The sequence below is a fragment of the Gavia stellata genome, chromosome 19, assembly GCF_030936135.1.
Source record: "Gavia stellata isolate bGavSte3 chromosome 19, bGavSte3.hap2, whole genome shotgun sequence".
Lineage (NCBI taxonomy): Eukaryota > Metazoa > Chordata > Aves > Gaviiformes > Gaviidae > Gavia > Gavia stellata.
In genome coordinates, this window is record NC_082612.1 from 6,911,641 (window position 1) to 7,033,536 (window position 121,896).

The 121,896-nt window shown below is 41.2% G+C and overlaps 5 protein-coding genes across 6 annotated transcripts in view; 1 reads left to right on the forward strand and 4 right to left on the reverse strand.

Annotated features, from left to right (window-relative positions):
• ANXA5 (annexin A5) overlaps nt 1–9,933 on the reverse strand; it is a 23,299-nt gene extending 13,366 nt beyond the window's left edge. The window contains exons 1-5 of one of the 2 annotated variants that reach the window (XM_059826890.1): nt 9,867–9,933; nt 9,711–9,754; nt 2,344–2,428; nt 1,153–1,247; nt 219–332 (exon numbers count right to left, since the gene is read on the reverse strand). In XM_059826890.1, the coding sequence (XP_059682873.1) occupies nt 219–332; nt 1,153–1,247; nt 2,344–2,428; nt 9,711–9,719 (303 nt within the window). In that variant the 5' untranslated portion in view covers nt 9,720–9,754; nt 9,867–9,933. Of the gene's footprint in view, nt 1–218; nt 333–1,152; nt 1,248–2,343; nt 2,429–6,701; nt 6,768–9,710; nt 9,755–9,866 lie in introns of those variants that run through there. The other variant, XM_059826891.1, reaches the window with a different exon arrangement.
• A 31,315-nt stretch (nt 9,934–41,248) lies between these two features.
• EXOSC9 (exosome component 9) lies at nt 41,249–46,894 on the forward strand. The gene is made up of 12 exons (XM_059826904.1): nt 41,249–41,334; nt 41,511–41,605; nt 42,322–42,441; nt 42,554–42,656; nt 43,086–43,223; nt 43,688–43,770; nt 44,098–44,230; nt 44,699–44,787; nt 44,987–45,133; nt 45,506–45,696; nt 46,032–46,110; nt 46,646–46,894. Exons 1-12 carry the CDS (start codon nt 41,269–41,271, stop codon nt 46,725–46,727), a joined length of 1,326 nt encoding a protein of 441 aa, XP_059682887.1. The 5' UTR covers nt 41,249–41,268; the 3' UTR covers nt 46,728–46,894.
• A 3,359-nt stretch (nt 46,895–50,253) lies between these two features.
• CCNA2 (cyclin A2) lies at nt 50,254–55,689 on the reverse strand. The gene is made up of 8 exons (XM_059826817.1): nt 55,558–55,689; nt 55,169–55,400; nt 53,934–54,049; nt 53,350–53,573; nt 52,567–52,771; nt 51,614–51,727; nt 50,969–51,102; nt 50,254–50,510 (listed from the first exon to the last, which is right to left on the reverse strand). Exons 1-8 carry the CDS (start codon nt 55,687–55,689, stop codon nt 50,459–50,461), a joined length of 1,209 nt encoding a protein of 402 aa, XP_059682800.1. The 3' UTR covers nt 50,254–50,458.
• Nucleotides 55,690–56,907: 1,218 nt separating this feature from the next.
• BBS7 (Bardet-Biedl syndrome 7) lies at nt 56,908–76,820 on the reverse strand. The gene is made up of 19 exons (XM_059826859.1): nt 76,785–76,820; nt 76,073–76,138; nt 75,301–75,363; nt 74,251–74,426; nt 73,448–73,634; nt 72,682–72,754; nt 71,614–71,730; nt 70,088–70,218; nt 69,260–69,344; nt 67,449–67,551; nt 66,745–66,937; nt 65,170–65,244; nt 64,034–64,099; nt 62,372–62,511; nt 61,194–61,358; nt 59,977–60,086; nt 59,767–59,870; nt 58,111–58,234; nt 56,908–57,071 (listed from the first exon to the last, which is right to left on the reverse strand). The coding sequence occupies exons 1-19, from the start codon at nt 76,818–76,820 to the stop codon at nt 56,935–56,937; spliced, it is 2,151 nt and encodes a 716-aa protein (XP_059682842.1). The 3' UTR covers nt 56,908–56,934.
• A 1,151-nt stretch (nt 76,821–77,971) lies between these two features.
• Nucleotides 77,972–121,643, reverse strand: TRPC3 (transient receptor potential cation channel subfamily C member 3). Its single transcript, XM_059826889.1, has 12 exons — nt 121,420–121,643; nt 111,697–112,468; nt 101,216–101,401; nt 93,966–94,130; nt 90,909–91,125; nt 88,977–89,210; nt 87,372–87,636; nt 86,208–86,403; nt 84,189–84,398; nt 81,857–81,940; nt 80,741–80,816; nt 77,972–78,114 (listed from the first exon to the last, which is right to left on the reverse strand). The coding sequence occupies exons 1-12, from the start codon at nt 121,641–121,643 to the stop codon at nt 77,972–77,974; spliced, it is 2,772 nt and encodes a 923-aa protein (XP_059682872.1).
• Between the last annotated feature and the right edge of the window lie 253 nt (nt 121,644–121,896).

The following is a 121,896-nucleotide window of genomic DNA, read 5'->3' on the forward strand; positions in this document are numbered from 1 at the left end:
CTACCTCTAATGAGTTACTAGGATGAATAAGAAACCAGGCAAAACCATGGCATTAGCAATTATAGCAGGTGTTAGCATAACATTCCAAATTCAAAAGAAAAAAAAAGGCTACTTCTATTAGCAGTCCCGTTACCAATGCAAAGTTCATTCCTAAAAACAACAAAAGAGCAACAAACATTTCATATAATGTATTAATTCCCTTCCCTCACTCCTCTTACCTTGATGGCATGCTTCAGTGCATGAGCATCAAAAATATACGTTGGTCTCATCAAAGATACCATCAATGTTTCAAATTTGCCAGTAAGTTCTGATTTCAGGTCATCTACAAGATCCTAATGCAGAACAAACAGTGCTGTAGTGAACAAGGACTAACCATTTTAAATGGATGCATGCGTGCCCGCAAGCTAGAACACTCTGGAGACACATCAAAAAGTGTAAGGGACAGGGCTCTTTTTGTTTTAATTGGTACCTGAACTGAAACAAATGTAGCCAAGTAAGGCAGAAGAAAAGGATACAAGGGCATTTGGAAAACCTGAAACATATTGTGATTTTTTGTTCCAATATAGAAATTCTTTAAACCCTAGTTGTTCACTGCACTTGCTATTTGAAACAAAGGTTACCTTGCCAGAGTATTAAAGGATCCAACAATGTTGGAAGAAAGAAACAAGCTGTCTTTGCTTTGAACTCACTTATGGCTTTATCTACTAATACATTTGGTTTTGTTCTCTCCTACGGTATTAGGCTGCTTTATTTCTGTCACATTTTCTAGCTCTAGAAAATCCTTTTCCTGCCATCACCTTACATTGCTGACCTTGCATCAAAATACTTGATAAATCTTTCCATACTGAGGATGAGGTCAGTACTAGAAGAATACTAACAGGGAACTATAGGAGCTTTTGCACAAAAACCCATCTGAGACATACTGGACCAAAATACAGAAAAAGAAACTAACTTCTTTGTGCTAACCGAAAAGGAATATTCTAACCTAGCCAGCAATTAAGAATATGGCAGGGTGGGGAAGACGGGGAGACAGAAGCAAAACTAGGTTTTCTTCAAAGGAACCTTTTACAGGGAGCATGAATGTGCCTCACAGTTTTAAATAATCATCACAGGCCACATTCAGCTCATTTCTAGAGGAATTTTTCTTCTCACCCTGCCAAATAAGGTTTTAAAGGCAGATGCAATTTCTTGACGCTGAGCATTGTTTCTGCTGGTAAGGATCTTCAGAACAGTTTCTTCATCAGTCCCTGAAGTTAGAAAGAACAAAGAGTTACAAACACACTCTAAAAAACAAACAGCAGCGGCACAAACTCAAAAGGCAATGAAAGATGCTTTGAAAGTAACAGTCTACTGATGAAGAGCAGAAGCATTTAAATAACAAATGTCACCATACCCCAAGCTGAGCTGCCAGATTTGGTGTTCTGCTGTTGCAAAAATATGACTGGAGGACCTACATGTTGTTTGTTCTCCATCAGTGCTCTGTTCCAGACACTGCCCTCAGCACCCCAGGCATCAGCTATAACATTTAGTCAGTCTGTATTCTACACAGGAGCCTTGCCTTTGGGCTCACCAAGGGATTTACTCTAGAATAAACAATCTGCCAACTCCCAGTAAAACTCAGCCCAGTAACCCCAAACACCCCAGAGTACAGAAGTGCAGAGCTACTACCCATTTTATAAACAATAGTTTGCAAGGTAGCCCTCACAGCACAGCATCTTACTAGCCCTGCTGAATTTGCCAATAGGCTGAGGTGTATCACATTTCTCTTCTTCCCTTTCTGCTTCTTCCTCCCGCAGGCGGCTTCAAAGAAAGTAGCCAATTAGGATTTGCGCTCACAGGCAAGTTTTGGGGCAGAAAGCTACAACGTGAGTTTACAGACCGCTTGTTAGTCTACATTCATGCTGTGTGCTTGTATTCTTTGTTCACAGTAACTGTAATGTGCTTACGCACTTCCAGACCGAGGGGGCTGTCGCACATTTTCCAAGCACAGAGCTTCTACCATACTGTCATAACTCTCCACAGCTGTCACCTGTAAATCCATAGTCTAGCTTACTGTGCCGTAAAACTCTGTGTGCAGAGAAGCCTGTGGAGTATCAAGTTTTAATGGGGAATGTGCAAATCACCTTCTTTTTTCCCTTATGATAACCTAAAAACAAACATCCTTGAGAGCAGCATAGTCAAAGCTAGGACACGCCCAGACTCCTGCAGTCCTGGGGTTGTCATTCCATGGCATGTAGACACACGCCCTACCCTCATTTGCTAATAAAAAAAAGAATGAGTTCAGAAAGGATGTTTTCAAAGGAGTGAGAGCCCTTTCCTTTTCATAAAATAAATTGTTCTTACCCATTCCCTTCATGGCCTTACGAAGAGCTTCTGCATCAGCTCTGGCATCAAAAGGAGAGAAGGCTGTCACAGTGCCTCTCGTGTACTAGAGGGGGGGAAAAAAGGGTGGGAGGAAAGGGAAAAAATCCATGAAATAGAAGATAGCATCTTTCAGTTCTCCATACATGAGCTCAGACTACATTTGAATTCACAATCCAAAAAATGATAGCATTTTTCTTGCAATTGTCTGACTAAATAGCAGCCTGTGGGTATTTAAACACAGTTCTCACTCAAAAGATACTACTATGGTTTTACTCAGCAGTACACCAGCTAAGTTCAGGTGTATTTACATACTGGTAGTTTGCAGGATTGGTGTTTACAACACTGGAGTCTGAAGGCCAGAAAATGACTAACAAATTACCATTTGTTAAAGTAATTTGGGAAATTAATTGCACACAACACGTAGGCTAGAAAAGCTGCACAAAGATCCAAGGCACATTTGGAAAGAAGAACTTCCTTTCCTCAAGAAAAACCTACTGGAGCTCTCAACCAGTATCACACTGATTTTTTCCATCACGTTGCAAATGACACCTACTGAACTCTCCAATGGCTTTCAATTTTTCATCATGTTTCTCTTGGCATAAGCAACTTTTTACTCAAGTGATTCTGCTACATTTCTCATAGTAGTTTACAGCTAAAAAGAAGTAACAGTTCAAACATAAGGATAACAGATCAGCCTGTCCAAACACAGAAATAATTCCACTAAGTTTCCATGGAACATGGCTCTTCAGGGACTTTCTCTTTGGGTCAAACACTAAAGGATATTCATCGCCCTTATGGAAAAGTCTTGCCTTTATTTAAACATGACAGTTCAGCAACCTGTATCTGTATAGGACAGTAGTTAATTTATAAACTATAAAAGTTGAGCAATGGCCAGAATGGGAAACAACGGGGTTTAGGGAATAGGGAGGTTTTTTTAACAGCTGAAGAAGGGAAATTTCTTGTAAGCATCGCTGTACGAAAGTCGTAATCAGTACAGCCAGGGCATTCTTCCATTCTCAAGAAAGACCATGAAAGGAAGTGCCAAGACACCTACTGAGGCTGGGACCAGATTATTTCACAGGCAGCACAGCCATCTGGCCTCTGCAATACAGCCTTTCGCTCAAGTTAGCTATTTCAGCCACGCAGTGCTTTGGTTTCAAATCAATGTACTCATCCAAGATAGGTCAGCCAGAAGAGCACAGAGAGAAAAGAGCTGGAGAGCACTAACCACAAAACTGCCCTGAAGCACTGCTACCTCTCAGGCCACCTGTGTGTTACTGCTATCAGAGACTCCCTACCCCTTCCACTGCAGAAGCAGTAATGAGTTAGGTTTACCTCTGCCATATTTCAGCAAATCAGAACACAAAGTATCATGGTGTTTAATAGCAACAACAAACTTCTTTCTGGTAGATGCTTTCCAATATCCAGCATACTTCAGAGGTATGACAATTCCCCTGAAGCATTCTACTTTTCCCATTACAAGCAAGTTTTTAGGCAGTATTTCAAATTTTGGCACAGCAATGTATACTTATTGTCATTTTCCTAGCTAATTCCAAAGGCTATCATGAAAAAATCTCAGGGATTCGGGACTCAATTTTATAAATCAAATTTAATTTGGTAAAACAGACAAAGACTGAAAAGCCTCTGTTTTTCTGCTCCTCCTTTACCACCAGGCCAGCCAGCATGGGGTTATTTAAAATTGTATTTCCTGCTGTTTTGTTCATATCATCTTAACATAACTAACATTATAGAACTACCACAATTCTCCTTTGGACATGACTAATAGTCAACAGGTCTCAGAGGAAACAGTTATTGATCTTTAAGTTAAAGTTTTCTTTTGCTTATCTTGTTATAAGCAAGTGGAATTCCCCTTCACAATTCCTAAGTCTTGTGACAACGGCCCAACATTCCTCTGTGGCTGTTTTAGACAACATATGTGTGAACACTAAATGCTAGATTAAATCTATCTCTGCATCATCCTTCTCATTTTTATTAAAAAGAATCCTTCCACAATTCTCTCTTCCAAAGCACAGTGTGGAAAGCCTCAACATACACTAAGCTTGATGAACAGTTCCTGAAATTCTTCTGGTGCAGCTGTAGTCTGAAAGAGTTTTCTTGATGTCTGGGCACCATTAGCATTCCAGGCATTCCCTTTTGACGCTCAGTGTTTATTGGATTTTGGCTACCTACCTGCCACAATCACCCTCGATCAGTACTTGAGCTGCACCTTGCTTGCAAACCAGAAATATTGCTGCAGCTCTGCCATCCAGCATAATAAAAATCCATGTCACCTGGGTACCACAAAGACGGCAGCTATAATGGGAGAATCTCCAGCTACATCTGCTGCCCTTGGTACTGTATGCTGGTGCAAATAGAGCGCAACCACAGCAGGGCCTGTCAGTAGTAGAAGACAAGCTTGGATACAGCTTTGCGGGCCCAAGTGCAACCTACAGTCTAACTGCCTTCAGAAGCCACATGTGGGCAGATGCGACACCGACAATAGTTGGCCCATCACTGGGAAAGTGTCGAGCCATCCCTAACTTTCACATCAGAAACCTACTCACCTAGCTTTTTAGAGCACTGCAGTGTGGCCCGGTAATCAGCGTATGGCAGGAAATACTCAGGTGCACCATGTTTAATAACCACAAATCCATCTAAAACACCCCACTGTCCAAAAGCACCCTTATTAGTTATTCCAGTCCCCATTTCTCATTTGCAAATTCAATGGACAATGGCAGAAAGCTCTGCAGTGGTAACAAACTCTGTCCACGGAGGGAAGAGCTGTCTCCTCCTTCCCAAACATGGCACCTTTTGGCCACAGAAAGAGAGGGCAAGCACCTGTTCTAAGCCACCATCACTGCCCAAACCATGGAAGTCAACTTTTCAGTCACAGAGCATCTGAAATAGGAGCTACAAACCAGACATTTCTAACAAAATAATAGATCGATACAAAAGAGTTTCTGACAAAAGCTAGACACTCGTTTATCAGACAACTCAGCTACATTTTCAAGATTAAGTAGAGGTTAAACTTTATTGAAACAAACTGGTTCTTGCAGATGGATCACACCATCACAACTGCTACGCCATCCTGACCTAGTATGAAAAACAGTGAATTGAAAGACAACTATTTAACATTTATTTACAAACTTTGTAACTTTTTATAGAGGTAAATAAATTATTATTTTTAGTATCTCTAAGAATGTTCCTTGCCATTTACGCAAACAGATACACAATAACACTACAGCCTCATAGGTCGTTTTTATTTTGGTTAGTGAGTTTCCCACTCAGTAGAACCCAAAGCACATCAAGGGAAAGGAGAACGCAAATAGTTTTTGACATAAATCCTTTCGTAATCAGGAGTGATCCCTTACTAAACAGCAATGCTCTACACTGGGCAGTAAAATATAAAGAGAAGCACAACACGCAAGACCTCAACAGAAAGAATATCACAAGACTATAACACCCAAAACCTAACCACATTTTTTTCTTTCTACATTCCCCAATACACCGGCTGTTGTTAAGCAATCGTGTAGTGCAAGTGCAATTTGTGATTATACACTAGAAATAAACAGCAGCTTCCATTTTCTCCAGACACCTACCAATGAGACCAACGAAACCCCTAGATACACAAAATCAGCATGAAGAGGAAAGGCAGGGAAAAAAAAGAAAGAAAAAATACTTCAAAGCAAGAGATGGTCTTGCTTTAGAATTTATGCCCCTCCAAACGAGGAAATTAATGTTCTCCGTTATTTTTGTTTATTCTGCTCTAGTGGAAGTTTGCAGAAGGAGAAAAAGATACAATTTCATCAGGTGAGATGTTTCTAACCAGCACCTCAGAGCTATGTTAACTTCTCTCAAGAGACAACTTTGGCTTCACTATCTGATGTCATGTGGCCAGATATCCTGGCAACAGCATTATCTGTAAGATCAACAATAGCCACTTAACGAGGTTCCTTCTAATTTTTCCCACCAAGCACACAAAAAATTTCCCACCCACAAGATCCCATGTTTAGCCACTGTTAAATACAAAGCATTTGTTACCAGCAAACAAAAGACCATACTGGAACTGATTCAGACTTCTTCCCGGGTACCCGTGCTCTGTACCCACTCACAGCAAGTTCTTACCCGTCAGATTTCCCATAGATGAACAGCTACCCCCTTTCACAATGCTGTTCTGCAGCAACAAAAGTAGAGTCTCATCAATTTGCCACTGGAAAGCCCAGTGTCTAGTGCAGAAAAGGTGGTATGTGACTTTTCTAAAGCAGCCAACTGTTTACAAGATGGCACAGGAAAACTGTGGAGTGGTGAGAATGGAAATGGAGAATGTTTTCCAGTACACAGGTTGACAAACAGAGAAGGTATGCTATTTTCAGAAGACAGAAGAGAGCCCAGAAGGTCATGTGCTAGAATAAATGAAAGACTGCCTTAAGATTTCTTATACAAGAATAGACATCTTGCAGACAGAGCACAATACAGTGTTCACTGGTAAATCGAAAGCCTTTATGGCCATTGAAGACCACGCAGAGATCCCAGTTCAAATTGTGCTTTAAAACTAACATCATGTAAGAAATATATAATTATTTCATGACATCCTTACCAAAATTTCAAGGTCAGCAGGATGTAAATTACAATGTGAGTGGGTGACTATAGGCACAAAGCTCATGCAAATGCACAACTATAAAGACACCTCTACAAAACACCTCTCAGTTTATTAATGCTTCAGATTGTCCACTTAAATGGAAGGAGTAAGCTCTGGTCAGCAGACTATATTCACATCTGCCCCACTAAACTCCTGAAAAAAAAAGAAATTACACAACATCTGCCTTGAACTCTGAGTCAGTACACCATGGAGATACCAAAGATAGGGAGGAGAGAAAGCAAAACAAAAGAGGGGGGGTGGGAGAGAGGGAGAAGAGCAAAGCAAGCAACAGCAACGTAGGAACCAATGCAGGGACCTTTGCAAAAACACTCAAAAGAACCTGTCCTCACAAGTAACCTCAACAAAGCCAAAGAGCTGCTTAGGACCTGGTTCTGAAAAAGTGTTTGTACTTCGGAATGCAAGACATCATCCTCTGAAGCACTACTGGAGTTGGCGATACTATTCCTGTACTCCAAGTCACACGTGCACGTTGGCAGAACAGGAACTCCAGATATAGCACACAGCAGCCACACCTTCACCAGCAGCAAGCAATCCTTTCCTGGCAGTTTACAAATGGATACACAAAATACTCCCAACTTCACGTTCAGGGAAAAATTTGGGAGTAGCACACTAAAACAGATCAGTCCACAGCACGCAAGCAGAAAATATTCTTGTTGCTTTGAGATTTCTGAATTAGAGAACATGGGGCAGCATTTCCAAGGCAGCTTGTTCATCGAGCAGGAAGAGATCATTATCATGTGCATCTATGCATTAACAAGGACCACTACACATACAGATGTATGAGAAAAGGCAGCTTGGTAGGACAGCAGTGTTCCTCCAAAGAAAGCAGATAAACAGAGGCATGGAGAGACCAGTCTGCACAGCAAATTATGGCATGCTGTAGTTTTCCAACAAAATGAATGAATCTTTCTGTCCTGGCCATGGAACACAAGATATCCCTCAGGTCTTTGGGGAAAAAAAAACCCTTCCCATAACCGAGCAAGAACAAATACTTCAGTGACCAAGACTCCAAAGATAACTTAACCTTCTTCAAAGGTTTTATTCTTCAGTGATGTATCTAGACTAAATTGGACTTCAGTATACTGTGCAGCCTTTGTAAACTCTGAACCTTTAGTTGTACATATAAATAACTACTGTCAATTGACACTCAACATTTCATGATTCATAGGCATTTTCATTTCTTACCATTAGTTCATGGTGCAACAAAATTGAGAACAGACACCTGCCATGAGAAGCAGAGCTTACTCTTCAACTTTTTTATTTTTACAAACCAAATTATAGGCTACAAAGCTTTAACACTCCCAGGCTTTCATGGCTGCACAATTGCACAAGCAAAGAATAATACTTAAGTGGAAATCAGCCCTCTGACCATGGAAATCAGAGGACAAGGCCTACCTAGTACAAGATCTCATTGTTCCAATGACTTCACCCTGCCACCATCCACCACAGTTAGTAAGCCAGCCCCAAGCGTTACCTCAGGCAGTAGAAAATTCTGCTACGCGAAGACACGACTAACTGGTTTGCACGAGCGAAGAATGAAATATTCCTTTTACAAAGATCAAGAATTAAAGTTTGTGTCCCTGTGGAATAGACAAGAGCACTGCAAATTTCCATGCTCTTACTGAAAAGAAGTTACCCTCGAGCCTATAAGCAATGCTACGTGTACTGTAATAAAAGTCTGTCCAAGCAGATCTGTCTGGTCAGATGCCCTGCACTGGCATGGGTAGGTGTCCCTGTTTTCCTAAGATGTATCCTATAAACCAGGTTTGATGTTCAAAGAAAGAAAAATCCCCTCTTTGTCCCTCAAAAAAACTGCGAAAACTTCAAGGATTTAGTGGAATGCTATTATAAATATGTATTATTTTTTTTAAAGTGAAGTACCCTTTCTTTCTTTTAAAACTAAATCCAGACAGAATATGAGTAAATATTCACAGGAGTGTGAAGATACCACTAATCATTCCACTCATTAAGTTAAAATACGATTACTACTCCATTACTGTGCAACTACCCTTATCTTTGTGAACGTACTCATACAACTTGATGGCTTTCACTTCCTACAGCAGTACAAACCCCATAACTATGCCATTAAACTCTTATTTTACTTTTCAGACTGTATGCATTTGATGCAACTATAGAAACAAGCACTGGAGTCCGCCCCGTTTTTCCAAGCCTTCATCCAGGCTCAAACCACAGCGACACAAGGGCTGCAAAGGAAAAAAAATACCAAAGTCCTGTACGATAGCTGCAAGGCTTCCAGAAAAATTCAAGTTAGATACGGGAAGGCTGGGGACAGGAGTACGGAGCCCAAGCCTGCACAGGGCACAGCCACGGCGGCATTTTTTTCTCCTTCCTCCCCCAGTGGAAAGAGCCTCCACCCAGGCACAATATAAACACACAGTACCGAAAACTTGGCCAAATTAGTGGAAACTGAAGTTGTGCCTGACGTGCGCCTCACATGATTAGCTGCTTTCGCCGTCCCCCTCCCCTCCGCGCCTCCCCCGCCTTGGGGATGGGTTGGTTTAAGGGAGACCGAACATAAATCAGTGAGGAGTAAAAGTAAGGAGACAGCTAAGACGAGGATGTCCCGGGACCGGCCGCGGTCGGGCCGGGGCGAGCCCGCCGAGGGGCCGGGGCGGCCGCTAGCCCGTCAGGGCGGCCGTTAGCGCGGCGCCGCCGCTCGCCTCACCTTCGCCATCTCTGGGATGCGCCGGGCCGGGGCCGAGTCCGAGTCTGCAAAGACAGAGGCGACAGTGAGCGCCCGCCCGTCCGGCCCGGCCCGGCCCGGCCCGCCACCCTCGCCTCGCCTCGCCTCGCCTCCCCTCCCGGCGCCCCTCGCTCTCACCGCAATCCGAGCCGCCACCGCCCCAGAGCTACCGGGAGACTGAGTAAGGCAGGAGGGAGGGGGCCCCGCTCCGGCCCCGCCGCTGCTTGCCTCACGCGGGGGCCGGGCCAGGCCCCACCCCGGGCGGGCGACGAGCCACGGCCGCCTCCCCGGGGCCGCCGGGAGGCCGGGCGGGCGGCGGTTTCCCCGCGCAAGGCCCCGGGGCTTCCAGGCGCGCTGAGCGCCGGCGGTGTTGGCGGCCTGGCTGGGGAAGGCAGTACCCGGGCCGAGCTCCTCCTCGCTGCCTGCTGAAGGGGCACCCCGCAGGTCCGAGCGGGTCTGGTCCCCGACGAGTGAGGGCGGCGAGCTCGGAAGGAGCGAAGAGCAAGCCTTCCCCTCCGGCCGCTTCACTTCCCAGGGGCTCGTCCGCTTTAGATGACTGCTTGCTCCTCCATCTCTATTATGCCAATGGAAGGGTTTAATTACTGCTTCGTTTCTTGGTAATAATAAACCTTTTAACAGAGAAATTACATCTGCAGATAGATAGCCCCCTCCTGATGAAATCTGTATAAAAATCAGTTGCCATTAATCTGAAGAGGATCATATCCCATCACTAACGTACAAGTCTGTACTGAATTTTAAAGCAGGCATTTTATTAGCTGACCTAGGTTAGCTCCCAAGTAAGCTAGGTTAGCAAAATAAGCACAATATTAGAACAGAATGTAAGGGCTGTAGTTCTAGACTATCAGTACAGTAAACATTTTGGGTGGTGACACTCCTTAAGATCTTCCAGCGGGACCATTTCACTGACCCAGGTATAGAGAAGATACATCCAGTTTGGGAGAGCAACGAGGATGCAGTCTGCATGGCTATTCCACAAGCATTTTCATCTAAAGCTGAAGACTTGCTCCCTCACCCATACAAATGCAATCCAGCTGTGTGTCAGATGAAAGAAGGAAAAGAGACTGCAACACAAATGGAATTTAGTGTCTTTGCCAAAATAAGACATGAACATAATCCCACTACGTGAGCATTTTAACATGTACTGATCACTTCTGTCTTAAAGTGAGTTGTGTTTACCTCAGAAAAGACTGACAGAAACGCAGATCGTGATTTAAATATTTTGTCCATCATTTCTTGCTGCCCTGGAAGTGCACATACAGTTCAGCAAAAACATGAGATCTACCCAGCTGGCTTCCTTTGCAGGTCCAAGGATCAAACAGTTTGCTAAAATGGCCTGATTTACTTATTAAAGTCTAATTTGAATCTAATCCACTGAAGTGGCATTCCACACATGCTCAAAGATGCATGAAGGGAATAGTGAGCTGCTCATAATACGCATGTGGAAATGCACATATGGATTAGATGTAGAATAACGGTATTTGAGAAAACATTACAGGTTATGAAATGATTTAAAATAGTGGTTGACATTCAGACGGGTTGCTTTTAGTTTAAGCACAACCTTGCTTACACACACCCACTTCTTTCTGCAAAACTAAGCCTTTTTCTCCTTACACCCTATATCCAGAGCAGATACAGGCCATGCTGCAATCATGTTTCAAGCTGTACCACCTAGAAAGTGCACACATAAATGCAGTGGGATCTAAACCTGCCCTCTTTAACACACTCCGAAATTCTGTCCATCAGATTGAGGCACATAAGCACAGTGGTAACTGCATGTCGAGTGCCAAATGACACAGGTGTGAGCACAGCCAAATGGAATTCAAACCTTGTTACTGACTCAGATGTGTGATACGGAAAAGTTATTGGGTAACATGAAAGTTAAAAAAAGGCTCTATCAGTATTGTGAACATTTAATACATGTCTAGAAACTACTACAGCTGTAGTCCTCATCACTTTGAAAGATGTTAATAGAACCTATCTATTACAGCAAATGGCATACACAAAGATCGGTACCTTTACTGATACAAATGTATCTATTAAATGTCACAAATAAAACAAACCCTTGAATACTTTGGGAAAAGGTGTATATTTGTCTAACAAATTATTTAGCAGTTAGCATCTGACCACCTAGAATGCAACTGCACTGCCACAGAAAGACAGCAGTCCTCCCTCTCCTCCCCTCCCCTCCCCTCCACTGCAGCAAGCCCCTCCTGGCTCCCGGAGCTGCAATACAAGCTTTGAATTCTTGGCTTCCTATAATGCCAGGTACAGTTTAAACCAGGCAATGTGACATACAATTTCTGCTAGCTTAATGAAAATATTGCAGGTGTGTCATGTGTATAATAGCACATTAGGAGGTGGGGGGAAAAGCTTATTTTCTCCCACCTCATACCTTCTGACTGATGAGGATGGATTTTTCTGGGTTACAGGATTTTTGTTTCCTATGCCTTATTTAGTATCCTTACTAATTTACAGCAACTCTCAAATTTAAGGAAATTATCAAACAGATGTCTTTAATTCCATTTTTCCCTTTAAACTTTGTGTTGGAGGTTGTGGATTTGGAATCAAATTAACAGATGCCTTTTGCTCTGCAGTAAGTGTCTCTGTGTACACTTTGCTTCCCATTTCTAGTGGAGGAAGTCTACCTTCTTTCATTTCAAGGTGTTTGAAATGGTTTTCCACTCTTCTATCTTTGAGCAGCTTACACACAATAGCTTGTTATTCTGATCTATGTGCACGGTCTTCCCCTCAGCCAAACATGAGGTAATGTTCAGTCAATTGAAGGTAACCTCTGGACTTCTAATGGGTAAAGGACAGGGAAAAGAATCTTGGATGTGATAATACAGAATATTTTCCTGCTCTGAAGAGGGTCTGAAATACATGATCCAAGATGAACTGCAATGGTAGAAGGTTAAACAGGAGAAGAGAATGATCCTTTTACCAACAGATGAAGTTAGGAGTAAAATCTACTCTAGTCAATCTAAAATGTCATCAATATTTGTTTAAACAAGCAAATATTTGCATAATTGCATGAAGCAAGGAGGCCTGGGGGGTGGGGGGAAATGTTATAGTAAAACCGTGTGAAAGATTTGCCAGTCCATTTGGCAAGAGCAGATATTTGGGGAAAAAAAAAAATCTCCTGATGATAACAGAATTTCAGCCTTTGCACAGATTTGAATGCAAATGGAAGAAGCAGAAATAGCTATACCAGCAAATCCAGAGTGAACCTAAAGACACGAACATATAACTGGAGGGAAATGCATATTGCACTGACTGCCTTCAGTGGAAACAATTTAAGTTGGGCTAAAACAGTTACAGATGGCAACTCATAAGCATCGGATGCAGGACCTTCATGGTCACCATGGGCAAGTATTCAACCTGACAGTGGCTCTAGTATTCAATACTGTTTACCCACAAGCCTCAAATAAGCCTTCTAGATTTAGTAGAATTCTTTCCTTTTTCTGTGGTTTTTTTTTTTATAATGAAGCCAAATTTTCACACAAGGAAAAAAAACACATTAGGTGAAAGCAGTCTTTCCCCCTTCCAAGCCGCACCTTGCCCTCTGCACCTTCAAACACTAGCAGAATCATACCAGGATCCAACAGTCTGCTTCCCAGCGCTGCTGCTGGCACACTGCACTTTCAATCCTTCCTTGACACAGAGCTGCAAACACCTGAAACAATAAAAAGCAATAAAATATGATGAGAAACAGTGTGCCTTAATGATGTATTTACCTCTGGCACACATTGCGACTTTGCAAGCAGGGCCCTGCCAGTTCCCAATCCGCTTCAAGGCACAGGTCTTGTCCTTTCAGAGTGAAATTGTGGGGTTGGCCTCAAAGTCACACTTTCAAAGGGAAACGAAATGCTGGAATAACCACACTGAGGCTGAACGTGCCTTGATTAAGCAACCAGGAAGTGTTCAGCAGCCAGAAAGCCAAAGTAACCTCAGAAACACAGATTACATTAGCAACCTTGCTCTTCCTCGGGAGGCAAAGATGGGATTGCACCCTGTTGGGGATACACTCTAGGGTCAGCTTTTTGCTCTGGAGATACATTGGCTAGTGCTGCTGTGTCACAGCTTACCACTTCCCTGACTTAAGCTCTTGAAAAGGGATTTTAAAAGCTACACAGTAATACAAAACTGCATCATGACAAAAAAATGAGATGATTAATCCACATCAGGGCTTGCTCGCTGTGCACTTCTGTTCTTCCTGACGAGGTGAGGACCTGGGAAACACATGGCTAGCCTGAAACCCTACTTTATGGGACTTCACAGCATCTTCCTGCAGAGGAGGTGACAGGAGGCAAGAAAGGAAGACTATCATGGGGACCCATCTTCATTTGTCAAACACCTCTGGGAGAACATGGGTTTTGTTGCCTCCCAAAGAAGTGCTCTAAAAGCCACCTTTTGTTCTTCAAAGTTATTGCTCTGCATATTGTTTTCCTTTAGAAAAAAAAAAATCCAAAACCTCAGCATAACCTGCACCTCCTGGCCTAGGTTCAAGAGCCTGTAAGCAGGATTGCACATTACAGAGGACAAAACTAGCATGCACATACTACCCAAAGAAGCGTGATCTCAGTAAACCTTCTCACTTCTGTATGAAATTCAGATATGCAAGTAGGTCTAGGCATATTTATTTAAAATAAATAAGCAAGCAAATTTTCCTCGAGCACTGACCACAGTATAAAGTCCAAAATTGCCATCACACCACAGTTACACAACAGAGTCATTACAGTTGCAGAAGGGAGGCAAAGATTTCATACAAGAATCATCAGATATGTGAAATAATTAGCTTGATATGGCGTTTCTAATAAGGGGCTGGAAAATGTTTTCGAAGTCTGGTTGTAGCACTAAAATGCATCTGCATGTTTTTCCAGAAATAACATAAAAGTCTTAGAGGATGAAAAGTTAGCACAAAAGCATTTCATTTCAAAAGCGTGCCCTCTTGCAGTTGCTGTCAAGAGCAGTCTGCTAGATCACAGAAAGACCAACACCTTCAATTTTTTAAAAATTAATAAATAGAAAGATGGATGGCTTGCTGTATCAAGCGAGTCTTTCAGTGTGTCATCATCTCCTGTCCAAAAGCACCACACATCATTTTGCTAACAATAATATTTCTGAGCTATTATATGACACTACATAGCTACATTCAAGTGCATCACAGAAGAGAAAAAAATAGCAAGGCCCATATTAAAGTAAAGTTTGCTTCTGCTATGTATCTGATGGCTGCTGAAAAGGGAAGGGTCCTTCAATTTATCTAACAGAGTTGGAGCACAGTAATCACGTTAGAGCCCTTTTCACAGGATATAGAAAGGCCAAGGACAGTTAGCGTCCTAGTTAAAATATTTTCTCTTAAAAAAAAAAATCAATTGCAAAATATTTAAAAAGCCTATTGTAGAGGCATTGAAGTGCAATAGGCTTACCAAGGGAGATTTTCAGTCTTGGGAAATTTCATGGAGCAGACAGTTTCCTTATGAAATTATAACTGAAGATCAGTCTTAAATGATTTTCCACACTTTAATGTCTCTTTGGAAGTGAAACAGTCAAAACTGCTTGATGAATGAGAATTCAGAGGCAAAGGTGAGACAGGAAAAAAAAAAGCAATTTCAAGTTCATGCTTTGATTAATACTGACAGAGAAGAAATCGTTTCTGTTCCAGACTGAGCGCCAGTGGATGGCAATTTCTCAATGCCTCGTTTCCCTCTGCTCTTACAGAAGGACAGCAAACAGTTCAGCTGTTAGCAGAAATGAAGAGAGCTTCGTGCTGCACTCCAGCACCTTGGGTGAAAGGTACGAGGCATACGCTAAGCAGTAATGCTATTAAATTAAGGGATAAGGGGGGGGGGGTGATACTGGTTTACAGGCAGGGTAAAAAGTTCAGATTTTAATACTGACAGAAAGTTTATAAGATTCTTTCCATGCTGCATGTGCTGGCATCAGGGGGGTGCTGAAGGACAGGCTAAGAGTACAAAGTAGAAAATTTTATTTTTTTTAAAAAGCACTTTGAGACTTGCTTTGGAGACTGAATATTGGCTTATATTCCAGCAAAGACAACTTCCTGTAAGTGATTCATTACTTCTAATCCACAACCCATTACAGAGCAGTGCTCTGTCAGATTCTTGATTTCTCTTGGGACACCAGTACAACGTGAAGAGGTTAATAGGAGCTAAAAGCATTCATACCAGTTACAGCATCAAGCAGCTGAATTCATCTTACTGGAAAAATACTTTATTTTCTTTTAGTCAGAGAAGCTGCAGGTTTCTTTGAAATTGTCTTTAGAGAAAGACACATCACAAGGATTTCATCAATGCAATAATCTCAATTCAAGCAAAGATAAAACACTTGAGCCAGATTCCAGTGCTTGTCTCAGGCCCTGGATGCTAATCTTGATTACTAGGACAGCTCTGCAGCACTACGCCAAGGCAGGGCATGATCTCCAGGCTGCCTAATTCTTCCTGAGAAACAGAATTTCCATCCCTGATGACTAGTGATACGGACGACTCCTCTGGGGCAAAGGGAGAGAAAAGGAGCCAGGTGCTTAGGTTATATTTCTGTATTTCCAGCTGTTCTGCCCTACAGTTTATCTTGCATAGCTCACTTAGGCTTTGTGCTCTACACACTTCCACACAGGGATGGTGTATGAGGGGACAGCCCATCAATAATAGCAGAACACTTGTTTTGTCCGCCATCCAGGAACTTGAAGCATTGTGTGAAGAATTTAAGAGCCATCACAAACCTTTGAGATAGCACTAAGTAGCTATCAAGAGTAACCAATGCAAGTTCAGAAAAATATTTCCCTTAACCAGTTAGGCCATTAGTTCTACTTAGGAAAGAGGAGCAGAGAGAAAAATAATTCAGTTCTGCTAGCTTAGTGGAAATTTGAAAAATCTGAGGGAAGAAAATAAAAATCATCCATGAGTGATTGTCTTCCTTTCTGGGGGGAAGAGAAATAAGAATCAATTTAGCTGAAATGAACTGGCATAATGTCACTAAACAAGTTTGGCCTTTGCATTTATTATTTCCAAATACTTTTAACTGAGGTCCTGTACTGAGGTCCTGTAACAAGACCTCTTTCTCATCAAGGGACCTACCATTAGCATCCCCACGAGAGTTTTGAGATACAAGAACACTATTATCTTCATTTTCAAATGAAGAATAAAGGTAAGCTGAGGCTCAGTGGTTTCCTCAAGGTCACAGCCGGTGACTGGTAACTGAACCCAGGTTTCAAGTCACAAGCTACCTACTTTGCACTGTTCTGTTCTTTCTCTCTGTACTTAGTCGAAGGGCCCCAGTGTCACTGACAACTGCCTCCTTGGTTTACATATTCACTGACGAAGAAGAAAAGAATCCATAAATTATTCTAAACATGCCAGGATAAGAAGCACACTCCCACCTCTGCACAGCTGTTCTCACCTGAAACAGCACAAGCCTTGACTCCTATAAGTAAGAGCAGAATCAGGCCCACAAAACTTTATTTTGATTATGAGGAAGTAAGTCTGGAGGAAAAAACAAAGCCTACATCAACTTGTTTTATCTTCAGGCTTTCATTAAGTTTTTAAAACATGTTGATCTCAATCTTCCAAGCCACTATTCATCAAAACCCCAAATAACAGAGTGCTTCAATTGCAGACTGTGCAGCTCACACCACCACCTAGATAACCCAACAGTTTTATCAGGAGGCACTACTCTCTTACAGAGCTTTAATAATTTGTCTGGAACTTAACTTACTTCCATTTTTTCTCTCCATAACTCTTCATATATTCCCCTGACATTGGACGTTTAGTGCTCCTGTAAACACAAGAAACATTTTTAGCACTTAGCGCAAGACCTCTAAAGCCCCTTTCCTGGTTTCTATGATACGTTTTGACACCTGAACTAGGACAAATCTGCCCAAACTGCCAGCACATAAGTAAAATCTGTTTTAATTGCTCCCAGTTAGTCACTGCCAATCCACGCCCAGACACAGACACTCTAGATTAAAAATGCTCCATTTCTTTACTTAATTTTGAAATTTTAAAAGGTGAGCAAGTCACTCAAAGGTTTATGCATGGACAAAGCCATGCAAACACGAGACTTTGGGTGTAGTCCTGTATAAGACAAAATTCCATAAAGCTTCTCTTGCTCGCTCTCATACAAGGTTGAAGGGCCTGCTGCAGTCTAAACCCCAACACTCACCTCAAGAAAAAATTCAAAGACACTTTTAAATATCATTTCCTAGCGTTCTCCTGTTCCCGCCTTGATCATTGCCAGGCACAAGGGGTTTTCTCCTCCATGGATAGCTGGCCCTACTGTTCAAATATAGGACTAGGTTTCAAATAGTGTGATACGCATTTCTTTCATAATTCTCTCTGGATCATATTGTCAATCCCTTTCTCTATAGCAACAAATGCTGAGTATTGGGGGGGGGAGGGTGTGTGTTTGTGCGTTTTAATGAAAGGTGAGATTTCCAAGTGATAATATGATTCAAGGAGTCCAAGTTTTAGCACAGCAGGGCAGCAAATATAATGGACTTCTGATAAATTTGTATGTGTAGTCAACATTGCCAGTAGTTTAAACTTCTCATCCCCATCATGTTTTTAAGAGCTGGCTGTATGACAGAATATTTCTGTTCTTCCTAAGCTAGCTGTTTGTCTGAAAATAAACTGTTAGTTTGGGTGAAATGCCTGTGGTAACATTCCTCTAAAAAGTCTCAGTGCCCCTGCATCTCTTCTTTTGATGGAGTTTTTGTTACCTTAATTTGCATTTTCAAGCATAAAATTATTACTATAGCACACCAACAACTTCCAGTAGCAGTAATCACAGCAGAGCTTAGGTAAACTAGAGACAGGTTAGGGTCCAGGAACACAGTAACAAATTACATCCTGATGCGAACTGCAGTACTGTTTACTTAAAGGAGTTCCCCCCTGCCCTGCAAGAACATATATTTAGCTATTATTCAGGTAAAGTATTCTTAAGGGCAAACCTGGCTTTCTTGATCATACCAACAGCTTTTTGTAATGCTAGTTTTTCCCGAGTAGAAGGATGACTTGAAAGTCAGGAGCTGTGAGTTCTTTTCAAGATCCACTATTAGGTTACTATGAAACCCCAAGCCTCTTTCCAGGAGTGATATGGTTAAAATAATATTCATTCTTCATAAAAGCACCCTGGTGAAAATCTCTACACAAGAACTAGTCACAAGCACTAAATCCTAATATATAGGTTAGGATTGTTTTCACAGTGTGCATGTAGCTACTGCCACGTATTCTGATCCATTACCAGACCAAAAACCAGACTGGTTTTTGGCATTCAGATGCAACAGGATAAGCACATTTGCAAGGGGAACCACAGACTGCCTTGTGTTAAATGCCATTCCCTGCCTCCTCCTTGAATATCTTAAGCTCTTCATTTTGTTGCATCTACTTCCAATGAGTAGTTTGAATGACTTCTCATGAGTGGCGTGCAACACCACTTGCTTGTCCGTGTCCCAGGTAATCAAAACCCTACAAATAAAGTTGCTATTACATTTCAGGGCTGGAGGTCATTGCTCAAAAAAGCAAACACCCAGATACATGCATGGAGCTAAGAAGGAATGACATGCCACAACTGGGCCAGCCAAATTACCTTCCTAGAATGAGAAAAGAGAATTATCCAGACCTCACTATCCCCTTGCATATTTGCCTGCACTTGTAGCGGCAGATCAGTGAAACTGAGGTTAGAGAGTGCTGAAGTGTCGACACACAGCTTTTCTAAACATGGCAAATCTTGCTCCTATATAACTGCACACCTCCCAGCTCTGGATTGGTGAGACCAAGGAAAAGGGGATAAATTCCTGCCCTGAGCCTTCCAACACTCTTAAAATCCTCAGGCCTTGTAGTGCCGCTGGCAGAGGCAGGATCTGCAGCAGCATGCTGTGGAAAAAGGCGGTACATTCAGATCTGTGCAATGGCGCTAGGCAAATCAGCACATTTAAACTTTGCATCCAAACTACCAAACATGAGCAGATGCAGTTTATTCTTTTAATACTTATTTGCTTTCTGGTGTTATATTATTTGCTGATGACAGGTGCAGACATAAATTACCTTTTTTTTCCTTCAGGCAAAATAAATAAATATTTATGGGTAATTAGCGTTTCCCTTTCTCTGTTGTGAGTGTTCACCTGGCCGAACTGCTGCAACAGGAGCCAACGCAGTAAAGCTGAGCTGAGCAAGGCAAGCAGCCGTACCTCCCTCAAATGGGCAGCAGCCGCTGTGCCTTTAACCACAGGAGGAAACCAGTAAACACACAAACTTCATAGCAACACCAGCCTCCATCTGCACAGTCATTAAGGGCAAGCAACACCCCTCCTGCCCCACACCATGGCTCTGTGGGTCAGAGGTGCAAAGACAGCTTCAGCACTCACTATGAGGGGTCTCAGGACAAACTTCCAGGGCTTACGGCAAGAGGATCAATAAACAGTCCCTTGGGATCTAGAGGCCAGAAACCCGTATTAGTTGCGCCTGCCTAGTTTTGGCGGCCTAGCGAAGGCAATGGTGAATGTCACCATCTGAATGTGCACTGGTGGTATTTCACGGTATAATTCATATACCGCTGCACAGAGGCACAAAGCCTTCTGCTCGGACCTGCACAGAGATGAGACACACAGCACAATTCATGCATAGCTTTGCCTCAAATATTTTTAAATCTAAGGAACCCACAAAAAAGTACTTTATGCCAAATAACCTCCCACTGTTAGTAGCTACAGAGCCACGGGCTTGGGTTTTGTACAAGGATTTCATTAACATGTATATCCCAGTATCGCAGCACTGCTATACAATGATTCAAAACCAAGATATCACAAGTTATTCTGCTGAATACAGTGACAGAGAAGGATGCCTGCATTTTGTTAGACCACATTCCCAGTCTCAGCCGCTGTAGAAATTTTAGTTAAACTATGTTAAATCACTCTTAGCAGCAAATTCTTCAAAAATAGCTACGGTAATAGTCAAAGGGGAACTGAAAACATGAATAATGTAAATGCTGATTTTCTGAAATCCCTTCCCGTATTTCTAACACGAAATAATATCCGTGACTTTGAAAACAGCATCAACCTCATAGAAAACGGGACATCTAGTGGCACTGCACGGGAATTGCGACAGGGAGGAGAGACGATGTCTCCTCAAACCCACTTCCATGAAGACTGTGACAAAGTAGAGGAACAACAGTGACGGCACATGAGTCCTCCAAAATCCTGACACATGGCAAAATTTTATTCCAGGAGTTCATGCAACAATTTCCCTTTCTAAATAATAAAAAAAATACCACCAAGTGATCAGGCAGGTATTCCACTTGATGGGTTTTTCTTTTATCACACACTTGCTCTTTGCTTCCCTTTCTCCGCAAAAACAGTAGAAAAGTTTACATGATGCCACCCCACCACATCTGAATTATGGATTCACACTTTGAAATACCACGGTTTTGCCATTATTTGTAATAAGTTGATGATCTTAAAGGTCTTTTCCAACCTAAACGATTCTATGATTCTATAAAGCGGAGAGCTCTGGTGTTGGGGAACAAAAAAAGGCTTTGTTTACCCACACAATCCCCTACACATCCTAGTATTCGATCCCAGAATACTTTGGTAAATTCAGCATTCGCAGCAGCTGTAGGCAGATCCCCCGCTAGCTCTGCTCTTTTTGGTATGAAACCATGAGCAGGTTTCTGTGAGTAAAATGCTCCATACTGATAGATAATCTCATGCCAAGAGTTTGTCTTTAACACAGGAAAGCTAATTTCTGAGCTGGAAATGGGCCCAATACAGATGCAGTAGGGTCAATGGAGAAAAAAAATAAAAGGTTTCTGATTTTTTTGTCATCAATTCTTAACAAGACTTTGCATTTAAGTTGGGATTATATGTTACACACTGAGGAAATGGATTTCATGCTTGAGAAACTGCATACTGGCAAATCCCACCGTAGTGATGAACAAATAAGGAGTAAATAGTAAAGCTTGTAGATCAGTCAGGTTACTTCCGTACAGACTGCAACCAAAAACCATCACAATTCATAAAAGCGTTTCACTTCTCCCTCTGCACTAGCACTGAATAGAGCTTCAGTACTTTCTAGCATTCAAATAACTTCCCTTCAAAGGAAAGCTGAAGGGGGAAGGATTTTCACAACCGTGAGCTGTCTGTACAGTCAAGTCAGATTTCAGTCAAGCAAACCTTTATTTAATTTGATATTTGTAAAAGACGTCAAGCAAAATGGCTTTCAAATGGTGAATGAGAAATCCGGTCATGCATTGGCTATGTACAAAGGACTGCACTAAACTGGAGAAACCAGATTTAAAAAAAAAAAGACGACTATTTTTAATTTAATTTCTCTTTAAATTAATATTGCAGAGTTCCAGGATTATGCATTTACTTTAAAAGTGGAAGTATTTCTACAGAAGCTCCAAGGTAATATTTTGTTTCTCAGAGCTGCAGGCTGAGACAAGCAAACAGATTAGTTTGTTACAGGTCTCACATCAAACAGCTCTGCTCTGTCACAAGCATTTGTTGATGCTTGAGGTCTTTTACTTTCCAAAATGTTGTCACCTTCGGGTTTTTCATGGAGCCTGCCCTTACTTTCAGTGCGGGCGGCAGAAAGGGGAGGTTGAAAAGGAAATTTGTTTTGGGGCTTAGTGCTACCAGTAAAAGCCTCCAACTTGCTATCAAAGGGGGGGACTTTTGTGGGTTCATTAAGCATGTTTCCTCAAAGCACCTCCTGGTAACCAGCCACCCACGTGGCAAAACAAGCTTGCGTCACAGTAAACACTCCTTTCCCCCTAAGCAGTTTCAGCTGCCTTCCACACAGCAACAGGACAAGGGGAAAAAACACCGTTTTCCCTGAGCTGAAGGCCAAACTACAAGCTTTGTTTACCTGGCATTATAACGCACTTTCTGGCAGTCTTTTGAGTTTCTGACAAGCATTTAAGCGGCAGATAACAGCGCATGCAGGTGTAGCTCTGAGCCCATACAGATTTGGCTCCAGGGACCCAAAATTTTGGCTTCAGCCATCAAGGGGCTTGAGGCAAGTGGGTCACCTCAGTCCACGCTCAGGTTTTGGGAGGCATATGAGCTCCTCACTGGTCATCCCCACCAGAGGCTTGCATTGTATTCCTGGCGGTAACTCTGACTTTCTGCATACTCAGAGGCAGGTTATGTCTCAGTTTCCCCATCTGAGGAGTTAGGGTAGCAGGGTTTTGCCAAACACAGCAGCCAGGAGAAGACGAGCAGTGTGCGCACAGACCAGGTGCAGCACATTTCCCTCCTGGCTTTTTTAGCTGTGGACAAGGTGACCGAATTCAGCTGAGTTTGAATGAGTTACATGAATACAGGGCTGGTATAGAGTAGTGATGATTCACCTTTTCCTCCATGCTTATTCTTTGCACAATAATGTATTGCAGACCTCTAATTCCTCTGCTAAACATCCATAATCTTTGGCAGCTGAAGAGTCTCCAGGGATTTCATATTTGAATCAGGGCAACAGACACAGACAGGTCAGTTAAAGCAGACTTCAGTAAATCAGAGTTACAAAATTTAAAAACTTCTATTTTAACCAAACTGTGCATTTTACCACATTAAGTGGTTTACATCACTTCAACGACTGACAAATTACCCTAAGTCACTCTTAACAAGATCATTTCATTAGGGGCTTATGAAAAGACCATAAAGATATGCTCTCTTTTCTCCCCAGTTTTAAAGTAAAAGAGGGCACCTCACCCTAAGGCGAGACACACCTCCCTCCGGCAGGAGGGTGCTAAGCTGTGCTTGCAGACAGACAGAAAAACCTCTGCGCAGACACCGAAACCCCTATAGAAGTGCTGGGGAGTGTGTTAACAGACCCCTCCATATCTCCCTATGTGCTGGCTTGGGGTTCCCCTGCTAGATACAGGGGTGTCAAGGGCCTCCCTTCCCATGCCTGGCACAAGGTGGCTGATTCCTCTTCGAGGGTCCAGAGGCGAAGATAAAGGCAGCAAGTCTCCCGTGCAGCCCCAGGATCTCTCTCATGCCCAGATTTGGCAAAGGAAACGACGAGAGGTCTCATTATCTAATGCTTTGTAAAATCTCACTATTTTCCTGGAAATTATTTGGCTGAAGAAGACAAAAAAACCCACAAACACTTTTACCTTCCCTCCATAGAGGTACCTCACCATACAGGGCTTCTGCTCTTTCCTACACATCAGAAATCAAGTATAGTGAAATACATATATATGCCATCTGCTTTTCCTGGATCTCTTCTGCCCTGGGCCCCTCCGTCTCCCTGCATCCTTATCTGCTTCTCTTGACAGACACCCACCAAGGCACTCCAGAGGGCATCGCTACCGCCCAGGTCAGCAGGCGAGACCTGGGACACTCCTCCCCAGCCCTCACCCCTGTCCAGGAAACCCACCCAGCTGCCTGTCCCACTCCTCTTAACCTCTTGATTTCCACCCTCCCCTGCAAGTAAACAAGCCAGCTCCCCTCTCTACTGGTCACCTGGATTTCGCCTTGCTCCCCCCTAACTCCTGCCCACCCCTCACTCCCCACATGGCTCCCTGTGGCCCGCAGCATCCCGCAGGGCTCACAGAAGCAGCCCTGGGCTACCCGAGTCAGCAAGCTGGCGACACTGTCATAATAGAAGGTCTGAGCTGGGTTTTGGGAGGCTTTTATCAATTCCAGCATGGAAATATTGAGTTTTCATCACACGTCTGATGTTACATGGCATTCATGTCATGTAGAAAGGACCGGTTTGAATACATCAATCACCCCAATGAAAGAGAAAACAAAAGAGAAGTATACGACAGTGATCCTTTCTCACCAAGCAGAATAGCTAAACTTGTCTTCAGCAATCAATCAAGGCTCAGCAAAACCTGTTCTACCAAAGATAGATGATCTTTTGGGAAAGAATGGATACCTCTGAAAACTTCATTACCATTGGTAAAGACAAAGAGTTGCCTCTTGACAGTCTCCTTAATGTGGCATAAATTTTAATAAGGTGTGCACAAACGACCAGTTACAGTGCAGCTCACAGACTCTGCTGAGCTTTAGGAAAACAATTCTCTATTGCTCCTTTTCACCTCCTGTCCTGGTATTGCTGAAAATCTGTCCTGCTAATCACACGCAGGAGAAACAGCAGCATGCATGTGCAGGCTCCAGACCTGGTTTTCAGCTTACATCCATCATGCTCTTCCTAATAATCACTTGTTTCACATCAACTGCTACAGAATTCACTCAGACAATCCAAATTGCTTTTTTGAATCATTAACTAGGTACCCAAAACACTATTAAAAGGAGACAGTATTAAGGTCAGAAGCAATGGATAATTTTTTTCTACAGGTACTTGGTAGGATAAGGAAAAAACTCTAGGTCATTCTGTGCTTCTTAGGTCAATACACAGATATTGCAGCCAAGGCATGGAATTAATTTTTAGCATTATATTTGTCTTTTTTTTTTTTTATCTTGGCGTATTGTGTGTTATGGATCACTTTATGCAAAAGTTTTGATATAGCTGACATGCTTTTACATTTTCAACAAATATTAGTACTATACCAATTGTAAAATTAGGACTTGTACTTATTACCAGGCACATTGATTATTAAATTCTGGTATCTTCATAACACTGATAAAGAAGCAGCTCACAGTAATATTAATCTGTATGAAGGATACCCAGGTATGTGAAGGCTCACTTCATTTGGAAGGAGATCACAATAAAACCTAAGTTCAAAATGAAAAATAGATATGTAAGAGTGTGAGTAACAGAAACGTCTCACCTTAATGCTAGAGTCTCCCTTGGATTCAGCCTCCACCACTGCCTTACACTAACACAGTTCCTGTTTAACAAACCAAAATAAGGTTCATTGTTTTTAGTCCCTGTGGCTTGGAAGACTGCCTCCACCCTGGGAAGATCATAAAGCAGCCTCTGCATGACTGCCAAGGTACTAGAAGAATGTGGCCTCCCAGCACAGCAGGCATGGCTCACACAGCACACTTCTCTAACCCCAATTCAGCAGTTCACGCCATTTCAGCATATACAGGGCTCCAGTCTGAACAGAGGAGACTCGTGTCCCAGGTCAGATGCAGTCTGGGGTCATGAAAAGCTAAAAATGAGAGAAAGACCCTTGGATGAGACCAGTCCAAAGCACTAAGCAGGTGGTGGGAGATAGGCAATGAAAGAAGTCCTCACGTTTGCTGTTACCATCTTTTAACAACCTTCCCAGTTCATATTGTGTCTCCTGGCTGCGCTATTGAAACTTAAATCAAAGGCAGGCAACTGAGTACTTTTTACTCTACATCCATTTATCTCAAACACAGCATCCCTCACTGGCATGGGAACACACCAAGTTTGTGATCACCCCATTGCAGCAGTCTGGAGAGAGAGGCTGTGTTAGGAGGTATTTTACTAACTGCTCTAGAAAATACAAGCAGAAGAAAAATAATATTTACAGCAAGGAAAGCGAGATTTAGTGTTCACCAGGAGATGCATGCTAGCACACACCAGTTCCCAGGTGTTAAATAGGTGTGAGTATTTCTTGGTGATCACAGCAGTCTCGCAGTTAATTCAGCATTTAAAGATATTGAAAACATTATATTGAATCTTCTTGGAAGAGCAGAAGTGCCATTTACTAACATAGGGATTAAGTAAAGCCTTGTGTACAAAGACTGGAATGAAACGTAATTTGTTTTTCTCTATCATCTGATATCTTCAGCAAGCAGGGACTCAGTCTTTTAACCCTTTTTGCAGAGTGCTATTCTGTCAAGACAGGTTGAGAAAAAGAGTACAAAATTAATTTCTAAAAAACACCCATAAAGACAGAAATAATAAACTAAGCAGACTGAAAACATACATTTTATCCTTGATTATAAAAAAAAAAAATCCAGAAAAAGTGGAATATAATTTTAAGACCATTGCTATTGACATGCTCCATTCTGAAGAAGTTTATTTTTCCGAAATCAAAAATAAAGTACATGCATTTTCAGAGAGAAGTCACCTGAAGCACATGGTGCTGAATTTCACTAAAAGTCACCCTGAAAATATATAACATTTGGATTTGTGAGCCTTTCCTCAATTCCTCCAATAATTGTCTAGGTCTCTCATAGAACTGAATCATACTTCAATTTCTCATAGAACTTCAGTTCTCATAGGACTGAATCATACTTCAATTTCTATAACTACATCAAGTAACATATTCCCCATTTTCTAAAACTTCCAGTCATTACCATGAGGGAAGTTAAAATATCAATCTAACAAAAAAAAATGTTTTCTTCTGTAAGCCCAAATCAGATGGACCATGATACTCTGTATTGAAAGCTTTGTGCAGTCAGACTCCTTTCCAGCTATCTGAAAAAAGGATCAGGTCTTTCCTGCACAAAGAGTAAGAGGCAACTGCAAGACATTGACTGACGAACTTCTTTCCTTTCAAACTTCTTCCTTGCATCATGTGATCTAGAGAGCTTTCTGAAAATCAAAACAGGTTTGTACCCACCCACCCTAGTCCAGGAGCTGGAACTCTCAAACCAGCACCGAGTCTTCTGAGCGTGACACAAGCCGGGGGAGCGGGTGGCTCAGCTCAGACATGCCAGCATACCTGAACGGAAAACCTGTTTGGCTGAAGTCCCTCCAAGGCACCTCAAAACGGGTCTTAAATGACTGTCGGAGTTTTGATAGCCCTCCACTGAGGTGGGTTTTCAAAGTAAAATTTGAGAGATGCAACAACATTTGAAGGGAAGCAAAAGAATAAAGAGTTTCTAGGGAATGCCAAGAAATTAAAGCTACTGAGCAGGTCTTGCACAGCTGTGGCTGTGAGTAGAGCTATGCTACACGTCACTATGAAAATACTCATACCAGATTAACCATCAGAAAAAGAAACAGGTTGTTGTATTTGTTTTAGAGTATTTGCAAATGCCCAAAGCAGGACATTTCTGGCATAATTCTTCAGGCCTCACCAGAAACAATTTTGATCCACTGAGCCTTTGTGTCTTTTAATCCAGAGATAGGAAAAGAGGTGATTACATAGTCAGTGCCTCTTCATAAAAGCACAGCTTTACTCCTTCTTGTGAAGTGTCTAGTTTTCAGCATACAAACATTAAGCTTTGCGTGTTTTCCTTGGGAGAGTATTTCTTGACTTAACACACCTCATCATCAAGTACTTTCTCCTGCTATTAGTTTTACTAGTCCCTATCTGTACTGTGTGTCGTTATGCCTAGATACAGATTATTCTAAATAAATCATCTTCTTCCTCAGTGTTCCTATCTTTCAAGCATTTGCAGATGATCACGTTCCCCTATAGCTGCCAGCTAACAAAAGCATACATATTTAACTATTTTATTGTTTCCTTCTGAATTCCCCAAAGGCTTTTCATTGCTCTTATCCAAATTCCCTCCGGTTACAAAAACAACCTAGTAATGAGGTGTCCTGACAGCACCCAGCAGTTAGGGCTGAACAGAAAGGAGACCTTACCCCCTCCTGGGACAGGATACCTATGCCTATGCAGTTCAGCAACACACAGGACACTTTTGTTGCTTTGCAACTCAGGATTAATTTACTACTAATGATCACATCTTGAATTTCTCTCGCCCTGCAGTTTATTTGTTTACGTCTTCCCAACATGATTCATCTGGCTAATCTTTTAGAGCCTTTGGCTTACTTCAGGCTCTCGTCACTGATTAAACAAAATGATGCACATCTTTCATTGTGAAGTTGGACACTGGGAATTTAGAAATTTCCCAGATCATCTCTGGACAGTGGGACAGGCACTTTTTGCACAAGAGGCGGCCTGCCATCCTCTCTGAGCAAAAGGACAAGGGGCTATTGGCAGCATCAATCTTCATTTAGAAAAATAATCAGATACAACATCAGCGCAGAAGAACTTGACCTCCATTTACCTTTCTGCCCTGTGACCATACCACCAGAGGGGAAGGGGTTGCCTCCACAGCTGTGCCCTAAAATCCATATCAAGAAATGGAAATTCGTTTGAATGGTGCAGATGTTTGATGCCACTTTGTGTGATGCCAAACAACTCCCCTGCATGTCCTTCCAAATTACGCTGCAGGTGACAGCATTGAAATATGGAGATTACTTACAAGGAGCGCTCATCTTACTTGCATTGAAAGTTTGGGGTATTTATTCCTACATTGCAGGTATTTGTGAAAATAGGACATTTGAGATGCAGTACTAGTACCAAAACAAGACAAAGCAAAGAGCTGATAATCCTCCAACTTCCAAATGTTTAACTGAGTAACGCCCCCCCCAAAACTTTTCTGTTGCACTGTGTTGGTGTAAAATGCATGTATGTCAGAGGAAAATCATCTATTAGTTTCCATTTTCCAAATAAAGGTAACTCAGCCTGTGCCCTGTCAGACATGCTTGTGAAGAGTCATTACAAAAATCAGATTATCTCTATTCCATGCAATACACTAAGTATGAAGTGCTTCTGCAAATCAAGTTATTAAAAGTGCCCCAACCATTCGCATGATTTGAAATACTTCAGGGCTACTTATCTGCAAAGTCAGCTGGCTATAAAGGTAATCTCTTTGTGCTCATGCAGAATATGCTTTACGGTTTTATGGCTACTTATATTAATTGAGCAAACCCATTAGCCACTCTTCTTTCTAATCACTGACGTGAGGCCAAAGTCATTCCCACCATTTTCACAGAGGAAGAAGAAGAAAACTGTATAGATACAAGGTTGACTGGTCACAGGCAACAAAACCTATGCAGTACTGTTTTCTCATCATTTTCCCATGACTTTGAAAAAGCCCACCCAAGAGTGCAGAAAGGCAGCTGGGGCACCAGGCACTAGGAGGAGGCATGGCAGGACTAGAGAGAATTGAGGCTCTGGCCCTTGCCCGTGCACCCACTCTGTGGGAATGTGATAGACAGAGTTTCCTTCAACCGAGCTGAATTTGTCCTTGTCACCCTGCACGCTGTGAAATCCTCCTGGTGCAGGAGCTCACTAGGCATGGGGGAGCACTGCCGTTCCTGCCTGCATGGCTCAGTTATGGCCCCAGGGTCCAAGAACCACAGAAGGGCTGCCATGGGCAGTGGAAGCCACAGTCCAGACTTCACCAGCTCCTACCATCTGGCTACAGACAGCAAATCCTCATGGCCTGAGGTGTGTGAGGCAGGACGGCATCAGCTCCAAGCCTCCGGTACTAGTAGCCCAAATAAAATGTTCTATACCTCGCAAAGCCCCTGGCAAGCAAGACTGCATGTTGGGACAGTCTGTATAGGAGATGACGGGGTCTATAATGATACAAATAAGAGACTGACATAAAGCAGAGTGTGCAACAATTTCAAAAGCTTGCAATGAAAAGCCAGGGCCAGCCAGATGGAAGAAGAGACAGAGCAATGCCAACACCCTCTGGAGGGCCTCTCCTGCTTGCTTTTAATGTTACTCCTGCGCCCTCAACAGATTCTTCCCCCCATGCCAAGTTACCCAGCCTTGCGCAGGAGAAGAGGGCTCAGATTCACTGCATCAAGGGCTGGGGAGCCAGAATATCATATGGGCACTGCAGCCTCTAACAGTGGCCACGTCCTCGCAGCATGCTGCCTTGCAACAGAGAAATGCATGGCAGGCATGAATAAGGCAGACTGTGTACCGAGAGCCGCTTGTTTGAATTAGCAGCATTCTGCCCCATAAAATACACCCCATGGCAACGCTGGCGACCCGGCTGCCTGCTCTTCCACAGCCAGACTGCCCCCAACAGCTGCCATCTAATGTGACCTAAAAAAGAACCCCCAAACCCCATGCATTTAAACGAGAACACCAGCTCTATAGTACTTCTAAATCATTTTCCTTTTGCCAAGCTTACTGCACAGCGGTTAGCACCTGTCCTTAACTTCTCCACGTGTCCTTCCTGTAAGGACAAATCTGTGTCCACCCTTTGCCATGGTGCAGAAACCCACTGGAGAGCTTTACCTCCTTGCCCTGTGTAAGTGCAAGGCGGTTCACTTTGGTGTCTGCCAGTTGCCACCCCAATGGCTCAGTAACCTCAACCCTAACGTAGTGCATTACCGAGTAGTTTCGTGTTGCCTCATGGACCCGGTGGGTATCTACGTGCCATTCCAGCCATCAAAAGTCATTGCCAAATCCTCCTCTCATAGATTTTTGTAGTGATAAACGTGGGAATGGCGAGAGGCTCTTGTAAATAAACAACTGGATCAAAACTTGTGTCAGGGTGCAGGTCATACACAACCACAGAACTCATGCTTGCTTGAGCTCTCTGAAAGCCACTACGGTACAAGAAAGCTATCAAAAACGATGTTGTGAGAGGGCAACCAAAGGTCTGCCTCAAGCACGAGTTTCCTAAAGGCCCAGTGGCCAAGTTGCTTCCTCCATGCCTCCTGATGCCCAGCACAGTGTGGGGACAGCCGGCAGGAGGGTGCACGGTGCCCCAGGACTCCCTAGCCGCACCGCATGGACACCAGCCCCAGGCAGCGCCTGGGGAACAGCAGCTGCTGTGCTGGGGCCAAAGCGGTCCCTGGGGACATCAGGGATGGGGAGAGGTTAGGCGTGGGATGTTGTCAGGTCTGTCCCCACCTACGGGGAGTGAAGCCTACTTAGCATTTTAATCATATGAGGGAGTAACTCCTGTGGAATAAAAGGAGGAAGACTGGGTTAGGTGTGGTTACAGTTAAAAAGAGTAATTTAAAAAGGTGAGTGTCGTCTTCTGCGTTGGAAAATGCTAAATTTAAAAATGCTCTAATTGGGTCAAATTCAGATCTCCATATGCCAAAGTAAAGCCAACATAACCTCCTCCTCAAAGAGGGCCCGAGGGGAGTTTTATAACACTTTGTTACGGAGTAAAAGCTGCAGGGCGAGCTCACCTTCAAATTTCCCCTATATTTTGCGTTGCTAACGAAGCTACTCCAGAGTGAGCAGGGGACCAGAGGGCGGTCGGGGCCGCGGGGAGGGAGCGCTTCAGCGGCAGAAGGGGACAGAGCAGGAGCCGCGGACCGCGCCCGGCCGGTACCTTCCCAGGGGACGCGGCGAACCGGAGGCGGCCCCCGGTCCCTCCCTGCCTCTCGCCGCCTGGAGAAGCGGCAGACTCACCTGCGGGGCGGCCCGAGGCGGCGGCGACGGGCGGCTCACAGCTCCCGGCACGCACCCCAGGGCTGCCGCGGCGGCGGGCGGCGGCGCGGGACGGCGGCGGGGGCGCTGCCCGCCGAGCCCCGCAGCTGCCGGAGGAGCAGGCAGAGCAGCAGCAGCAGCAGCAGCAGCAGCAGGAGGAAGAGCGCCAGGTAGAGGAGCAGGTTGAGCTCCCACTCCATGCCGCCCGCGGCTCGGCACGGCTCGGCTCGGCTCCCCGCGGACCGCCCGGTGCTGATGCCGGTGCCGGTGGCGGCCGAGCCGCCGCTCCTCTCGCCGCCCGGAGCCTCCTCCCCTGCGGCCGGGCGCCCGCGGAGCCAGTCCTGCCTTCAACCCCCGCCTCTGCGGCACCTCCCTGCCCGGGCAGGGCAGGACGGGCAGCAGGAGGGCACCGGGACGCGGGGCGGCGGGCGCAGAGGGCACCGGGGCCGCCCCGCACCCGTGACTTCTGGGCCCGTGGTCCGAGCTGGGGCGCGTTGGCCGTGCTCCTTGGGCACGGGTCCCCTGTTACAGAAACAATGCTCCGGGACCACCCATCGCCTCCAAGCGAAGCTCGCTGGGGCGACCCACTTCAAAACTGAGCTCCCCACCCAAACTGAAATGCCCACATAACGGTACGCGCAGGCAGCATCCATCCTCCCTACCTCCCCATCCCACGTTTCACACACGTCCATCAGCACAGGCCAACCAGCTCTGAACTTCATCAGTACCAGAAAAGGTCTCTCTCCTTGAAGACATTTGGGAACCATCCCCTTGGCGACAAGCAAAACCACTTGTTAGATATTGCCATGGGAATAGAAGATATTCAGATTTTTGGCCATTTGACTCATATTTCAGTGAACGATATAATTGTGATGGACCGACCCGCCACGACTTTTGCTTTGAAGGCAATGAAAAAACATACTTTAAAAATACCAGATGCCCTTTGTCATACTGTATCACTAACAATCTGGCTGTCGGTCAGGTAACAGAGCCACCGCCCTTAGAGCGGAGGGACACACCAGGATTAGATCTGGCATGTCCCAGTGGCTACCGCACCTGCTTTTGGAAATGCTCTGCTCAGGGCACGAGCACCCAGACTTAACAGAGAGGTTACTGAGGAGCGCAACCGCAGCAGTGGCTCACTGGCCCCCTTGGGACAGCGGCACCAATTGGAAAAAAAATCAGCCATATTTCACACCCTTGAACTATTGCATCTAATCTCCCTCTACTTCTCCTTGCTCCCCAAAGATGACTACTGTACTGATGCTGCAGGAGTGCAGATGAGGCGACGGGGATGGAGGGATGTCAGCTTGTTGCTATCCCCAGGGAAAACCCTACTTGCACTTTTTGGGTACCATCTGCCTGCTTGCCCACATGATTCATCTCGGCTCAAGTCACATCCCCGATGCCTCCATGGATTTAAAAGCATTTCTTCACAAGGAATTAAGAATTAGGATCTTTGGGAAATATGGCAAGATCAACGCTACCTGGGCGCTTGGTCACAGCTCCCACTCTTACCGGACTGGAGAACAAACCCTGCCGTAACAGCCCAGCTGCAGAGTCACCGCTGAAGCCACTTTCTTTACTGGGAGAGCGGTGAAGCATTGGAAGAGGCTGCCCAGGGAGGTGGTGGAGTCACCATCACTGGAGGCGTTCAAGGAACGTGTAGACATGGCACTGTGGGACACGGTTTAGTGGGCATGTTGGTGTTGGGTTGGTGGTTGGACTTGATGATCTTGCAGGTCTTTTCCAACCTTAGTGATTCTGTGATTCTGTGATACGCACAGAATATTGATCAGAAGCTCCATGAGAGACAGTCTGCTCTTGTACAAGAGACACTGGTGATACAGTGCCTTGTCAGTGGCTGTTGTACACAACAGCAGGTACTTCTAAACCATGCTTTTAATCTTTAACAATGACTGTGTTTTAAGATACAACTGTAGATGTGAAATTGTATTTAAAATCAGCTGAACTGACAAAAGGATACATTGTTTTGGGGGTTGTTTGTGCTTTTGATGACCAAAGCAGAATTCTGACATTTCTTAAAGCTGCACGGAAGAGAAATAGTTCATCTTGTTTTACTGTTAAAATGTTTTGCTTAATCCTATAACTAGATAATGCAGGCTGTTTCTTCTAGCCTGAGCAGGAAAGCGTAACACACAACCTAAATAAGCAAGAATGCTAGAATTCCTCCCCAATCCTTACTCCTCATATAAAGAAGCAGCCAGGCTCTACAGAACAATGGCAACAGAACTACTCAGAAGAGGCATATGTGCAAATTTTCTAAAATGTATCTCCTGATTTAAGAGAAACATTTTAGTATCAATATTTATTAGTCTCAAAAGAAGTTGCCTATATAGAACAACAAAAAGACTTGCTTGGAAAAGATTATGACTTTCAGCATTTCAAGTAACCAGGCGGTCAAGATTAATTTCTGGTTTGTAACAGATACGTGGAAGCTGAATAAGCAGGAAAAATAATTGAAAAGAGCCATTCTGATTTAACGGTTTAACTCGATCATTTATTATTTATCCCGCTTATCCTGGGGCTGATACCACCTTTCCTGTAATTGCATCAAGACACACTGCTCTACCATGGTTACAGCTGGCGATGCTGCGTGTGCAGTCACATTTTCCTTGCACGTTTGGAACCAAACATGTGTATTCGTTCAGTTATCACTGAGTCACGATGGCACTTTGGAGAATCTGGGAATGGGGATGATACTGATTTGTCACAGCTGCAAAGCTGGGCAGATGCAATTCATAGGCAGCAGAAATCCAGATCACGTTATCCAAGCGCTCCGTAGATACTTCTTCCACTAGTACACCAGCAGCAGCGTGATCTGGCATTCAAGACTAACAGAACTGTGGACTGTGAGAAGGGTGGCACAACACTGAACTGAACTATTCAAAATAATCCCGGTTTCAAAAGAGAAAATTATCCCCCGATTTTATTAAATGTGCTATCATCTCTTATGGATCAGGTGTGACCTATAAGCTTTTCAGTACTCTGGATTTCCTCTGCGTTGTAGCAACATCAATATGTGGAATGAGTTCACACGTATGTGGTATCAGTAAACATTTTCTCTCTTCTTTTCCAACACAAAAAAGTAAGTTTCAAATCGATATTCACTTCAGTTTCACACTCTTGAGCTCTTGTATCAAGCCAGTATTTAAACTGTCTGCCAAGTAATATTTAAGACTAGGATACGAGAAAGTGCCTTTTTTTTTTTTTTACAACAATTTTGGTTTATTTTTGCCTACTCTACATGAAAGCAAACTATAGTTTCTACTTTAACATGAACATTTGTTACTTTTTAAGAGAATTTGAAGATGCTTCTAAAAGGTTTGAAAATATTAAACAACACTAAAATCTTAATTAATCCAGACATTGGTTTTGTATGTTCAGAGCCTCCAGCTCTAGCTGTAACAAATTTGGCTTAACATGACACTTAACTCAGCAACTGTTTTCACTTGAATCAATAAAAATCGGGCATGCAGTTTGTCTGGAGACAGGGAAATTGCAGGATGTGGAGACAGCAGACCTCCCGGTGTTTAGCTGTTGTGCTGAGACTCAAAGCTGCAGATTAATTAACTGCACTCACACGGTGGCAGGACAGCACTTTGGCCATTCCAGCAGCTCTTCGGAAGATTACAGAGCGAACCATGAAGCAGCAGCAAAAAAAAAAAAAAAGGGGGTGCAATTTCTTTTCCCCCAACTTTGCTGCTTGTCTAGAATCCAGCCTTGCAAATACTTCCCACTTTCCCAAAAGGATTGCTGAGAGCTGGGAAGTGCTGAATGCAGCACTGTCTACAGGATCAGAACTTTTGGCAGGACTCTTTCATGCAAAAAAAACTTCTTTCACAAAACCCAGGAGACCATGTGAACGCTAAGTATGGCTGAAAAGAGCAAGAATATTTTGGGGTTTACTCAGAAATCTAGCCTACAAAAGATGATCAAACATCCAGCAAGTAGATGAAGCAGAAGTTACTACCAACTTGCTTTAAGCTGGTATTTGGATGATTTGCTAACATTTCCGGGTCCCTTTTTTTGGAATAAAATTACTTGAGCATATATTTTAGGCAACTATTTCCTAAGTTTTAGCTGTGTAAGCTGTGACACCTTCCTTCTAATAAGTAAGAGACAAATGCGCTTACAGCTGTGCTTCAGATAAAGAGCTTGTTTAAGTGCTTCTCTGGATCAGGGCCAGAATAGCCCGCACCTCACTGCATCGAGCTGGTACGCAAGCTGTACTGTTCATGCTTTCTTTCTGCAGGCTGCATTGCTTGCAATGATTACCTATCCTCCCACCTGCCTGGAACTGTATCTGCTTCAAAGTCTCAGAGGCTCTCATAAAAACAAATTATAAATGATACTATTACATCTATGCAGAGCCTTTCTTCCCAAATCTTATAAACTGAAATACTGTATACATCATGTTGTGCACGCATGTGTAAATGTGTATACTGGAGGCACTGGAGAGCAGGATTTGCAGCTAACCAGCAAAGGCACATTACAGTTAAGGCTACCATGAAAAGAGAAGATAAATTTTTTATTTATTTTTATTAGGCCATAAAACGTGGTTGCTGGAAGCTTGCTGTCAAGATGCTGAGATTCTGATGCAGTTTGTTTTTTTCTTCAGTCCTCAAATGTGATTTTCTCTCATGGCTCAGTTCAGTAAGATAATCCAATTCAAGCATTTCAGCCTACAGAACATTCATCTCAAATGAAGAAACGCTTCTATGTGGGCACAATAGATCATTAGACTCTTCTTTCTGACAATTCCTGCTTTAGCCTAAGTGCCTGTGATTTATTCACTCATTTATTCAGTGTAAAACGCTCATTCCTTGTCTTTCTGGTTTCAAACATCCAGAGTACTTCTATTACTTGATTACAGTTGTAACTCTCTCACTGTACAGAAATGTAGTAATTGCTCAACTTCTGTTTCATTAACCTTTCACATCGACCTTATTTTCCATGTAGCCTGTTTCAGATTTCCAGTGCTTCCTTAATTTGTGCATTAAATTCTTTACACTTCCTAGCACACATGCGTGCACAAAATCTGCAAAGTAGACTTGCAAAGAAGATGGCACGAATCAAAGGAGATAGCTGATTTTCAGCGCCCCCCGCCCCCCCCCCCCCCCCCCCCCCCCCCCGGTTCCCCTAGAATCACATCCAGCTCCTCCTGAAGTTCACCATCAACTTCCCTGTGTACTAATCTTGAACAGAACCAGCATCAGAAGCAAAAAACCACCATACCTGCCACCCCAGCAATTAGCACTTCTGGAAATGGTTCTGACACAGCATGTATTAGTGCAAGAAAACCTAATGCAAATGAGTGACAACACTGTTGAATGTTCTGGTTTAGTGTCAAAACTGTGACTCCGTTGAAAATACTATTCCATCAAAGCTGTTATAAAACAACTTCTGCAAAAAAGCTATTGCTGTGATTTGCTAAGCAACAAGTCTGCAACTCCTCACCAGCCCAAACACTCAGCCGCTCACTTCTGTCAAGAGGATTGATGCCAAAGGGCACTTTGCCACCAGCCTGACAGATCGAGGCACATGACGGTTCACTGGGAGAGCCGGGACAGGGATTTCTCCCACTCTAGCCCCAAGCACAAATCTCAGCATATGCCCAAGTTGACATTTTTGTAACTGGTAGAGAGGAACATAGCCTAGAAGGCTTCCACAAACAACACAAATCCTTCCAAGATTGTTGACAGTAACTGAAGAGTTTAATGAAAAATTGTTTCATTTTGAAATGAAAATGACTGCCATGTTTCACAAAACTAGTTTTCATTTTGACTGCTGTATTGAGCAACCACTTACAGTAAAAATTCCACTGTCTACATAGCTTGCAAGATTAGTACATTTTAACCTATATGAATGATTTGTCGAGTAATACATCTATTTCCAGATTTCAATTCTTTTTCTCAAGGGGTAGGCAATATAAATATTTTTTTTGAAGAGTATCATCAAAGTGATTTTAAGTATTACCATTCTCTTGCAAAGCCTGCAAATGAAAACATAACAAAACCATGCTAGTGAATGAGAACCAAGTAAAATGGATTCATTTATCACTACCAAGATAAGCAAAATGCTGACTAAATAACACAGTGAAAGCTAAGCTACTCAAGGAAGCCCTTCTCTGATCAATAACTGAACTGCTGTATTACTCAGGTGCAGAATGCCCCGTTTAAGTGTGAAATTCAACCCCATCACCTCTTCTGTAGGAGCTATCAGAATCAAGCTAAGCTGAAAAATGCTTAAATTCAGTTGCTTGCCCACTATGATGGAACTGAATACAAATACTAATGTTCCAGTTTTCTCACTTGGAGCACAAATACCAGTGATTCCAAATGGAGCTGATGATAGTAAGCAATTAGGCTATGAGTCTACAATCCTTCAAACCAATGCAAAGAAGAAGAAACTATCCTGAAATTCTTGTGAATTGAAGATGTGAAAACAAAGGTTGGGTCTTCAGAGTCCATTTCTTCTAAAAAAAACAGATGGCCTCACTCACCTTTTAACGTTAATTGCTAATTTATTCGTGATAGTGATTGCCAACATTATGCTTATCCACTTATCCAGTGAGTTGTACTTTTTCCCTCAAAAGAAAACCAGAGGAAAAGGTGGAAATAAATAGTAAGGTAAACTGGATTTAATGTGGGTTACTGCAACAGAGGTGCAGACTATTAATTGAAGAGAACTGCTTGTATCAATGTCCCTAGCATTGTAATCAAGCAAGATACAGCTTCTGAGAACGACTTCCCTGGTGGCAAATTTCACCGTACCGTACCGTGTCTGTATGGTCTTTGCCTGCTATTCCAGAAACGTTTGGTTTTTCAATGCAAAAAATTTAGGGTATTGTTTTCAGGGCGCATTATGTCTTACTGTAAGCTGGCAAAACAGAACAGTAAGGCGCTACGTCCCACCACCTTTCCTATGAAATGTTCCACAACGACATTTTCTCCTGCTTGTAAGCTGTCAACTTTTCAAACCCAATCAAGATTCTGCAATTCAAAAGGGGATCTCTCCATGTTGCATATCACCCCCACTAATAATCGGGCTGGCTGCCAGATCAGGTGTCTAGTGAAACCTATGCAACCTCACTGATTTTGTGGGTTTATTGGATGGCCCTTTAGTCTGTATTTAGAAACAAACAGCAGCAAGGAAATAATCTAGTTCATTTCTATTCAGCCACTTGAGCTGTGCATGCCAGATAAAATACTTAATACTGCTCCTAGCACTAACATCAGTACCTTTGAATACACACAGGGCTCAGAGTCTGAGGAATGAGATATCTCATTTAAATAAAGCACGACAACTTTGCGGCATTGAACTAACAGCTTAAGCTCCTCATGGGAGACTTTAACCATCCCAGTATCTGCTGAAAAGGCAACATAGCAGCACTGTGTTTACCAAGCAAATTCTGTTCATTGAGATGTAAAAATATTTCAGATCTCTTTTTATGTTATAAAATTACAGAATTATTCTACAATCCTGCTTCCTGCAAATACTATGACTTACAACATGGGTGAAAATGGGCTCCTAATAAGTATACGGACAACTACAAAATGACAGCACACAAAAGATGTAAGAAAAAGTATTCAAGTGGTAATTTATGGCTTTAGCTTGGGTTTACTTGAATATGCAAACAAAATACTTCTTCAGTGCAACTGAATTGTCCGAAATTTGTAGGGAGTTTCTGTGAAAGTAACATAAAGACTTCAGTACAACAAATGAAATGTATCAGTGTGATAGGAAAGGATTTACAGTAACATACTGGGCAAAAAGTTTAAATTAGACATTCAAAATGCAAAGCTTATGGTTACATCCCACTTCTTTCACAAGTCTGCCTTTTGTGTTATTCAGCTTACATATCTGCCAAAATATTTCCACGAGTGTTTCCCAAGCTTTATTTACACGTTATATGTCTGCTAACAGTAAATGAAACAACTCACAATATACTTGTTTTCTGTGATTTAGAAACACTGTTTCACAGTTTACCCAACTGCACATAACTCAGAAATTAGCTCTGCGATTAAAATTAGTGCTTAGAAAATAATTTCCTTCCTATCAAATCTTAAGTGATTGCAAGTCATTAGTACCTAACCTTTACTTCTCATGTAAAAAGCTGCAGCAACCAAAGCACACCAGTACTTAGGACTACTAACACGGAGCAAACTTGGTCCCAATGGAAGCATTTTTTCTCAGTGATTGCAAAGCAGCCAGAATTTAACCCCAAGCCTTCACTAATGATCACTGAATTTAAACAATAAAAAAACCAAAACCAGACAAATTTCTACCTGCAGACTGCCAGTTAAGCTCCAAGGAAAATACCCAATCAACCATAGCAGCGATGAGAGAGAACCTTATGCCAAACGTTATCATATTTGTAGCTAGCGAGAAGGTTGCAAGTGTTACACCATTTTGTTCCTTACTGTTGCTTCACATGTAGCGCCCTTTGGGAAAACTATTTGCTTATTTTTGTCCCTACAGAAAGAGGGTCTTTTTGTGATCTCATCAATATTCTTTAACACCGAATGTTTGTGATAATCATTTATCCTAATCTGAAAATATAAAACCAGCATGGAAAAATCAGACAGCACTTGTCCTTGCTCGCACAAACTTGAAGTTTTTGAAATGCGACTCACGTTTTAGTTTGCACTAGAACTTCAGTGTGTTACCAAGGTTTAAAAAGACCGTATAACTGAGATATTGCAACAATTTCATGTGAGAAATGTCGGAGTGTCTGGGGTTTAACATTGGCGGGAAGATACAGTAATCAATTTTCTCGTTTCAACTCAAACTAAGCATAAAGGCCACTTGTAAAGGCCTTGAGTTTTTACTTACGGGCAACACTTCAGAACAACAGGAAAGGATGTTCTTCTGACAAATCTGAAAACAGGAAAGGATGTTCCTCTGACAAATTTGAAGCTTTTGTTGCATTTTTGTCTACAGCACTCCCTGCCTCGCTCGCGCTACCAGCTGGGCCGATTTCAAGGGGCTGCAGGAGCACGCACATCTTGAAGACTGGGCACTACAACAGCGTTAACCCCTCGAAATGTCTAGGGCGCGTTTTTCTAATTCCAGACGGTTTCCCCGACGACCGGCACTTTGGCACAAGCCCACAGGGCCTCTCTCTGCCTCCGGCCGCTGAAGACGCGCGGAGAGCCGCGATGGGGCGGTTACTGCAACAGCCCCGTCCCAGGCCCCGCTCTGGGCAGCGGAGCTGCGAGCCGCGGTGAAGCCGGCCCCTGAGCCCACCGCTCAGCGGGCTGTGAGGGACGACGGCGGACAGCCGTCCTCCCGCCCGCCCTGAGGGGAGCCGCCTGCGGGCGGAGCCGGCGGGAGCTCGGCGCCTGCGCACTGGCACGCACCGCCGCGCGGCCGCCGCGTGGTGATGACGCGCTGGCGGTGCGCGGCCGCCGGCTCCAGCGCGCGCTGCTCCTCAGGGCCCGCCATGAAGGCGACGCCGCTCTCCAACTGCGAACGGCGCTTCCTCCTGCGCGCTGTCGAGGAGAGGAAGGTGCGGCGCCGGCCTCCCCTTCCCGCTCCTCTTCCCCATCCCCTGCCCCGCCCCGGGGGGGCGGCTAGCGCCGCTCTCCCCTGCCGCCGCTCGGTGGTAGGCCGGGGCCGGCCCCGCCGCCCGGGGCCGGCGCATTAACCCGGTGTGTGTGTGTGTGTCTGTCTCTGGGCCCGCAGCGCCTGGACGGGCGGCAGTGCTATGACTACCGGAACGTGCGCATCTCCTTCGGCGCCGACTACGGCTGCTGCATCGTGGAGCTGGGGAAGACCAGGTGGGTGCGGGGGGAGCGGGGGCTCGGCCGGCGTTTAGCGGGCAGAGCGCGCTGCGCTTCGCGGCCTAAGGGCGAAGGCCTTCGCCCCCAGTTCGGGCGCCGCTGCGGCTCTCGCCTGAAAGCGGTGCCTTTCCCAGCCTGCAGGAGCGGACGGGGTGCACAGCCTTGAATGTTGGGCGTCTGAAAGCCCGCTGAGAGCCCAGTGAACAGACTTTAAGGACTGGAGCCCGAAAGTCGTAGCAATTCAAGGATAGGACCACAGAGGAGAAGTGGGAAGGGAAGGGATGGGGTTTCCGTGGAGGTTGTAGATTACGAATAATTTATGAAATACAAAATTATTATAATTCTTCATCCCTTTATTCGCTGATCTCGCATTACATTTAGTGTTCTTCCACAAATCAAACAGCCCTTTTTTTGTATGTGGAAAAGTGGAATATATGCACTTACATAAACATCTAGTTATAGACTCTCATGTGTTTGAGTCTCATTTTTAATCCTAAAAGACAGGAGAACGTTCCAATTTCTACATTTGGTCCCCTTAATTGTTGACCGGAGTTTAAATATGTATGACAGCCATTGAATGAGAAACTGTCAGGAGTGAGAAATATAAACTAAAAGCCTAAACACGTGCTTTTTCAAAATATCTATTTTGTTTCTAACGGTAGGAGTTTTTTCCTGCTAAATTCCGTGACTTAGTGGTTTATTTACCTTTGCAGGGTTCTTGCACAAGTCTCCTGTGAACTTGTTCCCCCCAAGCCAAATCGGCCTACGGAAGGTATACTTTTCTTTAATCTTGAGCTCTCACCAATGGCTGCACCTGGTTTTGAGCCTGGCAGGTATGTAGCTTTCTTAAAAAGACTAAATAAGGATGACAGAAGAGCCACTGTTTTGATAGCTGTAAGTATATAGCGTAATGGTATTAAATTTGGGTTAATTTTGTTTCAACAGGCAATCTGAGCTATTGGTGAAACTGAACAGACTAATAGAACGATGCCTGAGAAATTCCAAATGTATAGATACTGAATCTCTCTGTGTTGTTGCTGGTGAAAAGGTATGAAAATCTACTTATTTCAAGTGTTTTTAAACTAAAGGATACGTGTAGTCTGTTTTTAAGGTGGTCTCTGTTTTGTTTTGGAAACTGGAAGTTCTGATTTTAGGTTAATGTAAGGATCCACACATCTGACTTTACAGGTATTTTTCACTTACTTATCTACATAGGCTTTCTGAAGTAGTTGGGACCCTGCACGCTCTAATATTTCTTTGCAGGCTAAAGTTTAAATTGTAACTAAACATTACGCATTTTGTCATAATTAGCCAGCGCTTAAATCTAGTGCACTGGTTATTTTGGAATATATTGAGATCCTTCATCTTCTTAAGCAAAGACCTGAAGAATATACGCTGTTTCTTTTTATGGTTCAAAAAATAACTTCTGTAGAATCATGTCACAAATTACCACACAGTTTTGTACTCTTTTTCTCAGGTTTGGCAAATTCGTCTGGACCTGCACTTGTTAAATCACGACGGTAACATTATTGATGCTGCCAGCATAGCAGGAATTGTAGCTCTGTGTCATTTTCGCAGACCAGACGTGTCTGTGCAAGGAGAGGAAGTAACTGTGGTAAGTTGTACCAGATCATAGTAAATGTTGTGGCATCGCAGGTAGCTGTTTGTTTCTGCCTAAAAGGGAGAATTAAATGTTTGTGTAAGCAGGTAACTCCAAGATACTTAAGTTTTAGGATAGATGTGTTGCTGTTCAAACTGTGACAGGAGAGTAAGGAGACCTGCAGAATACAGTTTTATCAACCTCAGGTTATGGGAATATTAATTGTAAAAGAGTATTTTACAATATTCGACCAAATTAAGCATAAGGCTGATGAACGTGGTATATTTACCTATGTAGGTAGTAAACAGTAAGAATTGCACAAGAAGAGTAAAAAGAATTTTTTAATATTTAGGCGACCAAACATTTTTTAGCCTTTTTTTCTTTTTTTTTTATGTCTTTAAATATCTTCGTACAGTATGTGACTTTACAATTAAATGTGTTTCGTAAATAATTGTCTTCTGGGCCAATTCTTTTCAAAGTACACTCCTGAGGAACGTGATCCTGTCCCCTTGAGTATCCACCACATGCCTATTTGTGTCAGTTTTGCCTTCTTCCAGCAAGGGTAAGATTTTTAAGTCTTTTGACAGAAACAGCTTATTGTCAATTCTGCAGAATTGATTTTAAACGTAGAAGAGTCCTGAAAATATTTATATGGACAAGTCGATTTCTTAAAACATTTTATCTGAAGTGAGATGCTGTGGGGAGATATTTCTGCATTCTGCACAGTGTAACTAAACAGCAGCTTTCCACAGATGACGTAGCAAACTTTCTGGGGGGAGCATACCCATAATTACTAATACGTAAACCAATTCCTTTGATTAATTGTTTTAAGGATAGTAACTCACCTCGAACTTTTACTGTTGCCTTATATTTAAAAACTTGATTGTAGGACCTATTTATTGGTGGATCCAAGTGAACGCGAGGAACGTGTAATGGATGGCCTCCTTGTAATTGCCATGAATAAACATCGCGAAATTTGTACCATCCAGTCCAGTGGAGGGATCATGCTTGTACAGGATCAGGTAAATCGTTACCTTGACCAGTCTTTCTCTCTTATATAACCTAGTTCCTGTGCTGTAATCTTGGTGTTGAAATATCCTTGACATTTGGAAGCCAAGAAGTCAATTACCTATCTGAAGTAATTGGAAAAGATTACATATTTTTAGACCTAGCGGAAGAGCATAGTCATAGTACTGTGTATCATGCTGAAGAAGAGATGTAGAAAAGGCATATTGTTTGGTCAGATACGCATCTTTTTTTCCCCTGTGACTTGGCTGAGGGAATCTGTAAGTTAATTCAGACTGCACTCTCAGGAATAGCTAGAGGCTGTTGTATTAACCTTTTGCATCAACTCATAGTGTATCCAGTCCCTCATACTAAGACGCCATATTTTATTTTAAGTGTTTGCGACTGCTAGGATGTTCTACAGTTTTCGTTAAAAAGGTCTTGCTTTTATGATTGTAAAGTGTTGTTGTATGTATAACGAACAGGTTCTGAGATGCAGTAAAATAACAGCTGTTAAGGTTGCAGAAATAACAGAACTAATTCAAAAAGCCTTGGAGAACGACCAGAAAGTTAGGTGAGTGTTTTGGGAAGGAAGGGAAATGGGTAGTTTTAAGAAATATACTAAGAAGTAATGTCAATCTGTAGTTTGAACAGCAAATTGTTTTCACTTCTATTTGTTTTAAATAGTAAGTATTTGTGTATTTCACCTTGAAAAGAGAAAGCATTTTTAAGTGTGAAACGTCCTGAAATAATGTCTGTCACTGAATGACTAGGAAAGAAGGTGGGAAGTTCGGCTTTGCAGAATCTATACCGAATCAAAAGATCACTGCCTTCAAAATGGAAAGCGCTGCTGTCGATACTAACAATGTGGAAGAACAAGCAGAGGAAATCATCACTAAAGCTGACCCTCCTTCGGAAGTGTATCTTTTCTGTTGTATTATTTAGGGGAAAACCAGGCTTCCCATCCCCTGCATTAGCACTACTAGAAGCTAAACACACATCCGTGATTCCTCACGGCTTAGGTAGCCTTATAGCCTTCAGAGGAAACATCAACATCATATTGGTTTTGGTTTTAACTGCTTTTAGGTAACTTAATTCCCAGCATAAAGTGCAAAACTGAGGTCTGAAGTGACTGATTGTTACAGTAACTGGAGAAGGAGTACTCTCTCTCAACTCCCCCTTAAGGATGTTCTCCCCTGGGGAGAAAAGATACAGCTTAAAAAACAACTGGTTTGCTTTCAAAATACAAAGAGTTTACCAGCAAACACCAAGATTTTTCTTAACTGCTTCAGTTTTGCCAAACCAATATTGCACACTCCGGGGACAGCCCAAATTGGGGAAGGAATAGAGAACTCCTGGGGAGACCTTGAAGAATCTGAGAAGGAAGAAGCAGCAGAAGAGGACGGTGAAAGTGAGACTACTGCTTTTGAATGTCAGAAAATGGAAACTGAGGATACAAGTACGATGAGGGAAGCTAAGAAGGGTAAGTATTTGTTTATCTTGATATCAGATATGCTGATGATAGCACTTTATTGACAGTCTGGAATTAAAATGTGAAAGAGGTCCATTGCAAGAAAGGAGAACCATTGTAGCCCCTTTCCACTTGAGTTACTCCCATTTGCTACTTTCACTTCACCTGTTCACTTCTGCTTTCTTCAAAAGAAAACTTGATTTCTGTTATATATGGAGGGCTCCAAATTAAACACTAGCCACTCTGAATGTTTCTTTAAAAATGCTGTGGTTATTAGTTACAGAAGCTGTTCATACAAACCCGATCACCAGTTTGTGGGTTTGTGTTTGTTTGGTTGTTTTTTTTAGATGAACCTATTGTACTGTCCGACAGTGAAGAGGAAGAAGTTGTCATTCTGGAACCGCAGGAACTACCAAAGAAAACAAGGTAACTATCATGTGAAATTAGGAGGGGAAAGGAGTTTGTAAGGAGTATTTTCAGGAAGCACAGGATTTTGACAAGGCCAAGAAAGGTCTCGATGGATCAAGGGGACTGCAAAGATAGCCAAGGGTGAGGAAGTTTAAATCTAGGCTAGTTTGCTCCTGTCTGAGGAGGCCAGTCATCCTGGCTGACCTGCAGCTGTCTGAAATGGTTATAGAGATTTGACTAATCTTCATCATTCCAAGGGGAGTGAGAGTGTAAAAGTGGATTTGAATCAGCTGCTCCCTAGAGATGCTGCAGAGATTTTACACGCTACACTACAGCTAATCTTAAGTTCTGTCTCCAAGAAGTGAGATTTATTGCTGTATCCCTGCACTAGCTGTAGAAACCCTCGTTGTGTGTACTACACTTTCTAGAAACTAAGCTTGAACTTTGCACTGAGCATGGTGGATGGTTGCCCTGTTACAGATGATCAGCCTGTGTTCTTTTGAAATAAAACTATTCAGTACACTACTTTGATACAAATGTTGTTTGCTCACAGAACACAGACCAACTCGAAACAAGAAAATACAAGTAAGAAAGCATTTAACAAAAGGAGAAAAAAGAAGAGAGCTGCTCATTAAAGCCATCATCCCTCCTTCAGAAATGCTGTATAATACATAATTTGGTCTATCATTGCTGAACTTATTTTTGTAGATAATTTTATTTCCTCCCACCCCATATCTGGTCCCGCTTTTATGTATATTTTATAAAACTATTGTACACAGCTTTAAATAAAAAAAATTGCATGTAAGTGAAATTCTGTGGTTAGCATCCAGCTACAGCAGAAAACTCACTAGTTCAACTTGAATTGACTCAAGTTCTACAGCTTGAGTCGCAGAGGTGAGACACATAGTTTTCTTAACAAAGAGGATAGCCTCTGCCATTACTGAAGTGAGCTGTGTATAGTCAGAGTTCAGGTGGTAAAAGGAATTATGGCTCAAGTTTAATGCCAGGAAAAGCTTCTCTTAATTAAGGTAGCTATCACCACACCTTGGAAGTGTTGTGTACCTTGGAATGTTCTTCACTGGGGGAAATAGTGTGCTGTGACTAAGCCCTTCTTGCCCACGTCACTCCCCATCTTGCCTTTTGCTGAAACCGGTTTGTATAAAAATCAACAGAAATGCATGTACCTATCAAAATAGCATAGAACTGCAAAACTTTCATAGAGAAGCAACTCATACTTCAGCAGTGGAGTTTCTTAAAAGTTTAATTAAATATTACATGCAACAGACAGGAATGCTTCTTGAACTATATTCAAAGAATTATGCTCTGAATTTAGAATTGGGCAACGTGCAGAGACAAGGTTTCCAAAATACCCGACCTAGCTGCTTTGTTCAAAAACCAAGTCACATTGGAAACATGCACATATTTACAAGAGCAAAGTAGGACTATTTTACATGTGACCTTAGTATCTCATGAAATATGAACAGGAGAGAAGTTACTGTTGCAGATACTATATTCCTCAAATTTGGTTTAGAATTTAATGTAAAAAAAAAAAAAATTTGCTCCCAGCCAAGTAAAGCTTTAATAGAGTTGTGCTCTTTCAGAAAGGGATGAACACAGAAAGCCCCATTCCTCCAGGAGCTAAACCAGTGCATTTTCTTAGTGTCAGTTCTTCCAACCCAGTCACTCTCAGGAGTACAATAATGAGTGAAGATTTGGTTTCTTCTTACTTCCACAGTACCACAAGATCTTAAGCTTCAGGAAAAAGAACAGTATTCTTTGCACTGCTATTTCTCTCTTCACACAGAAGATCTCATACCCTACGTTCCTCAGAGGCTTTATTTTGAAAGGACTAGAAGTCAAACTGGATAGGCAAAGCCATAGTACAGTACAACCTGGGATATTTTGTTCAAAGCTTAGTAGCAAGAGCTGGAATTGTCCCATATTAACTTTGGAAAATGAGAAGATGGAAAAAGGTGGTACTTGCTGCAGCAGGAACTGTCAGTGAGGAAGGAGGAACATGGTTATACTGGGCAGAGATGCCGGCCCATGACTGAAGCATTTTTTTAGGCTATCGAGGAAGTTGTATGTTGAAAGTAAAGCTCAGGGAGCAAGGGAGAATTTTTCTCTGTGTTATGGGAACAGTAGTAGAACAACTTCCACTGAAAATACAGGAAAGAGACATTTCATTAAGCAGTAAATTAATACAATAAGCCACTGCAGTCCTTTTACTTGAGGAGTACTACTTGCTCTTTTCTGGGGAAACTAATTCATAAACTTCCTTTAAATTACTCCTCTTCCAATGTTCATATTTCTCAGTGGTCTTGGAAAGTTTCCAGCATACACCACAAAAAAGGGGAAGGCAGAACCCAGTTTCTCAGGAAGAGCACTGTGCTCTATTTCTTCAAAGAATAATTGCCAGTCAGCAACTTTGAGTTGCCCTTCCAAGGTCACAAACTGATGTTGCAACTGCAGCAAATGTGCTTCTGTATACACAAACACACTCTCCTGCAAGGTCAGAGCATTTCCAGCACTAAGCGCCAGACATGATACCCTGTGGAGCTTTTTCCCAGCTAGCCTTAGCTTTTCAATAGCGACCTACTGAAATTAAGCTACATAAAGGCTATTGCAGAACATGGTAGACCAATGAAATACGGTTCTTCATTAAACATTAGAACATGTATAAAAGTCAAAGTGCATCCTAAAAAGCTCAGCTTGGCCAAAAAAGGCAGCCTCTGCTGCGTGCTTTTGTCTTGACCAGTTTTGTAACTAACCGAGTTGGTTCCTGGAGGGCTCAGACTGCATAGCAGGGGTGGGGGCAGCAAACTGGAAGTTCAGTAACTAAAACCAGCAAGTTTTTAGTTACTGAGTCGACACACGAGTTGTCTCACTATAATGCATGCTTGTCAGCTTGACAGAGGGCTGATGACTTTTTTTTAAAAATTTCTTTTAAATAGCCGTAACAGCCATTCAACATTTGTGAAGAATTTATACTGCTACCTGCGGGGTGTCCAGATAACCAAACAGACCATGTTGAATCAACTTCCATGTTGAAGCAGCACAGGTTTCACAGGGCAGCCCTTGCCAAAACGCTTTAGAAATGAATGCCAGTTAAAGATGGTAGTACTACCCCTCAGTGGTTTTAAGGTATTGGCAAGACCACTAACGCCAGATGTAAAAACTGTTTATTAGCCAACCTGGAAATGGCTTAATTAAATCCATTTCCACGCACTCACTGCTTTACATGCAAAGAACAGCAGGCACTGGGTAGCATCACTCCATTTACACAGGTTGAAGGTAAATGTTCACTTGATCTAGTGCCAATTATGTGCTAGTTTGCTTGTGTAACAGTACTAGAACTAAGGAAAAACAAGACCAGTTGGTCTACATTTTTGCTGCATGCTACAGAGGAACCCTTTCTAAGCAAGAGGGATGTACAGAATTTGTACCATTCTGCACATAGCCCATCCACGCCAGAAGACATTTCCTCCTTTTGAGGGCACAGAGCCGTAGCTCACCTTCCTGCAGTTTAATCCCTCTACCGCCCCTAAAGAGGTACTAGGTAAGCAGACTGATGACTATAATTTTTTGAATAGATATCGATGGGCTTTTGGGACAGCTAACACATCAGTGGGAACTCCACGGGTTTAAATTAGTATCAGTTTTACACTTTGACTTGAAAATACCTATAGCAAGACTTTTCTACGTACTGGAAGAGGGAAGTATGAACTGGTGTACTGGTTTTAGCCGTGCAGCCCCTGCAGCGGAGCATTCAACCTCTAACCTGATGGAGATCTGGCAGTACATTACATATTTCAATAATATAATTTTCAGTACTACAATCAAGTCTTCCAGTAACTGGCAAATCCTAAAGAGCCTGACAAGAGTCAGTTCTGGCAAGGTGTTCTCCTCATTGCTATATGGTTTCTTCCAGTATTATAGCCATTAAGCCATGTTTTGGATCTATACTAAGTCTCAGTTTAAACTAGACAGTATAAAAATGCTACAAATACTGCTGTGGAGTCCAAGTCATTCTTACTTGGAAGGAGAAAAAGCCCCACTATGATAATGCACTGCTAATATTAATGTTTAGTCTATAATTAGATAGGCAGTCTCAGTCTTCAGTTGGTGTGCATGGTTAATTCCATGCTTGAAGAGAACATTTTTATAAAACCCCAGCTAAATATTTTAACAAGATTGCATGTACAAAAGATTTACATTAAAACCACATAAAACTAACTTCATAATTAAGCTCACCAAAACCTGTATTAATATTCTGAGTGATCACATCTAGAATTTTGAACCATGTTTAAAACTGTACATCATTTTCTTGTAATATACACCTTTTAAAAGATCAGTCTCTTGATTATTACAATAAGTTTAGTGTCTCTGGTGGGTCAATAAGCGATACTCCATGGTACCTAGAGAAGGAAAAAAAAAAAAAGACGCAGGATGTCATCTTGCTCAAGTGCTCTCTGCCATAAAGAATAGCATACATGCTGCAGCGAAGCGTGTTTCTCACAAGGTAGGAGACATTTCGGGGCTTGTCAGCTGCCGTGCTGACACAGATTTTTAGGAGCGTTAGGTACCATCTCCTGCCTACCGACTGTAGGAACGTCAAGAAAATTCCTCCAGTTTCTACCTGGCAGTTCAGGTAGCAATAGCGGGCCTGGTAGTGAACACAAAATACCGCTCCACACAACATCGTGCAAAAACCTGGGGAGCCTCGTCACCACTTCACTTACATGGTAGATTTGGTTAGTTGAGTCTGACCAAAGACTCAAGATACGCCCCACGCCCCCACCCCATTAAGCAGTTACGTGCTAGGACAACTCGGGCGTAGTGTACCAGCTTATCGTACGTCTCTACAGATACTCACTTTGTACTCTTGTACTTTTCCCTTATGGACTGTTGCGTGTGCTGTGCTGCTTTGAGGTAGGTCTTGTGTAGGTCCATGAGGCAAGGCTTGATGTCTTCAAGGGTGTAGCCTGTTACTTTGCACAGGGATTCCGGCTGAGGGAAAAAGGAAAGGAAAAAGGGACATTGGAACGTTTCTGTTCGCTTATGCTGACGACCACTGGTGGAGTTTTTAGCTTCCTGTTGGAACTCTGTTGTTCTAGTAGGTTGGCAGAGTCTCATTTTCTCAAGCACAAAGTAGTTTAATACTCACTGCTCAGATTTTAGCAGTTCATGTAGATTTGCAGTAATCCTGAAAACTATCATATTCTAAACACGTATTCCTTGCCTCCAAGTGCTTAGGCTTTCTTACTGCCCACTTCCTCATCACAAGGAACCTGCTTACAGCTTTGAGGAGCATCACCAGAATAGAGTGCATCAGTAGATGCCTCTTCCTTCCAAGAAGAGAGGGGGGTGTCCATCCCCATCTTTCAAATACCGTAGGGAGCAAGCCCTATTTAACAGCCTAGGAGTGCAGAAGGGCTGCCATTCCTGCATTCAGAACTGCATACAAATACACTAAACATGCACAAAGGTGCGTGAAGGCTCAAGTTTTAGCGCTACATACCCAAGTTTGTCCAGCAACCGTGTAGCCTGCTAGATGAAATGCTGCAGCAGCAATAACTGATGGCAAGTATTTCAGGTAAGGATCAGCATCAATTAGACTCAGCTCCCCAAGGTACTGCAAGGGAAATGAGAGAAAGGGAATTATTTGCTTCCAAAAGGAAGTAGAAAAGCATAACAGTTGCACTAGAACCCTAATTTAAGCTTCCAATCCTGCCGTCAATTGGAGGAACAGCTTTTATAGTTTCCACTTACTTTCTCTTTTTGCATCTACTGTTAGCTGTCAAACAGCATTCCCAACACATGCTTTTTCAACACCACATTTTATATTTAGAGGTATATAAGATCTAGAGAGAAGAGTGTAGTCGGGTCTGACCTTTGCACAGTGAGACAAAGGCTTTAATTTAGGAGCTCTGGTACCTGCCATACAGTTAGGATTAGCGGAAACGTTACCTCTGGTTTAGAAATTAGCCTCTGGATTTAGAATTCACTGCATGTTGAGGGGAAAACCAAACCAAAAGTCCTTTGTAGCCAAAGTGGGTGGGTGGGTGTGGCAGTTTTAGATAAGAAATGGGGAAACATCTAGCAGTGAAACAAACCCCAAATTAAAGTTCATCAATCTCTGCCTGCTCTGAGTAAGTGTGCATGCTTGACCCAGGCCAAGTGCCAGCCTGCGACAGGAATGGAGTCTCTCCAACAGTAAGTGGCAACAGGAGTGTTAGTTTCCAGTGGTGCAGCACCACTTCGGAGGAGCACGCGGTATAACGTATGCACTCTCCAGAACTCTCCCAGAGAGGCTACACATTTAAAAATTGGAGAAGGCTGGGAAGCCTGGACTGAAGAATCCTTTAGCATTTCTTTTCTTTTCTACTGGGACTAGGAAATAGAGCTTGTAAAGTGCATTAATAGTAACAGAACTCCCTAGTTACACAGGCCAAGCTAGTAATTCTTGCTTACCATTGATAGGCTCTCCACTTTAGCGTTTGTCTGCTGATGTAGGAAATACTGAGTGAGGAACTGGTTGACTGTTGGAGCTGCCAAGTCAAAAGACAAAACCTTCAAAATTAAGTGCTCCATCCTTAGAACCTGCTTCTTGGTATAGGTGTCATCTGTGATGTAGACAAACTCTGCTACTTCAGGAGGGTAGATTTCTTCAAACTTTCTGCCAGGAGAAAGAGTTATGAGCAAATAATTGAGTACTAGGAAACCAGATAACCAGCAACATTTAACGAAAGCCAGCAAGCTAATTTAAATTCTGACTTGTGAAGTAGCTGGGCACTGTTATCAAACAAGTTTGCTGCACTTGGTTCTGTAGCTCTTGAATCAGCAGAATCTGAAACTGCAGAGCTACAATAGCCTGATATTTTAGCGCTACGCAATTTGGGACTCAGAGTTACTGAAATTCCAGAAGAACCCACTAAACTAGTAATTGGTGCAAGCAAAACTTTCTTTTCACACGCCTTGTGCATATTCCCTCAAATACTGTTTAGAAGCCTCCTGCTGCTGCAGCTAGAAATCATGAATCCTCACATTAGGGCGATCTACAAAGATAGACTAGAACGGTGCTTGCAGAGTTTCATACAAACTGCCAAGCTTTTAGGTTGACAAGTCCTGATTTTTCTTCTAGTGTGAAGCCCTCCTGAGTCAGTCTGGCTATAGGCAACAGAGGTGTGATAGCCACAAGATTTACATCTGTATCAGACCAGCAGGTGGAATTTTAAATTAAGCAATTTCACTTACGATGCAAGCAGCATAGCTGCAGTACCCACAAGCTGAAGTTTTCCTCTCAAAACAGACATTGAAGAAAGAAACCTGTCAATGTAATTTACAGCTAAGTGCAGGGTTTCATTCTGCAATTTGTATTCTTCTCCGACTTCCACCAGCCAGTCCACAAGAATAGCCCGCATGTTGTTGGTGATATCAGGTTGCTTCTTCATGTAACCCATTTTAGGCTTGCATTTCACCTGTAGGTTTAGATGACAGATAAGATTGAGTTTGGACTAAGTGCTGGTAAGGGAAGCAACTGTTTAAGCTCCATTTACCACACCTTAAAGAGATCAGAATTAAACAATGGTAAGTCTAGGATCAGTAAGTTATATTTCCGTGATCTTGCCATCCAGCTTCTGTTCAGTGCATGGCACGATCAACTTTATCACAAGAAACCAGTCTTGTGTTCACAGCAGTGGACGCAGCATCTTATTTCTCTATTTCTAGCAAGCTTTCGTTTAGTCACTGTAGCAGTAACTAATGTTTAGATGCATTTCTCAACCCCAAATTTCTCCCCCATAAGCTGTATGCAAACAAGAAAAGAGACAGCAGCTCACCTCCATTTCCCTAAGGTACGTATGAATGTCACTGATGTAGTCTGGCACATTATTAACGTTTGGTTTTTTCTCGTCTGCTTCTGAGGTGATTGAAATATCCATGATACTTGGAGAATCTAAGCAGAAGATAATAGCCATGTTAAAATGGGCACCCTCAGACCACTCCCTTGCAGCACAAGGAACTACCCTATTCTGTAGTATGTCGATGGTGGCTCTCCAGGACCGCTGGGTCTCTTGCCTCCCGGGCAGGCAGAGAGGGCAGACTATCACTCAACTAGACTGGGAGTTGAGGAGGCTCTAGGGAAGCCAGAATGTTCCTGCAACAGGGAAGCTTCTCGTTCCCCTTTCTCTTCTTCCCCCTAGGAATAAAGGGATGGAAAACTCTTTTGCAATTATGTAGTGCTCAGCGCATCCTGCGTTACCTTGTTACATCGATGGGAACTCTGTAAGCTTAGCTATTGCGGCTTACAACAGGGCTGGAGTACCAGAGGTTTTTGTAGACCGCAGAAGTGGACCATGATGAAATCGGCCCTCAGATATTTGTGCACATGTTACAGAAGGTGGATCTGACAGCTCCTATTTCTTACATACTGGGAAGAGCTTAAAACACTTGCACCAGTACGGGGTATTACCTGGGAGAAAAGTCTATTCTCAGGGTCTGCCTGAGTGAAGTCCCCTTCTAACTCTATAGCGGTAGCAAACAGTGAGGCTTTACAGCCTGCTTTTCTTGCCTGTGATCTGGTTTCTCTGGTGAGGTACCAATAGTTAAGGTTAAAAGCATAAAACTAGCCACAGAGAGCAGGGGATAGAAGCGCAGAGGCTCAAGTAATTGATAACTCAGCTGGGTAGAAAAGCTGTTGTATCCAACCAGAGGAACCAAATCAGTTTCAGCAACTGAAAAGGTATCTTCTGAGTCGAACCAAACCAGTCGACGTCCCAAACAGCTTCAGGATCTACAGTCCTCCTCCAGATCGCTCCGGGGATCATTCCCTGGGTAACACCTCGGCACAGCCCCGCTCACCCCCACGCTCCCTGGGGGAAGGGCCCTGCAGACTCGGGCGCTGCCCCGGGGCCGCTGCGGAGGGAGCGGGTGGGACGGGGCCCACAGAGTGCACCAGGAGCCCGGGGCAGCACCGGCCTCCCCGCGGGCGTGCAGCTCGGCTGGCGGGACACCAGCCGAGCCCCGGGCGGGGGGTGCTCGGGGGCTGCCGGGGCACCGGCGGGGTGTCACCTACCGAAGCTCAGCTCCATGGCGTTGCCCAGGGGCGCCAGCGGCCGCCGCTCCCCCAGGGCGCAGACGGCCGCACGCAGCCCCAGCGCCGCCTCCTCCTTCTGGGTGGCCGGGGTGCCCCGCCGCCGCTGCTGCTCCCCGTCCGGCTCGTCCACATGGATGGTGAAGGCCTGCTGCCCGCCGACCGGCCGCCCCGCCGCCGCCGCGCCATGGCCCTCACCGCCGCCCCGCGCCGCCTGTGAGGAGAGCGGCCCGTCAGCGCCGCCGAGAGCCCGGCCCGGCCCCGCCGCTGACAGCCGCCGCTGACAGGTCCCGCCGCCCCAAGATGGCGCCCCCCCCCCCCCCCGCCAACCCTCCTCGCGCGCCGCCGCGGGCCCGCCGCCCCCCCCTCACCTGCAGCTGGAGCCCGGGCCGCTGCTGGGCGCCCCGCAGCAGCCCCAGCGCCACGCGGGTGCCGGCGGCGGCAGGCGGCGGCGCTTTGCCGCCCGGGGGGATGTTCTCCTGGTTCTCCTGCTCCGCCAGCATCGTCGCGGCCGCGGGTGGTGGCGCCGCCGGAGAACGGGGACGGACGGGGGGTGAGGGGGGGGGGAGCGGGGGGGGGCGCCGCCGAGCGGGGGATGGGCGCGACTCGTGCCGGCGGCCGCCGACTCTCGCGCCGCGGCGCCGCTCTCGCCGTTCAAGTAGCCCGCGACTATTGAATCGGCCAATGAGAGGGCGCGGGGCCGCGGCGCGTCACGCGGCCTACGGGCGGCGGCAGGGGCCAAAGCGGACGGGGCGAGCGGCGGGCGGGGCCTGGCGGGCGGGAGGCCGCGGGGGCGGGGCCTTCCTGAGGGCGAAGGGGCGGGGCGGGAGCGCCGAGGGGAAGGGCGGCAGCGGCCCGCCCCGGCGGGAGGAAGGCGGGCGCAGGGCCCGGGGGGCGGGAGGGGAGGGGAAGGGGAAGGGGAAGGCTCCTCTCCGTGACGAGCGTGGCTTCGGCTGCAGCGGGCCGGGGCGCCTGCGGCCGCGCTGCCCTGCCCCGGCCCAGCGGAGGGAGGGAGGGAAGCGCCTTGCCCGTTCCCCGCGGGAAAGGGTCTGCGCACGGAGCAAGTGACTCTTTTCTACTTCACTTCTGAACGAATCTCTGTATGCGGCAGCCGCTTCATCGCTTCCAATTTTACCTACAAGTGAGCGAGCAGTAAGGCGGAGTTTGGAAATGAGGAAGGCAGACGTGGGAGAAGCAGGGAGGAAGTTTAATGCCACCCACCCCCTGCGAGAGTTAAGGTGTAGCCTCAAACGCGCTGTCCCCAGTCTGACATCCAAAGGGAGCGCTCCCCCGTCCGTGGGCACACCGGCTACAGCCCGGCTGGGGGATTCGGGGACCGCTTTCCCCGGGCAGCAGGCAAAGACCAGAGTTACGCATCGTTTATCAGAAGAATTTCTTCTAAATCTGGTTTATCTTACAGCTGGAGAACAGACTACTGCATGTAGTCTTTAACAGTACCGCAAACATATTTGCAAAAAGCGTAGTTGGTATTTACATCTGATTTTAAGTTTTCTGTAGCTCTCAAGAACATTCCGTACACAGAAACGGTGCGCGTTTAGCATACACAACAGTATATACAGACTAAAGTTGACTACTGTATTCAGCATGATCATAAACACGAATAAAACCTAAGAGCTGACAGTACAACAAAAGAGTAAAAGTGCTTTTCTTAAGAAGTGTTTTGGACTTGATACTGAACTGCCTTGATTAAAAAAAAAAAAAAGAAAAATTACTCTGCTTTTTCCTTGTCAAGCTGCAGCCTCAAAAAAAGCAATTAGTCCATCTTGATCACAGCCATCCAGAATTTCCAGAAGAAGGGGAACTTTAGTTTTCACATTGGTGCCTTTAAATTTGAATTTATCTATGAAGAGATCCGTGATCATACCTGCAAAGATAAAATCCCAGGGCTTATTATTTGCCTTGTTTTCGTGATGAGGTATCTCTACTTTTAACTCATCATTATGTACCAGCTATTCTAGCTGATTCTGGATTTAGAGACAAGACTCTTTTTAAACTTGTTTTAAACAATGATTTACTTTCAAACAAACCCAAAACACTGTTGGAACAGCCCAGATTCCAGCTTCATTCCAAAGTGTGCATTTCTGCCTTAGAAATAGCATCACACTTCTGCCACATCTGAAACACTAGAGAGAGAGGAACTATCACAGGATGGGCAACGAGGACTCTGCTTACACTGTATATCCGTGGGCTTATTAAAGCTGGTGTCTGGCAGAGATTCTCTGAGCTGAAAGCTGAACAGGGAGCACCAGAGAAGGTTACAGAATTTCCTCCACTAAATTAGATCGTCTTCTACGAGTCTCCCTTCCCACCCCATGTGCATTTTTCTGTTTTTCTGATGTTTTGCAAAACTTAACCACTCAGAACTTAATCACTCATTTAACTTGTATACATTCTAAAATGCCATCCTGAATTTGAGTACAATCCTTAATCATGTCCATAAAGACAAGGATCACCCAAATATAAGAAGCTGTCTATTAAACAAAAAGTAGAAAAGTTACTTGCAAATAATCCTGGTATTTTCATTCTCAGTGACATGCTTGTGATGCCAAATAAATTTTACAAGTTCTGAGGTGAACAATTTTTGAGAACCTTTAGAGAGTTACTCAAAGTTCGTAGTAGCATACAAGCCATTTTCAGTATGTGCTAGGTTTTACTGCCTAGTAACCTTTAACTTCAGATTTTTATGATCAAAAATAACTGTGTAAATATGCAGCCTTGGCTGTATGACCAAACAGACATATATACTTACATACACCTGTTGTTGTCCTGAAGCTACCCAAGTGTACCCACTTATCAAATTATTTCAGTTCTGCTAATACTGACTTCATAACTATTTCAGTCATGTCCAGCGTGCTCTCTGGACATTCAGTTGCGTTTAAAAAAAGTTGAATTGATCAACAAACCATAAAGTCTCTCGAGATGTGCGGGTTGCCTCTTGTATTCCTCAAGCAGCTGATCTGCCTCTTCCAAAATGCTGCGGTATTTTGGTAGCAGGAAGTCCACATTTCCTTCATGAACTTGTAATTCCTCAAAGACATTTTAAATCGTAAGAATTAACAGCAGTTAAGTATCATAAGAGCATAAAAGTAAGAAGAAATTAAGCTTGGGTCTGACAGGAGGAAGTACTTCGGAGACAAGACAATCCCCTTCTAAACTAGCAAGAGTTATTTTCAAAGTGCCTCGTTTTCCAATCCTCTAATGAAATGCTGGGTGTTACTTGTCACTTCGTAGGCTAGATTCTCAAAATCCTGTGTAATACAGCTTCCAGCTCTGAGTACTGCCAGAACAGGATCATGCCACAGCCCAGCCCCTACAGAATCAAGCCTAATGAAGGCTCAAAGCCTTCACCATGTCTTCATTTTTAGAATAAGCAAATTCCTAGAAAGTGTAGCACATGCTAAAGTCTGAAGGTAAAAGTAAACTCTGAAAGTATCGCTCAATTCATGACAGCAAAACATTTTAACGACCTCTTCTAAAATGCCCCAGTCTACCGTCAGACCAGTTTAAGATGGTTGATAAAAAGATCTATACTATCTCCCACAGACAGACTGTTCTTTTCTAGACAACAGGTAATAATGCTATGCATCGTGAGTCTGCTGGGGTAACAGCTTTCATCAATCATCAGATTATTTTACTGCCTATGAATAAGCTATTATCAAAAAAATGAGTGACAAAAAAAATTGTCAAAAAAGGTTTGTCAAAGAAGATTTGCTGCCTGAAAAAAGCCTAAAAGAAGCAAGACGTGCAACATCATTATTGTTGCACAAATATAACATGCATTAAGAATAAACTCTCTATTATTCTCTACCTTCCCAGTTTGCCAAATCAAGCCCAAGTAAATACTTCTAGTGATAATAAAGATACACACTATTCTCATCGGTAGTCTGTTTTTCTACTAACTAAAGAATTCTGACAAGTAGTATTTGATTCCCTCAAAGGACAAAAGAGAATTGGTTGTCCATTTTCATCTCCCCTCCTCCTCAAAAAAAACCCAAAAAACCCAAAAGAGATGATGGCAAGCTTTTGCTGGCAAAATCCCAGTTGTTGGAAAAAGTTCAAGAACTGAGACAAGCTGCCTAACTGCTACCTCCCGAAGACTAACTGCTGAGGAGGGTATTAAGCAAAAGATTAACAAGCAGATAATTCAGAAATTATGACACACTGGGATGAAGTTCCAAAGCAAGGAATACGCATCTGGCCTGGATGATCATCCCCAGATCTAAAAAACTTTTAAAGGTTAGTGGAAAGAGACAAAGAAGGAACTGGAAAAAACCAGCAGGCAAAAAGTGAACATTAGATGATAAAGCTGGCTGCCTTCTGCTGTCTGATTTAAGCATCCTCAACATCAGTCAGTAATCCTACATGTTATTCAATAGTTATACAGTACAAATGGGAATTTTACTTGAAGAAGTCAGTCTCCTAGATAAGTAAAATACATGTCCTGGGAATAGAAACCGAACAGATACCAGTACGACACACATCTGACTTGAGCCCTACAGCTTGGTATCCGACAACATAATCCCCCATAAAAATCCCTCCACGGGAGTTCAGATACTTACTCTCAAAGCATCTATTAAGTGAACCTTCTTGGCCAACAGCTGCTGATACTCTAATTTAGGGTGGATAAGCTTTAATGTGTGCCTCACAGATTCTTCATTTATGTCTAGTAGGGAGTCAAAAAAACCCAACAAGCGAATGAATAATACATATTCCATTTATAAGAATATAAAATTAAGTCAAGTACAACAAAATAGAGAAGAAAGTTTTACCATATGATATGTTGAGATTAATCTTCCTTTTAGTAGCCTCTTTGGAAAGCACATCTTTTAGGATGGATATTGTAGAAATGTTGTCAGACTTAAAGCATCCCTCGCCTTTTCTAATAAGGAAGAAAAACTTTAAATGAACAAACTTAAACACACATGCATGCGTTAGATTTGTCTCTACATTAAGGTAGAAGGCCTGTAAATTAATGACCAGTCAAAGAAAGTAACCTCTATAAAGGTCATAACGACTCCCCATATATCAGGTGGCTGTATACACACCTATGCTATTCCCACCTTCCCAGTGTAATCTTGACAGAGAACAATTTGTTCCAGTAAGTACGACAAAGCACAGGTCTTGGGTATACACAAAGCAGTTATCTTTATTGTATAGCACTAAGGTTATACAACTAGGATTTCTGACTGTATTCAGTCCTCCTAAGTTTTATCATTGCAATCCCTTGAAGCCAAACAGCAAGCTTCAATATCAGAAGGGAGAAAAACCACTCTCCCCTTCCCCCAAAAAAACCACCACCCAACAACTTTCTACATTATGAGTAGACAACACATATGGTAAGCTGGGAGCTGGCTGGAATCTGTATAATTACAACAATTCATTTTTCCCCACTTTACAGTTCCGTTTTCAGGTGGACGTATATAATTTGCTGAAGGAAGATATAACTAATTAATCTGAGAACAGAGTATTAATCTTAAACACGGAAGAAGTATTTGCCTAACGTAAGTTGCAGAAAAGAAGGTTTTCAGCTTAATGCTCATCACATTTTTGTTTGCATGAGTGTTAAATGCCTTTTAAGTTATTTCTGCTCCTCAATACAAAAAAAGGAAGTTAGAAAACAATAGGCATTACACAATAATTTCACTACATTAGTTAGCTATGTTCTTTAAATACTGAAAGCAAGCCATCATCTTAAATATATATCAAGCCTTTTCTCCCTGGCAATTTGTGGTTTTTTGGACCAACTTCAAGAAAAACCCTATTGAAGTTACAGATCGCATCATTACTGGCTAGTGCTCACCCCTGGTAATGTTTGACAATCCTTTTTAAGAAAGATTCCTGTTCTCTTTAATGGGAGTTTTGATGGGGCTGAGGGTGGAGAGATGAACGGTAGTATATGTGTGAAATGGTACTTGCAGACTGGGCAAGAATGAAAAAGATAAAAGTTCCAACATAGTCACATTGCGCTTTAGTAATTGTATTTTACCTGTAAGTACTTTCAAGCTGTGTACCCAGGAAAGTGTTCTGAAAATAAAAGGTGATACTCTCTCCAGCAGGAGTCTTTTCAGGCACCTCAGGCAAGCAAAACACAACCCACGAGTGAATTTCAGCAAAACTGAATTGGCCTTTGAGCGTCAGTGTATTCATGGGTCTATGACATTATGAAATTTAAAAAAAAAAAAAAAAAAGAATAGTTATGAAGGAGGGGCACAGGCAGTCTACTGGTTATCCATATGAAAAAAGTTTAGTTCCACATGGTGGTTTCCTCTTAATCAACATCCTCTAAGAAGTCAGGTATCTTGCTAAGTAGTTACATATTGGAGATTACAGCTACTTTTCTGTATTTCAAGACAAAAAGTTATGCGTACATTGAAGTATTATCTCCCAGTAGGCATGTCAGAACTGGATAAGAAACTAGTTGGAAGTTTTTGACATATCCCGTTTCAAGCTGTTAAACCTGAAACTTATGACAAAGGTAAATAACTGACAACACAGCAAATATGACTAAGAGCCTCAACAGTCTCCCATGCTGTAAACCACAGACATAGCATTTGTATCAAGAACAAAGCATAATGGAGCTCATTTCTACATTAAAGCACTTGCACATAAAAGCATTTGGTATCATTCCTTCAATCTTTCAGTTTTGTTTTGAAGCAAGCAATAGCTTGGTGGCAATACACAATGTTAACTGAGGGTGGGGGGAAAAAAAAATATCGAGAAGAAATTGCGTGAAATACTAGGTTCCTAACAGAGAGATAAGGGCGAAACAAAGTCTTGGCTCAGTTTTGGAGCCAAATTAGCTGTGGGAAAGAATTACATTAAAAGGGTGGAGGGGAGAATGAGGGTGAAACTGGAAAGACTGCAGTTACTAACACAGGAGAGTTTCCTTTCTACCACACCCTCAGCTCCACTAACACATGGGGCTGCACTATAACCCAGGTCAGTAAAATGAAAAATAACCTGAAAACAAGGACAAATAACAGCAAGGAAAGCAGGACCCCATTAAATCTGCATTTTCTGTCAGAAAACCCATAAAATGGAACTACAGGCTCAAAATTGTAGGCTAGGGGTTAGAAATTACATACTTAATAGAGTAAACATTGTTTCAACTGGATTGCGTCAGTTTTTCAAGAGAAAAAGGCATAGATTTTTCTTTGCAAATACCTGTCATGGTCAATAGAATGAGTTCTCTGATGAAGCGAAAGTGGTTTAATTTGATATTGATGAACTTGGCAGGTTTTTGGTTGAATTCTTGGAGTTACATATGCTTGAAGTGTCCCGTACTGTCCTTCAATTGATCGAACCTGCAGAAATAAAAGCAGAACCCACAAAAAAGAAAAAAAGGGAAAAGATTCATTTACCACGATTTGGAAAAGTGGTGGGTATTCAAAATATGTAAAGAAAGAGTGTAGTACTTCAAGAATATTTAGAGTACTATATTTACTTGATAGTGCCACTATAAATAGAGCACATAAAGAATGTTTTATAACTAGATGAAGTAGTGCCCAATGAAGTGCTGCTATATTACATGAATGAAATATTAAGAAAATAAACCCTGCTAACTTACTTTCTGATCAGTTAAAATAAAAAGTCTGTAATTTGCTTCTAATTCTTCAGTGGCCCCATTAGTTTTGTGTTTTTTTTTTTTTAATTAAGGAAAAAATACATTCTGTAGCAGTTGGCAGCAAAGAATAGATCAAAGAATTTAAAAGAGTAAACTGAATTTCAAAATACGTGTTCATCTCTTCACAACAAACAAAGTTCTTCCTGAGCTATTTTTGGAAAAGTAAGAGGCCAGATTTAAGTTCAAGTCTCGCAACAAGCAGGATGTACAAAAACATATTCAAACATATTCAAGATACAGTACGCACTCTCCACACCTCTTTACCTACTATTTTCAATATTAAAAGTGGCCAGGGTCATATCCCTGAATTAAAATAAGAGAACTGAGACACAGAGAGATAAAGTGACCCACTCAGAAACAATAAGCACACTAATAGCATTTCTTAAGAAGGGGACCTGGGAAATGAGAGTCTTAATTCTGCACACTAGGTCCCTTACTGCGACCTCACCAAAAAACAGATAACCACCCCCAACTTCCCCGCATTTGATGCATCTTATGCAGGGTTAAATTTCTGATTATAATCCTTTGACTGAGAGTTTTACATAAATAAACACATCAGATTAGGAGGCTGCAGTGTTAGGCAACTATGTAAAGAGAAAACCTAGGGCCTGTGTGCATGTTGAGGATTTTCCTAATCATGATTTCCTTCATTATTTCCCCTGGTGGTAGCCACAAAACATGTGAATTTGGTGGATTGTTAAAAATAAACCCCAAAACACCGACATGCCTTTAGTACAATAAGCATGGAATGACTGGATTTGCTTCCTCTCCAAAATACAAATCCAGTCTATATTCCCTGGTTATTTCCCAGTGTAACTTCCCTCAAACACTTCCGAGGACAAACAGTGCCAGAGCTTTCTTTCCCATGCCTCTCTCCACTTTAAGTTCCACACACTGTCTCCAGAATCAAGTACTTTCACCATCTGTGATTTCCCCACTGCCTTCATCTTAGGGACACTCGAGAAGGACCCCAGGCTCTCCTCTAAAGTAACACATTTTTAGAAGCCTTTAGAAACCCTACAGACAAATACAAAGGAACACAAACCCCAGATTAGAAGGTTCTCAGGAAACAACCAGAGGTACAATTTGGACTGATCATTCACTCAGGCGAAGCAGCCAGTCCAGGTAGAGATGTCTCCCTGCCTAAGCAGTCATCTACATAACCATTCATTTATTATGGAAAATATTTTGGAGCATTTTACCTTAAGTTCAAGTCTTGTAGTATTTGCTTGGCATCGGTAAGTCGCAAGAAGAAAGTTGCTATTTGGCTGTAAACAGCAAAAAAACCAGAAAAATAATATAAAACGGCTCTGTGGATTCACAAAAGTTCTACTGGTTTGTTTTAACTGTAGACATGTACAGCAAAGTTTTTGCTATTTATGTACAGCTATTTTACAAAAGTTAAATACAAAAAAGTAATCTTTGGTTCCCTTGAATATTCCCATTAGTTTTCATTATGGTAAAATTTCAAATTTTTCTCTATATAAGGAGAAATCAACTGAAGCCTCTTACACTCTTTAATACCACCATAAAAATTACATAGATATCTACTTTTCATCTGAAGAATGCATGTCAGCCTGCCCCACTCATCTGCAGTATTAGTCCAACATCCAAAAACTAAAATAAGATCAGTAAGACAATACACCAAAAAAAGCTAAATTAATCACCATAAATGACAAGAAACTCAAAATAAAAAGTTGATTTCTGAAAGCTCCAGGATAGACCAATGATGTGCAAATTTAGTTCTTAAAACTAAAATACTTAAAGGACCGTTACAAGGAAAAAGACTTCACAGAAGATTTTCATAACGCTAAGGTAGTTTCTGAATTTCCGCCCTGTCCCTAAGCATCATCAGAAATTCTGTAAATATTCAAGTTTATCATTATTATATAAAAAAACGCACTTAAACATATGACTCCCCACACAGAAGAATTTTCATGTTCTAAAGTGGTTTTTAAGAGACAACGTAAGTAAGGAATACAGTATTCTTCACCTAAATTACTTTGAAACAAATATATGTGATTCTGGCAAATCCGGAGAAAGGACCAATACCGAATGTGTCTTTCACATTCCCGATCATGCAGGAAAACAAGCAAGACAGCAGCTGCTCCTGGATCCTTTTGCACATATGTGACTTTGCCTTATGTCAGGACCTGCCACCAACTCCTAATTCTGCAGTACCTCTAATGAAGCTGAGCTCTCCAAAATTACCATGAGTAGTTTAACTCAATATATTTAAAATTACAAATACATAAATCCAAATTCTATTTTTAATATACAGTATTAAGAGCTTTCATCATGCTATCTCTATAAATATCATCTCTTTTGTTTCACTTACCTCAGAATCACAGCTGCTAAAACTAACAACAGCAGAATTCTTATCCACATCCAGCAAGTCTATAGGGACATCACTCTGCAGAATGTATGAGGAAGGAAAAATAAAGAGCTTAAAGTTCTGAGTAGCTTCTAATGCATTTATCCTCTAACTGTCATCAATTATTTTAACAAGGGACAGGCAATGATTGCTTCATCCAAGAGATAAAAGCCTAACAGACATGCAGTTTACTACTTAATCCCGGAGTAACACGATGATCTTTCTCTTATTCTCTTACGGAGTCCTGAACTCTTGTGTGGCTGGCTTACAACAACTTCAGTATAAGATGTGTAACTATCTTTCAGACATGAAAGTATACTTCATTCATATGCATGAAATATATTCATGATTGAAGTGTTTCCCTATTTTAATAGGGGGATTACAATATTAATTCAGGAAACCAAGGATCATATTACATAATTATTAACGATCCTTTTACTTACAATAACGCTTCTGACACAGACCACTTCTTATATAGATGTGTTTTAACTAGAATTAAAATTAAATCTAACACCATTTTAAAAATGAGATTAAAGGGTATTAGAATGATTAATTACTTGATTTGGTACTGCTTTATAACTTCACAGAAGTGTCAGGAAACATTGATAAATATGCAACATACTTCCTAAAAAAATATTTAAAAAACAGATTTATTGTCTTCTCACAGCAGAGGAATACCAGATACTGCTTTATATTTCTTTAAAGAAAAAGCCATAAGTTCTAAATTCTACATTAAGTTCAGGGCTAGATTAAACAATTTCATTATTCCTCACTTAGCTATGGAAACAGGAGATACTATAGAGCTGCGTATTAGCTGTAGCTTAGCACTGCTCTAATAGCATCCTCAATAAAAATGAGATTTTTATTAAGAAGTAGTTCTCTCCCATTTGTTATGGCAAATTCACCTCCTTGAAAAATTTGCCTCCTTGTCAAATTTTTCTTCCCTTGCATATCCCAAAAGAAGGTAATTCAGTACCACTAGTCTTTCTGACTACCAAAGATAACATTAATTTCAGCTGATGCCATAGGAGGAATAACTAATTAAGGTTGCCCTACTTGGCAGGCGTATTTATCACCCATTGCACACAAATCAGATGCTGTTCCACACTGAAAGTGCACAGGTGGCCCATACCATTCTAAAATTAATTTTCCACTACAGAGGGTACTTAACTGGTGAGTGAGAATCTGCACCTCGTTTAAGATTTACTGAGTTAATTGCTGTTTAAATAAGGAGGGACATGCAAAAGCAAACACACAAAGTTACGCAGAAACCTGCTAGTACAGAAGGCATTTTGGTCTATTTTGGTAGCGTAACGTTGCTCTGTTCAATAAAGGTTTAAGTTGTATTTGTTCCCTAACAAGCATTTACAACAGTTACTTCAACAGTGCAAGGCTATACACTTCAACTCCCTCTTATAACAATTCAGACATTTAAAAACGCCCTATACTTATATTATAAACTCAGCTTTTTAAACTAGGAAGTCTCTGAATGTTTTATTTAGATACCAAGAAAGTCAACAAGAACAAAACCACACTCACCTGTACCAGGACGTTATCTATAGCTGTCTGCACCTCCAAGATGAGACTGTAGCTAGCATCATCCTTATTTAATGTAAATTTATCATTCACATTAAATGCAGGTACTGATGAAACAGCAGTACTGGACTGAGAAGACTGCTGGTATTTTTCACGTTCCTGAAGTACTTTCATCTGTAAGTGTTCCAATTCATTCCTACAAAAGGGAAACCACATATAACATCTTAAAAAACAACTGTAAAAGCTGCTGTAGAAATTAAGTAGATTAAGCTTGCAAGGCAATCATGCTTACAAAGATAAAATATAAACTATATCACATGAAAATGTAGATTCTACTGTACTTTGCCAAAAGAGATTTCGATGAGTCACAGGAAAGGACAACTTTTTTCCTTCAAGAGTACAATGCGTTTTGAATTCTATGCTAGCGACTACTTTCCTCCCATCACTTAGAAGCTGTAAGCAGCATGGAAGAAGGGAATCTTATCTTGCTGATACTGAGGAAGAAGGCATTAAGACATCATCATGTGAGGGCAAGATAGAAAGAGACTATGAAATGAGGCTGCTATTAATTTCTACTTTGAAAAGGCTTGATTCTACCTCCAGATACATTAACGATACAGAAAATCCAGTGAGATAGAAAGGAGAGATGACATTTCAGATTTTAACATTTCAATTCTTCCATTTAAATTTCTTTCTAGTGCAATTACCTTAAGGATGAAATCTTGCTCTGCATTTCTTGACTTAATTTTAGTTCTTCACCTGATCCACCTTCTCTATGGACAGGTTCTGTAGTCAGTCCTGTCAGCCAGCCTAAACCAAAACTTCATAAAGTTTATATTCCTTATAAGCTATAAAGAAAAGTCTACACTCAGCTTTTGTATGCGTGGAACAACGTTTGTTCCAGATACTGGGTAGAGAAAATCGAGACTTCAATTTAATCCTTTCTTTGGAGGATTAATCTAGACACTAAGCATGATTTTTTATGGGTTTCATTCTTAACTTACAGATTGGAAAACATTACTTATTTTTTTTTCATTAAGTACTTCGAGCAATAAATCCCTCTGTGGCAGTTTTTAACTGAGCGCTTAAATTTTTTTCCCACCTCTGTTTCTCTGACAAAACCTTGAATAATTTCCAGTACTATAGGTGAAAACAAAACAAAAAAAGCTGTGCAATGTGTTTACAGCAAACTATATGTTGCACAGTGTGCTTTAAGATTGAACGCTGCTGAATGAAGTGAAAAAAATAATAATATTTTTGTTTACTTAATTACATTTACTTATAAAAGCAAATACTAGTTGATTATATCCTGACACCTCAGGTATGATATGCAGGCTTGAATGGGTGTTTATAGCTCTAGTGACCTCATCTAACGCATGCAAACAATAAGATAGCATTATTATAAAACGCACCATAAAAGCTGACACGTCCACAATCTTTCACATTCCTTAGCTATCTACTTCAAGTACCAAGAAAGCCCAATAACGAGGCACAAACTTTCAAAAATCCACAGGAGTCCTATGCTGCCAGGCTTGAAATGTAACTTTTACTGCTCTAAGCATTACTTTTCTGATGTGCCAAAATCTGCCAAACGCAGTCTACTGCACATCCTACCAGAGTTTACCTTTGAAAACCCACAGATGAACATGGGCTCTTGCTTTTTTCTTTCCTCTATGATTCACGGATCTTTATAACATCCCCACTAAAAGAAGCCAAAAAGGATTTTGGCGACAGTGTTGTTGCAGCCTATCATACCCAAACAATTCATATGAGGTGACGTGTAAGAGTCTTTTAATCATCCAAAGACTATTATTTAAAAGAGGTACTTGAACACCATTACTTCTCAATAACTGACTGAGAATTGTTATCTTGCCAAAATAGATGACTTTGAATATGAGAGGTGTCAGTAAACTAATTTTTTAGCACTGAAGATAACCAAAGGTGGAGAATTAGCAGTATTTTAGCTCCCAGCAGTTAACATATGCAGCACGTTTATCATGGCCTCTGTGACAGTCAGGACAATAGCTCCAGTCCTACAGAGGGGCTGCTGAGACATCTCATGTGGGGAAGCTTTATTTTCTACTAAAAGTAAAATCAACCCCATTTAAAGCCCTATGAAGCTGGAAAAGAAGGAAATTACATAAAAGACAGGAAAACAAAAAAAAAGATAATGCATGTCTATTAATATTTTTAATTAAAAAAATTTATAAATAATTCCTTCGGACATAACATATTCACTATTTCACCACAGTTAGGCAGCAGAGAATAACCAGCCGCTGTGTTACACAGCAGAACACATTATGTATATTTTAAAATATAAAAACACAGTTTAAGTATAGGAAACATTTTTTTGAAGTGTAAATAGTAAATTAGAAGAGATCTTTTCAACAAAACGTTATACTGGTTCCAATCAGAACAAAAATTTTAAGAGATGTGAGCTGCACTAACAACATAGCCTGCTTCATTTTTATCACACCACCATATGCGACATTTGTTGAGTAAATGATATGAAGCTTACCTGAATACGTGGATGCTAAAATTTCATCATACCCATCTTTTCCTACACAGCCACCCTGGATTGATGCAATGCTCTCTGATAAAGCCTTCAAATAAATACATTGAAGCAGAGGGAAGTATCACTGCACTCATTTTAGAAGTTTGGAGGTTTTAAGTTTGTGCTCCTCCTTTTATCTGCATCACAAAATACCTACATAGACACACAATATCTAGACCTACGAAAGAGTAAGCTAGCTGATGACTATTGCAGCTAAATTGAGGTGTTTTAACAAACACATTCCGATTCTACTCTGCACAACAAAGACATTAAAAAGCAGTTTAAAGCAAACACTGATGGACAATATTTTTCCAGCAGGAACTAGCAATCTGACTGAAGGCTGAAATAATCACTATGGATCAAATCTACTATTTTAAACAATTCATAATCAAAGTAATTATGCTCAGTAAAGTCCTGACAGCTTGTATTTTATTGTTTTATGTGTAAAATACAGACCATACACAACATGGACTTGTTTTTTCACAAAAGAGAGAGAAGCACTGCATTAGGTTTCACCCAGAGAAACTTCAGTAGTCAATAGAGCCAGAACTTTAACATACCCTCTACACTATTTTGATTTTTTGCTCAAATCAGGACTATTTCACTTTCTGGTTCTTAAATATTAGGATACTGCTTTGAAGTTCATATTGTCAACATCACAGAGCTCATGAAATTAAAACCAAACCACATATTTTAGTAGTACTGATCTTGTAAATACTTTAAGTTTTGAAATAGAGTTTTTTTTAAAATTCATTTTTCCAGCAAAGCAGAGTATGATGAATGTGGGCTTACATGATCATATCGAAGGACAGGATCATCTGCACTCTCAAAGTTATAGATTTCTAGCGCTCCATCATCTCGTCCAACGAGTAGTTCTTTAACTCCATCTCCCAGAATGTCAAAACTATCAATACATAAGATACCTAATGAAAAAGAAAACAAACCCATTTACTTCATCTTTATTCGTTTATGACACAATAATACACAGGCCACATTCAGTTACACCAAAAGAGATTCTTGGCTGGCTTTTAAGGTTTTATTAATGCTATTTCTGGGTGAGTCCACTAGAGGGCTGAAGTTTCTCACCTGTGCCTGAGGTTCAAGCTTGTACAGTGGGTTTTACAGCAATAAATTCCAAATCAAAACCACTTGGTGGTTCCCTTGGTTAAAAGCACTGAACAGAGACCCCTGCTGATGTTCAAACAGCTTACTTTTGAGGGGCTTAACCCTCCCTCATCAAACGTTTCTCCAGATGAACTATTTGTCTGTCCACACTACTGTAACTTCAACAGTTGAAGCAAGCAAGCATTCTTTGTTTCCTATAATTCACTTAAAGCTATTGGTAAATGGACTGCTATGAATTCTGGCTAAGGTGACAGAAAGAGGGTTCTGACTTGTGCCAGACCTGGACTAGGTACTGCTACCTGACACACCAGTGGACAAACCCACTACTAGCACATGTGGAACCAGCCTATGACAACTCATCCTGTTTGGACAGGAAAGAGAGTTAGGGTCTGGAAGAAGGAAAAAGCAGTGAGAGAGTTTGTACAAGAATTCATGTGAAAAACGAGATGGAATTTAACTTTTACGACTCCTTCATATTTCATATGAAGAGTAAGGACATACTAGGAAGCATTTTAAGAAAATAATTTAGCAATAGCTTTTATGTGATAATTAAATTTTTATATATATATTTTCTATTGCTGGTCTTCTCGTTTACAACGGAGTATAGGCTAATAGATGCTGCAGAAGCAGCATACCAAGGCTAAAACAGGGAAAGTGTCGTACTGTGCTCTGATCAGTTAAGCCTCATTGTGGAGCTTTAATGAAAGCCTTATTCCTTCTTCACACAAAACCCCTTATAATGGCTTTTTAAAAAAAAAAAGAAGAAAAAAAAAAGTCTTGCAGGGAAGATGCTAACCTTTCCACTGAAGAGACTTTAAGACGACTGAACAGCTGAAAAATCTGGCAGGTATATTTGCACTTAGAAATAGTCACCAAAATTACAAAAACCTCAAGTAATCATATATGAATCAACACTGTTTTACAAACGCCCCTGTAAAAATACTGTAAAAACAAAAGTATACTAAAGTACTAGAAATAATATGAACAGAAAACCCAAAGCAAGACAAACTGATTAGAACTATTTATAAGAAAATCAGAAAAATGAAAGAGAGCTTACTCATATTGCTATCACATACTGACATAATTACAATATGCCTCCAAAGTATCTATGAATAAGATTTTCTGATTATTATACTTGTAATAAAGCCTCAGATATGTTGGAAAGCTAAAGAGTGAGAGCTTGAGACACATACCTCCTCTCTTTTTTTCATTTCCAATTTCCCACTTAGGTATAGGTCTGGAACCAGTAATCTGGATAAGACCCAGTTTACCATCAGAAGTTCCATACACAATTTCTTCTCCAGAATCACCTAAACACATAAACTGAATTTAGAATCGATAAAATCAAGTACACCAATTTAAAGAATTTGAAAGTACTGTGTAGTTACACTCTACAGCCCAAGGGAAAAAAAAAAATACTAGTATCAGTGTTGTGTAACAGAACTGTCAGGCTTTAAAGACAAAAACAAATACATGAAAACTGCATCTGTGCTGGTTATTACTTCACGGCTATCACTGTTCTGAGTATGAATGGCCCCCTGCACTGAAATTCTGCCTAAAAACCATTCATAATCCAATACTTTAAATTTCAGCAAAGATAGGCTATTAAATTGCCTCTACAGAAGAGAAACGACGAGATTCCTTCAGAACACACATCCAATAGTGAATGTTGCGCTACGACTTAAGCATGTAAGAACTACTTTTCCAAACCAGCTCTGAATGTCATTGTCACACAATCTAACTGAAACTAAATTAAGCACCAGATTAACACACTAAAGCGATTTCTGTTAGGTTAAGAACGTATTAGCAAAAAGGATGATCAAACTATTTTAAGCTTGATCCTTCCACCACCTTAGTTTATGTGAGCTCTACTCAATATTCTCATCCATCCATGGACGACTGCAACTAGCGATTCTAGCTATGGAAATCCATGTGTAAGAGAAACCCAAACCCAGAATGTTGACAAGGCCCCCGAAAGTCCAGTTCGTATTTACACAAAGAGACCACCTTACACCTCACTGCTCTTGTAAGAGGCTTTCAATTAAATGTGAATATAATTTAGAACTGTCTAAAACAGTCATATGTGTGTATATATTTATTTGTATGTAAGAAATTACTTCACATAGTCTGTTTCCTGCTGCATTTGTAACATCAGCTTAAAAATCAAGGCAAAATGTAATTAACAAATACAAGCAATAAAATCTCGAAAAATATAGTAAAATAACATTATTTAGTTATGTGTATATTCAAAATCTAGTTACCCCCATTTCCATTGCTTAAAGCAAGAACAGTAGGTGGTCCAGGAACTTCTACTTCATACATTAAATCAGATCCCTAAAGACAAAGAGAACTATCTTGAATGAGTTTTGTAAAAACAAACAAACCAACCAATCAACCCACACCAACCAAAACCAAAACAAAAAACCCAAAACACCAACCACAAACCAAACCAAACCTCCACAAGCATAAGGACAAAATTATTCTGAATAATAGTAATGGATATGCTTCACTTACACAAACTCCCAATACCTACGGGAGAACAATTTCTAAGTCAAAACAGGGTGAAGTTTATATAAATAAAACATAGTACTCTTGAAATGTGTTATTATGAAAAATAATCTGTGAATTTGTCTGGCACATAAATTTGTTAAACCACTTAATATCACTCAGACTTGTCGCAGCAGTAATTTGTGAGAGCAAGAATTTCCAAACTGATAGAGACTTACACATTTGATTCCCTATGTGAGCACTTTTAGTTGGAAAGGACCAATTTGTTATCTACTTCCACCTACAAATTCCAAAGCCTATTTATAGTAGCTTTATTAATCCTCATTTTGCAAGTTTATAATCATGATTTTCCTTAAAAAAAAAAAAAAGCACCAGCATTATAGACAGTAAGACTGCCAAATAAGACACAATATGCTTATCCTTATGATGTTTAAGCCATGCTGATATGCTGATTCTCTTAAGAATTAGTCCAATCCTATGGCATCAATACATAAAACATAAACAAGCAAGTATTTTAACCTGTAAAACTCTGAGGACTCTATCCTGACACGCAAGTACCGGTGTAATGCAATTCACTTTATCTACAGGAAGGCAAAGAACATCGTTGATTTTATCTCCTGATAGGTAGTAGTGCTGGTCTTTGCAGTCGCAGTAATGGTTATAGATATAGCTCGCACAAAGAAAGAGATCTGCTCCTGAAATATGCCTGAGAAAAAGCAAAACAATTCCTGTAGCATTTTCCCAGCATAGTTGCAGTGACAGTCTTTTAGCCCTACCATATGCATGCACTACCGCTTGCAGATTCAAGGCATCAGTGGGCCCCGCAAGCTGTTCCAGCTATTTAAACAAAAGTTTCTTACAAATGCTAAAACCACATGGTTTCTACAGCTCTCAAATTTCCGATTTTGTCTTCACGTCAAATTCTAAGAATATTTTTACAGACATTCCATTAATATATTTTGATTATATTAATTCTTCTCAAGCCTTGTTTATATATGGCAGCATCTTACAACATAATCCAAAAAGAAATATAAAAAATTTGTCCCTGTTCTGCTACAGGAATGGACATGATACCCTATGGCAATAACCCCAGCTCTGCTTACCTGCATTTGAACTGATGAGAGTGCCTCCAGACCCCTGCCAAGCCCCTCTACACTTTCTAAACTTCACCATGATTTTCTGAGTTCCTTCCTACATGCCATGGCACAAGCTAAAGCTGGACTGGCACTTACTGTTACCCACAAGCACACAATATGGTAAAAAATTATTTCATAAAATCATAAACTGACAACCTGCTACAGCTATGAAAAAATCATACATACATAGCTTTGATGCTTTCAGTAAGGTTAGTTTCAAATGAAAGAAACTGCTTCCCTCTTTTTGTGAAACCTCTAACTTCTGATCCTGTAGCGACAAAAATTTTCTCTTGTGGTGTATTAAGAGCTCCTCCCAGCTCCAATCTTGCAATTTTTTGGCCTGGCAGTGTCTTGAACACTGGCTGTAAATAGAAAAGCGCTTTTCATCATTACAATATCATATTTATGGTAATCTTTTAACATAAAGGGTAATAAATTTGCTTACAGTTTCGGGCAAAACATTAGATATTATGGATTATATGCAGACAAAAATAATCTGTACATTTCTCTTCAGAATCACAAAGAAATCAAAAAGCAATCGAGCATTTTATAAGTCACTAAATATAAAAAGCTGTAAAATATAATAAATTAAGACTTTATTATTTCAGTGTTATTCATCCATAGGAAAATTTCAGCACCGGTGGTAGCTGTAAGTTTTTTGTTTGTTTGTGTTGGTTTTTTTTTAAAAGAACACAACACACACACACTCCCTCCTTCCCTCTTATATGCTGCATTCTTATTCCAGAAGACTACATAGATTTCTTTGTGTTGCTATAGAGTCCTTATGAGCTGGCTATGAATTTCCTCAAGGGGGGGAAAAAAAAAAAAGATAAATTTTTATTAAACTTGGCATAAGTCTAGGCTCATAAAAAGCAATCAGTTTGTCAAAATCCCCTAAGGTAACTGACTTAGTGAATCACTGCAGGTTTTTGTCCAGTCACAGTACCTGAGTATGCGTACAAGCTTAAGCCCAACTGAACTGCAGCGCAAAAGGTGTTAAACTGAACATCTTTGTGCTGATATACACTACAGTCTGACTCTACAACTCTGGGGGACCATGTGCTTGTCCAGGCATGAAATCAGCATGCCCTCATCACGGCTGGGTATCAGTCCACAGCTCTACCTAGACACCTTCCACAGGTATCTTATTTTCCAAGTCAGTAAAAACAGACTTTCAAAGTTCATTAGGAAGAATATTTAAAAAATTAAAATTTTAAATGGAACATTTCCACTTACCACAGCTTCCCCTTTTTTTATGCCAAAACATGTAATGACCCCATCCTGATCTCCAACAACCACCTTCAAAAGCATAATACATCGTTATTTTTTATCACATACATACATAAATATTTTTTTAAATAATGCTTTTCCTATATTAATCCTATTTTCTTGTACTTAAGTACTTTAAATTCTATTTTACATAGCTGTATGTAGAAAAGCTAGATAAACCACTATAGATAGGACACTAAAGCCTGAGAACAATAATTTAACTAACAGCATTTATAATCCTTTTTCTACTTCCAGTTGTAAACACCAGCAACCATCAGGTGGGACACTCCAGAAAGGCATATTTGGGAATAGCTGTATTTTCATATTGAGACTTTATTATTAAAACAAAAAAATGCACTGTTACATCTATTGAGTTTTCCTAACTAAGTTTCCTTAGCTTGAGCTTGTATTAAGGAAAACTAAAAAAGAAGTGTTTCATCTATATTAAGTGTTAGCAAAAGAGAAATAAGAGAAATATGCAAGAACTTCCTTGCGGTTTCAGCAATGCCTTAAGTTTTGAAAACTCCTTATTGGTTCTGAAAGTTTTCCAGAAACAACTTCAGAGTTTTTCCTCTGTTTTTCCAACAGTTTCCCAAAAAGTCCCAAGAATCCGGTTCCAAAGGTTTTCGCTATGACGCACTATCTGAAGAAACTCAAAAGACGACCAATAAAATTATCACGGCACAGCCCACAGCCCGAAAGTGAGTCGGCGAGAGCACGGGCTGCGCGCTGCCGCTACCTTCTGCGTCGCCTTTCGCCCCGAGGCGGGAAGAAGCCGCATCGTCTTCTGAGCCGTCACTCCCACCTGGCGGAAGACACACCCTGTAACCGAGCGCGCTCGGCCGCCGGTAGCCCAGCGCAGGGCAGCGGGAGGGCCGGGAGCCGGGCTGAGGGCGGCGGGAGGGCCCGGGAGCCGGGCTGAGGGCGGCGGGAGGGCCCGGGAGCCGGGCTGAGGGCGGCGGGAGGGCCCGGGAGCCGGGCTGAGGGCGGCGGGAGGGCCCGGGAGCCGGGCTGAGGGCGGCGGGAGGGCCCGGGAGCCGGGCTGAGGGCGGCGGGAGGGCCGGGAGCCGGGCTGAGGGCGGCGGGAGGGCCCAGGAGCCGGGCTGAGGGCGGCGGGAGGGCCGGGAGCCGGGCTGAGGGCAGCGGGAGGGAGGCGCGACGCTGCGGGGCTCGGCGGGGCCGTTGGTGTGCCCAGGGAGGGAGACCTGCGCGGCCCCGGCCCCACCGGGAGGCCCTTCCGACCCGGCCCCACCACCGGGAGCACCGGGACTCCCCCCTTCAGGGCTTCTCGCCGGCCCCACCGCCATCTCGGGGAGCCGCCGGACGGCCCCCCCTCAGCGGCCGGCCCGCTTGCCCCGCGGCCGCCCCCGCTCGCCCAGGCCGCTCGCCACCGGTCCGGCCCGCTCTCCCGGGGCGACGGCAGGGCGGTGCCGCCCGCATCCCGGGCCCACCTGCAGGTAGTCTACGCGGGCCAGGCTCAGCTCCATAGCGGCGGCGGGGAGCGGATCCCGCCCGCGGCCGCTGCCCCAGCGCTCCCACAGCTGCCGTTACCGCGGCAACCTCGGCCGACGTCGCCTCGAGCCGGCTTCCCATTGGCTAGGCCTGACGGACAGGAGGCGGGGCCGCAGCGAGACGCGCGCCGCGATTGGACAGCGTGCCGGAGCGGGCGGCCCTGGTAAGCGCCGCCGGCCTCTCGGCAGCCTCCCCGACGGGAGGCGGCGCCCGGCCCGGGCAGCGGGAGGCCCGGCCGGTCCCAGGGGGTGACGCGGACTTGGGTACCGAAGTAGCGGGACGAGATGGGTATCAGTAAAGTAGGAATATTTTATTTAACAACGAAGCATCGGAGGCGTTATTGAGAACAGTGTAACAAAATACCAGCCCTGCACGGAGTCTGAGTTTTAAAAAATCGTTTCTACCACGTGAAGAGGAGCTTTGGACTGAGTTCACATGACCTTCCAAAGTTGTTTTTTTAAAAAAAAAAAACTAGTCCGGCCTCGTGAAAGTAAAGGTGCTGAATTAAGACTCGTGAAAGTAAAGGTGCTGAATTAAGAAAGGGTAGTTGTGGGTACAGGTATATACATACATCTTCAACAGTGCTACTACCATTACCTTCATTAACTCCTTGTAATCATACCATGAGTTCTCAGCTTATACACACTACTATCTTCACTAATAAAGAACAAAGATGTCAAGTAATCCTCTGCTGATCTCTACCTGATTTACAGTATTACGAAAAATCCTGTTCGTACCACACAGTTGCTGCAAGAACAAGGTACTACGCTGTATCTGTTATTTTAATTTTTTCTTGCAAATTTAGTGCAAAGAATTCTCAACACGTACTCATAAACCTGTTAAAATATCAGCAATTCATACCATTATACCTTTTTTTGCATTTATGCAATTTTGCATTTATGCAAAAAAAAAGTTACGATAGTTCTTGCTTTTAGACAATTAAAATGAAGAGAGCAATCTTTATGTGGTGAGTTAATAAAATTTCCTAAGACTAAATTCCAGAGAAGCTGTACATAAAGTTATTTAGTGCTAAAAATCTACAATACATTTTTCAAGTATAAGATACTGAAATATTATTGCCAATAAATAGTTGTGCTGTAGTCAAAGCCATGGTTCCTTTGTTGAATCATTCACATCTCAACATATTAGGATTTAGTTTCTCACTGAGTTTATGTATTAAAATTGCTAACTCTTCTGTTGCTTGGGACTTATCCTCCAAAAGTTCGTAGCGCAGACTGGAGATATCCTGTTTGATTTCCTTTAATTCACCTGTATTAAGCATTGAAAGAAATACTTGTTAGCAAAGTTTAACATTCATTCAATACCGTTAAGTCACATCAGTGCAAATGTCAGATTATTATCTCAAAATGTTCATGAGAGCAGGTGCAGGGATGGGGCAGGAGGCTTTACCTCTTCGTCATTCTCAGAGAGATGGGAGTGTGTCTCCACCCCTAAATAGTGCCAAAAGTATTTTAACAGTCCATTGAACTCTAATGTTGTGCTCCACTTATGTACAGAACATCAGAGATTCAAAAAGCACTTTACATAGGTTAATGAATTAATCACGGCAACACTGCTGAACAGCTGGTAAATATTAGTATCCCCTTTTAGAGAGAAAAGGCAAGGAGATTTTTTCTGAAGTGATGTGCCAAGATCACACAGGAAAAGTGTGGCAGAGCTGGCAATAAAACTCACAGCTTCTGAGTCTCTCTCCTCTTCCTTACCAATATCCTTTGAATTAGAAAAAGTCAACCAATTTAAAATTATGTTACAATCTGATACAAGTACAAAACCACGCATTTAAAAGAAAGCAATTGTCAAGACCAGGCTCATAACAAGCAGCAGCATGTTTTCCATTATTGGATATCCAGTTCAAGAGCAGAAGCTTTTTAAAATACTCAAACACTATTCTTCCAGCAAGTGTGAGGTATGTGAATTCTTACACAGTAGCCACTGCAGGAAATTATTTGTCACATATGAAATAAAAACTACGACAGAATACCTAAATTCTTTAGTGATGCAAAACAGGGGAAAATCCCTAGAGTTACATTAAAAATAGCTGCAGTACATAAGAAAGCAGAAGTTTTCTATTTAGAATACAGCAGACTTCAAAAATTGTATCTTCAAAGGCTGGTCCTATACTTTGGGTACCAATGAGATGGGCACGACACAAAGAGCACTACCTTTGCTACGCAGCTGAAGACTGAGGTTCAGGGGTTAGCTGACTTGCTCAAAGGGGACCTCCCTCTACAAAATAGGTGATAAAGCAAGAACCATGATGTCCACGAACCAGGATTCTTCTGCACCATCTTGCTTATCTAAACACATATGCCTATACCAAATAGACAACAGGGAACTGGAAAGACTTGTATGGCCCTGGCGCTGTTGCTGAGTGAAGAGTCCTTTCACCCATCACTAGGTAGATGATTTCCACGTGCACCTGGAGCATGCACCCCTCACTGCTACCAGGGAAGTTCTGCACTGTCAATAGACACCAAGCTCAGAAGACACTTTTAGGAGCTTCTTTGCTTTTGTCAGTCACGATCTCAGCTCTGTACAGACACATAGGATGGGGAAGTCAAGATAACAGTCAATGCACAATGCTGCCTTTTGAAGGCACAGAGTGGGATTTAATTTACATCTTTTTTTCTGCTCCCTGCTTCTCACTGAAGAGTTACAGGTAAGCAGAGAGTAACTAACAAGCAAAATAAAAGCTATGCTGCCTTAGCTGAGAGCGCAGCCTGTTCAGGCCCCTCACATCATATATACGCACGCAGCCGCTGGATGCTTCCATGCCAGTAAAAGCTGTTCTGATCCCAAGTTGTTCATCACCGCACACCAGCTGGGGAGCACCAGGCTGCCAGCAGAGTGGCTTGGGTAAGTGTTCCCGGTGCGTTGAAACCGACTAAACTCACCCAGACCAGAACTACTTATGCTAAGCCGGTATTTTTTTCTGGCGGCAGTCACACAGATTTCTTAATGGCTGAACCATGATGGTTATAACCTCCAGCCTACAGGGAACAAAACCATCGCTGGGATGTTACATTTCCAAGCGCAGAGCCAGCCCTAGGAGGGACATCCGTCTATTGCCTGATAATCTTTTAGCTGGAGTGCAGAGTAAATATGCCGCATGCTGCACACAGCCCTATTATTTTGTTTGGGGACCTCCCCAGAGCTCAAGAGTTTCTTTTTTGGCCTGTAGGCCTGTGTTTCATTCCTGGAAGGCTGGAGGAAGGAGGACAACATTCACCTTAGTCTCATCCCAATGGGGAGTCCGGGTGTGCACCTGGAGCATGCACCCCTCACTGCTACCAGGGAAGTTCCGCACTGTCAATAGACACCAAGCTCAGATCCATCGTTCTCAAAAGATCTCTGGTCACACGCTAAAACAGTGGCTACAGTTGCCGTTTTTCTCACCATGCAGCTAACTCTATGCAGCTTTGTTTAATGATGTGCAACTTCACAGATGAATATTCCGTATAGCTTTATGAAGGAAGGTAAGACAAGTAGTTCATGGTGTAAAGTGGTAAGTGGTGTGTTCAGCTGAATAAAGCAGAGAGAAAGATGTCCTGCAGCTCTAACTAGGACTCTGGAAGTGTGAATACAGTTGTTAGCTTCCTCACAAGTTTCCTCTATGATTGCGCATCATGTCTGTGCTCTCATTTTCCACCTGTAAAATGGGGCCCATAGTATTTCTCAGTTCTACTTCAGTCCTGCTTGTCCATTTTTGTTGTCGCAGGCATACTTCCACTACTATCGATCTGAGTTCAGTGCATTTGAAGGAGAAATAAATCCTCTTTTTACCTGAAACCTCCATGCACCACTGTAATACAGATTCCTAATGCAATGTGAAAAAACCCGTCTCTGAATATTGCAAATGCAGTCTCTTTCTTACCTTCATTTACTTCATCATTTTCTTTGTCCACTTGTGCTTTCAGAACATAACGTTTTATCAGTCTTTTCATTATTTGCTGCCAGATTAAAACAGTTACAGAATCAGGTCAGCATATATAATTAAACACTATTCTCTTTTCTTTCTTAACTATCTCCCTCACATCTGTATAAGTGAAAGAATGAACAGCCCCAGATCAAGCAGTTGCCTCATATGGGCCTTTTTGGGGGCATGCTGAGATTCAGCATTACAATAAAGCACCTTTCTGATCCAATTACCTCTTATTTACAGAGCACCACAACTTTTTGTAGGCAACAGGACAACAGGAAAATATGTCTAAACACACCTAATTTAGGCTTTAAGTAGCTTCAGAATAGGTCTACTCTTTGTTAATCTCAGTTCACATGTGAAAGGATGTGTAATAGTAAGAGATAAATATTTACCTTTTAAAAAGAAATAAAGAAAACTTGAGATTTTGCAGTATGACAGTGCACTGTAAAGGATTCATTAAGATTATATCTGTATTTTTATACCGTAACTACCAGGGTTCCTTGTACCTACTAATATTCTTGTACTGTGTTACCATACCTAATCTAATGTTGCTCATCTAACAGAATTTGCACAGGTGGATTACATACCTTCAACAATTCTCACTAGGGGAACAACATCTCCTATTTACTCTTTTATTTCTGAGCTGGAAAGAAGACAGGAAGGTAAAATCTTGAGACTCCTCTTATCAGAAAGGAGCATTCCCATCTGTAGGACTGTTGAATGTCACATCTCAGATCATGAGAAGAAAGGAAGGGAAAGTAATGCTAACCTAGTCAGCTCAATGCTTTCACATCCCTTCCCCAGAAATCAGTTTCAGATGTTTGCTTCTCACACTTTCCAAACTGGGATATCAAAGGAAAATCTAAGTTTTGTATGGGCTGGTTTTTGAACACCTCAAATAATGGGGCTTGAACAATAATGGTCTTTTTTCCAGTAGCATCCTGGGGTTTGATTTCTACAGGAGGTTTTCTTTATCTGGTGAAGGCAAAATGTACTTGAAACACAAAATTCTGCTAGTACCTTCACACAGTTCTATTACTCAAAACAGTGACCACTGTATGTACTTACCTGATAGCGTGTCGGCTGATTGAGAATGCTGTTAAAACTGTGTGATTCAAAAACTCTGGAGTTCGACTGAGTGAAAAGGTTTAACTAGGAAGAAATAAGACAAAATTAAAATATATTATGGAACTCACAGTTAGAATTCAGCTCCATTTTTTTTTTCTTGGACACATCTTGGGGATGCCTCCATAGTCACTGTATCAGAATATTATTTCAAAAAAACCTGAGATTGCCTTATTTGTTGGTTTTGTTTTTTTAAACACCAATCATTTGGCCATCCTGATCACAGCACAGCTTCAAAGCAAATGTGCTCGCACAACTGAGGAAATAATGAATTATGACTTGGAGGCAAGGATGAGCAGCCAGCGCAAGGAGAGACTCTAAACTGGCTTCAACATAGAGCTGTTGTGGATCTGCACTCTGAAGCAGACTTTTAAGTACAAATATATGCTCAAAACCATTTCTGCTTAGTTAGAAATGTTTTTCCAAAGCACCATTTTCAGGAATAGTAATACCTTTAGAAAAATGTCATTGTTCAATTATTTGAGGATCACAAAGCCATCAGAACCCAAATAATTTAAGATTTTTGTAGCAGTGGACTAGAAACAGAAGGGAAAAAAGCCACCTTGGACAAGACAGCTTTGTGACCAATGCGGAAGGTTTGTCACTACCAAATCAGGGACCTAACTATTCTCTCAGATACACTGGTGAGAGTGAAGTATAAAACATGTATCCATAGAAGAAGGTCCATCCCCCTAATCTGCATCTGTCATTAATTTCCTGTGTGGGCAATTAAAAGCCACTGAATCAATGACAGCTGACCTCTCTGGTGGGGTAGGGGAGCAAACTGAAGTCAGCCTGCATCTATATAGTAAGTTTGATGCTTTCCGTAACTGTCATGGCATTTGTGCCTATACTGCATACAGCCTGTCACTTAAGCTAGGCTGTAAGTGGGCTATTTTTACCTACTCCAGGTTGTCCTCTTTCTTGTGGGCAATAAGACATCAGCTCAGCCACCATTTTTATTAGGGAGTGGGACAAGATTTATCTTTGTACCATGTAATACATAGTGTGCCAGCCCAGCTTGACACAGGAGGTGGCTGTGGGCTCCCTTTCCCAGAGAAAAATAATTTGTTTTGTAGTTCAAGAAAACTAGCTCCACACCTGACCTGTCTCAGCAGTGACTCAGACAGGATTTTAGTTCTTCAGTGACTTACATTCTAAGTATGATAGTAAGTACTGCTGTATGATATGTAAGCACTGATGAATGTTTTGGTATAAAAGTGTATCTTAGGGTGTTGAGGTTTCTTTGTTTAGTTTTTTAAACACATCTTCTGTACAGTGACTGGAGAGAAATAATGAAGTTCAGGCACTCGGAGCAATGGAGAGCAAAAGATGAGCAGTTAGTACCAAAAAAGTGCTTCTAGCTAAACTCATTTAAATCAACATTTTTATAAACATGTATCTACTTTCACTGCCTACAGAAAAGTGGAGAAAATATTTGCTTTACTGAAGATTCAGTACCACCAACAGCTCAGAAGTCCTAGGCTCCAGAGAGATCTTTCAGAAAAGATGACTAGACTTGACATTTCTGATAATTTACAGTAAAACAAATAAAAATTATTTTCAAGGTATTGCTTTCAGTCTTTGTAACACACAGGGCCTTGAGCCTAACTTACCAAAAAAGGCACGTGTATCCTCTTTAACCTGTGTCCCAGTTTGCCATTAGTAAAACAAGGGAAATTGTTATCTAATTCTCACAAGGGCGTTGTGACACTGCATTCCATGAATATTTGTAAAGAACATTTAGATACCCAAATTTAGAATGTCATGGAAATGCTGAAGATTATTATTACCAATCCCCCCTCTTTCCTGTTGTCTTCTGTTGACAACATAGCTTTTGACAGTAGGAAGTGAAGATCACACTGACCACACTATCCTTTCCCTGTCCTAGTGAAAGTAAAAGTTTTCTCTCCTTATCTCCCCCCTCCTTCATTTTTTTTTTTACCCTGCACTAAAGAAAATCTTTCTAAAGAAAGCTGAAAGCATCTTTATTCAATATTTAGGTCATTCCTTGTGGGAATTATTTGCGTCTTTGAATACTCAGTTATTTTTGTTTTAATTGTGTTTTTCCAGTCATTGGACCTTGTTGTCTTAAAAAAATTTATAGCTATTTTTCAGTTTTATGCACTACATTTAGGCAGTCTGAAATACAGATCTAAGAATATAAATGCTTGACTAATTACCGTACTATCATTATACCCTAAAACTTATAAAAAAGCAGAATGCTGGAACGAACGCACATTTCTTCACTGCAATGAAAGACTTCAGTACCTACCCTAGATTTGGAATTGCCCATTCCCATTTCAATGTCCTTCTGTAGCCGTCTCCTCCTGCATTTAGAAAAGTTAATGATCCTCATGATGAAATAGAAAAAAGATTTGGGGCTTGGTACGAGACTGAACGGTGGAGGTAATGTTTTTCCATCATCAAAATACGATAGCCAAAGTTTAGAACGAGCGAACTTCCATTCCACATCACTGTCATCCTGTATTAAGATATAAAACTAGGTATATGCTTTGTTTTTATGAAATGCAAAACTTCTTCCAAATGAAACTTCTTTTAAGTATCGACCCTTTCTGGGTTTACATAAAATGTTATTTGCTTGCTAGTAAGACTCCCAATAGTTCTGCAAAAATGCAACCACTTTATCAAGTCTATTTTAACTAAATTTCAGTTATCTCTTTATGGCAACATCTCATTGACAATATTTAGTTAAAGCACATGAACCATTTAAACAAGTGTTGTTTTTGCACTGAGTGAAAGCCAACATATAAACTCCTTGCTATTTAAAGTGGAACTTCTTTGTTTTTTAAAGTCTTGTTTTTATCATTGAAGTTGTCACATGAATTTGGTACTCACACAAGTGACGAAGTATTCGCTTCAGGGCAGACATGGTTTAAAATGGTAGTACTCACAGCAGCTTTTTACATAACCATGAAAAGTAACTCTGATTTATAATGAAGTACAGAAAATAAAAACTTCGTCATAAAGACATCGTGTTAAAAACTGACAAACTGATTTTGTCCTAATACATTCTTAGTGAACTACTCCAAGGCTGGACTTGGGTTACTCCAAAGGTGAAAAGTTTGTTGTAACTAGTTTTCTCCTGCTGAATTCCCTGACATTTCCCAGAAGTCACTGAAAATACTGGAAATGACATATCCATTTGTATGCTATGTCTTAGATAATCTTTTTTTTCCTGCTAGTGTGGGTGCGCGCCTGTGCCTATGTGAATGTAGTACTCTTTGAATAATGTCAGAACTCGTGGTCTGGAAAACTGGCACTATAAATATACTTCTACTTTCATTTTAGCAACTTTGGATTTATTTTTAAACCCCAAGTATCTTCTCTACTTTAAATTTTCTGAATTTTTTATTGGAGTTGGATGCTAAATACTCTAATGAATTATCTTTAAAAATGAAGATACTTTGTCATCATAATGAAATTCAAATAAACTATATGTCTCTTAATAAGCAATGCAGCCAATAACTTTGTGTGAAATTCAAGTATTCATTCAACTAAGCCATTCGGCAGATTTGGAGAAATACTGCCACTGTGTTTTCAGGGCATATGGCAAAGCTCAGTAAACCTAGAATCAAGTTGTAATATTGTACCTAAACTGGAAAAAAGCATATATTGCAAACAAAACATGTAAGCATTGCGAAGTGTGACTCAGTCACAACAATCTTGAAGATAAGCACCTGTATCATACTCCACGTACAGAGGCATATAAATATAATAAAGTATGTCCATGTATCACTGCTGTGCACAAGTGTCTAACTCCTGCACATTTAGGTAAAAAGTTTGAGGACTGGAACTGAAAAACAGATTTCCGTTAAAGAACAGATGAAAATACCTTTAATCCGTATCCTAATGATCCATCAAAGGTTGAAGTGCACTACGTTAAGGAAACATGCAATAAGCATCCTAAGGAAACTGGGAAGGAACCACCCATGTCTAAAAAGTTACACCCAGTAACTTTGTTTTCTACTTCACAGCAGTCTTCATTTGAATATTACTTTAGATTTTAAGATTTCTGGATGGATGACATCTCCTCAGATGCGTATATGCGGCACAAGATGAACTACTTGTTCAGATCCTGTAAGGTTCAGCAGCTTGGCTGGGTTGTTAGATAAAGCCAGTCCTAGGAACATGGTATTTTTTGTGATCTTCTTTACTGAGGTAATTCCTTCACTGTACTTTTGCATATCAAGATGTGCTCACCGAAATAATTCCTAATAATTCTGCTCTTTTTCAACATAACAAAAGAGAACAAGTTGAGAACAGAGCCCACCTCAATTTCTTGATATGAACTGTTGATCATAGCAATCAGCATGTTGAGCAGAACTACCACCATTGTTACATTGTATATGCCATAAAGAACATAACCAATGTTCTCTATGAACTTATGATCATATTTGAGGACAACAGAGGTTACTTCAGACAAGCCAAATATTGACCAAAATAAGGTCTTGAAACTTTCTTCCACTCTGTAGGAAAAAGAGGAAGGCATTATTACTAACTACACAAATAAATATGTAAGTCGTGTTTACAGTAAGCGATAAACAATCTCAAGTAATTTGTCTGTGAACCAGGTTTGTAGAGCACTGATCAAAACAACAAACATGCAAGAAAACATTTTTCACAGTATGTTCAATTTCTCCACTGTGCTCCACCTATCCATCATAGATAATTTAGTTGTAATAATACATGCAAAGCAACAGTCCAGGAATTAGAAAGGTATTATATTTCCAGGTTTTGAGATGAAGTGTGTTCTCATCTCATTATTTTCCAGTCTGCAAGGGCAGACCTTACCTGTCCTAATAAAGCTAAAAACGGGGCTGATGAGCAGGAAACTGCTGCAGTCCTTTCAAGAGCTTCTGATTAAACCTTCCATTAGGAAGGGTGCACAGGAAGGGCAGCAGCAGGTTCAGCAACAAAACTTGACAAACCAAACAGATGTCACAGGATTTTTTCAAGACTTGTTGAAATCAGTAGGAGCCAGTGTTTCAGTACCGGTCTGAAAGAAACATGCCATCTACAGAATCACTATCTCTGTTTCTCGACAAATCTAAGTTATTTGGAGGCCTATTACTCACATCTAGGCTAAATCTCTCAGTGTATCAACTTCCCAGTTGCTTGGGGAAAATGTCATTCAGAAGACATCAGTTATATTTTCTTGCAATTAGTTGTTCACAAGCCTGTGTTATTAACATAACACAGGTAAAATTATTTTAGACTGCAATGAAAGCTTCCATTATACAGGTAGGAAAGAATTGGGTTTTTGTATTTGGCTTTCTCAGCTTCTGAGATACCAGATTTCTCACCAACTTCAACTGTCTTCAGTTTTATTTTAATGCTAGGAGACAGCATACAATATCTCGCAGACCTTGTTACCTTAGTGAAAAACTAGAAGTTTCATATCAGCTTTTTACTTAAACATAGCTTCATTACTTACGTTGTAAAGGCTGGGTTTAGTTTAGCTCCAAGGTAGTAGGAATACAGTATGAACATTCCAATCATAAATGCAAGAAAAACCATAATAAAAAGGACCATAAACTTGAAGATATCCTTAACAGTCCTTCCAAGTGAAATCTGCAAGGGCCCAAAACTCTCATTTGCAGGCAGGATATATGCAATCCGAGAAAAGCTAAGAACGACAGCAATTGCATAAAGGCCTTCAGATATTATCTGAGGATCAGATGGGAGCCATTTATCTCTGGCTGGAAGATATGAAACATAGGGGTAAATAGAAGGAGTTACTCATTTATCACAGTGCTTAAAAATAAATCTTGACAGGATTTTCCACAAACATGTCTGAATTTAGTTGAGACAAATACTTGGAGACTCTAGTAGTTGCTACTCTATTCCTATTTCCTTCAAGTCACAAATGATGAATGAAAGTTACATTACCTTTTGCTAGAAGAAAAACTATACTTGAAGAAACATGACATTTTCTTCTACAGTTTGCGTTTTAACCTAAACTACATAACAATAAATAATTCCTTATTGCTTTTCTTAACACATCTGTATTATTAACTATCTTAATAAGCACTATGCTAAAACCAGAAATCTATTCATACTTTGTGTTTTATTAATGGGAAGTTAACAGTGTTGGTCATTTGTTAATCACACCAAGCTTTTGCCATTGTTACAAGTTCAGGATATAACCTAGTTCTTATTGAAATAATGAAGATTTTTGCCATTTACCTCAATGGAAATAGGACTGTGGTTTTTACAGACAATATGCACAGAAACAATTGAGTTATATACACATTCATAAATTGTTTATTACATGAATTAATGCACCATCTTAGCCAAACACCACTGAATTAAAATGTGTTTCATATCAAAATACCACGTGTTTCTAAATGTGTATTTACACATGCAAAAATTCACATTGATTATATAGCAATTAATGTAAATAACAAAACCCAGTCTGCTATTATAATATATTGAAGTTCATAAAGTATATGCTAAAATACACCGTCAGCAAATACAGCCTTTGCTGGTGTTGCAAATAGAGATTCATCACGCCTTTCATCACAATTTCTGCACTGCAATAACTATTTAGTACCTTTATTTTATCTGAGCAGATCTTTACTGGGTCCACCATCCTTCATCATGAAAGGTTGATAAATCTTTATGAGCATGAATGACTGTATCAAACAACTGAACTAAACCAAAAAAATTTCACATCAAAATTTTATCTGTTGTGCATTAAGTCAAGAATGAAATAGCGCTTGCAAATATTTAAAATCAGAAGGGTCAAATTTAGCTCTAGATGAACAGTTACAACAAAACTATGGACAGCTACATTTGAACTGATTCTGTCCTTATGCCTATTGTTTGGTTTTAACATATTAGCAAACTTATTTGTCAAATTAGCGTCATAACAACTATTGTTTAAATACCATAGAAATAAAAATTTTCAGGCAGAAATGGTTAGACAGTGCTATGAACATAAACACATGCAAATACTCATCTTAAGGCTTCAAAATGCTAGTGCGTCCTACCAGTTTTTCTATGTTCTGATCTGTGTTGCAGAAAAAGTTAAACTCACCATAAGTAAAATATTCTATTTCTGGAGGAAGTGTGACCTCAGAGAGGTCATTCTCCACAATGTAGTTGTCCACATATTGTTGTGCTTTTGTGGCCTGCAGGAATGCCAGAAGCCTCGCTGTGAAAGCGGCAATGAAAATGGACAGCATCCCAAAATCCAGAACATTCCATAACTGCAAAATATATTCCCTGGGTCCTTCCAGCCACAGCTCTTTGCATTCTGACCACATCATACCTGCAACAAGAAATGAAAAAAACCATAGCAACGTTTGCCGAATTCTTTTCAATTAAACTCTCCGCATTCTCACATTTCATGAAACCAGGTGGTACCAGTGGAGCAAAAATTCACTTATTTGCAGTGTCACAGAGTCATCATACACCTTCAGTAAAGCTCTCTTGGTTTCAACAGGGTTGATCAAATGGCAAGGTATTAATTGATATGCAGGGATAAAGCTCAGACATCTCCACATAGGGTAGCATAGAGTCACGACTTTGCAGGGGAAGTATTATGGCCTAACAACATAACAGTATGCTGTACTTCTTTAGAAGGAAAAATGTTAGATGTGGAAAAAGAACTCCTCTCATTTCTTTACCATTTACATTCATAAAACACTCCTGAATCAGAAGGATTAATTTTTACAGAGGAGGACAACTACCCAACTACAGATGACCAAGTATAAAGGGCACAATTATACTATTGGTTCTCCACTTTACAGAGTAAGATGCTTTTCAGCATACAAAGTGGAATTTGGCTATGTGTAATTCAGTTTTCTTACTCAAACTTCTCCTCAGAAATTCATTTACATGGATTTAATCCAGATCACAGTCTTCGTCATAACCTTGAGGTGTAGTTGTTGGGAATCAAGACTTTTTCTTACTTCAAAAAAGTTTCTTAAGGGAATAAAACCAAACAACAAAACCACAACCCCACAAGCTTTTTTCTTGTTTCCCTGGCTGCGTAATTCAGAGGGGTACTGCTGCCATCCCAACCATACGCACAGCAGCCACGCACTGGATTGGCTTAAGGCTGGCTGTCTCTTGAGTGCCCAAGAAATTTCTCACAGTGACTGAGTCCTACAGATCACCAAAATCTCAGTCCTTGCCTTCTTTCAAATAAAGAGGCTGCTCCCCACGACTATATGCCAGCACTACCAACAGGCAGCGTACAAGGGCTATACATCTCCCTACCCTAACATAGTTTAAGATAAAGCAGTGCTTAAATCAGGAGATACAGGGGACTCAAAAGGCAGAGCGAGGCACCGTCATGTAGCAGCCACAGTAACACTTCCTTTCTCAGCCTGTAAAAGCTGAGAATGCTACATTATCATGTGGCTAACCCACATTTTGCTACATAAAGCACCTGATTTTGATGAAATGATAGAAGATAGCATTTTCTGCCATACAGAGTTTCAAACAGGCTGACAGCTGATCACGTTTTGTGAAAAAAACTGAGTTATGAGAACTGACTCATTAGCCCCTTGACACTGGTAGAAATTGTGATTTCCCCAAATGCTACCTAAGCAGCAATGCCACATAAGCGCTGATGTGCTAGCACATTAACACAGTAGGAACTCCTGACCTTCTGGCACGTACAGCAGCATAAGCTTCCTGAACTAGTTAAGAAAACCATTTCAGTAAAGTATAATTTCTGTGGTGTTCTCTTCAGCAAACCTCTGCTCCCACTGCAAATGCCAGAATTACCCAAAAATGCGGCAAATCAGCAAACAAAATTTTACCGCATGCTGCAAGAGGGGGCAGCACGGAAATGCTCTGATGCTCTCACCAGTTCTAATGCAGTTACCTGCCCTAAGGGTTTATTGCAACCATGCAACAGCTGGAGCAAAGGTTTGGGTCCTGGGCTTCTCTACTTTCTTTTACAATTCATATCTGCAGGAAAACAGTTGACATAAAGATGAAGGGGCAATATACCTACCAAGTACCCATACCATGATCAGCATTTCTGTCCAGGTGAACTGGGTAGTCTTCACCCTAAAGATCTGCTTAGGGTAATCAGTAACAGTGACATTTGGTAGCGTTGTTATACCTTCAAATCTGTCTGAAGCATTGAACACCAGCAGGCCTAGGAAAATAATGAAGGATGCTGCATGTGCCACAAATTTCATAAATGGGCTTCGAAGAATTCTTCCAAGCTGCAAAGGCAGAATGAAAGCAGTCACTCAGTTTTCTCGAAGAAACAATCTCTTTCATCAGGCATTCCAGAAGCCTAAACGGGCACTCAGAACTCAGGAAAGTATGAAGCCTCATTTTTACAGGATAATCCTCCAAGTGCACTGAACTGTGACGCTTTACCATTTCAGACAAAAGTCTCCCAAAGGCAGCCTCATGGAGTATGTTGTCCTGTTAGGGAGTGTTTATGTTATTCCATAAACTCTAGATGGCAATGTTTGAAGGGAAACACTCCAAGGAACTACAAACATACAATGGCAGCAACCAGAAAGAGTTTGATCTAATGCCCACAGATACCAACGGGGGGCGGAAGCAAGCCCATGGAAAATACATACATACATAAATAAAATCTCCAAGTAGCAAAATGCTTTCCCTACCAACAAGAGCGTACTATTAGCTTGTCTATGACTACAGCTGTGGGAAAAATTACAGACTCATCTTCTCATCTCTCGCTACTGTATTCCATCCACAGAATATATGTTCAGAGCTATAAGTGCCTAATAAATAATGCCTACTAAAAATAATGACTGTTCCATCACAATGGACTAAGAAGGATAAGATCAGAAATATTACTATCTTCAAATAAATTCAGCTGATTTCATTGACATCTGCACGTGGCAGAAGGACGAAACAGCAACAGCAGAGGCAGTCCATATATACCAGAAGAGAAGACTGGCTGCCTCCAGAAGACCACACTAGCAAAAGCAATGGGCCTGTTGCTGTTACTCACTGTATGAAAAAGAAGAGTCTGTAATCCCATCAGTACTAGCTGTATCCTGCAAGCCAGCGTCAGAAGTGCCAAGCTATAAGCCCAATCCTGCGGGCAATACTGCCAGTATCCTTTATTTAGGCAGCGAAGGTCTTGTGTGGCCAGTGCCGCTGCGACTCCCCACCCCGTACTCAAAAAATGCAGGTATCGGTGAGGCAGACCACGACAGCAATTTGTGCATTGGCTCAAGCACAGAGATGGCACTGAGATTCCCCAGTGATGCTCTTTGGAGACCTCTTGGGGAGAATGCACATGTAGATTTACTTGTCCTTCCCAGCCTACCTCCCTTTGGGAGGAGTGCTACCTGTGGAACACACCTCCTTTCTGTAGCCTGAGTGGGACAATGCTTGTCCCATCTCTGCACAAGGTGTGACAAGGCAGATGCTAGACAGACTTCATCTTAGGTGCTGCACACCTCTTAAGGCCAAAGGTCTCCTGTCTCCTTCAGTACAATAGAACAAAATACTGCTCGACACATAATGCCCGACCTTTGTTAATGTTAATATACAGTTCTAATGTGATAAACTATCACATACATCATCAACATTAAGCAATATTCCAAAATCTCCTATGAAGAGCTGCATTATCAGCAGTACTGTATACGAAGAGAAAAACAAGTTCAGCAGATGGGGAACTGGAAGTAGCTTTCTTATTTCAAGGAATGGTCTTCCTGAAACTGGGGTCAGCCACTATTAACTAAGCACAACAGCATACACTAAATATCATTTACTACCTGTGCAAACAATCTCAGGTTCCCTTCCTGCCCCTGACCTTTAGAAAGCATTTTGAAATTCCAATATCAAACAACTGATCTGAATGTACAGTACTTTTATTTGACACGAGCACTAGGAAAAATGTCAGGTGTTTCTGGCACTGTGAATTAAAGCTCAAGGACAAATCTCACTTTTCCATATTAGACACCAGCTAAAAATATATAAATATGTTTCTATGATATGGAGCTGTGAGTGAGGAATATCTTTAATACAGATATTCATGGAAAAGGACATTTCAGAGAATAATGAAAGTAACAGTTATACTATATTCATAAAGGTTTATCTCTAAAGTAAATAAATATTTTAACCCAGAGAAAACATCAGGTTCCCTTGAAATATGCAGATGAACAAAATCTTATCCTTTTTGAGGTGAACTACAAGAGTAAAATATAAATGAGTGAAACTCACATTTCTTTGCTGTCCACTTGTTAAGGAAATAAAATTGAAAGCACAGAAGTAAATTTGCTTAAATTTTTAAAAAAAGTTGATGTAACAGAGAAATCTTCCTTCTGATTTACCAAATATCTATCAGTATGCTTCATTTGCAGACAAGTGACATGCTACAGACTATAAGGATTTCAAAGAAACTGCTATTATTTTCATTGTGAGATCATCAGAAAAGCTGGAAGCACCCATATGTTTTCACATAATTTTAAAGAGGTAAGAGTTTACAATTGCATTCTTTAATGAATATACCCTACCACATGGTTGGAATACTGCATTTAATTTAATTTCTGCTCTATAGTTCACCTGGTAAACACACCTCCTAGGGCAGGAATAACAAGTATTTCACTTAAGATTAAGTTCTGCATCAGTGAAGTCAAGAGATATTCTGCTAATGGTTTATATGGAAACAGCATCAGATCTTAAGATGCCATCAGAGGAAATGTAATACAGAATCTGAGTGGTGACTTCCAAAAAAATCCATGTTACTAATACTAATACAATTACATAGCAGAGATTGTGAGATGAGCACAATCTACGGAAATTCAAAGAGGAAAAAAGCTCTCAGAAAAGGGTTTTTTTCTTTCTTTAAACTTAACAATTAATTTTCATGCTTCATCACTGTGGTCTTCTCTTTACAGTGCAAATAAAACAAATAGCATCTTTTGGCTCAAGACTAGATTTTACTAAAAATATCATTAATTAGTTAAAATTTGGAAGCAGCAGAATTAGAGGTACAATATTGCATTTTGAATGCCAGAAATTGAAAAACAGCTCCCAAAATAGTACAAGATACGTAATTTATAAAATTCAGTACCCTGCTACACGGTGCAATCCAATAACCAATGGCTAGAAATGGAAGGCCCAATGCCACAACCAGCACAACCAGACACTTGATAGCTATGGTCTGCTCCCGTAATCCTGAGAGATTTTCATACCAGATAGTCAGTAGCTGTTGCTGGCAGTTTGGATGGGCCACAAACTGTAAAGAAAAAGAAAGAAAACCAAGACATATTATAATTTACAAGAAGAGTTATAGAACTGCTACATACATGGTCATGATCACCTTAAATACCTGGTGTTAATTTAGACCTTAAGAACCATGTTTTTTCTTCTTCCCTTTAAAATAAATTTTAATAAATAAAGAAGAAACTGCTGAGCCGATTTAAAGCAGCACTTTGGGGACAAGGTTGCACGTGTGGACAGCCATCTCTGATAGAAGCCTTTTATGCATTATTAGAACAGGTTTGCATACCCGACTGGATCCTGCCAGAGTTGAATCTCAGTCCTAACTTCCAACAATTTCTCAGCAAATCAAGCTGATCCAAGGTACATGCAGAATTTCTGCAGAGACTGAAAACTCTGGTCTGACCATAATCCACCATTAGCCTCTCCCATTCCTGCACATGCTCTTCACAGACCTCCTCAAACATCATTGCCATTTGATTTGGTTCTTTGACAAAGGCTCCAAATACATCCTTAACCATCTATACATTTTCAGTCTAAAACTTACTGAGGCAAGAAACAAACGGAACAAAAGTACAGCGCAGAATTTTAAACCTCACCAGAACACACACAGATGAATATTGAAAGGGTTTCTTCTCTCTTACTACTATCAATGGTGCTAGCTATCACCTCTACTTAGATGTACTTGGGATTTGAAAAATAATCAGAAGCAACTCACTACAAATACATTTTTATGTCTTGTGGAAAATAAAATATAGCATTCAGTAATACAAGGAAATTCCATTTTGTGAACGAGATGAAAAGATGATCTCATGGTTTTGATGATGCTCTAAGGACTCTGTATTTTGCTGTACAGTTTTGTATTTTCTCTAAGTTCATGCCTTTGATGCTATCTCAGCTGAAAAATATTAAATCCTCAAATTTGACAGTTTTCAAAAAAAACTTTTCCTTTTTCACTATTTTAAGATTTTAAAGGACCCTGAATGTACAGATTGTTATCACTATATAGTCTTATGCTATTCTTTGTGTTTTAATGAGTTGTTAACAGCTTAAACACCACACTGCAGAAGGCTCAAATAAGATCTGAATGCATACTTTAAGTAAAAATATAAACATTTCAGTGATTCCTGAGCAAGATAATTTTATTTTTAATTAATTCTTTTATGAGATGTTCCTTTTATCTTTGCTGATTAGTTTACATTATTATTTATCAATATTAAGTATTTGCTCGTTTATTTCTATAGCAGAAGGACTAAAAGGTATCAAACACAACAGAGGAAACCACAAGAGTAGATGTGTACAAATATCTGAATAAATATAGTCTCTAATAAAATGACCAAAAGGTGACATATTTGGGCATTTAAACAAGAATGTCCTGATTGCCAGTAGTCTAAGCATACACACTGAATTTCAGTTCATTGAATGTTGGGCCATTTTTGGAATGTTCAAACCTACATCCAACTTTTGGTACTTAAGTTTTCTTGTACCCAGACATGGACACGTGAAAGATGATTTTCGAATATACTTAGTCTCTTTTGACCTAACTCTGATGCCCACTGAAGTCAATGGTAAAATTTCAACTGACCTTAACTAAGCAAAGCCAAGACATCATCAAGGACTTTTGTAACCAACTGCTTTAAAATAGGGGAAGGGAAACCAGGCAAACATCAAGACAAAGAAATAGGGCATCAAGTGGATTTATTGGGATCTAGTCATGAAGAAACAATCAGACAAGTAGAAAAACAGGTTTAGGATTAATGCTCAACTTCTCCTCAGACAGTTATTACAACACAGACTTGCTCTCCTGAGCCTTTTGTGTAAGCTTTGTTCGTCCCTAGCTTCCACAAATTCTCCCTTAAGTGTCCCAAAAATTGAAAGGGAGCAGAGATTGAAATGTTAAGATACTAAACTGGCATGTATTAAGGATCTAGTACCCACTAAAAATAAAAAACAAAACCCACACCAAACAAAAAAATACTCAACTTCCATCTTTCTCCTATGCAGCAAGTAATACATGCGAAACTTAATTTTCCTAGATTCAGTAAGATTTCAGTATGTTCACAGGGAAAGGGAATAATTCCCAAATTAATTATGGAATGATAAAACGAGCTGCTGCCAACAACTGCACTTGCTTAGATATGCTTTAAGTTTTATTTTACTAAAATCACTTTTGGTTGAGTTTGTTTAAGGGTGAGCATGTATTGCTCTATTTTTAAAGCACTGTTGTATTTCTTTAGGATGAAGCAATGTGGGCAGAGGATAGTGCCCAGCCACTCCATCAGGATCATGTCATGTAACCAGAAGTGTGTAGCCCATGTTGGGTGCTGCTACTGAAGAAACATAAGGGGTGGGAGGGAAGAAGAATTCTATAGGTCCCCATGTTCTTTGCCCATGATATTTACATTCTGATTACGTCCATTTCTAAAGTATTATCATACTCATCATTATCACTGTTACACCATGTCCTGTGAGACTGCCACATCACAAGAGCATGCGGGACATCAGTTAAGCACAAGGGTAAACAGCCTAGCAATTTGAAGAAATCTGGTAATATGCTTGTCACATTGGTTGACAATAACTAGTAAATCAGAGTAAAGAATGCTAGGCAGTTTCACAAAAAGGATTTGAAAATAATTCTGATAATTCTGAAATTCCATGTTGGATTAAGAATGAAATTTGATCTGAGTTGCTTATACTTAAAAAAAACATACTGTAAACCTTGGATATCCGTTTTATTATCCTTTGTACTCTGTTGAGATCATAATGTACTATATACACTGTTGTTTGCCAGGTCTTGCCTGCAAAACTCCATTTATATTCCAAATCTCATTAAAAAGTGCATACAGTAGAACAATAGGGCAGACTTCTTAAAAAAAAAAAATTAAACCATTGGCAATGAAAACAGGGAACCTTAAAACTCTCAAGAGGAGGAATCTGAAGCTGCTGCATGAACTTTAAAAAGGGAAGCAATCTTCATATTTTAATCTACTTTGCTGTAAAACAAAAGTCCTAAAGTATTTTGGTGTGTGATTCATTAACAAGTTAACTGCATATTAATGCAGTTTGTACCTACAGTGGAATGGCCAACAGAAATAAATAAAAAGATTTTTAAAATCTTGTAAGAAATTCATGTCAGCTTGAACCGTTTGTATTCTTTTTATTAGGCCTTTGAAGCTTATGCACCGTAAAACCTGCCAGCCTGGCCCATTTAAAAAAAGAGACTGTTTTTTGTGTTCGTGCATTCCTTCATATGCCCTCGGCCTCTTCTTTTGCTAAGATAAATTTAATTCTCAACTCAGGACATTAAGGGACAAATCCCACAGCAGATGAACTGTGGCCAAAGACAGGAAAGTAAATAATTACTTAAAATTACAAAGACATTTTTAAAAAGCAGGCTTAAAACTGTAGGGAAGAGGAGAGAGAAGAAACACCCACATCATTCCTCCTATTACCAAAGGGAATGGGAAGAAACAGCAAAGGAGCTTTAAGGGAGCTTGCCTAGGGCTATGAATCAGCCCATGGGCCCTCTTGCATCTCATCCAGAGCTGTGTGCTGATTTATTCCTCCTGGTCTATCAACATTTTGATCTGACACCAAGAGATCTGTCTGTGCTATGATTTTCCCCAGAAAAGGGAGGAGTTAGTGAATAAGATGCCAATGGTTATGGCAAGTTCTTCCCTGGCACTGAGTCTAAGGGCTCTTGAGAAGATCTTAGCAACTTATTTAACTGTTGCCAACTGCACAATATGCACCACTTTCAAGCCCTCAGAGAAACACGTGTGACTTCTCTCATCCATAAAAGCTCTGAAATTCACCCTTCTCCCCGGCTCTGCTGAAATATTTGAATTTATGATTATGTTGTTTTCGTTTTCATCAACTGCAACCTCTATGTTGGTTCCTTTTTCCCCTGTATATCTGTCTTCCCCGCAGCTTCATATCCTCCAAGGACAAAAGATTCACATCATATTTCACCAACCAATCACATCATCCTACAGCCTGTTCCTGCTGCATTTCTCTTCTCTCATGCTACTTTCCATGCAGTTTCTTACTTTCCATTACATACATTGTTCTTATTATCACATTTATCTAATATTTTAGGATCCAATCCAAACCCCAGTGAACAACAAAGATGTATGAGGACAGTATCTGGTCACTAAAAAAATTCCAATTTTAATTTAGCTGCTTTTCCGGGCATAATTGACTATAACATTTCAGATGTATTCAGTTTCATCACCATGAACCAAGTCATCAGTATGTAACTATCTTTCTGTATGTCTAAGAGTGATTATAATGTTATTTATTCCTAACAACTTAGACTGAGTTTAGACATAGCAGAAACAGGTCCTGGCACACTCTGATACACAAACACACAACATACAAAGAGAATTTTGAATCTTCTTTCTTATCTATTGATTCAGTGTTTGAAAATTAAATCCTGATTTTACTCAAACTCTTATTGATTTCACTTGGAAATTCCATTCTGATTTTTATCTCAGCAAGAACTGCAAAACTTGGACCAGTGTCAGCACTGCTCTGAAATTTTGTTGGCAATCTAAAGACAGAGTTAAGATACCATACTAAAAGCACTACTGCAGCAGCAATTCAGCATACAGAGCAAGACTACTTGTTCTAACTAGGTTTTTTTTTTTTTTTAAATTCCTTTAGTCCTTCACTGTTGGGGCTGCAGTTTCAGTCTGAACCTTAGCTTCAAAATCATATCCTGTTTACAAGATGGGCTACTCTTTGGTGCAGTGCCTTGGGTATTAAGTGCAAGAGTTTCATTACTAATAGAATTAAAAACTCCATTTTACTAGCAGTGAACTTCTGAGCACATTTGTTCACTTGTCATATGCTTTTTCCTGTCTCTCCTCCCTCTGAAAAGGGCATACAGCTCATTAGCCATTTCACGGACCTGCAGTTATGTTTGGCTATACTGTTTGCAACAGTGAACTGACCTTAATGTAGCTGACCCAGAAGTGCAGCTAGAAATACTGAAAGTTAAGAAACATAAACCACATCCTTGTCTGCTTCCTACAGTTATAGGGTTGAAAGCATCCCGTGTGAAGTTCCCACATCTGAATCTGTTCTACAGTCAGAATATTGCTATAATCTGCCACGGTTGTAACGGAGCCAATCCCAGCATCAAAGGACCACCACGGCAGAGACATTTCCCAGCTCAACCCTTGTCATGCCCTCTGTAATGGCCATTTACAGGGAACAGCACATGTATGAATATGGTAACAACTCTGCACCATCTATTTATTTCCGTCCACCAAGATCATTAGTCTTGTAGGTTCTGCACTGTACTCGTCATGAATTGGAGTCAAAACCTTGAGTTTATCTACAAATAATTCATCTCTTGCAAGAGAAGAGAACAAGTTTGCTACATGGAATTGTCTTTTTTTGCACTATGTAGATTTTTGTAATTCTTAACATACCTGTGTGGCCCGTTGCTTCGCAATGAATTTTGTCAGTGACAACGACCTCTTAGAAGAAAACCACAGTCTTCAGCAAGAAAGCTGAGTCTCAGCAAAGGTTTGGTACATATTAAAACGCAATAGCATAAAGAATTTATATGTTATTTAGATATGATAACATGCTTATGCACTTCGATTCTTTCCCTGTTCCAGTCTTCTAAATTAATTTAATACTTGTATATATTTACCTTGAATTTTGGTAATTAATATGCATTTATCTGCTGTAGACCAATTCTATACCGGAAACAACAATTTGCTGTTTGCGATCTGTGCTTACAATTTTTGTTAACCATCTTTTGGGGACGTAAGTAAGACCAACATTTCCCAGTTGTTCTGGCAGGTTGCTTACGGTTCATTTTATACAGCAGATTGGCTCAACAGGTGGCCACAGAATACAGTGTTACTTATTCTGAAAGACAGAAAGCTTCTTGCAGAGATGATGAAACTATAATGGCTGTTAAGAATGTAAGTGATGTTAACCATGTAAATAAGTAGCTGTAAATAATACATAGGCATTGCTGTATTTCTTGAGCCCTCTCACAGTAGGACACAGTATTAACTATTTTCTGTGCTAGGGTAGTGGGATCTTGAAGAGGACAACATACCTACATATTGAAAACTGCTACAATAAATGGATATACATTACGTTAAATGTGTGATACACAGCTCCATTTTTCAACACGTAACATTCATTCACAAAATAACTGTTCATTAAAAATTACTCTGAGAAAGGCATCAACTGACACCACATTGCACTTCACAAAACACTAATAAATACAGGTGCAAAGATGAAGAACTGGAATGAACTGATTAACTAGCCACAAATATAGTCCACATATTTTCAGGACTGAATTTTAAAATATTTTTTAAAGGAAGGCACACGGTAAATCATGTAGAATTTCTCACTACAACCCACAGAGTTGCAGATGAGTTGTTTGATTTACTGTCATATTTTAAAATAAATTAAAAAATAACACACTTAGTGACAGCTTAGATGTTCTCTTTTCCTTTTTCAAAGTAGTAAAAGGAAGACCTTTCTTTCAAAAAAAGCCAAAAAAACCAAAACCCTATGTGTTGATAGGAATGCTAGTAGAAAGCTGCAAGACTTACTTCTCAGAATTTACTTGCCCAATTAACTTACTTAAGGTAGAAAGCAAAGGTAATAGAAAGCAAAGGTAATAAAAAGAAACAATGAACAGACCAGATCTTTTCATTAGTTGAAACCAACACTTTCACAAATACAGCCTCTCTTTAGGTTAGATATTATCACACAAACTGGCAGGAAGACACATCCTTACTTTCACTGAGCGAAAATCTGGCTCCACTGAAATGTCTTCTTTTGGATTAATCAGGAGAAGGATCTGACCAACCGTGTATAGCCTTGCTAGCACAGTTGATTTATGTCATTAAAATCTCTTGCCAATTCTCAGCTGTGGAATGTAGATTAAACTAAACTCCTTCACCGTAGTCCCCTTCTGCCAGCTTCTGCCTTGTGAGAATCTTGATTACACACACACTGTGTCTCAGTAATGCATCTGACCACCGGTTCATAACACCTGTGGAATAATGAAATGACACTGCATTCCTATTACACTGTCTGAAAGCACTGGCTATAAAGAATTACCTTTTTGACTTCATACTTAATGGCCAGCTTCACACGGCTCAGTGATGCTCTGTGTCTCTGCGCTTCAACTGGCTCAGAATTCAAATCCCCGTTCAGAATGGCCTCCACTTCTTCCGAGTCTCGGCAGAGATCAAGAACACCAACCACAAAATCCTTGCACTGCATAGACAGCTTGCGATAGTCATTCTGAAATAGAAGGGTTAGAGAAAATGGCCCATGACGAACATGCTTTAAGAGTCAATGGCAAGGAAAAAAGAACCTGTACAAGTTGCTAAAAATTAAGAGTCTGTGACTTTTACACAGTATGTCAAGTTAGGAGTGTATCAGACATTACAAAGCTCTCGTATGATGACAGCTGTTTAACAGAGCATGGGAACATAACAGCGTGATGAAAATAACCCAAATGGATGGACAAGTAAGAATTGCACAAACAAGCCAGGACCAGAACTCTTGAAATACTAACCTGACCCTTGCAAAAACTTTGTAGACAATTAATGAAATAAGTCGTACAGGCTTTCCTCCCAGGCTACAAATATATTCCTGCTCTTTCTACACTGCTAAAATGGCTGCTTACTCTTTACTCTGATGTATGCCATACTCACTTCCTGCCTTATGTCCCCCCTCTGCTTCCCGCTTATCCTTGGAACCGCTTCACACCCAGCAATGGGTACAGTGGGTTACAAAGTAACCGCATAGAATAACTGTGGCATGAACTTGGACACCAGTGTTGTGGGCAAGAGACCCAAATTTCCTGTATAGGCAACACAGAAACCAGCTTCTTCAAAGGCCAGTTCAAAGATACTAGGCTCCTGAGCCATTCTCTAAGAGACGACCTTTCCACTGACAACACAGCTGAACTAGAGAAACATTCCTGTAAACCTCAACCCTTTTATTTAAGAGCTCTGTCCATCTTTCTCTTCCTCTCCCTCTCTCCTTCACTTCCCTGTCTATATCTGTCACAAACCATTCCTTTTCAGAACAACACCTATAACTTTAATCTCAGTCTTGTTCGTTCTCGCTCCATCAGCTTTCCCTTCCATTACTGCTGGAGTGAACAGCTCTGCTTGCGTTACCTTCTGGAAGTATATAAAGCCAACATTTGTTTTCCGTTACTAAAAACATCCCCCCTCCTCCTATTCAGACTTTTTTCAGAATCTAATCTTTCAGTAAAGCACTTATTGTTCTCTCTCACTACTTCCATTTTTGCACAGTATCATTGGCCGTTTCCAGACTTGTAGCTTGTTGACTATAGCTGTGAAGTCTTACTGCATCACGTAGAAAAAAACCTACTTTTTGCTGGTCCTTACTCTTTCTATCTTTCCTCAGCCTCCTTCAACACTTTGCGACCGTGTCCTGAGTTATGCCCATGTGCTGTGATCCTTTCTGTGCAGCTGCTAAACTACTGCATCTAGGGTGCAGTGGTACTGCTTTTTGCCGTGTTCATACCTTATGTCTGGCATGCTGCTCACAAGTTTCACGCTCTTCATCCTTACTCTTTTTGCTGCCTCCTTACAAGCAAGCTTATGTCTATCTTTGAGGTGCTACCTTTAAACTTCTCAGCTGCTCATATAGGTCGACATAGCAAAGATTTCCATCTATCTAATCTCCTCTCTTCTGACAAAACATTTGTGGCTACATTTCAAAATTTTAAGATAACTCTGTAAAGCATGCACCTGTCAATCTTTGCTTGCACTTTTGTTTACGCTTGTATATGTCTTCCACCACCTCTGTGACATTACCTATAACCTCTTATCTGATACCTATTTCAGTAGAAACCTTGGTCTTTGTTTATGTGTCCATGTCCTCTCAGCTAGATTTCTAGGACTTCTTTATCTGAGATGCAGCCTCTGATTTCCCCACATGAGACTATACTTGGAGGAGGAAACTTGACTAAACCTGCCAATTTTACTTTGTTGTATGAAGTGTTTCACTGCCCAACTGAAAATAGCATAGCCTTCTTTTTCAATTACTCCACAGCTTTTCTTCATTTGTACCCCCACTAGGCCACGAAAAGACTAGTCTGAGTCCTCTGTCTCTCCATTTTTGTGTGTTTACTGTTCATTTTCAGACACTGCCTTTTTTAAATCACATTTGGGGGGGTACAGATTTTTCCTTTGTGGTTCCTGCCTTCTCAAAAATGCTTCCTTACTGCTTCCGTCTTCATAATTCTCTCATTTAATCTCTTTTTTTTCCTGAAACACTCACTTTTTCCCCCTTGACTAAGTAACTTTTACCTCCTTGTACTCCTAGTTTGGTTACATTTTCAACTTAGCATCTATAAAATGGGACAGAGAAACTCACAGGCTCCCAGTAGTTTCAAACTATTTTGGGAAAAGATGGGAAAAGAGAATGCGTAGGATAATTGCAAGAATCAGCTATCAATCCCATATATGAATCAAAATGAAACATTACTGGAGACAAACAAATATGACTAGGAACTGTGTTGCTATGGAAGACTAACATCCCAGACACAGACTTGGAAACAACCAGTCCTAATCATAGACCTAAACAGGACTCAGTTATTTGCTTTGGTCATAGATAACAAAGTAATTCAGCTGTCAGTGAACCAACAGGATGTAAGGTTATTTTACATTTGTTTCTGGCAACCAAGAAGAACAGTACAGAAGAGACAATTATAAAAATAATACTGAGATGCGTGATTAAATTCAGTGAAAGGATAAGAAAGCATATATACGACTAAGATTTAGGACTTTTAAAAAGGCAAAATCTTGTAAGAAAGCTAGTCAAGGGAGTGAAACGTACTTATAAGCATGGAGGTCCAAATGCAGAGAAGGCTTTTAAGTAAAAGATGTGAAAGTGATTAGACATCAGATCCTACAAAGATAAAAACCTTGCAGAGGAAGACTCCAGAATGGTGGCTAGAATAGCAGTCTTAAAGACAAAGGGGAACAGTCTTTCTTGACAGTCTAGTCAAGAGAAAAAGTTTTATCATAGAGGCCAAGAACTATAAGTATAAACTGCTAGAAGTCAGGATTGTAAAGGATATTAAGCAAAACACAAAGAGGTAAGACAATGTAAAAAGAAGATGGGAATTTCCTTCAGTGAAGACAAAGTAGTCACTGAAGACAACTCTAGTAAAGCCAAAACCAATACTGTGCCTTCAGTTTACTTAAGTCTTAACAGGGTTGTTTTCACAACAGAATTATGTGTCTGTGAGAACTTTCAATTTCAAGCAAGAGTCACTTACATATTTCACTGCAGCTAATGAAAGGCATTGACTGAGATGGCTGAGCAAAAACCATGATAACCACCAGATACAGCATAATATTAATTTAACAGGAATAAGACTGGTAATCAATTTTTCTTCAACACTATAAAGTAGCTGTAAATCCGCTATTCGCCATGCATGGGAGGATACACTAACTGACTTGACTGACTTCAGTAGTAGTATTACATAGCTGAAAGAGAAACTACATTCTTTCCCACTTGAATTTGCAGGCACTTGTAACTTCACAAGAAAAAAAGAGAAGTCTTTGTTTTAGTATGATTTCTATCTATCCTATGCTCAAAGGTGACATCTCATTAAGATTTAATAAAGTTTAGTTTAGATGGTTTTGTATTATTCAAGTGCTTTATGACATATGACAACCCAGATTTTGTCCTTGCATGAATGAACATGGACTGTCCAGTTGTGGGGAGTGGCTTCACTTACAAGGTCTTTTCTCATTCCTTTGCTAACTGAAGAAAGAGAAGGAGAAATAGTGGACTTCCAATAGTTAGGAAATAGCAACAGTTACTTTTGCTGAAGGTTCACTCTATTTTCTTTACCATTTAACTATTCTTTTTTTCCTTAAAATAACACAGAAATGTAATACCAAAAGTTACATCTTAACAACTTCCAATATAAAAATCAGGAAAATCTGTTTCCTTGTATTTAAGCTATAACCAAGTCTCTCACACATGCAAGTACACAAGTACAGCCTAGCATCAGGTTCATAAAATGTAAACATTCAAGTAAGTTTCTGCTATAGTCACACATACAGTTACAACAAAAGATCAATTAACATAGTTTTCTCAGTACAAACTAAGCAAGAAGAATACATTTTCACAGGCAGTTACAATTGTGAAATATTGCCTACAAATGTCAAAGTGGTGTAAAATCACCTTACTTTGGCAAAAGGGGGACAAACTGCGATTGCAGTAGTATCGCATGAAGACTGCTGTTTCAATAAACTATAGATTGTTTCATTTTGCTGTTCTCTTGTGAATGGAGACTCATCCTCACAAGCACGTCAGAGCTCCTGACTGACTCTGGCAGAGGGTGCAAAGCTCCTGCCATCACAGCTCACACTGTATTAACTGGCATACTGAAAAATACACCTGTCAATAGCCCTGCTGGTTCCTGAAGGACAGACTGCTTGTCCTGAAGGACATGGACTACTTGCCTACTACACAAGAGGTACCCACACTTCTACTGAAAAATTAACAGCACTACACATTTCTTGATAGGTGGGTAGACTGCTTGCTTTAAAAGTTATACTTATGGCCAGATAAAATTAAAGGTATGATGGATTAAGTTTTAATCTGTCAAATTTAAGGATTAAATACAGGCTACATTACTTACCAGCGCTGTCACAAAAACTGAAAACCAGTATGTGCATCGTTAATATCCAACTCAGACTTTGAATCTTACGCTAGGAAAACTTGTCAGATTTCCCTCTCCAGGTCTTTACTTACTTATGTATTAGCAAATCAAATTTATCTCAGTCTATTTGATTGCTTTACAGAATTACACAGACAAACACTACCCACATTGTAACCATGGGACCTAATGCTCAAACAATCTTCGACCTCTAGGGTGTTGTGTGAATAGCTAAAAACAGAATCTGTCGTCTCAGTCATCCACATACACCTCTGCTTACTCTTGAGAAGATGCAAATGAAGTTACCAGACTACTCATCTTTTCCCTGTCCTAAACGAGACCACCAGAATTCCCCATTTGAAGCATGCATGTTTGAAAAGCCCTGCTACACCCTGTGCAAGTTGCCAATTTATTAACATGAAGCTACTTTTCAGGGGAACACCAGAGTAAGGCATCAATAGACCTGCTTATACAGTGGTTCTTTGCCTATTTTTCATCATAATACAGGGACTCTGCTTCCTTGATCAACAAAGTGGTTCTTCAATTAATTCACAGCCTAACTCAGCTGGTTTTACTAGCTGTATCATCTTAAATTATATCTCTCAAAAAAAATTAATGGTTACACAGACATCTTTGTAACGTCGAAAATATCAGCCTGTATTCTGCATCTCACAGATACCATAGCTGACACCGGTACATAATGGACAACTGATAATGACTGGAATTGCAAAACTGTGTCTCATGAGCAGTTGCAGAGGACTCTGGCACACATCAACGGTTGGATCTCAGCCTGCCCAACTCTGAATACTCTGTTCTCACTCAGAACATTAAAGACTACCTTGTGAGTTCATCTAGAATTTTTACAAAGAACATATGAATCTGTGTGCAAAGAATGAAGCATAGGAACAAAAAAACTTCAGCAGATTTCACCTGTAAGATTTTTAACTATTCCAAAGAAAATTTATACTGAGCAATCACATACAGTCAAACAAAATGTATATATGTTCCCTATTATGAGAGCCACATTCCTGTAAGCACCACCGATTGTGACTATGCACAACTGCATAACTAGTTCACACACATTATATGCAATCATAGATTTATGTTGAGTATTACATATTAAATGGACGTTTTGAGATCACGTATATAGTCAGTTTGTATCTATAACTGCAGGAACTGTATATGCAAATCAAGCACATAATTGCACTAATGATTATGGATCTGGGCCCTGTCCTTTTAAAAGTTGGACCTAAACGTAGATCAAGCTTGAACACTCTTTGTTAGTTCAGCTGAGATAACACTATGTAAATTTACTTGGAACAGTGACAGATTCCACTTTTAGATGCACGTCCACATCTTCCATTGGTTTCAGTAGGAGCTTTTAGCAAAACTGGGAACAGGGATTTATCCTATATAAAGCGGGACTACAATCTTTTTGATCCTTGCTACGATGGACTGAATTCTGACATATTAGCTAGTGCAATTTCCGCTGGGAGGATTGAGCTTGCTTACACAGGATAGTATTTAGTTGAAAGCTGGTATACAGAGACCATCATGTGGCTTTTTAGCTACCTTGTCCTGTTTTTTTCTATGGTGACTCCAAAGGAAAGTTCCATCAGCTGTTCTGACTGCCAGAAATTCTCCCATCCCTGTGCCGTAACAGTTTTAAAGTTCTCGGGGAGGAGGGCAAATATCAATTAACTTTAGTAATCCACAGCAGCCACAGTGGCCAGGGTCTGCTAAAAATAGAAGAACAAGAAAACATAAAAATTGGGAATATTTGTATCGGAAAGTATTTTGTGGTGCTACTGGAAAACTGGTGCTACTGGGACTGGAAAACATGATTCTCTAACTATGGTAATGAACACTTTTTTACATTAGACATTTACAAGACAAGATACAGTTCCAGACTGAGCTTCCCTAGCCAGTCTATCAGGTACAAAGCAGTATACCTCGGAGCTCTCTAACCACTCATAAAGACAGATGCAAGTAGAATGCCAGGCCATAACTTTTTCTAACTTAACAGGTTTTGTCCTTTTAAACAAAAGAAAGGAATTGAACCAGCAGATTTGATACACTTTGAAAACACTTTCTGATCAGGCGCATTGGTTATAAAAGCCATAAAAATTGGTGACAAAGCCCTGAGTGAAGAATAATTCTGGTTTTGCATCTTAGACACAGAATTTGATCAACAATGCTGCTTTATTTCTAATTATTTCTACTACATATAAAACACCCCTAAAAACCTGACAGGAGAGAATCTAATCAGCTGCTTTAAGAGACTGAAATTTGGTGTGATAGCAGTAGGTATGCAAGAGTGATGGGGTTCTTTTACGATTTGGTAGCAGTCTTGACTCAGATAAACACGCTGAAATTTCTGACGTCATCTGAAATCCTGCTGTCAATCCCTGGAACAGGGACTAGGATTACCAAGGAAGGTAAGAGAAATACTGTACTTCCTGTCCTGGCCACAGGGATGATATGTTGCTACATTGGCCACTAAAATGATGTCTTGCTCCTTTGACAGCCAGGCACTGATAATCTCTGCTGTTCCCTTAGCTGGTTTCCAGACCTAAAGAGGAGTCACCAGCATATTCAGACAAGCCAGCCATGCTTTACCAGGATTACAAAATGCAATAACGAACCTAAAGGGAGGAACCTAGAAAAGTATTTTCTGTACAAGTGCTCCATGTCCAGGAAGTGCATTGCTACGAGTGTGCACAGGAAATGCTATGGGCCTCAACGTACCCTAGATACTAAGAATAAATCATGAATATCATCAAAAGTCCCTTTAAACAGATTTGTCCATTTTTTTTTGGGCAATGAACTATTTAGTCCATTTTTCCTTACCCTGGAACAATTCTGCTCAGTGTTGTGCTATAAATTGAATTTGATTGGGATACTTGAGCATTTCCAGTGACGATTCTAAAGGAGAGTGCACCATAATTCTACCAGTCATTCTGCCTCATAGGGAGTGCAAATGTCGGACTAGAAGCCTTCTCCTCTGGGACATGACAAAGGACATAGTTATTAGCAAAACACATTCAGACGACATACCTATAGAAAAGAAAGCACTAAACAGACTGTTACAAATTGGACTTACATCAAATGCGGCAAGCTCTCACAATGAGCTTCTGTAAGACACAGAAGTGCGGCTTTCTTCCACCTTGATCTACCTCTACAGCTCTCAGTGCGGCATCTCGTATTAGATCCATGCCATGAGCAGCCCCATCATACCTGCCCACAGCCCCAGTGGAATACAGTCTTCTCATCAGCCATGCAGTTACAGCCTTCCCCGGACTTGGTTTAATGTTGATGCTAAAAAGTTCCTTGCCTCTTCTTTTTCCTCCTCCCTCCCTCCCTTTTCCACTACCCCTTCTTCCCAGGAAGGGCAGCCAACCATCGATGCCAGAGGAAAACAAGGAACTCTCCTACCAGGCTTGGTAGAAACACAAAGAACGCCCTGAGATGCGTAAGAATCAAAGGAAAAGAGATAGATGTGAGGTCAATGTGGAGAACAATTATTTCACTGGACTGTTTTGATGTTCACGAGAAGCTGGAATTTCCATGCTAGCAAGGATCCAGGAACAATTTCTAGTGTAGGTGCCAAAACTGAATTACCTCATACACCTGGCAAGGTTAGCAGCTGTGTAAGTGCTATCCAAAAACACTGAAATCTGTGAAAACAGTGGATTTCTTGGGTTCTTAGGCATCCCAAAATATCAATGAATAGAGGCTAAACAGTTGAGAAAAAGAAAAAAAAGCAAAAAGAAAAAAGTTGAAAACCAGAATATTTTATTCTGTGACAATTTAGTATTTCAAAAACTGAAGTAATTTTTTTAAATTCTGGTTTGAAATGAGAAGTCCAGCCACAAAGCGGCGCTTTTTCTTCTCCAAAATTTCAAGCTATTTCTTTTCTGACTAAATTTGTATTCATGGTACTAGTACCTATGATACAGGAGCTTCCCATGAATTTATACTTTTATTGAATTTTTTCTATTCAGTTCTAATCATCTACATCCTCCCCTCACAAAAACATGATACAGCTTGCCTTAATTTAGCTTTTGGTGGCAGAGATTGTATTTTGGGTTCCTAGGGAGTTGTGTAACACTTAAATTGAGTCCCTAAGCCTACCAGTGTTTCTGCACAAGTATAATAAAATTTGTATGCAGTATCACAACAAAAAAGATGGATGGTAAAGTTTCTGAGCTGCCAACCCAGAAGAAAAGTTCAAGAAACTGCAGGAGGAAAAAAAAAAAAAGGAGGAAAAAAGGTTTGTATCCACAACCACTGAAGTATTATTCCAAAAACTCATAAATCTCCATCTTGGGCACACGATTCTGGAGAACCTGTGGCTCTCAGGTTGTTGGGCTAGTTGAAAAGAAATCAATGATAAATAGGACTGAGTTATGCACATCAGAGATTTAACCTTCTATAATGGTCTCTAAATGAGGCATGTAACTGTAATTCATTGTGTGAAGCACACAAGCCAACAGGTTCTGTGCATATGATGAAATTCTCTAATTCTTCAATTTTATATTCACAAAGAGCTTTCCCAGTTCAGTACTTTTTCAGCAGAGGAAAATGAAAAATCTGACATTATTCCTATACTCCTGAATAAATACATTGAGGAAGTACTCAATCCATTTGCCAAATTACACAATACGCAGCATGGTATGAGGGGGTTCCTTCAGCAAAGGAAGGAGAAGAAAGGTTTAAACTGATGTTTACGCTTTATTACTGTGTGGTATAATACATGAATCCTTCTCAGCACTGAAACCTGATTTTTAAACTATATTTTTACTCACTCAACTGGAGTGAGTAAATATCTGGAGCTATTCTTTCTCAGGAATCTAAAAATGTTTCTTCCTGTTCTGGTAAAGTTCACTTTATTAATTTCCCCAGGTTGTTGTATATTTCTGAGTACTCAACAGTGTTAGCAATTGTTGTTTGAAAAGGTTAATGCATCTTTTGTCTCTCTCAGATCATTTAAGAAGATAATAAACAAACAAGCAGTACCCAACACTGACCCTGCAGAACCCCATTAAATTTTTCGCTAAAACTAGACACAATGCTGTTAACATCACTACTTACTGAGAACAATCTGTCATTCCCCAAGCGGAGCTTTTCTTATTACATGCAGTCTACTGGGGTTTGATTTTTTTATGGGGTTTGGTTGGGGGCGGAAGGGCAAAGGGGAAGGTTGATGTTACTGTGCTTTTCAAGGTATTCAACAGAATTGTAAAATCCTTTAAAAAAGTTATTAATTGTCTGACAGAGAAGCTGAAGTATACAGAAAAGTCAGGGCATTGACATACTAAACTAGATACAGCTCAAAAACAGATAACAGAACTTATATCTGTAATCAGTCTAACAGCTCGTTTTGAACAAGTGATATTTCTAAAAGGTGCGTCAAAAAAACCCACTTTCTGTATTCTTAACAATTTGAAGACATCATTTAAGATTAGTACTAATAAAAAAGAGGGAATAAGGTCAATGCTGCGGTACGCTCAAGAAAAGTGTAATGATTCTGCTTTCTGCACTTATACTACTCAGCATTTGTAACTAAAAATGATCCTTGTCTGCTACAGCAACCAAAATTGTTCTCCATCTGCTGCAAGGTTATCAGAATACACACTGTCCCTTTTTCCAATTTTCTCTGTACACAGTAGGTGCAAAAGCAATTTCATTTCATTAAAAATTCTTTTTTAAAGGCTTATGTATTGAAAACTCAAAATCAAGAACAAAAGAGACAATAAACATCATGAAAGCATTTGCAATTGAAAAAGTAAAGACACAGGAAATAATTTCAAGCATCTAAGGACATCATGAAGCAGCAACAACTTTAAAACAACAACAAACACCAAAACACCATTACCTTGAATTCTTTTTCAATGTTGGCCAACTTGGCAAGTTCATTGCTGAGTTCTAGAGCAGTGAGTACTGGATCTTCACTGGAGAGGGACAGGTAAGCCGGACTAGCCAGTCCTTTGTATGCATTTATTCTTGACCTAGAGTGACTGAAAGAATCATGCTTTTGCTTCTCTGTACAGTCATTACATTTGCAGAAATAATCATGAGGTCTTTCTATCCTTGCTCCTTTCATCAATAGCATGTGCACGACTTCGTATTTTTGGCAGTGGGCAGCTAAAATTATGGGAGTGATATCTGGAGAAAAGCGGGTACCGTCTTCATCATAGGAATAAAAATCATCATCCTGGAGCTCCTGCTCACAAGGGCTCAGTGTCAGTCGCTTATTTACTGAAAACCCAGGATGATTCAAAATTGCTTCTACTATCCTAATGTAGCCCTTGCTGATTGCGAGCAGCAGGGCATCTCCAATCCGTGCCAAGTTCTCTTTTTTTAACAGAAGTTCTGTCACTTCCAAATGTTCATTCCCTACAGCAAGCTGCAAGGCGTTTTGGCCCATGTAGTCAACACAGTTGACATTCAGTGTTTTTGACTCCTCCAGCATTTTGCGCACCACAGGTATGTTCCCATACTCTGCTGCATCTAGAAAGCGCTCTTCTTCAGCCGTAAGACTGGTGCCCCTATTGTTGAACATGAATGCTGGGCCTCTAATGGCCTGTCGCCTTCCCTTTTCCCTCATCATAGTCATACGTCTCAGAGATGGACTTTCTTCAATGTACCTAATGAGAAAACAAAAAGGTAACAGATGTTCATTGTGTTGGTTATTTGTAGCTTCCACCTCTCCTGTGGCTACGAAAATTATTTATTTTGTCCCTTGTCATTTGCCCATCTATTGACAAGAAGTATACTTTATTGTGATCTTTCTGTCTTCATGCTTGCTGGTGTGCAATCTAAAGGCACTTACAGGTTCAGTGCCACAGGCCATTTCTGTTTTGTTAGCATGGTCAAGATTTTGTTTGTTTGTTTGTTTTACTTTATGCAAAACATCACTTCTCTTCTGAAATGCTTCCCAACTCACCTCAGTATATGTATATATATATATATATATAAAATGAAAACACATCTACTATACTACTCTCAGTAGTAATTAATACTATCCACCAGAGGCATTCAAGCTGATGGTTTAAGGAAGGCAATATTTATGCTTACCATATTGCAGTTCACATAAATGAGAGGTGAAAACAAGTTTTCTTCCTGATGTCTTGCCAAGCAATACAGAGTGAAGCCTGATCTCATGCCTTCTAGTCTTACTACTAGAAATGTTAACCAAATCTGGAGGATTCTACTTACGAGTCAATTTGATCAAATGATAAGTCTTTGAAAAACAACAGTTCATACACGTTCAGCAGACTTTCTGGATGCTAGTAACTAAACTGCTCGCAGATTCCAGACACTGGGCATGATCCATTGTAGACTGGGATCAGCTCTCACTCCAGCTAGACTTCTGCAATGCTCTGGGTTATGTTGGACCTATTTCTACTATATACCTACGATTCCAGAAGCTATCGAACATCATTACATGAGTATATAAATATTTTTAAATGCCCTCATGCATTCTTGGGGAAGTCAAATAGCTATTGAATGAAAACTGGGATGGCAGGCTGCACTGGAAAGAGGAAACCTAGGTGTAGGGAAGTGAGGTTGTTTAGGAAAGGGAACTGAGAACCAGGAAAGCTGTGAACTCCCCTCAAAAACTGGTTGCAAAAGCAGAGAGAAGGAAGAAAAGAGAGGGGGAACAGGAGAAAAGAAAGGGTGAGCAAGCTAATTCAGAAAACACAGAAACTGGAATTATGAACCAGTGAAGATAATGGCTGAGAGCAGCGGGGAGCAAACAGGAATGGGCTGAGAGAACAGACAGATCAGATGCTGAGCTGGAGCTAGCCAGGTAAGGAAATTTGAGAGGGGAGAGGAGATTCAGAGAAGTGAGACTAGGAGTTACAAAGCAAACAGACCTAGGACAAGAGGTTGAGGAGCAAACGCTACCTAGCTGGAAAAAACAACAACAGTAAACAACTGCCTGGCAAGGTCTAAAACAACAGAATAGATGGGATCAGGCTAAAGTGGTCACAGCTGGGGGAAGAACAGAAGCATTTATGCCTGCCAGAGCAGAGGCCAAAGGCCTGAGAAGGTACTTGGGATACCATAACCTTGCTTCACTACCATCTGCAAATAAATGTGAAACCCATCAGCAATCTCCCTTTCCTTTCTAGTCCAGCTCAATATTGAGAAAGACAGCCTCCAGCTGCTATCAGTTACTCCATTAGCCCTAGGGATAGAGATCACTTGAGCTGATTTGATGGGCACAGAGACACCAGTGCAGCTGATAAACAATATATGAGTTAATGGAGGGTGTGCTTTGAATACATATAACACCATATATATGCTACATAGAGACAAACAGGCCTTACAAATTTCAGATTTGGTCCTTAAGTCCCATGTGCCTCTGTTCCTCATCTATAAAAAAAGAACAGTTGGCTCCCATTTTACAGGAGCATTGTGAAAATTAATTTATTCACTTCGGCAAAAAACTCAGATACAAGAGTAAAAGGCCAGACAGAAAAACTGAAGAGGAAATTAATCCTTCTACCCTCAGTCCAGAAGCTGGATAATGTGCATTAGGAGAAATGTGGGTCCCCATAATGAATGCTGAGGGCAAACCAAAAATATTAAACAGCCCTTTTTAAGCAAACCCTGTCAGTCTGTGAAAGGACAGAGCCAAGGGAAAAACAGCACATACACCTTCGGTGCACACAAAGACTATGTATTTAAGTGAACATACTGGAACCTTCATGGGCAGCTTCAAAAGCTACGTATGCTAATTGCTGCAGGTTCAAATCCACAACCTGAGCAACATTCTTCTAAATGCAGCCTTTTTAAATTTTTGTGTGATCTTTCAACAATGAGCTTAGCTATATTACCACTGCACAAAAGATGCCTGTTGACATCACTGGATTTCCCCACATGCAGCAATGTCAGCCCTAACGGTTTTCATCAGGCATAACTAATTCCATTCAGGTTATAAGGAAATATCTGGCCTTCCAGCTATCTGCATCAGTTGTAATAAATTCAGCAAAACATAAAATCTTAATCACTTTATCACAGCTACAAATATCATAAAAGCTAGTCCATGCTCTGAACATTTCAGTTAACACAAATGGGCAGTTCCATTGCCGACCAAGTGAAGAGATTGCAATACTCATTACCAAGGGCAGGTCTCTCCTGGGATGAAGCATTTGATCTTTTTGCATTTTCATCTGTGTTTGGTATTTCTGGACTACCAGAAATGACCTGGGTGGCACTGCAGTATAAGCAATGCTAACTGGTATTTACTTCTTGAAATATGTGCCGAAACTGCTTTGCCAAACATGACAGGATCCATTTTTTTTTCTCTCACTTCTGTAACACTTTCTTTAAGTCTATGAAAAAGGCGGCATAACAGAGAGGATTTGTGACTCTCTTCAACACAGAATTGATTTAATGTCTTAAAGCGCAGGCATATTTCACATTTGGGAGCACACAAAGATTTGAGCCCAGTGTGCACGTGGTGAACAGCAACAGAATGCTACTCCTACCTTATTCCCCAACAAAATCAGAAGTAAAACCAGAAATATTGTTACCTTTTAAACAAGATCTTACTGTCTGCTATGCTGTTACATTTCTATTCCTCCTCCATATCTGAAAACATACAGCTACAGAAATGTAATTGTTTACTGTAATGCTATAAAGAAAAATGTGTATTAAAAAAAGTAAAAAAGACAAAGAACAGATTGGCTCATGCTGACTTCTTGATTTAAGAAGGCTCTAAACTGCCACCCTGAATCTCATTTATCTTTTATGAAATACATAACAATACATTTTCCCCTATATATTGAGTGTAATTTTTCAGAATATTTTGAAATATGACACTTTTTTTCTGTTTTATCTATCTTTCTTTCAAAACCCACTGTCTGACTGAGGTGGCTCATTTGACTTCTGTAAAAAGAGATATATCCTTCCAAAGGTGTTGCATTCGAATGTCTTCCCAATAAGGAAGATTTCCTTAGCTATAAATCTTGTGACAGAAGTGATATATTTGAAGTGACTGCAGTATCTTCTCAAAATAAAGATGAAAGTTGCTTGGTATTTTAATGACTAAAATATTGTCACGACCTCCTGAAAAAAATAAAAAGCAAACAAATCTTGTACAGCACCACACAGCTGGAAGATTGTTAGGTTCATCCATACCTCCCTCCTCTCTTCTTCCCTCCTTCCCTCAGCAAACTCAAAGACCTCGAAGCCAGCGCAGCTCTGGTCAGAATACTGCATGCAAGATGCATCAGGTACAAGGTCTCCTATTTCATTTTCTGTTCTCCTGTTCTTACATCTAATGTTTTTAAGCTATCCCAAGGCATGAAGAAAATGGTTAAAATTTTAGTTTTAACTATTTAACCATTTTCAGCACACTTTATATGTAATATTTGCCAAATGAAGTAATCAAAACAACAAAATCTCAAGTCACATCTCTAAAAATCATTAGACTGGCTTAAAAATGTGATTAAAATAGAACTAAGTGTGCGTTAATTATTTGTGTTCTATTTCCTTAAGCCTTTAAAGGTCATATTCTCAACCTTGTCTCTGTATGGAGCTGACAACTTACATTAAAAGAGGGAAGGAGAGATGGAAGTCGTGATGCTCCTCTTCCCAACTGTTCCCAATAGTTGAAAGAATGCAAAAAATTAAAAATCTGTAGAACGTGTGGCAAAAAAGCCACAAGAACACCAAGCGAGAAAAATGCCCAATTTTTTTATGTTAATTCTTCCAGCACAAATACACCACAATGTTAAGTAAGTTCTAGTCCTAGTACACAGGTTCCGTAATTACAATACGGGGTACGCAGCAGGAAGGTGAGAGGACAGAATTCAGTCCCGTTTTGCTGACATGAAGCAGCAGCTGAGTCCCTCCATTTTTTCCACAACAATTTTTCACATTTCACAGCAGAAAAATGGCCACAGGGTCTGTAAAGCCTCAAGCCTCTGTTTGCTGCTCAGCACAAATAAGAAGGATGGAACTGGAGAAGAACAATAGTGTTAGCTGAAGTACACCAGTTCCACCACACCTGGACACATTTTACTTAGCCCTAAACATGCATCAGTTAGGCAGCTGTTTTGAGGAACCAAAGAGCTTCATTGGCAAGAAGGAAGAACTTCAGAAATTGCACACCAACCTTCAGAATCATCCATTCATCAGTATAAAACAATGACGGTCTTAAGTTACAAGTTTATTTCCTAACTATACTGCTACCATTAGCCATTTGCCAGCTTAAGTCTGGTTCATTGCTTCCTACTTAGGCAAAGTCTCAGTAACTTCAGCGATAGCCGTAAATGAACATAACTTACTACAATACGATTAACAATAAACCAAGATGTGACAGGACCCTAAGTCAGCCCCTTGTTGCATAATACAAAAGCAGGACACCTGCATTTCAGCTTTGCAGCAGAACTCTCACATTAGTGAGGCCACAGCTCCTAAAGGAGTATACCACCTTTCAAGACCTTTACCTAATGGTAAGTATCACAAGGTTTCAGATAGAGCAACGTTACACAGACTCCGAACAACTAACCGGTTATTACATACCAGGTAATGTCACGAGACACAAAAACCTATCCCATGTTAAAACACATTTATGTTTACCTTAAATATTTTCATCCAAAATGTATGACCTTCATCTGTGCAATAAAAACAATTTTTTTTTTTTTAATTTCCACTAAATAAGCAATGGCCACTTATCTTTTGTGTTTTGTATGCATCACATTTACTATGACCTTACATTGCATCGTATTGTTGCCTGGACAGTTACTCCTACGTACAAGGCTAGAAATTTGAGCAGTACAACAACTGCAAAGGACTGGAGTAAGCATTATGATTCCTCTGCTTCTACCATGGAATATTTCAATTACAGATTTCTACTCTGTTAGCCTACCCATCCCTTTTCATGTTCAAACTTTCAGAATTTTAGCAGAAGGACAGAAATGTGGGACAAATAGTTGACCTGAGAATTCCTTGTGTTCTGCTGTTCGTTATCTCATCAACAGCAGTTCAAAAGATTTATAATCTTGTTTCTAAGTCTATTTTTAACACTGCAAACTGCATAAGCTATTTTAAAAAGAAAAAAGTTGGAGAAACGGAGGTTTCATTCTGGGCCTTCCCAGATCCGTAGAGCCATTTTCTAACATTTGTACTAAAGAATAGGCTGTTTTTCTCCCTGAACTATTAAATGCAATGAAAGATGGCATCAACAATTTATAAGCAGTTTACCCCACTGCTAAACTGTAGTACAACATTAGTGATCATGATTCTATTCTAGCCCTGAAAAGGAAATGGAGTCCTGTGATTATAGACAGATCAGATAAGTACATCACGGAAACAGGGATGCGCACGCACAGTAACCTCTGAGGTCCCAGTTTTAAAATTAAAGAATGATAGTTGCCTTACACCCAAAAGTAAGTGCTCAGACATGCATATACGAGCAGCATTTTAGCTCAGGACTCCTGCAATCTCTTAAACGAAGCGATCTCAAATGTTTGCTTTGTTACCATCACTGGAAAAGACTGTGTTGTTCCATGTGAGGTAGCAGCTCCTGGCTCTGCGCGGGGCCACAGGCAGTGTTAGAGGGGCAATCCCCCCAGCATCACTGCCTCTCCCAAATGAAGGCTTTGCTATCCCTCCAAGCTCTGCTACAGCCACGTGCCAGAAGAGGCTGCTGGTAAATTTGTTTCCTCACCAGTAAAAATAGCGTCACACTCATGTATGTTTGCGTGGAAGCTTGCGCATGGTCCACAGAGTTTGGAAATCCCTGCACCAAATCTAAAATGGATTAAATGAGAGCTTCCTTCTCCCTTCTGTGAACTACTGCCTGGGCTTTCCAGAAGAGGGAGGCTAGTTCAGCTGAACAGCACAACATAAATCAGGCCAGCTGCAAGATCTGACTCAGGTCTATACTCTCCCACTGGTCTGAAATGACATAATCCATCATCAAAAATGCCCTCATGTCGGCTCACAGAAGTTCTGGCTCCAAACTGGAAAGAATTAGTCAAAAAATGGAACAAAACACAATGAGATATCAAGAGGTGTATACACACTTAGTTTGTTCCCTCCCCTCCCACACCACAAACTATGCAGAGCTTTTTTCTACCATTACTCTTCACTAACTCCTCAACAGAAAATACCAACCATATGAATTCCTTGGGGAAAAAAAGGACTGTATTTTGATGACAGGAGTGCCTCTGTGCACAAACAGAAAAAGGCAAGCATCTCACGAGGAAAGAACCAAGTTAACAGGGCTGCAGCAACAAAGAATTTTAAAGCCCCTTTTACACTCAGTCCATTGTGTTCTGTCATTCCACTCAGGAAACTAAGCTATGATGTTCAGAGACACTCAGGAAATCAGGCATCCAATGTCTGCTACATTTAATTTACAGATTTTGTCCACTTTTTTCCCACTGGGACATATAGTACCTTGTGAAACAAGTATTAGATCCAGTCTGCAGTCTTAGTGGGAATCTGAGGTTAATTACTTTTTCCAGCGATATTTGGCACAGGAGGGAGCCAGCTGTACATTGGCAGGTACCTTTGTACAGGTTACAGCTTTCAGAGTGAAGACATTTTAAATACCAACTAAGTGCCTCTTCTTTTGCAAACTACTTCACATCTTCCTGCCGCTTTCCCCTCGCACTGTTTGTCACTGCTGAATATCTAGACTACAAATTCTTCCAGTCAAGCATTCTCATACTCACTTTGTGCATGCTAAAGCCTTACGTGCGTCAATCTGAGCGCATTATGAGCAACTGATACTCATACTCGTTTCATTAACACACGCATGGTTTTAGGCATTAGCACCAAACACAAAATATTACTCCAGGAGAAAAATCCCACTGCTATGACAAGGATGACCACAGGCACTTAACAGGGGAAATGGTAGCTGTGGGTCTTTTGCCTCTATGCCCTCTCAGTTCAATACACTCCTATTACATTGATTAATGTCAGCCCTTCTGTCAATCCACGGGCAGTGGCTTGCAATCACTGCCATCATAGACTCCCAGGACAGGATCACACGAATTATATACAGGGAAGCAATTCCAACAGATGGAGCTCACTCCAGACTCAAATGCCTATAGCTGTGCAAAGTGAAGTCCAGTTTTATTCCCTGGTGGCGTAATACCTATTTCTTAAAGAAAGGAATATGCCAACTGTTCTAGGAAGACACTAACCCAGAAGGGATCCAGAAGTTTAGGACTCATAGCTTACAATTCATCTAAGCTAGCTTCAACTGTCTAAAAATAAAGTGTCCGAGTCTAAACTAATCCTCTAGGGTCTTTTTATGGTGAATGGAGAAAGACCGGCACCTCAAGAAAGAAGGTAAATGACTACGCTGGCTTGCCCACTGATATTTGCTCTCTCATCCCATCAACTACAGAGGGAGCCTAGACAAACAACTTAAGCCAACTAACTTTCAGACAACTAAAGAGGTGTGAAAGACTCCTTCACTTGAAGTCTGGATTGCTGGGTACAAGGTATTTGTGAAGAATTTCTGCACTGGGATGGTAAAAATCACTTTTATTTGTGTTTATCCCATTCTAAGCGCTGCTTTAATTATTTCTGTACAGATCAGTTGTCTCTAGGGTGATTTTGATTAAGGCTTCTTCTATAAATGCTGAATATGTTATCTTAAAACTCAAAATGATGTGTTTGTCATTTGGTAATCAAAGTATTTAATTAAAAAACTAAATATTGTCCTTTAAGTATAAAATACTCAAGTAATCCTCAGAGATAAGTCTATCTAGACTGCACTGTGTTATAGAAGTAAGTGAATAATTCATGGAGAACCTACATTTTTTAAGTCAGAGAAAATAAAGTTAACATCCCTATTAGTAAAATCGAATTTATTTCTCTTGCAGTAAGTCTAGTCATGGTCAGTATTTACATATTATATGATTGCGTCTTAAAAAACAACAAACTGAAATTTCCAAAAACAACATCGAACAGGGTAAGATGCATCTCAAGAACTGAGGCTTTTCTGCACAGGTGTCCTAGATTTCTGTGGGGAGTCTGGTTTTATCACAGCCTAGATTTTAAGAAATATAAAAGGGCTGCATTAGCACTGCCAGTACAAAAGGGTGCAACGGGTTCTCTAAACCTTAGCTGAGCCAGTAACTAGGTTTTCTCGGCAGCTATGCTAGTAGCCACGAAAAAAAAAGAAACAAAAAAAGAGAGAGATGAGCTCTCTCCTGCCCCGGCCCCCCTGCCTGCCCTCTGCTACATGCTGCCCCCGCCTCACCCTGAAGGAGCAAAGCCGGGGGCTTGGGGAGGCGGGAGCGGGGGGCGCCGGGGGCAGGTTGGACCGGACGATGCCCTCAAGGCACTTTCTCCGAAGTCTCCGCACCTCGGCCAGTGCAAGCCGGCCCCATCTCCCGCTCGCTGCACCGGTGACGCCCGTTTGCCGCCAGCCCGGGCGGGCTGCGCTCCCGCCGCGGGGCCCGGGTCGGCGGGAGGGAGCGGGGCGCCCCGCAGCCGGCGGCGCTTCCCGGGGCAGAGCGCCACAACTTGCCGGGGACACGGCGGCCGGCCCCCCGCGGCTCCTCCGGGGAAGTTGCCGGCCGGCACCGTCTTAACCCCCGCCCCGGGCCCGACTTACATGGTGCCGGCAAAGGGAGGGGGCGGGTAGTAGCCGTAGGGCTCCCGGAGGGTTTTAACGGCTCTTTGAGGTGGCGGAGGGGGCTCCGGCCCCCCGTTGACGCCTCTCCAGCCGCGGCGCCGGCGCTGCTGCTCCTCTTCCTCTGCCCCCTCCTCCTCCTCCTCCTGCTGCGGGGGGAAGGTCACTCTCCCCTGCTCCTTGCTCCTCCTGCTCTTGCTCGACATGGTCAGGGTCCCCTCAGGCGGCGGCGGCGGTGGTGGTGGTGGTGCCGGCTGCTCCCGCTCTCGGCCGGCCTCGTCCGGCAGCGTGTGCGGCGGGGAAGGAGGCAGGAGCAGGAGGAAAGCCCTGCCCGGCGGAGGACAGAGCACCTGGAGAGGACAAAACCCTCACCATAAAACCACCGCCGCCCCTCCGCCCGCTCCTCCTGCCGCCCGTCAGGAAGGCGGCGCGATGCGGAGCCGGGAAGTGCCGGGGAGG

Excerpts from the sequence above, each read along its gene's own strand:
- BBS7 (XM_059826859.1), bottom strand. The coding sequence starts at position 76,820 with ATGGAGCTGAGCCTGGCCCGCGTAGACTACCTGCAG. Across the intron at positions 70,219-71,613 it reads AAATGAAAAAAAGAGAGGAG|GTATCTTATGTATTGATAGT; the intron begins GTATGTGTCTCA and ends CTTTTTCATTAG. Across the intron at positions 66,938-67,448 it reads AGCAAGATTTCATCCTTAAG|GAATGAATTGGAACACTTAC; the intron begins GTAATTGCACTA and ends TCCCTTTTGTAG.
- EXOSC9 (XM_059826904.1), top strand. The coding sequence starts at position 41,269 with ATGAAGGCGACGCCGCTCTCCAACTGCGAACGGCGCTTCCTCCTGCGC. Across the intron at positions 43,771-44,097 it reads TTTGCCTTCTTCCAGCAAGG|GACCTATTTATTGGTGGATC; the intron begins GTAAGATTTTTA and ends ACTTGATTGTAG. Across the intron at positions 44,788-44,986 it reads GAGAACGACCAGAAAGTTAG|GAAAGAAGGTGGGAAGTTCG; the intron begins GTGAGTGTTTTG and ends CTGAATGACTAG.
- TRPC3 (XM_059826889.1), bottom strand. The coding sequence starts at position 121,643 with ATGTCGAGCAAGAGCAGGAGGAGCAAGGAGCAGGGGAGAGTGACCTTC. Across the intron at positions 101,402-111,696 it reads ACATTGAAAAAGAATTCAAG|AATGACTATCGCAAGCTGTC; the intron begins GTAATGGTGTTT and ends CTTCTATTTCAG. Across the intron at positions 94,131-101,215 it reads TTAAGTATGAAGTCAAAAAG|TTTGTGGCCCATCCAAACTG; the intron begins GTAATTCTTTAT and ends TTTTCTTTACAG.
- CCNA2 (XM_059826817.1), bottom strand. The coding sequence starts at position 55,689 with ATGCTGGCGGAGCAGGAGAACCAGGAGAACATCCCCCCGGGCGGCAAA. Across the intron at positions 54,050-55,168 it reads CGCCATGGAGCTGAGCTTCG|ATTCTCCAAGTATCATGGAT; the intron begins GTAGGTGACACC and ends TCTTCTGCTTAG. Across the intron at positions 53,574-53,933 it reads CGTACCTTAGGGAAATGGAG|GTGAAATGCAAGCCTAAAAT; the intron begins GTGAGCTGCTGT and ends CTAAACCTACAG.